This window comes from Ascaphus truei, chromosome 1 (assembly GCF_040206685.1).
Source record: "Ascaphus truei isolate aAscTru1 chromosome 1, aAscTru1.hap1, whole genome shotgun sequence".
In the NCBI taxonomy this organism is placed as follows: domain Eukaryota; kingdom Metazoa; phylum Chordata; class Amphibia; order Anura; family Ascaphidae; genus Ascaphus; species Ascaphus truei.
In genome coordinates this window covers 343,000,006-343,144,184 of record NC_134483.1, presented here as the reverse complement: position 1 = coordinate 343,144,184, position 144,179 = coordinate 343,000,006, and the positions used below count along the sequence as shown (strand labels likewise).

General features: G+C 43.9%; 3 protein-coding genes across 4 annotated transcripts; 2 read left to right on the top strand and 1 right to left on the bottom strand.

Moving 5' to 3' along the window:
• Window positions 1-37,629: 37,629 nt before the first annotated feature.
• LOC142499265 (protein mono-ADP-ribosyltransferase TIPARP-like) lies at window positions 37,630-83,307 on the bottom strand. Its single transcript, XM_075608368.1, has 5 exons — window positions 82,851-83,307; window positions 82,268-82,433; window positions 57,770-57,957; window positions 39,200-39,460; window positions 37,630-38,808 (listed from the first exon to the last, which is right to left on the bottom strand). The coding sequence occupies exons 1-5, from the start codon at window positions 83,210-83,212 to the stop codon at window positions 38,358-38,360; spliced, it is 1,428 nt and encodes a 475-aa protein (XP_075464483.1). The 5' UTR covers window positions 83,213-83,307; the 3' UTR covers window positions 37,630-38,357.
• A 22,342-nt stretch (window positions 83,308-105,649) lies between these two features.
• On the top strand, window positions 105,650-114,605 carry RPL34 (ribosomal protein L34). The gene is made up of 5 exons (XM_075608333.1): window positions 105,650-105,726; window positions 108,249-108,322; window positions 108,413-108,512; window positions 109,213-109,316; window positions 114,474-114,605. The coding sequence occupies exons 2-5, from the start codon at window positions 108,258-108,260 to the stop codon at window positions 114,556-114,558; spliced, it is 354 nt and encodes a 117-aa protein (XP_075464448.1). The 5' UTR covers window positions 105,650-105,726; window positions 108,249-108,257; the 3' UTR covers window positions 114,559-114,605.
• Window positions 114,606-131,740: 17,135 nt separating this feature from the next.
• On the top strand, window positions 131,741-143,281 carry OSTC (oligosaccharyltransferase complex non-catalytic subunit). Of its 2 annotated transcripts, none has more exons than XM_075608312.1 (5): window positions 131,741-131,885; window positions 132,224-132,386; window positions 139,940-140,033; window positions 140,685-140,882; window positions 143,039-143,281. In XM_075608312.1, the coding sequence occupies exons 2-5, from the start codon at window positions 132,248-132,250 to the stop codon at window positions 143,055-143,057; spliced, it is 450 nt and encodes a 149-aa protein (XP_075464427.1). In that variant the 5' UTR covers window positions 131,741-131,885; window positions 132,224-132,247; the 3' UTR covers window positions 143,058-143,281. The 2 variants fall into 2 exon arrangements, with proteins under 2 accessions (XP_075464427.1, XP_075464435.1); XM_075608320.1 differs by lacking the exon at window positions 131,741-131,885 and adding an exon at window positions 131,923-132,070.
• Window positions 143,282-144,179: the final 898 nt, after the last annotated feature.

Below are 144,179 nucleotides of genomic sequence, written 5' to 3'. Positions count from 1 at the left end.
TAACGGTTGTTTACGACTTGAGATACTGTACACAGGGGTGGATTTCCCACAAGGCTGACTAAGCTATAGCCTAAAATGGCAATTTTATATAGGGTGGCAATTTTGGGCAGAGGCAATTTGTGTGTGTTTTTGTGTGTGAGTCTTACCTACTCTTGAGCAACCCCACTCCTGTAGCGTCATATGACGCATTGCCATGACAACTCAGCATCACATGCTACTGTGACATCATAACGCCGCTACGCTGTGGAGGAGAGCCACCTCCAAGCCTACAGATGGAAAAAATGTAAGTCTGTCACTGACAGTACATCAAGCTTGAAAAAGAAGGTTGCTGCATTTGATGCAGATACTAAAGAATAGGTTATGAATTATATGGGACTAATGCTAAATATGATCAGTGCACATAAACACACTGGTAGCACAGCAGTGCTCCTCCACAACCTCAGTGAAGTGAGATATGTACAACAAACAGGCCAACAACAACAGCCTGAGGAAAAACACAGATCATTTCTATACCTGCTTGAGCTGGAGGTTTGAATAGTGTCTGCAATACAGTAACTTAAACCCTCCTCCCTCTCTCCCCCACTGAGATCAAAAGATAGTCCTGTCTCTTTGGAAACAGTGCCATCTGTACCTCTCAGTTTGAAAGAGCAGAGTTGAGCACTTCATCTTTTGCTATTAAAATTCAATTAACTGTGTGCTGCTGTATGGCTGCAATATATGGAGGCTATTCATGAACTGAATAGATCTCAAATGTGTTTCTCCCTCTTCTTCAGTGATATAGGATCTACTCAGACGCCACAATGTCAACAAGTGAAATGCACAATCCTGGTTCTCAGCTCTGGACATAACAATAAGTACAAGCTTTCTCCTGGCCTCTTAGATGCAATTAGCTATAGACAGGAAAGAAAATTGGCTTCCACATGGATCAATATTAAACTTAAAAAAAAGCATTTTGAGACTATTTTGACTATAACTGTCTTTTTCAATTCAGCATCTATTTCAGCATCTATTTTAATGCATTTTAAAAGCTTGATCAGACTTTCAGCTGCCTGCACCCAGCACATTTCATTTTCAGCTTCCTTTTGTTCCCAGTTTCACCGCTCTACCTCATGTAAGATCCAATCTAATGTTCAGGATCTCTTGCCAACATCTTTTATTGCTGTTCTAGTCCAGTCTGCTGCAGCAACATTGAATATGTTCCCTGAAGATCTACCCTTTTCTCCAAGATTCCAAGAATGGCCACATGGAGGAAACGATGTGCGGATCCCGTTGCCTAGTGGCGCGAACTGTATGACCACGCCCTACCCTCCAGACTCTCCAGTGACAATCTGGGGATACAGGACACTATGGGCCTACTCCTGTCAGTTTCTTAGAGTAGGTAATGTGTATTACAGAGAGAAAGAAGCATGTGGAACAGGGAGTAACCATGTCGCTCACTCTCAGGACAGTGTGTGCTGGAAGATGACGACTACTACCAGTACTCCTCAGCTTGTGCTTTGTGATATCACCAGCAAAATTTTTGTCATTACCGGAGGAGACACAGAATCCCTATAAATTGCCTGTTGTGGATACCGACGTCCTGGAGGAGCCTTGTCCAGTGTGCCATATGTGTGGAGTGCCGGTCACCCTACATGCGGCCCCATATTAATAGGACGATGGAGTTGATGATAAACTCTGCACAAGGAAGTGGGGACATGAGCGAACATGAAGGCTCCGTCCCTGAAATCCCAGTGAGGTTAGAAGTGCATTCTCCCTATACCAATCGTCCTGGAAAGGTGGAAGGAGAACGAGAACCTGTGAATTCCAACCCATAAGAGAGGAGTGATGCCATACGTATTCCTACTGTTGCTGAGATGCCTCAAGAGACCCTTTCGGCTGAACCGCTGGAGGTCAACTTTCTCCCAGAAGTGATTGAGGATCCGCCTTAGATGCCGCATTTGGCAGAGCATGGAGATCTGCCCGATTTGGCTTGCTGTATTGCTATTGAAGCTTGTGTAGCCTCAAGTGAGTCTAACAGTGGAGTTTATTCTCTTCTTCCTACAGGGAAATAGGTGGCTGCTGTGTTGCCGGATTGCACCACTTGCCCTGCTGCCCCAGAACATGGGGCAACCTCCACAGAGGGGGTCCTAGGACAACACCCATTTGCTGAAGGATGACGCCCAGAAGTTTGTCTGATCCACATGGTGTCAGGCCAATAGGTGAGATTGAACAATGGTGGGCGGGTGAACTCTGAGGAGGAAAATGAGGCCTATATACAGTGCACTGGTGAACTAGATGACCCTTTATATTTTAGTGATGGAGTACAATGGGACATGGCCATGCTGAGCTTCCGAAAGAGGAGCTTTTAGTCTGGTTCTACCCGGTGCACCGATGGGCTGTTAACTAACATGGCTGAGTCAGGCTGATCGTATGATCTGGGATAGGGTCAGGGAGACCTGAATACCCATGTGTTCCCTGAGGATACTATTGATATAGTAGATATGTTCAGGGGTCACTGGTTACAATGTAAGGCTAAGGCTCATGTCTTTCAGTATGGGCACACCCTGCTTACAGAAAATCAGGAAAGGGTAGATAAAATAGTAAGAATATGGCACATTGGATGGAGCATTTACAAAGACTGGGTGGAATATATATATGCAACGGGGGTTAAACAGGTCCACTCTGTGGAGGTACCCGATGGTAAGGGAGGTATGGTTAAGAAGCCCAATCCATACCATTATTGGTAGACTGGGGGTTGGTATCCAACCATAAGCTAGTGAGTATCTGATCGTGTCTGGGTCAGGTGTCTTTATACAAATGTTCATAGCCCCTGAATCTACGTATGCTCTGTGACCTATTGCCTCCGGGACTGGAAAGCTACTGTGCTTTGTTCCTGTTGCCATTTTCCATATGCCCTTTGAAATATGGGGTTCTATAATATATAAGAAGTAGTCACATGCTGTATGCCAAGTTTGTGTATGGCATTGTTACCTAGATAGGGTTAAATTGCATAAAGATTGATTATATATATATATATATAAATATATATATGTTGTGACATAGTCACAGGATAATGGGGAGCTTTCTGTCTAATTTGTAGAAGAAAGTGCAGACTTGGTATGGAAGTGATCCATTCCACAGTTTCACAGTTGCTGAGACTGTGGGATAGAAACTCCAGGCCAGAGAATAGTGGTTCTGGTTTTTCCCTCACCTGCTCTTCTAATTACTAGAACAGGTATTTAGAGCAGAGTGGGTTGCTTTTTCCGTCTCTCTCACCTAAAGCCTGGAGACTCTGGGTATTGCAGCTCCCCTGCATCCAGTTCGGGGAAGATGCCCCCCTCACATACTGCAGCATCTCAGGATCTAAAGGGACGTTGCCCCCATCTCACAGTTAATGACTCAATGTTATTCTATCTGTGTGTTATTTTTAAGTTGGTAACTGGCTTAGCCAGCCAATATTGCAGATAGGGATATGCATGTGCATTAGACTCCTGACAGGAGTAGATGTTATTTTTATGAGTTTATTTTGTTCTTAAAGTGACAGTGTTTAAAAATGGTAGTGTCACTAATGGAAGAATAAACCGCTGAAGGTTGAGGGCTGAGTGCCCCTTGTGTGTATATATGTGTTTGTCCCCCTTTTATGCAAAACAAACCCTAGAAGACTGTGTCAGGAAGAGCCTGGGTAAGCAGCAGCGCTACATAAAGGGAGCAGTTTGCCACTATATATATATATAAATATATATAATATATATATATATATCAAAAAGGGATGGAGGCGTGCTACCTGATTGGCTATCTTCCCTCCATTTTTGATGATGTCACATCACTCAAAAAAAGGAAAGGCATCAAATAGTATATCCACCAATTTGATTGGTTGTGTAACATGTAATAGCTTCCATTTTTCTTTTATGCTGAATTGACGTCACCTTAAAGGCAGGGAAGCATATCCTACCTAATTGACTGGCTTCTCTCCCTTTAAGATGATGTCACATCATTAAAAAAAATGGAAGACATCACATGGTATATCCACAAATCGGATTGGTGGGTGCAACCGTTGTCAGTTAAATGTGACATCACAGGCCTTATATAAGCCTGTCACGTCTCATTTGACCACAAAAAGCCATTGGATCAACATCTCCTGTCCTGGCAAAGAAGAGAAGAAAGAAGGGGGGGGGGAAGAATTTACCGGTGACTCCTCTGCAATCAACTGAGGATCATGGACTTCTGTGCATCATGGTGTTGAGGATCATTACATCATGGGTCAAGAGTTGGTGTCGCAGTTGGACGAGAAAGGGTGAATGTTCTTCCCAGCAAAGGTAAGAAACACATTGATTAGATTTTATTTAATTGTGTATTTTTTTAGGTTGCTCATTCAGAGTAAAGATAAACACACTGACAATCAATGCATTTTCTGGCAAATATTTGTTTTTATTTAATTTCATGGGTTGCCTATTCATTGCCGTTGTGTTAATCCATGCCCAAATGGTGGGCATAGTTTACTACAGTGACAATCAATGGGTTTATTGGCAAATGTTTGTTTTTATTTAAATGTGTTTTATTTAGTGCTTGTTTTTTTTATTTGTAGCTTGCCCATTCATTGCCATTGTGGCAATCAATACCCATATAGTGTACATGGTTTACCACTGTGACAATCAATGGGTAGAGGGGGTGGGGGTAGTTGCCCAAGGGAGGGTGGTTAGGCCACCTGGGTCGTTAGAGAGGGATTACCATAGCGATTACTAACCGCTAAGGGGATTAAGGGGTTAGTGGCCAGTAGTTAGTTTGAATTTTTATTTTAGTGTTGCTGCCCACGGAAGATGCAGAGGATGTGGAGGAAGACTAGAACATCCTTCATCCCACAGGGCTAAGTACAACTTTAATTTACTTTATGCTGGCTGGGTAATATTTTATTTTTAATGGGCAAATACGCTATGATCTGGATAATAGGAAGCTTGCCCATTACAGTGTGTTTTGGGGGGGAAGTGTAGAGGAGGGGTGTGGGGGGTTGGGTGGCCATTGCTTCCCAATGTGACTATTTGTGTCCCATTGAGGGCATAGATGACAACCAATGAATTAAATGGCTAGAGTTTTGTTTTATAGTTGTAAGAAATTGTCTTTTTCTCTAGAATTCAAGCATATGAATGATGATTATAGGACACTTGTTGAAAAGATGTCTTACAAAGATAAGGAGATATACTTAACACTGGAATGAGTTCTGAAAGTCCTTCCAGAACTTCTAATGTCAAATCTTCCTAGTTTCAGTTACATGTCAAGTTTTTAAGTAAAAGCGTTGGGGTTAACCTATTCTAAACCACTAAAATATTGTAGATACAATGGTTTTAAGTTGCTTGAACTGCCCTGTTTAGGTTGATACTGTGTGATTATTGACAACTGTAGGTCCTAGCTGAGAGAAGAGGCTATTACAGATAGGTTAGATTAATAAGGAGATCTGAGAATATTCGAGTATGTACACCTTTTTTGGTTAATCTATGTATGGAGTTGTGGGCAGTTCATATTACATCAGTTTGAAGCTGCAAGACCTACAGTACAGTAATTTGGAATATAAATATATAGTAACAGCTGATTCAAGGAATATTATCTCAATAAATATGTAGCAGCAGGCGACAGGCAGAGAGTCAAGGAGAACGTGAAGGAGGGAGAGAACAGGAGACAGACGAGAGGCACAGGATAATTGATTCCACCGGGATGTGAGGACATAGGATTTAACCATGAAGAGAGAGAGTCAGGTTAAACCCAATATGGAGGAAACAGAAGTTTTATCATGATATTGAGACCCACTCAGTAACAGAAAGCGATTATGTGCAACCATCCTTAAGAATACCATAACGTGATGTCACCAAGGGTGGAAGCCTAATGAGGGAGCTCCTGGGACCCTCCCGAATAATACGGATAAAAAGACATAAATTGATCCAAATCTTCAAACAAAAAAGGTAGCAGCATCTCCGTGAAATTTAAAAGAACGACGCCGCAAGAAGTATCACACTTTTTTGGCGGAACCCACTGATCCTCAGCCCTGAAAATGGTGCCCCGGAGTAGGCCACAACACTTGTGCCACCAGAACAGAGCATTAACAGAAAAGCAGAAAGCAAATCACCAGGGACTTTCTGGAAGAGCTGTTTAGGAAAATGCAGGGCTCCCTGCAGCACTCCTTGCAAGAAGATCTCCACTGTGCAGTCCAGGAGTTTATAAAGGAGATTGCCTCCCTGACCCAACGCACCACAGAGCTGGAAAATAAAATGGAAGAGTCCCTCCAAATCCAGGCCAACACCGATGACGAGATACTAAAGCTCAATTAAGAGCTCAGAATACTAAAGGAAGGCCAAGAGGAACAGGAGAATAGAGAGAGGAGACAGAATATTCGCATCCGCAATATACCAGAGGGAGTCACAGCAGAGAATCTATAACCTTACCTGACAAATCTCTTCATGAAGATTGATACAGCCCTGGAGAAAAGAGAGCTCAGGATGGACCAAGCGCACAGAGCCCTAGGCCCAAGATCGGAAGACGAAAATAGGAAGAGGGATGTGGTGGTCCGACTACACCATTACTCCACCAAAGAATAAATATCAGCATGCAGGGAGAAGGGGGAGATAGACTTCCAGAAATCTACTCTCCAAATATTCAGTGACTTTGCCAAATCTACCATCCTCAAGAGGAGAGAGCTGAAACCGCTGGCCACCCTGTTCAGAGAGAGGTGAGTCCGCTAAAGATGGGGCTTCCCCTTCAGACTAATGACCACAAGAAATGAAACACAGCATACCCTAAGAATCCCAGAGGAGATGGATTCCATCCTGCAGAGCCTGGGAATAACATCGCCTGAGGGAGGAGAACTGCTGCCGCTGCCGAGAACGCAGAAAGCTGGACGCCCTGAAGGCCCTCCGCGAACCTCAGAGAGAATACTGGGACAGCTACAGCAGCGAGCCAGCACAGAGAATAACATCGAAGGGATGGCCTGCCTACCTGACTTGCTCCGGAACATCGCAGGAGCACCATGTGGTCTGGAGCAGTGGATGGGTCCCGGGAAGCCGCGACGGAGGCTCAGATGGAGGCCAAGGAATGGGAGCCTGGATTTCCCTACAGATCGGAAGACCACCAACGCTAAAGCGACGCCGTTGAGTGCTTGGAGGCCTGAGGTCTGGCTCAAGCCAATTTGGCTTGGCTGGGCCCAGACCTTCTCCTTGGGATCCCGACAGACGTGCAGGCCAACAACCCGGCCACCTGGTCTGTACACTCCTCCCCCATCCTCCCTCATGGCCCACAGCCAACCAATCTCCCCAACCCCCAATCTCGGCCCTCTGCTTCCCCATCTCGGCCCTCCGCTTCCCCCATCTTGGCCCTCCACTTCCCCATCACAGCCCACCGCTTCCCCCATCACAGCCCTTCTCTCCCCCTGACCCTCTGCTCCCCCAGGCCCTCTACTCCCTACCCCATCCATCTGGGCTCTCTGTGGCCTGTGTCCTCCACGGAGCAAAAAACCCTGCGATAACTGCCTCCTCTAGGTCGGAGTGCCGCGCGCCCCATGCCCCAGTTGGGACCCTGCTGCGGGGGGAGGGAAGTTGGGGAGGAGGCCCGCCACGACTGCAGCGAGGTCCTGATGCCTTTGTCCGGACCACCGAGGTGGCCAACCTTGGGCCCAGGACACAAGCCACACACCTGACCGGGGGGACGCAGAGATCGACCGTGGCCAACACGGAGGAGCTGAGAGGCACAGACCAAACCGGATGCAACACCTAATGCATGCAGGCTGATCTGATCCAATGAATACAAGCAATAACAAGATCAACAATTAATTATTTGATATATATATAAATAATAATAATAATATAAAAATTAAAAAAACACATCCAATGTTAAAACCTGTAAAAAAAGACATTTACAAACATGCAATATATTACTTTTATTAGAAGCACTAGCCCTCCGACTCCTGGGGAAACAGGAAGCTCACGTACCTTGAATGCCTCAAACAGCATCTGATGCCATCCGCCATGAAGATCCGGAACAGGTACCCAAATCTTCTTTCTTTAATCACCTTCTTCTATCTTCATCTTTCACAATTTCTTGATCTTCTTTATCTTCTATCTTCATCTGACAATCCATAAAACCCCATGGTAGATCCAAACCGATGTTGTCTCATCGTCTTCTTGGGCTCAAATGAGGCGTCATGGCCTTAAATAGGGCTTGTGAGTCACATTTTGCCTCAAACTGGTTTAACAATCATCTGACTGGCTGTTAAAACCATGTGCCGACTTTAATTTTTTTTTTGTTACGTCACTTAAAGGGAATGATGCCAGCCAATCAGAATGGCTGTGCTTCGTTTGCATTTAAGATGACGTCACTAAATCCAAGATGGCCGGCGTCACACGGTATTTCAGCCAATCAGATTGTGAGAACCAATTACACAATCTAATTGGTTGTTGCACACCATGAGACACCCTTTTGATGACGTCACATACTTGACCTATAATGACTCCGTCACACTGTGTTTTTACATTGGATGTGTTTTTTTTCATTTGTAATTTTTGAACATTGACTAATAATATATTAATCTGTACTCTTTTAGAGTACAAATCAATATATTATTAGGACAATATTTGGGGGACATTTCTGGCTTTGTATTGCTGCTGTTTTTTGCAATCTTAGTTTATTATGTGGATTAAATATGTAACTGAAACCGCAATCACCAAAATAAATAACAAGAGAATGGAAATATATAGCTGGTGCTTGAAGGGTTAATGTATGGTATTAACAGTGTTGATCAAAAAAGAGATTTGATCAGAAAGGTAACCCTCTATACGCAGCACTCTAAACCTATATAGTATTTAGTTATGGACATAAAAGTTGTCCAACAAATAGTGCTGTCGGAATCACCGTAGAAGTCAAAAACAATAAAATTTTATTACGTCTTAATTGACTTTAAAAACACAGATGCAGGAGGACACCTGCTGGCTGTTGGAGGGAATGGAGACTTGATTCCAGAGCTCCTCTCCCACCGGCACTATTAGCGCAATTACAAGCGACAAAAGTGTGATTCTACCTGATCGCTACACAGCACATCATTTATAAACAACCAGAGATGCCGATTAGCAAAACAGCTCGGTCCAAAAGCCAACCGGTTACTACTTATTTCAAGAAAAATGGAGCACCCCCAGCCGAAAATAAGGAGATCCCTATGCAGACATCAGACAAGGCCCCTGTTGTGGATCCTCTCATAGAGGAGGAGGGGGATGAAGAGATAGTCCGGCGCAAAGACCTTAAAGCATTCTGCACAGATATGAAGAAATTCTTTATGACAGAACTTTGGGCGCTTAGAAAAGACCTTGATGCTCTCGGGGAGCGGACTGACTCCATTGAAACCAAAATGGATGAGACAACTACTGTCCTAGCTCAAACTCACGACCAAGTCACTGCATTGAATGACAGAGTCAGGTTCTTAGAGGACAAGGCGGAGGACGCGGAAAACCGCGACCGGCGTTGCAACATCAGGCTGCGGGGGGTCCCTGAAAATATAAATGATCCTGAGGACTTTACCAATAGGTGGCTGGAACACCTTTTTCCAGATAAGCCAGACTCTGAGATACTGCTGGACCGCTGCCATAGAGCTCTACGTAGAAAACCTCAGGTTGGTGACCCCCCTAGGGACATAGTGGCAAGATTTCACCATTTCCGCACCAAGGAGGAGGTGTGCAGGATTGCCCGGGAAGCTAGGACACTGGAGTTCGAGGGGGTCAAGCTTCAGATATTTCAGGACTTGGCCCCTGCTACCCTGATCAAAAGAAAGGCTCTGGCTCCTATAACAAAAGTTCTCCGTGAGCACAGCATCAGATATAGATGGCTGTTTCCCTGTGCCCTCCTTTCAATTAAAAATGGTGTTGCTCATACATTAAAAAATCCAGAGGACGGAGAGGGCTTCCTTATCAAACTTGGTGTCACTGGAGCCATTCATAGTCCAGCACACCTCCCATCCGCTAACACCAACCCCCCTTCTCCCTCATGGAACAAAGCAGGGGCCACCCACGCTAAACAGTATGCAGCACCTAAAGCTTCAGGCCCCAACTGAACACTCGCAATGCAAGTCTACAACCTTAAATATCTCCCGGAGTGAACCCCAGTCCATACCTGCTGTCTCCTCAGTGCCGGCTGTCTCCTCGACATACCCATCCTGTCAGCTACCGGTTTTCGCCTGGATCGGATCCGCATGCTAACTTTGAGCGGCAGCCATATTGACCCGGTCCTCCCCTGGGCAGAGCGGGAACCTCAATGGTTTTGGCGCGAAGGAGGTGACGTCATCGGCAAGCACCGTCTTCACGCGAGACTTCAGCCGCACATTGATGACGTCAGAGTGGCTGCGATCCCAGAGCAGGAGACAGCCTCGGCATTGCCCCAGAAGCCATGAGAGGCGGAGGGGGAGGCTCGGAGACCGGGTCCCTCTCCCCACTCTGGGATCTCGGTCCACTCACCCGGAGCAGCTGAGGGGAGTGTGTTTATCCCCCGTTGATCTCCCCAAACATGCCCCTGTTCCCCATGAGATCCCCAATGTCCAATAAAGATTAACCCCTTAATAAGCGCTGCCCCACTTAGAGTGACACAAGGATTAGGAACAACATAAGCAATGAGTTAGACCTATACAGTCCCATGCAGCTGAGCAACTTCTGGTTAAGTAAGATTAGATATGGTCAGTCTATGTACTACTATGCATGCACCCCTAATACAAAGTATACCTGACACCTGTAATATAATATAGGTAATACATGTTATATAAGATATTGTTATAATATTCATGTCATAATGTGTTATATGTATATGTGTGTGTATGTATGTGTATGTGTGTGTGTGTGTATATGTATGTATGTGTGTGTGTGTGTATGTGTATGTATGTATATATATGTATATGTATATATATATAAATCTATTGTTAGACAGGGTCTATAGGGTATTAATATGATACCCACCTTACGTCAGTTTGGGTGGCAAAGATAGGCTATAAAAGGATATTCTATATCACGGCATAATTGTCATATCAATATCAGAGACACTCTAGCACCAACACATTCATGCGGTACAGGTGGGTTCGTATATATCTACATGAAGGGTAGGGTATATAAGAGATATATGCAATACACTTCGGGTATTCTCTTTCTACGTGTTATAATTACCGTACGTTTTGTATGCATATGCTTTGGTACATAGGTTACTGAGCCCAGATAGGTCAACTCAGTTATTGATAAGGTCAATATATTTAATCCGGTACTTCATTATACCACATATAGCTGAAAACAACCTAATCGGCTAAAATACATTGTTTATTTTAATTATCATATCTGTCATGAATGTTTATGCAGATAGTATACAGATACATATATACCTATTTCAATTCGGATAAGAAAGTTTGTTAAAAGTTGTTCAGATGCTGTTCACTTTAGATAAGAACACAAACATATAGGCTATTCGGCCTACGGTCACTGTTATTCCATCAATTATTCCCGTTATTATTAATGTTAACATCACTGTTTACGTTACAAATAGGAATCACTTGTCGCTATCAGTTGCACTATGTTATGATCACTGTCACGTTTGCTGTCACAGTCTACAAAATATGCATTTCCTTTACAAAAAGTGCCGGGGGAAGTACCCTCCCTCGCGCATGTGTCCCCTTTTTCGGTCCCCAGATTCGAGGGACCGATACCAAGACCCAGGGTGGGATGTCTCCAACACAGGAGACTGGTCCATCTTTAAGATGGAGTCAGATGACCCACCCTCTGGGCGCAAGGGCTACTCTCGGGGGCTCCCGAGATACGCCCTTGTTTTTTGTTCATACCTTTTCACATTTTCTTCCTTTTTATTATTATTTTCCCGTTCCCGTTTTAGCCCGCTTGTCGCTTTCCCTGTTTTGTCTACCTTTCCCTACCCTCTCCCCTACCCCCCCCCTCTCTAGGACGTATGGATCCCACCCAGAACATCTTGCCAACGGGATGGACATGGACACAACCGAAGGAAACCTCAGACATGATATCACAAGTAAGCATACAGTTCACTACACATATAATTTCTTGCACCGTAAAGCATGGCGTTAACATTAATCTCTCACAATGTGAAGGGCTTTAATAGCCCAATCAAAAGAAAGCTTGCCTTTACGGATTACAAGAGAAAACAAGCGGATGTGTTATTCCTACAGGAAACACACTTTAGTAATAGTAACTCCCCTAAATTCCTAGATAAGGGCTTCTCCCAATTTTACACAGCATCAGCATCAGTCAAAAAACGAGGAGTAGCCATCTTATTTAGTAACTCAATCCCATTCGTGCTACAGACAACCAAAAAAGACGTAGAGGGTCAGTATATCATTTTAACAGGAACCATACATGAACAGCCCATCACATTGGCCTCCCTCTACGCCCCATGTACACAGGATGCGTCCTTCTTTGACAAATTCTTCCGCTTATTGGCCTCGGTAGCTAAGGGATATATTATATTAGCAGGAGATTTTAATATCACAATGCAATCTTCACTAGACAGATCAGGTGGAAGTGATTCCGATAACAAGAAAGCTCAAAACTCCCTACACAGTGCCCTAAAAGATACTCAACTAGTAGATATATGGAGGGAGCTCCACCCTACGACAAGGGACTACACTTTCTATTCCCACCCACATACCTCATACAGCAGAATCGATTATCTCTTTGTTTCGTGCCACTTGGTTCCTAAGGTCACTCAAACAATGATCCATGATATTTCATGGTCTGACCATGCACCAATTGAGCTCAGGTGCAACAATATTCAGACCAATAGACCAGGCGCAAACTGGAAACTTAATGAATCTATTCTTAAAATACCCGAAACCTGCGAAACGATAGGTAAAGAAATAACTCAATTCTTTGAGATAAACACAGGCTCTGTGGAATCCCATATGACTTTATGGGAGGCTCATAAAGCAATGCTAAGGGGCATAATAATTAATCTCACTTCTAAAAGAAAACGAGTGAGGGATTCCAAAATTCGGACGCTCCAATCCAAATTGCATTCCCTCTCAGCGAGTCATAAGATCAATCCCGATCCACTTACGACACAGGAACTTAAAGATACAAAAATTGAATTAAATATGTTATTGACTTCCCGGGCGGATAACTCCCTATGTTGGTCTAAGAGGAAGTTTTATGAAAAAGCTAACAGGCCGGATACGATGCTGGCGTGCGCACTGAAGGATAGGCAATCTAAGTTTAATATCCAAGCTATACGCTTAAAATCGGGTGTACTTACGGCCAACCCTAAAAAAATAGTGGAAGAATTTGGTTCATTCTATGGCTCCCTATACGACGGTAAGAAGGTGGCACACAATAAAAACACGAGCAGCGCACTAAGAGATTTCTTAGCCAGCTCAAAACTGGAGAGATTGACAGAGCTAGACAGAGAAGCTATGGGCGCTGACTTCACATTGGAAGAAGTGTCGCAGGCCATCAAGGAGCTTAAGCCATCAAAGGCACCAGGCCCTGATGGCTTTTCGGGGCTTTACTATAAGAAATTTTCCGAATCACTTGCTCCGAGGCTGCTCCAAATGTTTAATGCTATCTTAGCAGGAGCCCCTATTCCTGGGGACATGCTGCGGGCGTCTATATCACTTATACATAAACCTGGCAAGGATCCGCTAAATTGTAAAAGCTATAGGCCAATATCTCTAATTAATACCGATATCAAAATATATGCGAAATTATTGGCCAACAGATTAAGTCATATCCTACCCAGACTAATACACCCAGATCAGGTCGGTTTTGTTAAGGGGAGGCAGGCAGCGGATAACACCCGACGATTTATTGATCTGTTGGAATTGGCTAACAAAAATAACACACAAAGCATGTTATTAAGTCTGGATGCAGAAAAAGCTTTTGATAGGATAGACTGGCCATACTTAAAAGAGACGCTCGCGGCATTTGGCTTCGGAAATCGGGTGAGTAGAGCGATTATGTCACTATACTCAGGCCCAACCGCCAGGGTCATACATCAGGGCTTCCCCTCGGTCCCATTTCAAATCCAGAGTGGCACAAGACAGGGATGCCCTTTATCTCCCCTCCTGTTCGCCCTATGTATTGAACCCCTCGCGGCACGAATTCGAGATAGCCCGGATATCTCAGGGTTAAACGTTTACTCCCAATCACATAAAGCGGCCCTGTATGCTGATGATATCCTATTAATCATCTCCAAACCCCTTACGTCATTACCTAACCTGTTTGACCTACTAGATAAATTCTCCAAGGTCTCAGGTTTCAAGATTAACCAATCCAAATCTGAAGCTCTGAATATCAACCTCCCTAGACATACAGAGAAATTACTGAAACTAAATTTCAATTTTAACTGGCAAAAGAACTCGATAAAATATCTGGGGACCTATATCACCAAAGATGCAAAAAGCATCTATAAAGCAAATTATCCCAAACTGATCTGGACTCTAAAACAAGACCTAATCAGATGGTCTTCCAAGAAGATTTCTTGGATTGGAAGGATTCACAGCGTTAAGATGAATCTACTTCCCCGTATCCTATACCTCTTCCAGACACTACCTGTGCCACTCAAACTGAAGGACATACTCTCACTTCAGTCTGGAATATCTAATTTTATCTGGGGAGGTAAAAAACCGAGAGTAAATAAATTATCTATGAAGAGACCTACCTTAGCGGGTGGCCTAGCAGTACCCTGCCTGTTGTCATATTTTAAAGCGGCTCAATTAAGCCAGGTCATACAATGGCATTCCGACCCCAAATTAAAAAGATGGGTAGAGCTCGAACATGCGGCTTGCTCCCCTTTAGAGCTTAACAATTTGATTTGGCTACCTAAAACATCAAGGAAAAACACTATTCTACCGCTTACCTCAATGACTAACTCCTTATCTGTTTGGGAAGCATCAAAATTAAAAAACTCACTTACTTCAGCAAATTCCCTGATGTCACCCATTTGGAATAATCCTAGCTTTGCGCCGGGTCTTATTGGTCATAATCACTAAATTTGGAAACAAAAAAGCTATACTAGACTCAAAGATCTGGAGGGTCATGATCTAAAATGTAAATCTTTTGACCATCTCAGACTAGAAAAAGACATTCCCCACGCTGAATTCCATAAATACCTCCAGCTCAGATCATTTTATAATAAATTTGCCCCATACCCCCCATTAACGAATTTTGAAAAGCTCTGTCGGGCAGAAACCGACACTAAGGGACTCATATCTACGATATACAGAGAGGTAGTCGAGCCTGCAATCTCAAAGCACCAATCACCTACATTTCGTACCCAATGGGAAAGAGACCTAGGGGAGACCCTGGACGACGAAGAGTGGAATGCTATATTCCTAGGAGCCGCAAAAAGTTCTATATGCACCACACTGAAGGAGAACGCATATAAAGTTCTTATGAGATGGTACCTCACCCCACTCAAATTATCTAAGTTTGTACCAGGGTCCTCCCCATTGTGCCCTAAACAGTGTGGAGGAACAGCTGACCTGTTACATATGCTGTGGTCTTGCCCGCTGATATACCCACTATGGGAAAAGATCAGAAATTGGATTCAGAGAATATTTGATCTCACTATTCCCCCAGACCCGTGGCTGTTTCTCATGAACAGACCCCTAAAGGGCCTATCAAAATCACACAATAAACTAATTGCACATTTTGCTCTAGCTACGCGGTGCGAGATCGCAGCACTATGGAAACGCCCCGATATTCCAATTATCCCAAAGATTCGGAATCGTATTTGGTTTATCTGCCAGATGGAAAAGTTAACGAGCTTAGTTAATGACACTGGCGACAATTATCTAAAAGTTTGGGCCCCCTGGCTTGCCCAAACAGACATCCCTGGGGTAGAGCGTAACACAATTTGGCTATAATAGTAATAAATGCGTTCTCCTTTGGGGACATAAGAACCTACCCCACACCTAGAACCTCATAATCCTTACGCCCAATCACTTATTCTACCGAAAGGCCTCACAAGTTGATACATAGTCCTCACGCTGTCCAGGTGTTCCCCGGAGGCAGATGTATTCTTATCCTTGGATACACCTTCCCTCTCTCCTCTCCCCCCACCCCCTCCTTTACCTCCTCCCCCCCCCCCCTTTTTTTTTTTTTTTTTTATATTATTATTATTTACCCCAGTACCTTACACATGACGATTCCCACTCACGTGGTTAAGTAGGCCTCGAAAAACTACGTGAGTTTATTATGCTTTTGTTATTGTATATGATATGCTAAATATGCACCTGATGTCTTTTTTTTATGTATATCATGCATTTATGTATAATAAAATACAAGTTATAAAAAAAAAAAACACAGATGCAGTATTAAAAATCCCCATTTTAACGTGGCTATAGTAGATATTGATACCAAATAAGTGTTGGAAATCAAGCTATAATTTAATCAATATCCAGTCATCCAGACCTATAGGTATATAGTATGAAAACTGCTGAGAGGGCTTATGTTTGTATTAAAGACAAATATATATAGGAGTATTCATTGGATTAGCTGGTTACTGTTTTTATTTATTGAAGTGTCTTTTTTTTGGAGTTTTTTAATGTTTTATTATTGTGTGTTTGGTGCATTAATGGATTGTGATTAGGGTGCTCACTGAGTGCTATAGAGGCTTACCATGCCGATATTATTATATAGGTATGATGTACCACTATACTACTCAATGGGTACAGGGTGGGTATAGTCAGTCTGGGGTGGGTGGTTAGGCCTCCCAGGTGGGTAGCGGGGCAGGGTGGGTTAACCCCTTAATTACTATAGTGGTTATTAACCGCTAAGGTGATTAAGGGGTTAGGGGCCATTAGAATGTCTTTATTATGTATGTCTGCTTTCTGGCAACAGAGGACAGCGGGACCTGCTGGTGTGGTAAGTAGAACTGTATTTATTTACTTTATTTATGCTGGTTAATGTTGTGTTTAATAATGGGCAAATAATCTATTATCCATATCTGGATAATAGTTATTTTGCCTATTACTGTACTGTATGTGTTTGGGCGGAGGGGGGATTGATTGAAATGTATGCCATGTTTATTTGTTAACTTATAGGGTTGGTACCTTAGGTCTGCGGGGACCTATGGAGAACACCTGAGGACCCCCCTCGGACGCCCACGGGTACCACATGCGGACCCACAGGGGACACCTGCGGGGAAGGACCGGAGGTCCTACAGCTGTGGGGGCACCGTGGACCCACAGGGACCACCCGAGGGCCTCCAGACCCCTGTGGGAACTACCCGAGGGCCTCAGACACCTGAGGGGTTGACCCGGGGACCCCCAGACATTTGCGGGCTCACCCATGGACCCCATTGTGGCCCACGATGACCCGCGGGAACAACCCGTAGACCCCCAGACCCTGGGGTACTGGTGCACTGTGGGGCCTGCGGACACCCGTCGGGACCACCGGGGACTACCGTAGGTCTGGGGTATGAATCCTGTTTGTTAAAATATAAATAATGGTTTTACATTATGGGGAGACACGGGGGGGGTGTATTGATGTTTGTTAAATATTTTTTAATATACATTTCTTTCATACTGTAGATGTGCAGGGGGTCTCTGGAGCTGAACCGCATTGGTTTTATGTCCGGGGACCCCCTGCTTCCCAAGATACAGGCCCTGTTATGGGGTGCCGGTATCCCTCTGCATTTAAATATCCCGTGTCACGTGACTGGGACATTTCAAAGCATAGGAGATACCGGCAACCTATAATGGGGCCTGTATCCCGGGAAGCAGGGGGTCCCCGGATCTCAAACCAATGCGGTTCAGCTCCGGAGACCACCTGCACATCTACACTATGAATGAAATGTATATTAAAAAACATAATTTTCGGGTAAGATTTTCGCTGGGAGATACGGCTCCAACGATGAACGTGGCTAATGCATCACTATCCCCATCCCAAATGTCCGATCCCATAGTGATGCATTAGCCACGTTCATCGATATATTGAATAATAATAATTTTAATTTCACCTTTGAAAGTCACGAAACTAACATTAATTATTTGGATATACATTTATATATTGATCTTTCCTGTACCATCCAGATGGAGGTTTATAGGAAGACCAATTCACGCAATACTTTTTAAGATCGGACAGCAGTCATCCCAAGTCTTTAATCAAGGGGATACCTAGGGGTCAATTCCTTAGGTTGAGGAGACTGTGTTCTTCCGACGAGACATACATATATCACTCCCAACATCTCATGCAGAGATTTAAAGATAGGGGGTATGATGATTTGACTGAGAGAAAGTCCTTTGAACATTCGTTAAGTTTGGATCATGATAGCCTTATCTCCACCTGTGGTTAAAAATCCAAGAGAACAAACAAGAGGAATAGGGTTGTTGATTCCAAAAATGAGTGTTCAACACCCTAATTTATAACTAGATATAATAATCAAGCTCAACAGGTGAGGGACATTATTGACAAACATTGGGGTGTGTTGAGCTTAGATTTCGATCTGCTTCCCCCCCTCGAAAATGGTCCTAGGATGGTCTTTAAAAGGGCCAAAACCTAATGCCGCAGTTTTGGAATACTTGGGATCCCTGGATAGGACCCCAGGGCCTGGGCCTACATTAAAACAGAAGGGACGAGATTATAGCGTGAACGGAGGAGGTGATGGAGATCCACGGGGACCCCCCCCCTCTCCCAAGCCCCCCCTTCCCACTCCAGCCCTCCTCTCCCTGCCCCTCACCCCCTCCCCACTGTTTGTCTACCCCCCCTTTTTCCTCGCCCCCCCCCTACGCTTCCCACCCCTCTCTACCCTCACCCCTTAACAGAAAATTCTATTGGCTAACACCAAATTGTTTCAACTGAAGTTATGTAGTCATGGTCTGTAAGTGTTGATGCCAATAAAAAAAGTTTGATACAAAAAAAAGGGCCAAAACCTTAGTTAACCATCTTTCCCCCAGTCTATTCTCCTCAATGGACAATACAGAGTCCCCAATATTAAAAATGACAAAAGGTTTTTTTAGGTGTGGCACCTGTAAGATATGCAGATACGCTTATCCGTCTAAAACAATTATAGCGAAGAAATTGAAAAAACCTCATGTGATTAAAACTTTCATTAGCAACACACAATTTGTAGTGTACTACATTTGGTGTAAATGCACTAAGGGTTATGTAGGTAGAACTATTAGGCCCTTAAAACAACGCATGATGGAACACAGTTTCAAAACACTTTGTGGAATGTCCACAGGGTGGTATTACAAATTTCAAATTTATGGCGATTAAACATGTTGAGGCTTCCAGACGGGGGGGAGATAAATTGAACACCCTTAACAAAAGAGAGATGTTCTGATGTTCTCGTTGGATACTGTACATTGGTCCCAGTCGGCATTAACGTCGACGGGGAACTCCAACATTTTTTACATTGAAAGCTTCTAAAAAATTCTCAAATGTTTTTTATTATAATATAAAATACATCTGTCTGCTCCCCGGTCCACATATTGTGGTAGATTTTTATGAACCGTGAAGTAATATTATAAATTTTGAGATATAATAATACATTATGACTGAATTTTATCCTAAGAGAAATTAAAGTTTTATATTGTGGCTATTATTACCCTAGGTTATAGAATATATAATGGTCACCATTCCTTTATGAACATGAATTATGCATTTGTTCCGTTACAATTATTCTTTCTCTCAATGATAATAACATAAATCAATATCAAATATTTTTATTATATATTTTTTGTTTACGCAGAAGATATATGTAATCTGTTTTTGGATTAGGTTGGTTAATTTTATGCTCGTTTATTGTTTTTCTGTTTTTATTATATTGTGATGATTACAGTAGAGGCAACGCTTATTCTAACATTTGCCTTAAACTAGCCGGGTTACATTCAGGGTATGTGCTGGGTATGTTCTGGGCTAGTTTGAGGCACGTTTAAGGCATTTCTGCATTGACTAACGACCCATAGGATTAACACAGCAGGGATCCCTGGCAGTCCAATTCAGTTTGAATGGGACTGCCAGGGACCCCCGCTGTTAATCTGATAGGCCATTAATCAATGCTGAAATGCTGGGGCTAGTTTAAGGAAATGTATTCAGAATGTACCTGGGTGTACCTGGGTCTTTTGGGGAATTGCCACTGGTTTTTGTTAGAATAATCGCTGCCTCTACTGTATGTTACAGCATTTTGTTGTTTTAATATTCTCAAGTCACTTCAAGTGGAAGTGGTTTTTAGTTGTTTACAGTCTATCAGAGACAGTGCTTGTATATATGTTTTGTATTTTTATTGTCTTGTAATCTTTTCAAATTTCTAATGGAATATATACATGTTTGATTTCTTGCACAGTTCCTATACTCTGTATGTTTTCGTAAAATACCAAGTTCCTGACTTCCCCATGTTGTATCGTCCTATATATCATTCCAGCAGCAAATAGGTTAACATATACCGAGGGCCTTTAGCAAGAGAATGTATGCGAGGGCTATTTCAACCGATATGTCATCAGAGAGACAAGCTTCGGTTTCCCTGTGTGGCATTTTCCTTTAAGATCTAGCTGACATACGGGGTAATGGTATGAGGCGTCTGTGAGAAGGGGCGTGATGACTCTCATTGGATGAGAGCGCCGATACATCATGGTTGAAGGAAGGAACTATGGGTATTTATGTTAGTCGATTGGTTTGTGTACTATACTCATTGATAAAGCGTGGGAGACCACGCGAAACGCGTAAGAGGGCTTTGTTGCTGCTTCCTTATGTGCCAATAAAATTTTGTACCTAGAGATTTTATTGGTCAAACGTTCTTTCCAAGGCAGCTGCACCGCCATCCATGACTCCTTGTATACTGATGATTTCTTCTGGTAGGAGCACGCCGACAGCACCTGGATCTCCAGACGATCAACAAAGTGAGTAAATGGAGGTCTAGGCTCATTATGCTGTCTCTTTTGGGAAAGAAAACAAGGATTTAAAGGCTACAAATTGTACGTTTAACACGTGGACATTCCCTGTGAGCATTGCTAGGGGAGCATTCCCCTCACTCTTCGGCTTTACTGAATAAGGCCCATACTGTAGTCTCCTGTTTCCTGCAACTCTTTGCCTTTGCTTTGTGATCCTGACCTGGTGATAGTGGTCAGTCGGAGAGGCAAGCAGAGCTGAGCAGCTGATTCAGAATGTCCAGATTCGGCAATCCCGTAGTGACATCAGTGACGTCATCTGGAGGGGCCAACCAGCTTGGGTGAGCGGAGCAGCAGAGCTGAACCGAGCAGCTGACCCAGTGCGTCCCACACTACCATTAAACCAGCTGGGGATCAACAATACAGCAAGACTGCAATGTACTATGCGCATGTCCTACTTAACTCTAGTAAGTAGGATTTCAATTTTAAACAAGCAACAGAAAGGAACACCGAGCCAAACAATTTTTGTTTTTCTTGATCAACCAATTGTTTCATACGGTATGTTTCATGTGGATTTTTATTCTAAGTATTATTAAAATAATCATGTGATTATACCATTGGTCTCCTACGAGGATACTTATATACACATATATTCATCCCTATTCAGTGTATCACTATTAATGGCAAATACTGATGTTTAAGGGTAATGCACCATTGTGGCATTCTCTTTCTTGTCTCCATCTGTATATATCTGTGATAGCACTGCATTCAGCATTGAAGCACTTCGAACAGCAGAGCTGATTTCCAAAGGATATTCATCTGGAAGGGTTTGATTGCACAGTACATTTAGTGTATATACTAATTGTCCAAGCGCCATAGAAGTCTCTTTTTCTTCCACTGCTGCCTTAATACCACACCGATGAGTGAGCTAGCAACAAACCAGGAAGCAGATCATGAACGTAGCATGGTCCTTAATGAATACATTGTTGTGAGAGAGTACTGGCATTACAATAACGCCACAAAATGTGGTATTTATTTATTTCAAGTGTTAGGTTGACGATGCACTGCATATGCACTGCAACAGTTCAAGAAGTATCTTGTTAGCGGAGAAGCCTGCAATACATTAATATCTGCTTTAGCTGGTTTTCATCTGATTTGGTTTGGAAAGCTGACAACTTAGAACAACACAATTCTCAAACTATTCAGCACTTGCCTCACAAAGTTTCCACTAACTTGTCTTCTGGGTGGGCTCTTTCTGGCCTAGCCCATAGAAACTTTAGGGTATCTGGCAGACTGCCTATCTCACCAGTGAGCATTTTTTCCATATAAAATGACACATTTGCAGGTCTAAGTGTTAGTTTCCAGACATATTTTTGTTGATCTAGCTTTTAATCAAGACTTTACATTCATGCTATTTAGATTGTATTTCCTGCATGCTTCCACACTCTAAAATATGTTGCTTTGCGATTCGCACAGGTGCGCCGACGAGTATTATAAAACTTGCCTTAAACTTGCTTTGGAAAATCTGGGGCTGTCACCAACAAGACCCAGGTACATGCTGCAACATTTCAGTGACATTTCTGCAGAGACTAATGGCCCATCGGATTAACACAGCAGGGGTCCCTGGCAGTCCCATTCAGGTTGAATGGGACTGCTAGGGACCCCCGCAGTTAATCCGAAGGGCCATTAGTCTGTCTACACAAATGTCACTGAAATGTTGCAGCATGTACCCAGGATGTACCCAGCATGTACCTGGGTCTTGTTGGTGATTGCCCCAGATTTGTTTCAGAATACTCGTAGGCACTACAGTAAGTTTGTGTCCAATTTAAAAATGCCTGCGCTTTTTCTCATCAATCATGAATAGTGGCAACAATGACTGCAGCACCTCACAAAATAAACACTATAAGACAAGGCATTGCAATACAATGTGTGCAACAATCATACAAGCGCTTGATGAAAAATGGAATCCCTAACCCAGAGAGCTTACAATCAAAGTGGTATGCTGGGAGTCTTAAAAAGACAGATGATGGTGCCAGTGCAGTGGGTGGCAGTGCCAGACCATGAATGCCACTGTGCATACGTAATAGTTAATCCAGGCTATTGAAATGCTTTATTCAGAAGGTGGGTTTTTAGATTTGACTTGAAGGTGGAAAGAAGAAGTGTTTGGCGTATACTGTTTGCGAGCTCCACAGGTAAGGGGCAGTCACAGAAAAAAATGTACGCAAAAAGAAATCAGTATGGATGAAAGAGGAGTATAGTAGGCAGTTATGAGTGAAGTGCAGGAGATGAGCAGGTGTATTTGAGAAATCAAAGCTGAGATCAAGTGAGGAGCAGAAGAGCTATGTCGAGATATGTTCACCTGGTCCTAGGTAAGGCCAGCAGACCAGTTCAGATGATCTGTTTCTGGTTGGTGCTGTGTGTCCCTGGAAGCTGCCAGCAGAAGTGTGTGGGCAACTGAGTGACTTGGTGAACAGAGTATTGTCTGTGAGAGGTGGTGCCTTATGGATGTTGGCTACCCAACTCTGGTGGTCCATGTATACACACACAAATAAAGTCCGGTTAGAGTATTGTGTGCATCAGTGTCTCTCTTTGTATCTATTAGTGTGTGTTAGTGAATATGTAGAGTGGTTGTACTGGCATTAGGCATCAGTAACTATAAATAGCAAATTGGGGGGGTGGGGTGAGTGGGGGAAGCTATGAGTTCCCGTCATGCTATTTCTTAGTACCTGACCTTGCTCAGGGAAGATATTGATCCTCCCACAAGTGTATATTGACTGAATGCTACGAATCCCAGTCACAAAGCTATTTTTAAACAATGGCAGAGGGCACCATATCCACAGAAGAACTCTTAGGCACCCTGTACCATTCCACGTATTTATTAATAATTAATACATTACTATTTTTTTTATTACTGTTATATTATTTTATTTTTTAATGGTGGATGAGAAATGTTTTATATTGGTTGAGAAATATTATTGTATCCTTCCCCCAATGCTTAATAAAAATGTTCCTGTAAATGGAGTATATAGAAAATAAGATAAATAAATCTTTAAGGACCACCACTGCTTTGAAGACTCTGTGACTCAAGTTATGGCTTCAACTTCCTCCTCCAAACTCTATTGTAACTGAATTTGCTGATCCGCCCACTCCCCGGAAGGTTACCGAAATGAAGTTGTGGATTCCACCTCCAACAAAGTCATCTGCAGCAGGAGGGGGTATAAGGAAGCAATGGGCCTGTGGGATATGAAGTAATGAACTTTGGAGGAGGGGATAATGGGCCTGGGGGGTGGTCTATAAGGGGTCATGGGGCTGGAAAGGTAATGGGCTGGGGGAGTAAAAGGGGTTAATGGGGTTGGGGGGGTTATGGGTTTTGGGGTATAAAGGAGGAATGAACCTGGGGAGGTAATGAGCTTTGGGGGTATAAAGGGGGAATGGGCTTGGGCGGAGGAGGATTAAGGGGATAATGGGCCTGGGGGCTATAAGGGGGTAATGAGCCTGAGGGGTATAAGGGGGTAATGAGCCTGTGGGGTATAGGGGGTCAGGGAACATAGTGAAAGAGGCGTGTGGACTTAGCTGGGGCCCACTTATGGGCCTTCTAGATAAAGATGGCCGGTTAATAGGAGGGTTCTGCAGGCCCGCAGAATGAGGGCCTGGGAAATCCCCCCTTTCAGATTGGCGTCGACCAACAAAGTAAAAGGCCCTTCAGGCGTGCAGGCGGGGCCTGGGGAAGGGCTCTTCTTGCCTGCGCAGGTGCAGACAATAAACTGTAGCGTCACCGGCAGACAGGCCAGGCTCCTTGACTGCCCGGGGCTGGGACACCAGTCCAGGCTGTGCCCCCTGTCGGAGGCCCTGCCTATAACATTTACAGTAACACTGATTCCGTCAATAGGATCATAGAATTTGAAGTGGCAGTCCAACACAATAAGGTTTATTTTTTTAAATACTGTAACCTATTAATGGTACTGGTTTGTTTGAAAGATTCAATCACCCATAAAGTAAAATGGTTATTAATTTGGTTTGTGCTAAAAAAAGGTATGTTTCTATTATTTTTGGACCCTATGTAATTGTAATCTTATCGGTTAGTTATGCTACAAACAATTGACTTTTATTTCCTGGGTTTTTTTCCCTTTACAAACTTACAATAGCTGCATATTAGTTTCTATTTCATATTTTTTTTTTTTTATGGCTAATAACTCTGCCAAGGAGAACAAAAAAATATAGATAACCACCGAATTGTAACAAGCAATTTGTTTTACAAGAGATGTAATTTGTGCAATAAGGGATGATACAATTTCAGCATGCAAATACCTCAGATTTGAGATGAAAGGATGATGTTCAAAGAAAATGAAATTGTTTAACCAGAATTGAAAACATTGAACTTGTGACTTGTATTCAACACCCTGCACTGCCCTCTGGTGGTCATTTACAGAACTGCAGCAGCTTGGAATGTGTGTGTACTGTATATACACGTACAGATGCAGAAGCTGTTATTCGAACACTTCACGCGTTGTATACCTCGGAATACCCATGTCATGGCGCGCAATTTCTTCCAACCAAACCGCCTTTAGACACGAGTGCAGGCGAGTGCAGAAAATTGCATTTTAGTGTTCTGGCTTTTAAACACCTGAAATTGACACAGTAGCACAGTACTGTACACATTACAATTCATTAATTTTATTGCATTTAATTGCACACAATCCATGAAATTCAAACAAAGCAACCGCGATAAACACAGGTGCCTGGGGCGATTGGCCATGTGAATGCCGCGTGGAGTACAGAAGCGCACATGAAAATGTCCCGTGATTTGTTCGAATAATGGCCGCTGCATCTGTATACTGTATGTATGTGTATGTATACACATACACACACACATATATATATATATATATATATATAAACTATTCATTGTGTGTCCATTATTTTATGTGTGTGTGTGTGTGTGTGTGCGTGCGTGCGTGCGCGCGCGTGCGTGCGTGCGCGTGTGTGTGTGTGTGTGTGTGTGTGATCTCTAAAGACTTACATACTCATATTCTTTGAGGTGAAAACAATGAAACAAACCTTGCCTTCGCAATGCAGATAATAATCAGGATTCATCATTACTGGTTGGCACAGTAGTTACATTGATTGAACTGTGGACAAATAATGGGCTTGCTAGGATTAAACGTTTATTTATTGGGACTTGGATTAAACCGTTTGAATCTCTGTGCGGGGAGTTGGGGCTGCCTGGTGGGGAGTTCCTCCGATATCCGGGCTTCTCTGCCTCGCTTGTGCCACTTTCTACTATCACTTTTTTTTTTTTTTTAAATGTGCTTGTCCTACACTCACCAAATGGCATGATATAACACTTTTATTACTACTAATGCTCCTGGAAAATATAAGCCTGTTTCACAATAGGAACAGGATATTGGTATTACTCTGGACGCAGAAGAGCCGGAGGATATATTTGAGGCAGCCTGCAAAAGCTCTGTATGTACAGTGAAAAAAATTCCTATAAATGGCTTTTCAGACGGAACTTGGCTCCTTCGGGACTCTGTTATCTATCTGGGATCGTCCGCCTTTTACACAAGGGCTTGTGGACAGATTGCGTCCCATTGAACAAAACAGTTGAAGTGTCTAAAATGCATCATGACAGGGCATACCATGGGGGAAAAATCCATTCTCAGCATAACGATTAGAGATAGGCGAACTTTTCACCAAAGCTCGAATCCGCTGCGAAAACTGTATTTTCCCACATGGACAAACTTTCACATTTTCCCCCCAAATACACCTTTATGCAACAGGTGAAGAGACACCTGTGCACAACTTTGAGCGCAACTGAAATATTTATTTATTTATTTATAAAATATTTTACCAGGAAGTAATACATTGAGAGTTACCTCTCGTTTTCAAGTATGTCCTGGGCACAGAGTTAAGACAAATAATACATGTTTACAAATACAGTTACATAATGAGCAGGGTATACATTATATACAAGACATTGCATGCACAGTTAAAGATAATTTATGTTATGGGCGTATGAAACAGTTACAGACCAGATTAAAATGTGTGACAGCCTTAGATTTGAAATAACGTTGACTGGTGGTGGATGTAAGAGTCAATGATAGGTTGTTCCAGTTTTGGGGTGCCCGGTAAGAGAAGGAGGAGCGGCCGGATACTTTGTTGAGCCTTGGAACCATGAACAGTCTTTTGGAGTCTGATCTCAGGTGATAAGTGCTGCAAGTTGTAGGGGTGAGGAGCTTGTTCAGGTAGCTGGGTAGCTTGCCCATGAAGAATTTGAAGGCAAGACAGGAAAGGTGAACTTTGCGCCTAGACTCGAGTGATGACCAATCTAGTTCTTTGAGCATTTCGCAGTGATGTGTGTTGTAGTTGCATTGGAGAACAAAACGACAAATTGAATTGTAGAGGGTGTCAAGTTTGCTAAGGTGGGTTTGAGGAGCCGAGCCATATACTATGTCTCCATAGTCAATAATTGGCATTAGCATCTGCTGTGCAATACGCTTTCTGACCAGGAGACTTAAGGAGGATTTGTTCCTGTAAAGTACCCCTAGTTTGGCATAGGTCTTGGTTGTCAGGGTATCAATGTGCATCCCGAATGTTATGTGGGAGTCAAACCATATGCCCAGGTATTTAAAACTAGTAACAGGGGTTAGGGTGGTGTTAGTGTTGGTTCTAATCTGGAGCTCAGTCGCTGGAAGCTTTAAAAATTAAGTCTTGGTCCCAAACACCATTGTTACAGTCTTGTCAGTGTTTAAAAACAGGCAGATAATGTAGAAAATTCAGCGCTCGTGCTGCAGATATAAGGTATGTTGGAGACGTAAATCCCCTTGCAGCATGTGTGCGGAGCGTCTCCCCAGTAGGCTCCTAAAGCAGGGTGACCCCCAGAAGGGGGACACCTTGAATTAAAAGAAAAAAAATGCACACAATGTGCACCAGAGATTAAAAATAGTAAGATATTTATTAATTAAAAAGTAACTGAGGGGATCCAACCCCACCTCAGTACATATGCGTCACAGATCTAGGTTCGGTTACAATGAACACAAACCATATAGTTAATCAATACTGACTAATTAAACTAAATCTACCAACCGCATAACACACAATATAAAATAATGTGTGCATTTTTTTCCCAGTGTTTAAAAACTGTTTGTTTTGGGAAATCCAGTTTTCGAGTCTGAAAAAGTCAGACTGAAGTATGTGTTGAAGGTCAGAGAGGCTATGGCTGTGTGCATATAGGATTGTGTCATCTGCATACATGTGTATTGAGGCTTCCTGACAAGCTGTGGGAAGATCATTGATGAACACTGAGAAGAGTAGGGGCCCCAGAACAGAGCCTTGTGGGACGCCACAGGTGATATCCAGGGGGTTAGAGTTAGAGCCAGAGATGGACACATGTTGGGATCTACCTGATAGGTAGGACTGAAACCAGTTTAAAGCATGCTTCCCTATTCCAGAGCTCTGGAGTTTGTTGAGCAAGATAGCATGATCAACGGTATCATAAGCCTTTGCAAAATCTAGGAACACTGCACCAGTGAGTTGACCCCGTTCCATTCCACACTGGATTTCATTGCAAACTTTTAGCAGGGTAGTTATGGTAGAGTGTTTGGGGCGAAAGCCAGATTGGAATTGGCTAGGGAAATTTGTCTTGTTATAGTAATCGCTTAATTGGGAGTGGACACATTTTTCCATGACTTTGGATAGGATTGGGAGAAGGGAGTTTGCCTGTAGTTTGTTTGCCTGGAGTTTGCCTGTAGTTTGTTTTTGTCCCCACTTTTGAAGATTCGGACAACTCTGGCAGCTTTCCAGGTCTTAGGGATATGGCCTGCAGACAGGATAGAGTTGACTATGGAAACAATTGGTTTGGCAATTGCTGGGGCAGCAAGTCTTAGGAACCTAGATTGTAGTAAGTCAGGTCCACATTGGCTGCTTGGTTTTAATTTGAGAAGCGCTTATGTAATCTTCGGATACTGGGCCAAATTGAAAATTGTGGGCAGTGTAGGGAGGAGGTGGGGATAAAGGGGTACTCCCAGGATGAGATTCAGGTTTGTGGTTTGGATTGCGTTTCGCTAATAAGTTAGTAGCAAACCCCACAAAGTAATCATTGAATGCATTTGCAATGTCGATGGGGTTTGTCAGAGTAATATCGCCCTTAGTGATATTACTTGGGTGTTGATGGTTAGAAGGCTGGAATATGTTGTTGATAACCTTTCAGAAGTTAGCTGGGTTTGATGTGTTCTGAAGGAGATTGTCAGGGTAATATTGTGCTTTTGCATGCCTTGTTTGCCTTGTGCACATGTTCCGCAGGCATCTGTAGTGATTGAGATCCTTGGTAGTGCCAGTTATTTTGTGGCTTTTCCACAAGGCATCCCTGAACTGGTAGATTGCTATAAGGTCAGGTGTAATCCATGGAAGGTGGGCACCCCGTACCCTTATTCTGCGTAGTGGAGCATGAGTATCACAGAGTTTTAAGAACTCGGATTGGAAATAGTCGAGCGCAGAATCATGGTCAGGAATTAAATTGATTCTGTGCCAAGGGCAGTTGGTAAGGTCAGCCAGAAACTTTTGTGGGTTAAAGTTTCTAAATGTTCTAGTGAGGAGAACTTTAGGGCTTGATTGGGGCGGTTTAATTTTCCTTACACAGTACACTATTGCATGGTCACTGAAAATGTGAGGAAGGATGCCAGAGGATTAGATTCTGCTGGGATTTGAGGAGAGAATCCAGTCAAGCAAGGAATGGTTGTGCGATTTCAGGTTTGTTCATGTGGGTTGGGAAATTAGTTGCGATAGGTTAAGCGACTTGATTTGTGTGTGGATTTTGTGGTTTTTAGGGTCAAGCCAATTGAAGTTAAAATCCCCAAGAACTAGCAGCTCACTCTTCTCATTCAGAGAGGAAATGGAGCCAAGAAACTGGGTGATATCAGTCAAAGATTGTACAGGGGCTTTAGGGGGGCGGTAGATGCCAGCGAGTAAGATGGGCTTAGAAAAGGGGAGGCAGATTCTGCCAACTAGGATTTCAAAAGAGGGTGGGCTTGGGGGGCAATTTAACAGTGTAAATTGTAAGGTGTCTGCAATATAAAATAACACCCCTCCTCCTCTCTTTGACCTATCTCTCCTAGAAATGGAGTATCCCTGAATGGCGATATGTGCATCAGGGGTTTTAGGGGTTAGCCATGTTTCTGTAAGAACGATGGCTTTGGGTTTATGCATAAGGCACCATGCCCTTAGTTCATCCAGTTTGGGCAGCAGACTCCGGATATTTATATGGGCGACAGATAGCCCTTTTTGGAATTTGAAGGGGGTATTCTCAGGGGTATGGGACAGAGTTGAAGTGGGAGGGCCTGGGTTAGGTTCAATATCACCTGCTAAAAAGAGTAATAGTATGAGTAGAAATTTGAGTAGTTGTTTGCAAGTTGTACATTTGTGGTGTTTGCCATTTGAGTGAGCGGTGGTTGGTGTGCTGGTTTTCAGGGTTCTCCACCAACATTCAGTAGATAGCACAAGGCTTTTGAGTAATCCAGGGTGCATGGTGATGTTGGGCGTGGGCCAGGAGGGAGACGTTTGTAGTGGATAGAGAGAATAACATTTCAATGAGGCCATGAGAAAGAACAAAGTGGAGGTAAAAACCAGGTTCATTATGCCAGAGCTAGGTAATGCTGCATGGAGCTGTTGTGAGCCAAGTGTGTGTGCGCAGACTAAACAGCAGGGATCATAGTGTGATCAGAATAGCTCACAGATATATGCATATCTATGATTTAAATTAGCATATATCCCAGGTGTGCTCCTTTCTCTGCACGGGTGTCTGCACTTGTGCTATAAAGGTGTGTGTTGGGTATGTATATATATATATATATATATATATATATATATATATATATATATATAAACGTTAGGCCACATTTAGTAACTGTGTAGTCTGTCTGGTACGCTGATGTAATCATTTTTTTACTTGCCTACATGACATTTTGCTAGCTTATTTTATATATATATATATAGAGAGAGAGAGAGAGAGAGAGAGAGAGAGAGAGAGAGAGAGAGAGAGAGAGAGAGAGAGAGAGAGAGAGAGAGAGAGAGAGAGAGAGAGATATATATATATATATATAGAGAGAGATATATATATATATATATATATATATATATATATATATATATATATATATATAGTGATGGCAAAGGTGAAGCAGCAAATAATAGTGCTCTACTGTGCAATAGAAAATGCTTTTTTCTAAGATGGTTCACTGACGCAAAACATGTATTCTTAATAGTTCTTCAATGCTGTTTTCTCATTGTCTTCTGAAGGTTGTAAGGTTTGGACCTGTGATGTCATTAAAGATGTGCCAAGTTTTCACCTACGGTAGGTTTGTGAATCTGGTGAAAATTTCCCTTTTTGGCAAACTGCGAAATATCAAACTTTCAAAAAGTTTGCAAAGGGTTCGCTACGCAAAACTCTTCAGTCTAAAATATGGGTTTGGAAAGGCAGGAGTAAATTTGACTTATATAAGTCTCAAAATGCTCATCTATATAATATGTGGAGAGATACATGTGAGATACCACGTACCTCAGTGCTTTAGGAGGTATAAGTTAACGGGTCTTTCTTTCTCTTAAATGATCCTGATGCTCAAGGTCACATAACCAAAATTAGCAAACAACTTTGTGACCTAAAACATAACCAGTTCGCACATTTCTAATCCTAGCCGACAAAGTGTACAGTTCTGGTGCATCATACTGTACATTACAAACTTTCTTTTGTTAACTTTTCTATTTGAAGAATCCTGGCCAGCCTAGTTTCTGTGTGCTAGTCTACAGCAGCTAAGTGCAAGACTATGCGGCATTTCCTGAAGCACACCTTGACTAAACAGTCGTTGAAGGACGAAAGTAGGATCCTTTTCTGTCAATTCTAACCTGTAAACATTGCTATTTATTTGCTTGCTAACTTTCGCTTCGACAAAGAAGTTGATACTGTAAATCATTACCTGGGCAACTGTGGACAATACAGAATGGAAAAGATACCCGCCAATAGGAAGCAGCTGACGGCATCGTTGGTGACCTTTACTGATTTCCACAGCTAACCGGAAGCTGACTGATGGACATTGTGACAAAATGGGCCCAGTGAATGAGCCAGAACGTATCTTATGGAATAGTAGCACTTAGTAAATATGGGTCCGTATGAGAACAAATCATTATCACTACATGCATGTGTATTGGTCATGAACACAATATTCAGACAAGGAAGATGTTGTAAGCTCTTCGGGGCAGGGATTTCCTTTCCTATTTTCTGATTTTGCTGCACTTATTGTATAATTATAATTCCCTGTACTGTATTCTTTGTGAAGCGCTGAGTACACGTTTGGCGCTGTATAAATAGAGACATACAATACAATATATGAAATGGACTGTGGACAAGTTCCGTTTTTAGTCTTTTCTGATGGCACCTATACCAGTATGCTCGAACAGCTTATTACATGTGGAGCACTGAATACTTCTCATAATAGTATGACTAATCCAATTTTAACTCTCACAAGTTCTCCAGGTCAGAGGGCTACGGTGATTTTAAATGACTTTGATATTATGTTATAAAGACCTGTTTATTTTCTAACACCAGTAGGCCAATACATCTCCCAGTGTAATAGTGTGTATATTAGCAATGGGATTGATAAGCTGTCTGGCACAGAAGTAGTGGAAGGTGCATTGCTGTGGCTCGCCTACATCTGTTTTAATCTTCAACTTTAAGCAAACCCAGAACTCTCATTAGAAAAGAAAAAATAAACAGCTGAGCACTGTGATTCATTTACACTTCAAATATACTTTCAGTTGGTTATTCCTCAAATAATCAAATAGCTGGAGTGTCCCTAAAGTAGCATAAAGTGACACGCTGTGTGAAATCAATTTTCCCTTTCCAAAATCATTAAATTCAGTTGCCGGCGACTCCAATCCCTGCTAATTCGAGTCGCAAAGGCTTTTCATCCTCCATTAACTTGGTGCGCCTAACGGGCTGTCAGATATAATTTCCCAGGACGTAAATAATTCAGAAATGAAAAATTAATAAATAATAACAGTGTGCTCCTGGGAAAGTAGACTGGGTCAATTAGACGGCTCTGCATTCTGTTTCTTCACAGCAGGGAGGAGTCAGGCACATGGGTTACTAGAATCTCTGCTCCGATTCCTAGCGCTGGCCTGTATCTTCATTACTGAATTCAGTAAGGCACAATTATTTTCATCACTATCTCCATTCTAACTTCAAAGAAACACACCATTTCTTGTCTGCCCTCTTCTCTCGCGCTCTCTCTCTCTCTCTGGCAGCAGCACCAGTCCCAGCTTGACGTCGGGGAAAGATTTTTCTTCCACGCGGACTAATTAATAAGGCTTTGACTTATCATATTCGCTTCTGTTCTTTGATGTGCTACCTATGTCAATCACCCTCTTTAATTGAATTCCGATGATAACTTTACTTATCTGGTGGCAAGATGTAAATTGGCATGCACTGACAAAAATCCGGATACAAGTTACATTGCCGTTCCCCTATTCACAGGATTTGGACAATGAAAGGAATGGGTTCTTTTGTTTTCATTGTGCAAGGACATACATATTGTGATAGAGTCAAATTGAGGAGCTAAGTTATGGTGTGTGGTAAAACTGGTGGGAGTCACTGGCGAATAATTAATTGCTCCTCTGAACCATAATTGAGACATATAACTCAGCCCCCTTCCACTTTTTAAATCCATTACAAAGACATGCATAGTTGATTTTTATCATCTCACGCACAATTTTGGCACCCAAATGATTGCCTTACTTCCAGGCCCATATTTACTAAGTGTTGTAATTCTGTAAGGCACCTCAAATCAAATATGCTTTATTGGCATGACAGAAAAACATTTCAGTAATGCCAGAGCATGAATAACGGGGTAGGGTATAATGATTACACAGTACATGAATAACAGAGGGTAGGGTATAATGATTACACAGCAAATTAATAACGGGGTAGGGTATATTGATTACACAGAAAATTAATAACAGGGGGTAGGGTATAATGATTACACAGTAAATGAATAACGGGGTAGGGTATAATGAATATACAGTAAATGAATAACGGGGTAGGGTATAATGATTACACAGTACATGAATAACACGGGGTAAGGTATAATGATTACACAGTAAATAAATAACAGGGGGTAGGGTATAATGATTTCACAGTACATGAATAACGGGGTAGGGTATAATGATTACACAGTACATGAATAACAGGGGGTAAGGTATAATGATTACACAGTTAATAAATAACGGGGTGTAGGGTATAATGATTACACAGTACATGAATAACGGGGTAGGGTATAATGATTACACAGTAAATGAATAACGGGGTAGGGTATAATGATTACACAGTACATGAATAACAGGGGGTAGGGTATAATGATTACACAGTAAATGAATAACGGGGTAGGGTATAATGATTACACAGTAAATAAATAACAGGGTAGGGTATAATATTTACACAGTAAATGAATAACGGGGTAGGGTATAATGATTACACAATAAATGAATAACAGGGGGTAGGGTATAATGATTACACAGTACATGAGTAACAGGGGGTAGGGTATAATGTTTACACAGTACAGGGGTAATAGTTACACAGAGGGATGTGGGGTTAGTGGGTGTCTCTCAGCCTGTGGCAGGTGCTGATATAGTGTTCAGCCAGTTCTGCTGTGGTTTCATCTTCTCCTAAGAGGATTGCTACAGTATATTTTGGTTCTCTTCTGTATTATTAATGTTCTGGATAAGAGCTGTGAGTTTCTCCAAGTGGGCATTCCTCACCTTCTGGCATAGGGCGTTATTTTATAGAATAGCATTGCTTCATAAATACTGGCCTTAATCTCACAATTTAACACCCTGAAACTACTTTTAGGAACTTTTTATTGCATCTTTTATTCAAAGGCTGTAATAATAGAGCAACTTAAGGGAACCAGGTCTCCGGTATGGATGATAAAGTGAAACATGGCTACAGTATGTGTGAAGATAGTAACTGTTCCTGGAAGAGGTACTGTTATCTATTAATGGACCAATATGATGATGTGCAATATCTGAAATGTTATTTAGGCTGTAGAGGCTTGGGGTTTCTCAAAAACTTGGGGGTTGCAATATCTATGAAGTACTATTATGCTGGTTCGTTAACAGAGAAACCTACTCTGTTTAAAATGATGGCAAATAGTTTACAGAAGAAAGGGATTGTTAACCTTACATACTGTATCTACACACATTGGTATCCATCTATTGATAAAATTCACAGGGAGATATAGGCAGTAGTCAAAATGGGATTATACTTTAGGGCACTGTATCCTACTACTTTTTTATTTCCACACCAAGAATACAGTACCACTACTTTTTTTTATTTGCATGCTTACATTCTCTCTGTCTCTAAAAATGTTAACGAGCCCTCCCTCTCCCAATTTTTGTTTATCTTAGCATAAATATAAAAAAAATCTAGGGCTCAGAGGGTAAAGACACAGGGGCCTATACACTAAACTTCGATAAGTTCAGTGCACTGCCAAGCTGGTGTGCATGTTCTTACCGCACTATAAGAAATGTGTGTCAAAACGGTATTCACTAAGAAAAATCACACTTTTTTTTAAAGTTCGATAGAAAAAATGCAACATTGCAATACTTTTTTTTTTTTTCAAGACTTATCACACGACTTGTTTTTGCTTAAACTGCAGCCTGGAAGAGCTGCATGGAGAGAGCTGCATCTCCCTGCACAGCTCTTACAGGCGATCATGCAGTTTTAAGGTAGATTTTAATAACAGCAGGGGGTCTCCTGAGCTGAACCGCATTAATTTCAGACTCAGGGAACACTGCTTCCCAAGTTACAGGCCCTGTAATGGGGTGTCAGTATCTCCATAATATGGCCATGGTTTGCCACTATAGCAATGAATGGACAATCTACCAATAAAAAATCAAGCAGAAAATACAAAAAATGGCAATAAACCAATTGATTGGCACAGTGGTACACCATGCCCATATAATATAGCCATGGTTTGTCACTATGACAATGAATGAGCAAGCGAAAAAAAATATTTAAGTCTCGCGCATTTAATAAATGCCACCATTTTATTACGCCATGTACTCTCTGTTTATTCGTGGGTAATACCATCGCCGGTGGAGACTACGTGGGATCCCCAGATTTAGCTGAAAGACTGGCTCAGATTATTCATCTATCAATTGCCCTGAATTCTCTTACATTCTGTAAGTAGGCAACTGTATTTTGCAAGCGTCTGATGCTGTTGTGATGTACAGTGCAATGGTCTGCTTTTCTTTTTATAATACAGGACAACTATCTGAAAATCACCATTTGGAGTAATTATCTTGATTGGGACTGGTTTTATCCACTGGGACTGGTTTTACTTCGGTTTTTGAGCCAGGGACTTAGTTTTGTTGTATCTATTGGTAATACAGGTTTTGGGAAAGACTTGTTTTTTGTTCCATAAACAGCCATTCCTAATTAATGACTGATTTCACTTTATATTTTTTAGTTTGGGATAGATTATATATTTTTTTTATGGTGTTTATCATCACAATTTATATTAAGCACTAATATCACAGAAGTTTATTTATTTATTTATTTGTAAGTAGAGCGCTTTTTTCGGATGTTATTTGTTGGTGTTGTTCAGAAAAATCAGTAGATGGTATCACATAGTGCAGAGTAGTTAGCTCCTGTCCTCAAGGGCCACCAACAGGTCAGGGTCCCAGGATATTCCTGCTTCAGCACAGGTGGCTCAATCAGTGGCTCAGTCAAAGACTGAGCCACTGATTGAGCCACTTGTGCTGAAGCAGGGACATCCTTAAAACCTAACTTGTTGGTGACCCTTGAGAACTGTGGTTGGCCACTCCTGATTTATCTTCTTTAGAGCCAGAGCACCAATAGTTTTTTCCTTGTTTAATAAATTGCTTTTACTCTTTCCTTCTCCATCCCGATAACATGGTATATCTCGCACTCATTCATAATGTATTCATATTTTTTCAAGATCCTCATATTACGACGTTCCACAAGCTATGAGTGGTAACTTTCCAGGGTCGCACGGGGGGTCGTTCATCACATCAGTCATCAGTCTTCACACTGATGTCATTAGCTGAAGGTTCTGAGTTTCAACCAATGGGAGACAGGTAGGCGATCTCTCAAAGGCTCATATGTATTGCCGCCGTCGCGTGCGCTTATAGTAAGTGCGACGCGACGGGAGCGACGTGGCGGCATGAAATTTGGAAGCCGGTCAAATTTGATTTTTCAGAGGCTGTCGCCATATGTGACAGCCTCCCAACCAATCAATGGCCAGGTTGCTTGCGCGTCGCTGCAAAGCGAAATACAGGCATACCCCGTATTAACGTACACAATGGGACTGGAGCATGTATGTAAAGCAAAAATGTACTTAAAGTGAAGCACTCCCGTTTTCCTACTTGTCGATGCATGTACTGTACTGCAATCATCATATACGTGCATAACTGATGTAAATAAGGCATTTGTAACAGGCTCTATAGTCTCCCCGCTTGCGCACAGCTTCGGTACAGGTAGGGAGCCGGTATTGCTGTTCAGGACGTGCTGACCGGCGCATGCGTGAGCTGCAGTTTGCCTATTGAGCAATATGTCCTTACTCGCGAGTGTACTTAAAGTGAGTGTCCTTAAACCGGGGTATGCCTGTACAACTTTCGTTGACAGGTGACGGCATCCTTCGCGCCCACTATAAGCACGGCCTAAGGAACATGCTACTGGTGAAAAGATTAGTCATACATACAGTATGTGAAAATAACAAGTGAATCCCTGCGCTTCTCCCATTGGGCTAACAATATATGGGGAAATAAATATATAGAGTGAAACCTAAGTCTGTAAGACAAAGGAGACACTTGGTTACAACCTTTGATCAAATATTGACAAGCCTGCTAACCAACGTCAAGGTAAGTCTCAGTAGCAGGTCTCTATGCTAAATGCATACAAATGTTCTGTGAAATAATGGGTTAAAGGGTCAGTCCCAGCTAGAAGAAAAGTGACCTCATGACTGAATGATTTATTAATTTACTAATTGTTCACTATTTAATTGAATAGATTTTGACAAGCTGAGTGTACTAATAATAAATAATATTTGAATACAAATATAACAATATAAGTGGTACAACATACAGTATGTCTGTCAAAAAGCAGCTTCTCTGAATGGTGAAATTTGTGATCTGGATACGACCAAAGTGTCCTCCTTATATATTTTGCAGTGTCTTTAGGTTGCATTTTGTACATATGGGTAGACAAACTCATCTTCTATTAACTTGGGTTGAAGTAGCATTCTTCATTGACAAAATAGGAGAGGTGACCCGTTGTTCAGCTACTTATTAAGCTACTTGGGGAATGTTGATACATATGGAAATAAGGGAGATTCACCAGTCTTCTGTTGACTTGGGTTGAGGGAAAGATTTTATATTCCCACTAATTTAATACGAGTTGGGGTGTGTTGATTAATATGGGATTGGGATGATCCATTCATCTGTAGGAGAGCGTAGACCCTCAGCCCACAATGACCATGTCTTGCATCTTCTGATACTTGATGATGAAATACGGGTAGCACTGGTCGTTATCGAATATAACGAAAATCTCAGGGTCATTGAGCCGGGAGACGCAGGAGTTATAAAGGTGGCTGGCCGGGTCCCCAGGGTGTATGGGTGGGGGCCGGCGGAGAGAGGAGGACCCTAAGGCTGGACGTCCCACCAGGACCTTGGCCAGGAACATGTAATGGTGACCATCAGAGGTGGCAGTGGAGTAACTGTGGGAGTAATCGGCTTTCTTGGCGAAGTAGCATCCCTGACCATAAGCGGTTCCATGTTTACCGCACACACGTGGGTCAAAGTTCTGTCTACAAACGGCTTCAACGAAGGAGAGGTCTGTGCCGTGGAAAAGATCCCACTCCACACTATTCCGCTCCAGCGCACTCAGCTTCTGACTCATGTGACCCCTCTTCCTGTGTGAAGATGTTGGTATTAATAATTTAGAGATGATCATTATAAATAATTCATAGGATATATACTCTCCTGTATACACAGTGACCACAGGAAATTACCATCACTAATACCCATAGGGAATAAACCCTCCTATATACACACAGTGACCACAGGGTGTCACCGTCACTGATACCCATAGGGAATATACCCTGCTATATACACACCCTAAATGCAGGGTGTCACTGATACCCATAGGGAATATACCCTACTATTTACACGCAGTGACCGCAAGATGTCACCGTTACAGATACCCATAGGGACTACACCCTGCTAAATACACACAGTCACCGCAGGGTGTCACCGTCACTGTCTGGTACCTATAGGGTATTGTTATAGGATTACATTACTCACCTTGTGTATCTCTCCCACTGGAAGTAGTTCTGTGTCCTGGAGATCTCCAGGATTATATACTGGGATTCGAGCATTGTCTGGTGGAAGTTGCTGTATACAAAAAGGAACTCACTGTCCTCATATCTCAGGGGGATCTTTTCGTAGTCTGAGAACCCATTAATGCGCCATGTCTCTGGGTACCGATGCTCTAATTGTGAACCGCTGAGACACTGTGAGGGGTTAAATGGGGAGGAGGAAGTACTCTCAGACTTGGAGAAAGTCCTAGAGAAAGAGAGAGGGTGACACAGTGACACAGACAGAAGGTACCTATGAGTCTGTCCCTCCCCCCGCAGGGTGACATAGTGACACAGAGAGGAGGGAGCTGGGAGTCTGTCCCTCCCCCCGCAGTGTAGCACAGTGACACAGACAGAAAGTAGCTATGAGTCTGTGTCCACCCCCCTGGAGGGTGACACGGTGACACAGTGAAAAAGACAGAAAGGAGCTATGAGTCTGCCACCCAACCCACCCCCCCCCCCCCCGGAGGGTGACACAGACAGAAGAGGGCTGTCCCTCCCCCCGCAGGATGACACAGACAGAAGGGAGCTATGAGCCTGTCCCTCCCCTCTCAGGGTATAATAATAACTATACATATATATATATATCTATATATATAAAATGAATAAACAATGGTTAACAGTTCACATCAGTTACCATCAGTTATCATGGACTATGGTAACTGATGTTAACTGTTAACCATTGTTGATCCCATACTAACAGTCTCATTTTGGTAATGTGCCTGGTTTGCCTTGATTATACCAACTTCATTTACGGTGTATGTATATAATATATGTATTTGACATCAGCATGTATTAGGCAATTTGGTGCATGTGTTATCTATGCTTGCTGTGTGGTTTTATATTTACTAGGGGTGAGGCCGGCCTTGTAGGTTCAAGGGGTTATTGTTAACCCCTTGTTCTACATATATTTTGTGCTTATAGGCTTTTTTCCCTTGCCTTGGGTATTAGGAGTCCATCAGTATCTTCATACGGGATTTCCCCTGTCTGATACATATTCTATCACAGGAGGATGTCAGGGTTTGTTTTAATATATTTTGTATTTTATGTTTGATTATTTGTGCTGCTAAATAAATCATAATTTCCTTTGATATTTGTTCTGAGTATACTTGAGTGCTGAGTTGGGACGCTTTTCTTTTTCTTTTCATTGTTATATTACTTCTAGTCCTTAGCACCGTTAGTGGTTATTATATTACTAATTTAAGTACTCATTATTTGCTTAGTCTGTTGCAGGCAGTTTGTCTTGTTGTATTATATATATATATATATATATATATATATATATATATATATATATATATATATATATATATATATATATAAACTGTATATGTATATATATATATATATAATATATATATATATATATATACACACACACACACACACACACACACACACACACACACACACACACACACACACACACACACACACACACACACACACACACACACACACACACACACACACACACACACACACACACACACACTTAGTTAAGTTATGGTGGGTAAAAAAAAGTGACAAAAACCCTCCACAGCAAAGCATATAGCAAATGGAAATATTCCTGTATGCTCATTTGCATGTCTTAGACAGGTCTGCAACCCCGCCTTTCACCATTATCACCCAGCACACAGCGCTTCCACTGCAGCAAGGGATTCTGGCAAATGACATGCAAATGGGCACACAGTGTCACCTTTTGCTTCAAAACCATTTTTAACATGGTTCCCTATATGCTTAAGCTTGCTGCATGGTCACAGATTTAAGCACAGTCATGGTTAAGATGTGTATATATATATAAATATTATATATATATATATATATATATATATATATATACAGTCATGTAAAAAAGAAAGTACACCCTCTTTGAATTCCATGGTTTTACATATCAGGACATAATAACAATCATCTGTTAATTAGCAGGTCATAAAATTTGTTAAATACAACCTCAGATGAACAACAACATATGACATATTACATCGTGTCATGATTTATTTAACAAAAATAAAGCCAAAAATGGAGAAGCCATGTGTGAAAAACTAAGTACACCTTATGATTCAATAGCTTGTAGAACCACCTTTAGCAGCAATAACTTGAAGTAATCATTTTCTGTATGACTTTATCAGTCTCTCACATCTTTGTGGAGGAATTTTGTCACACTCTTCTTTACAACGTTGCTTCTGTTCATTGAGGTTTGCGGGCATTTGTTTATGCACAGCTCTCTTAAGGTCCAGCCACAGCATTTCAATCGGGTTGAGGTCTGGACTTTGACTGGGCCATTGCAACACCTTGATTCTTTTCTTTTTCAGCCATTCTGTTGTAGATTTGCTTGTGTGCTTGGGATCATTGCCCTGTTGCATGACCCAATTTCGGCCAAGCTTTAGCTGTTGTACAGATGGTCTCACATTTGACTCTAGAATACTTTGGTATACAGAGGAGTTCATGGTCGACTCAATGACTGCAAGGTTCCCAGGTCCTGTGGCTGCAAAACAAGCCCAAATCATCACCCCTCCACCACCGTGCTTGACAGTTGGTATGAGGTGTTTGTGCTGATATGCTGTGTTTGGTTTTCGCCAAACGTGGCGCTGTGCATTATGGCCAAACATTTCCACTTTGGTCTCGTCTGTCCAAAGGACATTGTTTTCAGGTTTGTTCAGATGCAACTTTGCAAACATAAGCCATGCTGCCATGTTCTTTTTAGAGAGAATAGGCTTTCTCCTGGCAACCCTTCCAAACAAACCATACTTGTTCAGTGTTTTTTTTTGTACTGTCATGAACTTTAACATTTAACATGCTAACTGAGGCCTGTAGAGTCTAAGATGTAACTCTTGTTTTTTTTGCAATTTCTCTGAGCATTGCACGGTTTGACCTTGGGGTGAATTTGCTGGGACGTCCACTCCTGGGAAGATTGGCAACTGTCTTGAATGTTTTCCACTTTTGAATAATCTTTCTTACTGTAGAATGATGGACTTTAAATTGTTTGGAAATGGCCTTATAACCCTTCCCAGATTGATGGGCAGCAACAATTGCTTCTATAATATCATTGCTGATGTCTTTCCTCCTTGGCATTGTGTTAACACACACATGAATACTCCAGACCAGCAAACTGCTAAAACTTTGGCTTTTATAGAGGTGGTCACACTTGCAGATGATCAATTAATCAAGGGCATTTGATAAGCAGATCCTGTCTGCTACTTAGCATCTTAATTCCTATGGAAGCATTAAGGGTGTACTTATTTTTCACACAAAGCACACACACACACGCACGCACGCACGCACACACACACACACACACACACATATATAACATAAAGAATGTAACATCATGTATCCACGATTTATAAGCATGGACTTTTTATGCAGTATTGTGCTGTTCTGACCAGCTTACCTATGGACAGTTCCCACTACTCCAGCTAATGCTTCTTGATGATCTTTACTGTCCTATACAGCACATTACCTTTGTGTCATCAGCACCTATGTTTCTCTATCCCCTGGTGTAATTCTGTTTGATCAGGATCAGTTAGAGGAGTTGTTTTGCTCTAGGGTTATTTTGCACAGACCAGTCAGTCATATTGGTGAGGGGAGTTTATTGTAAACCCCATCCCCATTTTTTCATTAGAGTCAGTGATTGCTCCCATTTCTTTCAGCATTAGGTTGCTCAGGAATATTAAGGGTATTTGTATCTGTATATTCATATACTGTAGGCACTAGGGACTGCTTTAACTAGTTTATACTGTATGTGATGTGTTACTTAATACATTTGTATTTTTTGCGTATCCGAGTGCTTTTTGTGGGATACTTTTCTGTCTCTTTTCTTTTTTTTGTCTCAATTGTCACAAAAGCCCCAGCACCGTCAGTAGCTTATTTTAGCTTTAGCTTATTTTTCGGAGTGAAAAAATTAGTGATATAGCGCTAATATAATAGAGAGAGACCTCGCTCTAACCCCTTGTTGGTGAATGCGTGCTGCCTAGGGATGTATAGAATAGAAAAGAATGTATACCAAAGAAGGTACACTGAAGGATCCCCTTACAGGCGCACCGCAGACCTTTATAGTATAGATGGTCAGGGGTGGATGTAGTGAATAGAATAAACTTTATTTAATAACAATGTAGAAGTGTAGTTAAAACAGTATATAGTGCAGTACCATATACTTAAATAAAAGATAGACAGTGATGTCTATACAGCTCCGCCAAGCGTCTCGCTGAGCTCCTGGGCTCTGGTAAATGTAGTATCGTAACTACACAGGGTACCTATTGTCCTTCAAGTCACATGTACCGTGATAAAGGTAAGTAATACGTGATGGTATGTTAACATACACGGTACGATCACTTATGAGAATTCCCCTAGATCTCTACTAGGTGTGTAGAGTGGATAATGGGGTATGTGATCAAGGTAATTTGTATTTGAACAGCTGTGTCTATGCATAGGAGTAACATACACCTTGAACTGTGTTTTTATAGGACAGTTTGTCAAGTGTTCAGTGTGCTGAAACAGGGGCTGATACTCCAAGATCTTGAATATAGTATTTTATTGGTTGGAATATTGCCTATGGATCGAGGTGGTGCTTAGTGACCCTGACTATATATTAGACCTGTCACATATACAATCATAGACATATAGGTGTTAGTGCTCCTAATATAGCTTTGTAGAGAGGGCAATGTTATGTCAACAGTACTGCTTCCCTAGGTAACTCAATAGGCATTCACACTGTGTCCATTTAGCATACCCACGGAGTGTGTGGACCGCGCATGCGTCGTACGCGGTACTCAGTATGTCCCTGAGATATTCTCGTAGATATGGGCTGCGCATGCGCCGAAGCTGGACTCTATCCTGTCTGTTCTCGGCGACTAGTTCAGAGGTAGGTGGTGGGCACATAAAACACTTGGTGTATTGTGCTAAGTTTAATGGTAGTATAATATAGTATAGTATAGTAGATGCTAGCCAGAAAGCAAGTACTGCCCTGCGGCAGTACTAACACCTCTTTAATTGGGTGTAACAATTCGATGCTGCTATATAGGAGAGCTGGGCTCTCAGAGACCTGCTAGAGATAGCTGACAGAGCTAGTTAAAAAGTCGGCAAAAGACCCTCTTTTTAAAGAGGTGTTAGTACTGCCGCAGGGCAGTACTTGCTTTCTGGCTAGCATCTACTATTAGCCCACACCACTGTGTTAATTATGCAGTAAGCGCCTCCTCAGGGCTCTATCTACACTACTTTTCTGGCCAAATTGTACGAATTACCACAGCATACCGCGCTACACATGCGCTACTGACAGCTCACCAACCTTCGCCAAAGTTTGTGTGATTTTCCCTGTGTAATACCGCTACAGCCAGCAGCCTTACTGACGCTTGGATTTTATTTTACCCTACTCAATACAGCTTCAATCGTGTCCTTTACTACTTCCAATATTATCGCTTTACACACCGTTCACCACTAGCATAGCCCCCGTTTTGGCGCATGCGCATTCTGCACCCAATAGGGTATTACCATAGCACCCAGTAGCTCCGTCTGTGACGCATGCGCAGTTCGTACCATACGAGGATTTTAGGCGTGTGGCCTCCTGGTATTTAAACATTGGATAATGATATACATCAATGTCCTATACTACCATTAAACTTAGCACAATACACCAAGTGTTTTATGTGCCCACCACCTACCTCTGAACTAGTCGCCGAGAACAGACAGGATAGAGTCCAGCTTCGGCGCATGTGCAGCCCATATCTACGAGAATATCTCAGGGACATACTGAGTACCACGTACGACGCATGCGCGGTCCACATACTCCGTGGGTATGCTAAATGGACACAGTGTGAATGCCTATTGAGTTACCTAGGGAAGCAGTACTGTTGACATAACATTGCCCTCTCTACACAGCTATATTAGGAGCACTAACACCTATATGTCTATGATTGTATATGTGACAGGTCTAATACATAGTCAGGGTCACTAAGCACCACCTCGATCCATAGGCAATATTCCAACCAATAAAATACTATATTCAAGATCTTGGAGTATCAGCCCCTGTTTCAGCACACTGAACACTTGACAAACTGTCCTATAAAAACACAGTTCAAGGTGTATGTTACTCCTATGCATAGACACAGCTGTCCAAATACAAATTACCTTGATCACATACCCCATTATCCACTCTACACACCTAGTAGAGATCTAGGGGAATTCTCATAAGTGATCGTACCGTGTATGTTAACATACCATCACGTATTACTTACCTTTATCACGGTACATGTGACTTGAAGGACAATAGGTACCCTGTGTAGTTACGATACTACATTTACCAGAGCCCAGGAGCTCAGCGAGACGCTTGGCGGAGCTGTATAAACATCACTGTCTATCTTTTATTTAAGTATATGGTACTGCACTATATACTGTTTTAACTACACTTCTACATTGTTATTAAATAAAGTTTATTCTATTCACTACATCCACCCCTGACCATCTATACTATAAAGGTCTGCGGTGCGCCTGTAAGGGGATCCTTCAGTGTACCTTCTTTGGTATACATTCTGTTCTGATATAGCGCTAAAACTTAATAACTACCTAGTAAGATATCCACAATAAGTGATAACTTAAATAAACCATATATGTGGGCCAGGCTGCCGAGTACAAACTTGTTAGTACAATCAGAAACAAAACATATAACACAAAAAAAATCACTATTTGTTGATATATGTTGTTAGTCTAAGTTAGTTTGTATAGTTCATATACCTAACAATTATATGCTATGATTTGTCTTCCTCTTTCTTTTTCTCTTTTTCATGACATATGATTGCTCGTTAGACTCACTGAAGATCACAGAAGCATCTATCTGGACATTTGATATATGGTCAGATTTGTAATGTTTATTTCAGGCGCCTTGTTTTTATGTTATATAGTTATTTATTTTTCTGACTGTGTGACACGGTAACTTATGACAAGATATAATATTCACCAAATAACTGGGTTGAACTGAACGAGGCTTAGATATAATAAAGTATATTTATTCCTTAGATAGGTGAACACAACAATACAATTAACAAACAAGAAGGTAACACTTACTTAGGGGTTGGAATGAAGAAGTAATCAAATAGCAATTCTCCAGCAATCAGGCGTCAATCAGTTGGTATAAAGAAGACAAAGATGGTAGGCTGACATCAGTTTATATATCTTTTCAGCCCTATCCTTACTATTGAGTGCAGACTATTGAAGAACAATTATCTGCACCCAATCTCTAATATGGGAACATTGTTAACCCATACCCCCAGCTAGATGGCACATGCATACTGGGACCCTGGGGGTCTCATTTCTGTAGCCCCACACCCAGGTCAGGGGCGCCAGGTAGTCTACCAGATGGGGTATCTGGTCAGGATACTCTTTGTTTGTAAGTGTCAGTTATGACACTTACAAACCACTCAAGCTCTGCACTTCTCCGCCCTAATGTATACAATTGGAGAGGATGAGTCTTTGATCAGGGGGTCTGTTTCCTGACAATAAGTTGACCCTCTGATCATTTGCATTCCACAGATGGCTGAAACCCGTATACTTTCTAATATAAAGACATATTAAAATAACCGGTTCTGTTGGGTCCAGCGGGTCGAAACTACCCAGTTCTTCATGCCGGAAGTGACTCACCATAGTGGCCAAGTTTCAGCCCGCTGCGACCCTCAGAACCGGAGATACGCAAATACAGTTAAAACATTTTATTTCTTAATCACAGGATTTTCTGCTTTAAAATAAATCTCGGTTTTTCACTCTTTTCCCATTTACATCAACGGGATCTGCCGCCATAGACTTTTAATGGAGCAGCTCCGCCGTTGAAGTAAATGGGATTTCTCCGTCATAGCCTTTCAATGGGGAAACCGATGCCATTGATGTCTATGGGGGAAATCACTGATATTTATTGTCGCCCACACTCCGTCTGGTTGGTCGGAGAGGGTTGGAAATGGTCATGCATTCATGCCGGAACCGTGGCTTCATGCGACCCAAATCCCAGCCCTCTGGTCCTTCCAAAAACGGAGATATGGGCTTACCTTTTTCATGGTATCGGACTTAGCCGTTTTCTCGCGCTGCTCTTCTCTCCGCCATTGAAGTCAATGGCGTGGCCCGTTTGGCTAGCGCGACCCTTTCTGGGGTTCCTGGATTCTTGGACCCAGTGTTGTTCAAGTGTGGGGAGGCCTAGGGGCTAGGGGCAAAAAGAACTTTATTCCAGGGTGCCCTAGAACCTAAGATTCCCACGCCACTTGTCGTTGAACTAGGACTAATAGTGATCAAACTCTTTTACAGACAATGTTTCTGCTGTTCCTAGAAGACGGCGTCGAGGAATCCCCATTGAAGTCAATGGGCCCATTGACTTACAATGGGAAACCGCCGCTTCTCCTCTCGGACGCCACCTGCTGGTCTTCGAGGGAAACTGGTCCAAAACCCTCTATCCGCCATTGAAATGAATGGAGCTCCAATGGCGGCCTATGGGACTCTGCAAAATGGTGCCTGAAAAGGCGGGAACATTGAACAAAGGGCTATAATCACTATCTAACTATTAACCCTTGTCCTCCCGGATGGATCCCAGTGTGTGTGTGGTGCAGACCCTTACATGGGGATAATACATTGTAACAGGGGAACACACATTTTCATGTTGTAGCAAGGGAAAAACCACATCCCTGGACTGCAGTCCAGTTAACCCCTTGCCTCCCTGGTGAGGTCAGGGGGTGGCAATATGGGGTGTAACCCCTTTAATACTGGGACAATCCCCCTCTCCCTCTACACCTCCCCTGCTTAATAGGTGACCTGTGGCCCACTGACCCTCACGGGGAGTGGATCACTGCTGGCACCATTAACGAACTCAGTCTCAGATGGATTGTCCTGACATGAAAGTCCACCCGCATTGCTTTTTCACTACCCTTCTTATGCTGGATAGTGAACTCAAATTCTTGCAGGGCCAAGCTCCACCTTAGCAACTTGGCATTTTCCCCTGATGCCCTCTGTAGCCAACTCATGTGGCTGTGGTCTGTGATGACCTTGAAACCCTCCCATACACATAGGGTTGAAGCTTCTGGAGTGCCCACACAATGGCCAAGCACTCCTTCGCAATGGTGGCATATGCCATCTCCCTGGGGAGCAGTTAACGGCTGAGGTACACCACAGGGTGCTCTCTGCCGTCTTCCCCCACCTGCTTAACACAGCCCCAATGCCAAAGTCCGAGGCATCAGTCTGTATAAGAAAATGTTTGGTGTAGTCCGGGGCAGCCAGTATGGGGGCCCCAGCAAGCGCAGTTTTCAGTGCCTAAAATGCCGTTTCACAGGCAGGAGTCCAGGTGATAAGCACAGGGAGTTGCTTTCTGGTCAGATCAGTCAGAGGTTTGGCCACGGTGCTGTACTGTGGGACAAATTTCCTATAGTACCCTGCGGTGCCCAAAAATGCCATGACCTATTTCTTGGTTTTTGGAACAGGCCACTGAACTATGGCTTCTACCTTGGCTGGCTCTGGTTTGAGGTGCCCTCCACCCACCCTGTGCCTTAAGTACAGGACCTCTGCCATCCCGATCATACACTTGGTAGGCTTCAAGGTAAGCTTCCCTAATTCTAGCTAACACCGCAGCTACATGTCCTAAGTGAGATTCCCAGGAACTAAAGACAGCAATGTAATCTAAGTAAGCCCTGGCATAGCTCTGCATCCCTTCCAGTAAACGATTGACCAGGCGTTGGAAGGTAGTCGGGGCATTCTTCATCCCAAATGGCATCACTAAGAATTGATAGAGGCCACTTGGGGTGATGAATGCTGACTTCTCCCCAGCCTCCAGGGTCAGTGGGATTTGCCATAAGCCTTTGCTCAAATCCATGGTGGTCAGATATTTTGCCCCCGCGAGTTCATCCAGTAACTCATCCATGCGGGGCATGGGATAGGCATCTGAAACTGTCCCAACGTTGAGCAAGCGCTAGTCCACACAAAACCGGGTAGTCTTGTCCTTCTTAGGAACCAGGACTACCGGACTTGCCCAAGGGCTCTGGGACGGGGTAATTACCTCTAGGGTCAGCATCTCCTCTATCTCCTTTCTATGCTGGTCTTGACCTCTGCTGACACTCTATAAGCGTGCTTATGCAGAGGTAGCAGGTCCCCTGTGTCCACTGGTGTTCTGTGAGGTGCGTTTTCCCTGGCATGTCAGTAAAGAGAGCCCTATACTTAGCTAGAATGTCCCTGGCTTCTCCCTTCTGCCTAGCAGTTAACTGCCCCCTATCTCCACCTGTTCTACAGTGTTTCCCTGCCAAGCCTCCCCTAGGAGATCAGGCAGAGCATTGCTCGCCGGATCCTCCAGCAGTGGGCTACAAATTGCCATCACTGCTCCCATACTCGGTGCTCTGTACTCTTTCAACATATTAATGTGATATGTCTTATGCCTCTCTGGCTCTACCTGTAACATAGTTGTACTCATTCACCTTTTGGATGACCGGGTACGGTCCCGACCAGGCAGCCATCAGCTTGTTCTCCCGAGTGGGTTTGAGAACAAGCACCTGCTGTCCTGGGATGAATTCCCTGCTACGGGCATTCCGGTCATACCATCGCTTCTGCTTGGTCTGAGCGGCCCTGAGTTGGTCCTGGGCCACCCTCATGAGCATCTCTAACCGGTCTTGGAGATCTACTACATACTGGATCACTGAAGCATCAGTAGCCTCCCCTTCCCATCCCTCCCGGAATAGGTCCAGAGGTCCACGTACCCTGCGGCCATATAGTAGCTCGAAGGGGGAAAAGCCTGTAAATTCCTGCGGTACCTCACGGTAGGCAAACAGCAAGTGCTGTAAATTAATCTCCCAGTCTTTCCCCTCCACCTCTATGAAGGTCAGAAGCATCTGCTTCAGGGTACCGTTAAACCTCTCACATAATCCGTTTGTCTGGGAATGGTAAGGGGTAGTGCGCCGGTGCTGTACACCGCATGCATCCCAGAGACAATGTAACAGTTCACTCATGAACTGCGACCCCTGATCGGTTAGGATCTCACTAGGGAAACCTACCCTAGCAAAAATATTCAGCAACGCTGCTGCAACTGTCTTGGCATCTATTGTGCCGAGCGCTACCGCCTCAGGGTACCGGGTGGCAAAATCCACCACCGTGAGGATGTAGCGCTTCCCTGACCTGCTAGGAATCATAAGGGGTCCTACAAGGTCCATCGCTACCTTCTGGAAGGGTTCACCTATTACCGGTAGTGGGTTCAGGGGTGACTTCACACGGTCGCCCGCCTTACCTACCCGCTGGCAGGCATCACAGGAGCGGCAGAAAGTGCCCACATCCCGGGATGCCCCCGGCCAGTAGTAACGCTGTAATAACCGGGCTCACGTTCTGTTGACCCTCTAATGTCCCACTAACGGAATAGAATGAGCTACCCGTAACAGTTGCTGTCGGTACCCCTGGGGCACTACTAGCTGTCGCTTACCGGTCAATCCCTCCTCTATCCTGGGGTTCCCCGCTTCTCTATACAGGAGTTCCCGGTGCCACAGGCACCGCTCAGTGCCCTCCCCTGCCTGAGACTCGGACGCCCGAAGTATCATGCCGGCCAGGGTAGGGTCTGTCTTTACTGGCTCCCTAAACTGGGCTCCTAATTCTGGCCACCCCCCAGTCATGTCATTGACAGGGGAATGGGTAATGGTGAGGGGACACAGTAAGTCAGTCTGTGCTTGCAACTGATCCTGGCTTACCTCCCCGGGCTCCTCAGCGCCCTCCGCTATTGTTAGTCCCAAAGGCCGGGGGACTGGAGCCGCTGCCATTGCCGCGGTCTGGCTCCAGGTGACTGCCGCCACCGCAGCGGGTCTTGGCACCCGGTCATAGGTGCAGGTCATCGGTCACAGATCGTTGCCAAGAAGAACCTCGGCAACCAAACCAGGCAAAACCCCCACCTCCTGCGCACCCTGTCCCTCCCCCCAATCCAAAAAGATCCTGGCAATTTGCAGGAAACGTGGCTCTCCGTCGGCCACAGTGATCTGCATCCCAGGTCCTGGGAGCAATTCCTCTGGCCGGACCATATCAGGTCGGACCAGGGTCACTGCAGCACCTGAATCCATCAAGCCGACTGCTTGATGGTCACCGACTGTGACCGGGGTGAGGTGTCTGCTCCGGCCATCCGTCTGCTGCAGGGCTGCGCTGAGATGTCCTCCGCTCCTGGCTGTAGGCACTGAGGAAATCGGGACTGGCGTGGCATGGGACATCTCGCTGGGAGTTGTTTCCATGACTGGTCCGGATTCTTTGGAAGCCACCCGCACGCGGGCTACCGGCTTCGAAGCTGGGGTGCGTTGCCCCTGATGGGGTCCGCCAGAATGCAGGGGTTCCAGGCAATCTGGTCGGATGTGACCAGTGCGGTTACAGTTGAAGCACCAGCTCTCGTGCTGGAGCTCTCCCGACTACGGTGGACTGCTGCCCACAGGCGGCTTCTGAGTCAATTGGGGAGTACTGATAGTCTTTTTAGCTGGGGCCGCCGCCACTTTGGCTGCTGCTTTGGCGGGCATCAGCACCCGGCTGGCGACATAATCATCTGCGAGTCTCGCCGCCTCCTGGTAAGTCTTGGGCTTTTTGTCGTACACCCAAGCCCTCACTGCCGGCGGACACTGCTGCATGAGCTGCTCCTGGAAAATCAGACCCAGCAGGAGTTGGTAAGTCTTGGCCTCATAGCCCTCCACCCATCTGAGCCCATGCAGGGCCATGCGGGTCACGTAAGTCACATAAAACTCCAGGGGCTGTCTCTCTTCCAGCCGGAGTTTGCCCCGGTAGGCTTCAGGGTTGAGACCATATTGAAATAATAACAGCTCTTTTAAGTGATCGTAGTCGTCAGCATATTCCTCTGGCAGCGCCCTCATCGTCTGCTTAGCCAAGCCGGACAGCAAGGGGTCCAAACGTGCGACCCGGTGCTGGGGTAGCACTTTGTACCGCCGGCACTGCATTTCAAAGTTCTTTAAGAAACTGTCGATCTGATCAGTACCTTCCACGAACTTGGTGAGGCTGTGATGGTCCAGTTTGAGAGCATCTCTGTCGAGGTGGGCAGGGGGGCAATAAGCGGGTCTGTTCACTGCCATAGTGATAAACTGCAGCCGCTCCTCCGGTGTCCCTCTGTCACCTCACGCAGTAATCCGTGCCAGCATTTCAGGGGTGAACGGACTGCTAGCCGCAGTAACCAGTACCCCTTCAGCTGCACTGCTCCCGGGAAGTGCTCCCGCTCCCTCCCCGGGATTCTGCCGCCCCGGTGCTGGGTCCCTTCCCTGCTCGCCGGGTGGTTGCACAAGGGCGAGCTGAGCCATTCCCTGGGGCCCTGCAAGCCGGGCTTCGTGTGCCCTGATCGCATCTATTATCTGTTCGGCATCCTGGTCCTCCGTGGGCAGGTCATACTCTCTGCACTTTTCCCGTAGCTGAGCGCGGGTCCAGACGTTAGATGAGCCGGCACCCTCGCTCATGGTTCAAGGCTGATAGATGTTCAGTCGGAACAGTGAGGTGAGGTGGTGTTACAACTTGTGTTAAATGTTGCACAACTGTGTGTTCAATATCTTTAGTCCCAGGAACTCGCAATTCACCTCAAGTTCCCACTGTATTACAATGTCCCGCAGTAAACTGTAATACAGGTTCAGTTCGATCCCGCCGCTGCCACCAGTTTATTATAAGCTTGTCACGGTAACTTATGACAAGATATAAAATACACCAAATAACTGGGTTGAACTGAACGAGGCTTAGATATAATAAAGTATATTTATTCCTGAGATAGGTGAACACAACAATACAATTAACAAACAAGAAGGTAACACTTACTTAGGGGTTGGAATGAAGAAGTAATCAAATATCAATTCTCCAGCAATCAGGCATGAATCAGTTGATATAAAGAAGACAAAGACGGTAGGGCTGACATCAGTTTATATATCTTTTCAGCCCTATCCTTACTATTGAGTGCAGACTATTGGAGAACAATTATCTGCACCCAATCTCTAACGTGGGAACATTGTTAACCCATGCCCCCCAGCTAGATGGCACATGCGTACTGGGACCCTGGGGATCTGATTTCTGTAGCCCCACACCCAGGTCAGGGGCTCCAGTTAGTCTACCAGATGGGGTATCTGGTCAGGATACTCTTTGTTTGTAAGTGTCAGTTATGGCACTTACAAACCACTCAAGCTCTGCACTTCTCCGCCCTAATGTATACAATTGGGGAGGATGAGTCTTTGATCAGGGGTCTGTTTCCTGACAATAAGTTGTCCCTCTGATCATTTGCATTCCACAGATGTCAGGAAACTTCGCGGGCTTTTATCCTCGCCTTGAAACCCAGTATACTTTCTAATATAAAGACATATTAAAATAACCGGTTCTGTTGGGCCCAGCGGGTCGAAACTACCCAGTTCTTCATGCCGGAAGTGACTCGCCACAGTGGCCAAGTTTCAGCCCGCTGCGACCCTCAGAACCGGAGATACGCAAATATAGTTAAAACATTTTATTTCTTAATCACAGGATTTTCTGCTTTAAAATAAATCTCGGTTTTTCACTCTTTTCCCATTTACATCAACGGGATCTTCCGCCATAGACTTTTAATGGAGCATCTCCGCCGTTGAAGTCAATGGGATTTCTCCGCCATAGCCTTTCAATGGGGAAACTGCCGCCATTGATGTCTATGGGGAAAACACTGATCTTTATTGTCGCCCACACTCCGTCTGGTTGGTCGGAGAGGGTTGGAAATGGTCATGCATTCATGTCGGAATCGTGGCTTCATGCGACCCAAATCCCAGCCCTCTGATCCTTCCAGAACCGGAGATATGGGCTTACCTTTTTCATGGTTTCGGACTTAGCCGTTTTCTCGCGCTGCTCTTCTCTCTGCCATTGAAGTCAATGGCGTGGCCCGTTTGGCTAGCGTGACCCTTTCTGGGGTTCCTGGATTCTTGGACCTGGTGATGTTCAAGTGTGGGGAGGCCTAGGGGCTAGGGGCAAAAAGAACTTTATTCCTGGGTGCCCTAGAACCTAAGATTCCCATGCCACTTGTCATTGAACTTGGACTAATAGTGATCAAACTCTTTTTCAGACAATGTTTCCCCTGTGGCGGTTTTGTGGTTTGGATGGCTGCCAACTCGTTCCTGGAAGACGGCATCGAGGAATCCCCATTGAAGTCAATGGGCCCATTGACTTACAATGGGAAACCGCCGCTCCTCCTCTCGGACGCCACCTTCTGGTCTTCGAGGGAAACCGGTCCAAAACCGCTCTATCCGCCATTGAAATGAATGGAGCTCCAATGGTGGCCTATGGGACTCTGCAAAATGGTGCCTGAAAAGGCGGGAACATTGAACAAAGGGCTATAATCACTATCTAACTATTAACCCTTATCCTCCCGGATGGATCCCAGTGTGTGTGTAGTGCAGACCCTTACATGGGGATAATACATTGTAACAGGGGAACACACATTTTCATGTTGTAGCAAGGGAAAAACCACATCCCTGGACCGCAGTCCAGTTAACCCCTTGCCTCCCTGGTGAGGTCAGGGGGTGGCCATATGGGGTGTAACCCCTTTAATACCGGGCCAATCCCCCTCTCCCTCTACACTGTGGTACAATTCATTTTTTTGGTTTGTAGCAGGAGTCATCTCTTCGTTTTCTCAAATATATATATAATATACGATCATATGATCTAAAACATTAATTATAAGAAATGTTTCAATTCCCAGTCGGTATTAATTCTGGGTTGGACTAAGTGTATTCAATGAAAAGATCCAGAACATCTCTCTTTGGTTGAGGATGCTCTGACGATTCCCCTTCCTGAAGAGGAATCTGTTTAATTGCACTGAGTGAAAATGTTTTAAAATCACTTTTATTGCAATCAGAAAAATGTTGTGAGACAGGAAACCTTTGGTCTTTGTTTTTAATGGACCTCAGGTGTTCCATTATGTGTACTTTCAAAGGCCTAATTGTCCGACCAATATAATTCTTACCGCAATCACATCTAAGAATTTAAACAACAACATTTGTGTTACATGTGATTAGCGTTTTAATTGTGTATGTATTCTTGGTAACTCTTGATTAAATAGACTTGATGGGTCTAGCATAATTGCAAACACTACAATATCCACATTTGTGGAAACCTCTGGTCTGTTGGGTAGGCAATCTGAATAAACTTGGTGAAAGATATGTGGAGAGTGTTTTAGTCTTTTTTTAAATGAATTTGGCACTGTTGTGAACAAAGGGTTTGGGATCTGAATCTAACTGAAGTATATCCCAATGTTTCATGACGATAGATCTAATATCATCAGTATTCCTATTGTATTGGGTTATGAATAAGAGTGTCTTATCCTCAACATTTTCAATCTTTTTGTTTTGAGTGTTGAGATTAATTTTCAGTAGATCAGATCTCAATCTAAAGAAGGCCTTCTCGAAGGCAGTTTGTATGTCATTCGGCCTGTAACCCCATTGCTGAAATCTCAGAGCAAGATCTCTGGATTGCTCAATGAATGACTCAGTAATAGACCAGATCCCCTAATAAAGGACCTGGGTGACTACTACTAGCTTTCAAGAAAGCATTCCTCGAATTTTCGCTCTGTACAATGCCCTCCATATTGATAAACAGCAATAGATCCAGGTAAGTGATATGTTGTATATGAGCCGTATCAATAAAGGTTAAATTGCAATTGTTACAATTCAAGGACCCCACAAATTCTCCCAATAGTCTAGTACCACCTTGCCAAATTAAAATAAGGTCATCAATGTATCTCCGATAAAAATATTGTGCTGATACTTGTTGTGATTACTGTAAATGTATGTTTGTTCCCAGTGTCCCATAAATACATTTGCGTATGATGGTGCAAATGATGTGCCCGTTGCCGTGCCATGTTGCTGTAAGTAATAATGTTTGTCAAATAGAAAATAATTATGTGTGTGAAGAAATAAAATGGAATCTACAATAAATGTATTTTATGCAAGTGAAATATGTGAAGTGCCTAAAAAGTGCTGTATAGCTGAAATGCCTCGTTTGTGATCGATAATAGTGTAAAGTGAAGTGACATCCAGTGTAACCCAAGTGTACTTATGTGACCATGTGAAATTATCAAGAGCATTAAGAAGATCCGTGGAGTCCCTTAAGTAAGATGGTAACTTGTGTACCCAAGGTTGCAAAAAATAGTCGATATACCTGGAAAGACCATCTCCCAAAGATCCAATGCTCGCTATAATTGGCCTGCCAGAAGGGCAAGTAAGAGACTTATGAATCTTTGGGAAATGGTGAAAAATGGGAATCACAGGATTGGGGACAAACAAAAATGCTCGTTCTTTGTCATTCAATACCTAGAGTATAACTCCAAGATCCAAAATGTTTTTGCGCTGAGATGAAAACACATTGGTTGGGTCACCCTTAAGTTTGATAGGAATTACAGTCTGATAATTGTCTATGGGCTTCCATACTATTGTCTTCGATGTTCTGAACGACTATAGCTTCAGCCTTGCCAGCATTGTTGATCACTATATTTCTATTATTATTGAGGGTTTTTAATTTAGATTGTTCCTCCTTTGTCATATTGAAATGACAACATGGAGAAAATCTAAACCCCTTAGCCAGTGTGTAAATCATGCTCAACAAGTTTTTCGAAAGTCTTAATATGTGGCACCTTTACGTGAGAGAGGTTAAACACAGATTTGTTTTTAAACCCTGAATGTACTGAGCTCAACAAGAAGGGAGTATTATCATCAGTGTCATTATCAGACATCCATCTTCAAATAGGCTGTTTATGTCTTGTAAAGCACAGAAATCAGAGATAGTACCTTGTGTCCCTGTAGGAGGCGAGGGAGGCCACCAAAAAGAAGGAGTAGCCAGACTCGCATCCGTGACATCATTGGTGATCTCTTGTGTAATATTTTTATTGGCTCGGAAAAATTTCTTCTGTACCAATTTTCTAATACATTTCTGTAAATCTATTACAGTTTCAAATAATTTGAAATTCTCTGATGGGGGGGGGGGTAAGTTTAAGTCTTTGTTAAGAAATAATAATTCACTTTCAGTTAAATCAATGCCCAAATGTTGATGATGTTATTATTGTTGTGAGTCTGCCACACACCCCGGAGGGTGATACAGTGACAGACAGAAAGGAACTATGAGTCTGTCCCTCCCCCCGCAGGATGACACAGACAGAAGGGAGTTATGAGTCTGCCCCCTCCCCTGCATGGGTGACAGTGATAGACAGAAGGGAGCTATGAGTCTGTCCCACCCCCCGCAGGATGACACACACAGAAGGGAGTTATGAGTCTGCCCCCTCCCCTGCATGGGTGACAGTGATAGACAGAAGGGAGCTATGAGTCTGTCCCACCCCCCGCAGGATGACACACACAGAAGGGAGCTATGAGTCTGCCCCACCCCACCCTCTGCATGCGTGACAGTGATAGAAGTGATAGACAGAAGGGAGCTATGAGCCTGTCCCTCCCCCTGCAGGGTAACACAGTGACAGACAGAAAAGAGCTATGCATTTGTCCCTCCCCCCGCAGGGTGACAAAGTGATACAGACAGAAAAGAGTTTTTAGTCTGTCCCTCTCACCTGAGCTCTGATGGCATCAAGATTGATGATCGGAAGACGGGCCGTACCCTCATCCTCCTTATTGTCCCCGTCTGTAAGTTCTCCTGATACCACTTGCTGAGGTGTAGCATGTATGTGAACTTGGGACCAAAGCCGAGTACCTCCTGGTACCCCATCCTCAGAGAATTCTCTATAATCTTCACAAACTCCTTCAGGGATCAAAATAGGGAGTCAACTTATCATCAGAGAACTAGAGGGGGATGCAAGTCAACTCCCTACACCCATCCCCAGCGCTTGTTCCCTGTGCAGTTAGAGCGACCCCATGAGATCACTGCACATACTGTACATTACTTTCCTCATTGGTGGCTCATTTGTTTTCTACGTGACAAACATGAGTTCAAATCCCAACAGTGGTAAATTTTATCAAGTATATATATTTATTTTTCTAGAAAGAGCCAAGTATAGTTAATAAATGCATTGGTGGTTCAGTGGTATGATTCACGCCTGCCACATGAGAGGCCTGGTTAGAGGTGAATGGAAATAAAGAATTAGGAGAAGGCAGGGTAATCTTTCATCATAACACAAAATAACTGTTATCTATCAGGAAAGAGTATGACAATGAGAATGTGTCATGGTTGGCCTCTCTATTTAAATGGAGAACACAAAAAGGTATTGGGATAGGACTGTTACATTTTATAATTGTAACCCCCTAGTGGTATTACTATTGCCCATAGAAGGGGTTAATAGGACATTAACAGGTTAATGTTTAGGAAAGGCCCCAGCTGACTGTAACTAATTCTATATAGCTTATTCCATGTAACATATTTCAGGTGACCAGTTATGTTGCCAGAGCAGTGCCTGTCAGGTGACCAGCCCCTTCTTAGTTCTAGAACTTACTGGGACGGTCACCTGAAATAGGTAGATCCTGATTGGTTAAGGATGTTTGTATCTTGCCCAGTTACAGAGGCAGAGTAGTGACATCACTCAGGGGTATAACGAGAGCTGTAGAAGCTTCCAGACCCCAGGCTCCTGAGGACACCAGAAGTGAAGCGTCCCATTGTGTTAAGTGTATGGTGTTACTAGTGTGTCATTAATGTTTAATTTTAAATGAAAAATGTCCTTTCACCTTTTGTTGTTTTTCAGTAAGGGAAGAGTGTACCCAAGCTAGAGAGTGCCCCTAATATCTTATGAAGATGCCATAGCTGCTATCTTTCCTTCAAGGGGAACGTGCATGACAGCCCAAGACATGGGATCCCTAAACCAGGGTTCCTATGAAATGTCACAACTCTTACAATATGCACACCAGGTTGCTACAGTGAAGATTTCTAGGTCAGCGTAAGGATGATAGGTAGATGGGAACTTGGTTAGAAGTACACCCCTATACAAAGTCTAGGAAAGTACCTGGGAGTGACTCCAAATCACTGAAGCTATAGAAGTGCAGTTTCCCATAACCGTGGGCAAGGGAAGGTGATTTAGGCCTCCCTGGGAAGTTACCTGGTACCCAGGGAAGAAGTATGTATGAAGCAATGTCTTGTCTCAATAAAAGAAACCTGTCTGTCACACAAAGTCCCTAACGCCCTTCTTACCAGCTTTATGAACCAGCCAGCCCGAACACTAGCACCCTGGGAAAAAGGTTTGAGAGTCTACACCAATATTATCTCACTACCTCACACACCTGTGACCCTCCTTAGTAAGAGCTGGGCAAGGAGGGGTTACATAATGTTTATCATTGTATTGCTATTTGTATTAATGCTGCTAATGTTATCATTCATTTATATTTGTTCAATAACTTGAAGTCATTTGTAGGTACTCCCAGAAGTCTGATTGCTGAATCACACGAGTCCTAGAAAGATCTTCTGCTAAGTCTCCGATAAAGAATTCCAAAGACACTGAGGGGGGGTTTCTTGATGGGATCATGTGACCCAGACTCCATTTTGTCTTGCTAGACTTATCTTGAGATAGGCTTTGATAAAACTGCTGAAGTTGTAGAAAGTTGTGGAATGTGAGAAAAAGGAAATACTCAAGGACAATATAAGAATATAGGTGTTACAGTATAACCAGACTTCTGGTAGACAATATGTAAAGACGAAAATAGGACAGTGCACAAAGTGTACATTACTGTCATATACTGTAGCGGACAAATGAGCCACTGAGGTGTGGATGTTTGAATACATGAACCAACAACCGCACAACCGCGTCTGGATTGCAGAGTCGTAGTCGTGTAGCCGGGTCAGGGTAGGAGAGGTTATAATGGTCGTGAAACTCGCCGTGGTCTGGTGTTGGAGAAGTCAGATGGTCATAGTGCTTAGCCAGGGTCCAGGAATACTGAAGGTTGGGGTCCAAATACAAGCCGCGGTCAAGGGTCAGAGAAATCAGAGGTCCAGGAACAAGCAAGGGTCACGTACAACAAAAAGCAGCAGGCAGGAGACAAGGCAAGGTTGCTTGAGGCAAGCACAGGTACAACACTAAGGTTATGCTCATCCAACTTGGAGGAGAACTGGCTGAGCATATAAGGAAGTGGCAGCCAATCGCAGGGCAGCACCAGGCTGTGAGGGATGAGCCATTAGACATATTCTGTCCACTGGTAAGCAGGGACGGAGTGTGCTGCAGGTGTGGGGAAATTGGAGATAGAATTAACCCCTTTTGTGTTCCTTGTGACGCGATGTCGGCGCGTAGGTGCGCGAGGAAGATTCTCCGTGGCGACGTGAGATGCGTCGCAGGGGCGGGGCCTAAGCCCAATACTGGCAGGAGTAGTGTGGTGCTTGCGCGTTGCCTGTATGGGGGCGTGTCACCTGAGGCTTCACGGGATGCATCACGAGGGCGGGACCAAAGGCCAATCCTTACTGTACCCTCCCCCCCTTCAGGGGCGACCTCCGGGCATCCCAGGGATGGCTTGGAGGGAAACCTGTGGTGGAAGGCCCGAACGAGCCTTGGAGCATGGAGTTGTTCACGGGATCCACGAGCACTCCTCAGGACCGAAGCCCCTCCAATGGAAGTGTTTCTCTGGATAACCTGGAGTCCAGGACAGTCTGTACCTCGAATTCCTGCTGGCCCTCGACCAGGAGAGGCTCAGGGGGAGACGTCGACGCAGGGAACAGGGAATCCTGGATGGATGGCTTGCGTAGGGAGATATGGAAGACCGAAGGAATCCTCATCTATGCTGGCAACCGCAGATGATAGGTCACAGGATTGACCTTCTTGATAACGGGAAATGGCCAATAAACCTGGATGCCAATTTTGCAGTGGGAACCTTCAAACAAATATTTTTCATGGACAGCCATACCTTTTGCCCTGGAGTGTGTTGGTGTCTCACGACGATGCCGGTCAGCCTGTTTCTTCTGCAGAGAGACTGCCCTTCTAAGATTTTGCTGAATCTTCCCCAAGAGGCTTGCAGAAGCAGAATCCTATAATCCACTACTGGTACCCCGGATCTAGGTCCTGCGGTAGGGAGAGCCGAGGGATGGAAGACGAAGTTGGTAAAGAAGGGTGAGTCTTGAATAAACTCATTACGGTGATTGTTGTGGGAGAACTCGGCCCAAGGCAAGAGATCAGTCCAGTTGTCCTGGGTATCCGAAATAAAGCAGCGGATGAACTGTTCAAGTGGTTGGTTTGTCCGCTGCGTCTGACCATTAGTCTGAGGATGATAGCCGGAAGAGAAATGAAGAGAAATCCCGAGTTGTTTTCAAAAGGCCCGCCAGAATTTAGAAATAAATTGAGATCCTCGGTCCGACACAATAACTTGTGGTACCCCATGAAGACAAAAGACCTCCTTGATTAAAATTTCAGATAATTCGAGGGCTTTGGGTAGACCCTTGAGGGGAATGAAATGGGCCTGCTTGGAAAACTGGTCGACCACCAACAGAATTGTAATCCTGCCTTTGGATACGGGTAATTCCACGATGAAATCCAAGGAAAGATGAGTCCATCGGTGCTCCGGAATCGGGAGGGATTGCAGTAACCCTGATGGCCTGTTACAGAGGGACTTGTTTTGGGCACATGTCGGACATGCAATGACAAATTCCTTTATGTCCTTACGTATCCCTGGTCACAAAAGGTCCATTCCAGGAGGTCTTTAGTTCTCCTTGTTCCTGGGTGTCAGGAGCTTTTAGATGAGTGATCCCATTCCAGCACCTTTCTGCGATACGCTGGTGCGGTGTAAAGGCGTCCATCTGGAACCTCGAGACCCTCTGGAATATCCGGCTGACCTTGCGTGGTGTCTTCTAAAGCATCAAAAGTGTTGGTGGGGAATTATACAAGATGGGGGAAGTATGGTTTCTTCTTGGTCCTCAGCCTTGTCTTCCACGAGAAATTGGTGAGAGAGAGCACTGCCTTCACGTTTTTAAACCATTGTAAATATGAAATAATGAAATTGAAGCAAGAGAAAAAAAGTGACCATCGGGCTTGTCTTGACCCTAAGCAATGTGCGCCTTCAATGTAAAGAAGATTCTTATGGTCCATCAGAATAATAACAGGATTTTCATTGCCCCCGTGCAAATGTCTCGATTCCTCCAAGGCCATTTTGATGGCCAATAGCTCCCGGTTGCCAACATCATAGTTCTGTACAGCGGGCGAGAACTTCTTGGAAAAGAAGGCACACGGGTGTAGTTTGGCTTGTGGAGTCTTCCTTTGGGACAACAGTGCTCCGGCTCCGACATCAGAAGCGTCGACCTCAACGGGAAAGGGTAACCCAGGATCAGGATGTATGAGCACAGGGGATGATACAAAGGCTTTTTTCAGCTTCTCGAAAGCGTGAATGGCTGCAGGAGGCCACAGTTTTGGGTCAGCTCCTTTCTGCGTCAATGCCGTAATGGGCGCTACTACCGCTGAAAAGTTCTGTATGAACCTCCGATAGTAGTTGGCGAAGCCAAGGAACCATTGTATGGCTTTCAGGGTTGTGGGAAGAGGCCAATCTATAAGCGCTTTCACTTTAGTTTGGTCCATGGACAGACCTGTGTCGGAGATGATGTAGCCTAGAAAGGACGTCGTAGTCTGGTAAAACTGACACTTCTCCAATTTTGCGAAGAGGCGATTCTCCCGCAGACGTTGGAGTACCTGTTTGACATGGCCAGGATGCTCGTGTGCGGTCTTGGAGAATATAAGTATATCATCTAAATAGACAATGACGTATTGACCGAGAAGATCTCTAAAAACCTCGTTGACAAAGTCCTGGAATACCGCGGGGCGTTACAAATTCCGAATGACATGACAAGGTATTTGTAATGTCCGTCCCAGGTGTTAAACGCTTTTTTCCACCCTGTCAAATTATTACTAGGTTGTAAGCTCCTCGTAAGTCTAGTATAGATGAACTTCCGTGCTCGAGCCGTACGAAAGTATAGGTCCCCCCTTGCTGCTATCCGTGCTTGAGCGTCTCCTCTAAACGCTCCTAAAGGGGGCTCCAATTAAGGAGTCCCAAAAACAAAATCAGAAAAGCGCACAGAGCGCACCGGGGGTTAATAACAAGATATAAAGAGCTGTGCTCTATTGATATAAGGTGTATACATAAATGCAGACCGGCAATATGATGACACAACACCAGGTGTATATAGGCAAATTTATTCAATATAATAAAAACACAAGGGTTAAAATTTAAAGGTCCACAAAAGACTAAACACAGTCAAGGCAAGCGGTTCCTAGACCGCTGCTCTAACACTAAAACATGCCATATAAAGAACTAGCAGGACAGTGCACACTGTGCACACACAAAATAAACACATGCAGACACTGTAGTCACAAAATATAATGAATACCCAATGCCGCAGACTACAACAAGACCTGCTGACGGGGGCGGGCACTTACCCCTAGGCAGTGCTAGCTGGAACCGCACGCTGACACCAATGGTCCGGACTGCACCAGCGGCGGAGATGGCAACACAGCAAGAACTACCCGGATCAGTATCCACCCAGCCAGTTTGATTATATTGAATACATTTGCCTATATACACCTAGAAGGTGTTGTGTCATCATATTGTCAGTCTGCATTTATGTATACACCTTATATCAATAGAGGACAGCTCTTTATATCTGGTTTTAACCCCCGGTGCGCTCCCTGTGCTTTTCTGTCCTCGTAAGTCTAGTTTGGTGAAAATGATGGAACCCAGGAGTCTGTCAAAAAGTTTGGTAAAAAGGGGAGCAGGCACCGCTGAGGAACGGAATCAACAGGGGTTACATAGTTACATAGTTACATAGTAGATGAGGTTGAAAAAAGACATAGGTCCATCAAGTTCAACCTATGCTAAATTTAGACAACAGATACTTTATCCTATATCTATACTGACTTATTGATCCAGAGGAAGGCAAACAAAAAACCCCATTAAGGGGAAATATTAATTCCTTCCTGACTCCAAGAATTGGCAATCAGATTAATCCCTGGATCAACATCCTTCCCATGTATACTTATTTGGTATATCCCTGTATACTTTTCCCATCTAAAAAGATGTCCAACCTTTTTTTGAACAAATCTATTGTATCTGCCATCACACTCTCCATGGGTAAAAAAAATCCACATTTTATCTGCCCTTACTGTAAAGAACCCTTTCCTTTGTTGCTGGTGAAATCTCCTTTCCTCCAACCTTAAGGGATGTCCCTAAGTCCTTTGTACTGCCCGTGGGATGAATAGTTCTTTTGAAAGCTCCTTGTATTGTCCCTGAATATATTTGTATATAGTTATCATATCCCCTCTTAGACGCCTCTTTTCTAATGGAAATAAATCAAATTTAGCTAGCCTTTCCTCATAAGCTAGAATGTCCACCCCCTTTATTAATTTGGTGGCTCTTCGCTGTACTCTCTCTAGTTCCATAATGTCTTTTCTAAGGATTGGTGCCCAAAATTGTACTCCATATTCAAGGTGTGGTCTTACTAATGCTTTGTAAAGGGGCATAATTATGTTTACTTCCCTTCCATCCATTGCCCGTTTGATGCAAGATAAGATCTTGTTTGCCTTTGCAGCTACTGCATGACATTGGGCACTATTGCTAAGCCTGCTGTCTACAAGAACTCCTAAATCCTTCTCTATCAAGGATTCCCCCAATATATCTCCATTTAAGATTTAAGATACACCAGGTAGCCTGGTATAAAGCTGTGCTCACCACAAACAAGGCGGGACCCCAGTACTGAGGAGGTATGGGTAGAAATGCCACCCACAGCCACGGCACATCTGGAGAGTGGATGGTAGAGGTAGCCGGGTCAGGATTGGAGAGTTTAGATTAGTCTTGATACTTGCCCAGGTCAGAGGTAGGAGCCAGTAGAATATTCAGAGTCCGAATGCCGTGGTCAGGATTGGAGAGATGCGGAAGGTCAGAGGTAAGCCGTGGTCAGTAAGTCAGAGGTGCGGAGTCCAAGGGTCAAGCCGGGTCGGTACACAGGAGATCAAACTGAAAAGGCAAGGCAACGGGAGACCAGGCCAGGCTAGGAACCAGGAAGTGGGAGAACAACGCAACTGGAACTATGCTCAGCTAAAGTGCAAGTCGCATAGCTGAGCATATATTTATTTATTTATAAAATATTTTACCAGGAAGTAATACATTGAGAGTTACCTCTCGTTTTCAAGTATGTCCTGGGCACAGAGTTATGACAAATAATACATGGTTACAAATACAGTTACATAAATGAACAGGGTATACATTATATACAAGACATTGCATGCACAGTTAAAGAAAATATATGTTATGGGCGTATGTAACAGTTACAGACCAGATTAAAATGTGAGACAGCCTTAGATTTGAAAGAACTTAAACTGGTGGTGGATGTGAGAGTCTCTGGTAGGTTGTTCCAGTTTTGGGGTGCACGGTAAGAGAAGGAGGAACGGCCGGATACTTTGTTGAGCCTTGGGACCATGAACAGTCTTTTGGCGTCAGATCTCAGATGATAGCTGCTGCATGTGGTAGGGGTGAGGAGCTTGTTCAGGAAGCTGGATAGCTTGCCCATAAAGAATTTAAAGGCAAGACAGGAAAGGTGAACTTTGCGCCTAGACTCTAGTGATGACCAATCTAGTTCTTTGAGCATTTCGCAGTGATGTGTGTTGTAGTTGCATTGGAGAACAAAACGACAAATTGAATTGTAGAGGGTGTCAAGTTTGCTAAGGTGGGTTTGAGGTGACGTGCCATATACTATGTCTCCATAGTCAATAATTGTCATTAGCATCTGCTGTGCAATACGCTTTCTGACCAGGAGACTTAGGGAGGATTTGTTCCTGTAAAGTACCCCTAGTTTGGCATAGGTCTTGGTTGTCAGGGTATCAATGTGCATCCCGAATGTTAAGTGGGAGTCAAACCATAAGCCCAGGTATTTAAAACTGGTAACAGGAGTTAGGGTGGTGTTAGTGTTGGTTCTAATATGGAGCTCAGTCGCTGGAAGCTTTAAGAATTTAGTCTTGGTCCCAAATACCATTGTTACAGTCTTGTCAGTGTTTAAAAACAGTTTGTTTTGGGAAATCCAGTTTTCGAGTCTCAAAAAGTCAGACTGAAGTATGTGTTGAAGGTCAGAGAGGCTATGGCTGTGTGCATAGAGGATTGTGTCATCTGCATACATGTGTATTGAGGCTTCCTTACAAGCTGTGGGAAGATCATTAATGAACACTGAGAAGAGTAGGGGCCCCAGAACAGAGCCTTGCGGGACACCACAGGTGATATCAGGGGGTTGGAGTTAGAGCCTGAGATGGACACATGTTGGGATCTTCCTGATAGGTAGGACTGAAACCAGTTTAAAGCATGCTTCCCTATTCCAGAGCTCTGGAGTTTGTTAAGCAGGATAGCATGATCAACTGTATCAAAAGCCTTTGCAAAATCTAGGACTACTGCACCAGTGAGTTGTCCCCGTTCCATTCCACACTGGATTTCATTGCAAATTTTTAGCAGGGTAGTTACGGTGGAGTGTTTGGGACGAAAGCCAGATTGGAATTGGCTAGGGAAATTTGTCTTGGTGTAGTAGTCGTTTAATTGGGAGTGGATACATTTTTCCATGACTTTGGATAGAATTGGGAGAAGTGAGATTGGTCTGTAGTTTGAGACAGTGTTTTTGTCCCCACTTTTGAAGATTCGGACAACTCTGGCAGTTTTCCAGGTCTTAGGGATATGGCCTGCAGACAGGATAGAGTTGACTATGGAAGCAATTGGTTTGGCAATGGCTGGGGCACCAAGTCGTAGGAACCTAGATTGTAGCAAGTCAGATCCGCATTGGCTGCTTAGTTTTAGTTTGAGGAGCGCTTGTGTAATCCCCTCTTCAGTTACAGGGCCAAATTGAAAATTGTGGGCAGTGTTGTGAAGGGGTAGGGCTATGTGGGCACTCCCAGGATGAGATTCAGGTTTGTGGTTTGGGCTGCGTTTCGCTAATAAGTTAGTGGCACACCCCACAAAGTAATCATTGAATGCATTTGCAATGTCAGTGGGGTTTGTCAGAGTAATATCCCCCTTAGTGATATTACTTGGTTGTTGATGGTTAGGAGGCTGGAATATATTGTTGACAACCTTCCAGAAGTTAGCTGGGTTTGATGTGTTTTGGTGGAGATTGTCAGAGTAATATTGTGCTTTTGCGTGCCTTGTTTGCCTTGTGCACATGTTCCGCAGGCATCTGTAGTGATTGAGATCCTTGGTAGTGCCAGTTAATTTGTGGCTTTTCCACAAGATATCCCTGAGCTGGTAGAGTGCAATAAGGTCAGTTGTAACCCATGGAAGATGGGGCCCCCGTACCCTTATTTTGCGTAGTGGAGCATGGGTATCACATAGTTTTAAGAACTCGGATTGGAAATAGTCGAGCGCAGAATCAGGGTCGGGAATTAAATCTGTGCCATGGGCAGTTGGTAAGGTCATCCAGAAACTGTTGTGGGTTAAAGTTTTTTAATGTTCTAGTGAGGAGAACTTTAGGGCTTGAATGGGGCGTTTTAATTTTCCTTACACAGTACACTATTGCATGGTCACTGAAAATGTCCGGAAGGATGCCAGAGGATTGGATTCTGCTGGGGTTTGAGGAGAGAATCCAGTCTAGCAAGGAATGGTTATGCGATTTCAGGTTTGTCCGTGTGGGTTGGGAAATGAGTTGTGATAGGTTAAGTGACTTGAGTTGTATCTGGATTTTATGGTTTTTAGGTTCAAGCCAGTTGAAGTTGAAATCCCCAAGAACTAGCAGCTCACTCTTCTCGTTCAGAGAGGAAATGGAGCCAAGAAACTGGGTGATATCAGCCAGGGATTGTAGAGGGGCTTTAGGGGGCGGTAGATGCCAGCGAGCAAGATGGGCTTAGAAAAGGGAAGGCAGATTTTGCCAACTAGAATTTCCAAAGAGGGTGGGCTTGGGGGCAATTTAACAGTGTAAATTTTAATGTGTCTGCAATATAAAATAACACCCCTCCTCCTCTCTTTGACCTATCTCTCCTAAAAATGGAGTATCCCTGAATGGCGATATTTGCATCAGGGGTTTTATGGGTTAGCCATGTTTCTGTAAGAACGATGGCTTTGGGTTTATGCATAAGGCACCATGCCCTTAGTTCGTCCAGTTTGGGCAGCAGGCTCCGAATATTTATATGGGCGACAGATAGCCCTTTTTGGAATTTAAAGGTGGAATTCTCAGGAGCATGGGCCAGATTTGAAATGGGAGGACCTGGGTTTGGTTCAATATCACCTGCTAAAGAGAGTAATAGTATGAGAAGAAATTTGGGTAGTTGTTTGCAAGTTGTAGATTTGTGGTGTTTGCCATTAGAGTGAGCAGTGGTTGGTGTGCTGGTTTTTAGAGTTCTCCACCAACATTCCATAGATAGTGAAAGGCTTTTGAGTAGTCCAGGGTATATGGTAATGTTGTGTGTGGGCCAGGTTGGAGAAGTTTGTAGTGTATAGAAGGAGTAACATTTCCATGAGGCCAGTAGAAAGAAAAAAAGGTAAGATACATAGCAGGTTCATGATGCCAAAGGTAGGCTGTGCTGCATGGAGCTGTTGTGAGTGTGTGCAGACTAAACAGCAGGGGTGTGCCTGTTCCTTGTCAAATGTTTTGCTGCATTGCAATGCTAGTCAATTCTGGGTTTCAGTGGGCTGAGTGGGTGTGGGAGGTATTTTGTGCAGTCAGTTTTGGGAGAGGCTGCAGTGAAAAAAGTTGTAAAGGGGTGTGGGGTTAAAATATGCAGGTTAACAAGCATGGGATCAAAGTGTGGTCATATAAGCTCACCGTTTGTTGCCTTGAGTAAGAGAGTTTGCAGAAAGGATGCAGTCCCCAGTCACCTCAAGTCAAACTATAGTCTAACTATATTTATTACTTAAAATGATCACTTTAAATGCATCACTCTTAAGATGCCAATGCTTCCTTGCCAATGCAAGGGGAATAAGTGTTTTATACATCTAAAGCAGTCACATGACCCTCCCCCCGCCCCAATAAATCAGCTTGTTCCAGTTGGTCAATTAACAGCACAGAGTTAAGAGGGGGAAAAAAACACCTTTTGATATTCAAACATACCAAAATTATCACTGCTTAAGGCCACTGAGTAAATCTTTTAAACAGGACTTGCACATCAAGGAACATACCAAAATTATCACTGCTTAAGGCCAAAGAGTAAATCCTTTAAACAGGACTTGCACATCAAGGGACATACCAAAATTATCACTGCTTAAGGCCACTGAGTAAATCTTTTAAACAGGACTTGCACATCAAGGGACATACCAAAATTATCACTGCTTAAGGCCACTGAGTAAATCTTTTAAACAGGACTTAAACACATCAAGGGACATACCTGTGAAGGGAATGCAAATAGATCCATGTCATATCAGCTGAGGTTATTGGTCTTGCATGAAGAAAGTAAGTAATTAACTGTAGTCTAACTATATTTATCACTTAAAATGATCACTTTAAATGCATCACTCTTAAGATGCCAATGCTTCCTGTGAGAACATGACTGTAACAGGGGATTTATCCTTGTTCTGATTACAGGTGTCAGAAAAGCCTGCCTCTGAGACAGGAAGGGGAGATTCTTCTTGAGCTCACATGTGAGCTAAGCTGACTCAGGAAGCAGAAAGAGCAGAGATCCCTGAGTCTCACAAGTGGGACTGAGTGAGGGAACACAGAGATGTCTTGAGCTGCCAAAAGACTGCCAGCTGACAAATAAGACTTCTAAACCTGAATGCGGACATAGCCTGAGGAAAAGGCAGCAACCCAGGAAAGAGAGAAGCCTCCCCCTACAACTACAAGAGACAGATAAGACTTTCTTATAAGACTGTTATCTATCTATCTATCTATCTATCTATCTATATATATTTATATATATATATATATATATATATATATATATATATATATATTTATATATATATATATATATATGATTTGGGCTGGTGAATCGCTGGGCTAACCACGCATTTAAAGAGGGCTGGACTACAAGTGTAAATATACTCCAAAATGGAGCAGATTTTGTTTGCGGATTTTCACATGTTTGCTGTGTTTAAAGTGACAGGCGCAATAAAGCCTCATTTAAGTTTCACTTTAAACGGTCTCCACTGCGTGCCTCTGAACACGTCTCTTACAATGACCAATGAGAGAGAGAAGAGTAGATGTGCGGCCTCAGCGGAGGCAGGGATATGTGGAGCAGTGCAGGAGACAGGTGACCGCAATGAGGGTGTTGATGCGCAGCTGGGGAGCGGTGCACAAATGTAACGTGCGTTCCACGCGATGCCGATGCGCGCTGTAACCGGGGGTCAGAGCCAGACTCTGCGACGTCCACAAGAGTCACAGGCGCTGTGTAAACAGCGGGGTTGCACGAGTCAGCAGGTAAGGAGGGAGTGTGCCATGCACGCTCCCCGATTCTTTACAAAAAACCCTTGAGGAGCGGCCTCTGGATGACTCCAATATGGCTTGAGGGGGTACTTCACATGAAACAGCCTTATTAGGTTGGGAGCATGTATTTGGTGATGGGGTATCAAGGATCGTTCCTCTGGACCGAACCCCTTCCAATGAACCAAATATTATACCGCTCCTCTTGAAATTCTTGAATCAATAATGGACTATACCTCGTATTCTTCTGGTCCTTGTACGATCACTAGAGCAGGAATATAAGAGGAATCTGGAAACTGAGAACTTTGGAAGAAAGTCCTCAGGGATAAGGGGAGCTGGAGACAGTACGCAACCGGATTGATATTCTCCAGGATAGAGTACAGGCCCCAAAATCTTGGGGCCAATTTGAGAGTAGGTGTCTTGAGCCTGATGTTCTTCGAAGAAAGCCACACTCTGTCTCCTGGTTTCAAATCGGGTACCTTGCGACGGTGACGATCCGCCTGGGATTTTTGTCTGTGAGTCACCTCCCCGAGAGTCCTTTGAATTTTCCTCCAAGATTCTTGCAAAGAATTGATTCTGTTATCTGTCGCTGGGACCCCGGAAGAAGAAGTGATGGGTAGCTGTGCAGGATGAAATCCGTAGTTCATAAAGAATGGGGATTCTTGTGTTGATTTGTTTCTTAGAGAATTGTGGGCAAATTCTGCCCAGGGAAGAAGATCCACCCAGTCGTCTTGGGCGTTGGAGATTGTCATATTCTCTAGCGTGCTGTACCCATGCTTGGCCACCGGGACTGCTGCCACTCTCAATGTCTTGTTCTAGCCTGCAGTACCTATACTTGTCCACCGGGATTGCTGCTGCTAAACTAAGGAACATTCCAGACTCTGATACCTGATACCTCTGCACCTGGGCTCCACCTCTCAGCCTGCATATATAAACCTCCCTTTCCTGTTCCTCCTTGCCTGTGTATACTGGTTCCTTAGCTCCTGCAAGGTTCCTGTGTTTACTGCTGTGCTAGCTATTGCTATCATCCTGTTCCAGTTTCCTCGTTGCCGACCTCTGCTTGTTTCCTGACTTCGCTACCTGCCGCCTGCCTCGGACCCCTGCTTGTTTCCTGACTTCGCTACCTGCCGCCTGCCTCGGACCCCTGCTTGTTTCCTGACTTCGCTCCCTGCCGCCTGCCTCGGACCCCTGCTTGTTTCCTGACTTCGCTCCCTGCTGTTCCTGCCACTGGGATCCACTTCAGCCGAAGTCCAATCCTTGACAGAATAAACAGGCCCTACCATGGATTCCGCCGGAACAGACCTGGCCCAGGCTCGGACACTGCAGGACTTACAACGTATCATGGTTGGTATCCAAGAACAAGGACACCTTATCAAACGTCTTGGTCACGTGGAAGAACAGGATACCTCCGGAAAGAACGGGATGCCCGCCAGGTAGAACGTGATGCCCGCTGGGAAGAATGTGTCGTCCACGTGGAAGGATGTGCCCTCCGCTCAGAGGAACGAGCTGACGCCGCAGAAACTGAAAAACGTGAACTACGTGCAGCTTTAATCACCGCATCTGTTCAAAAGACTCTGACTGTGCAAACCGCGCTCCGTGTAACCCTTCCGGAAAAATTTGGAGGAAAAAGACAATCTTTTCGGGATTTCCTTAATCAATGCAGACATGTGTTCAAGCTTCAGCCTACCATCTATAATACCAACGAAGCCAAGGTTGGACTGATCATAACCCTGCTCAAGGATGAGGCCCTTGCTTGGGTCTCCCCTATGTTAGAACAGGATAGCCCACTACTAAGGGATCTGGAGGAGTCCATCGAAGCCATGAGTCTTATTTTTGATGACCCAAATCGTAGTGCAACCGCTGAGGCAACTCTGAACAATCTTCGTCAAGGAAGACGCTCGGCAGCTGAGTACGCCGCTGAATTCCGCAGATGGGTTAACGATACTGAGTGGAATGAGGCCGCGCAGAAATATCATTTTCGGCAGGGTCTCTCGGAGCAAGTTAAAGACGAACTAGCCCGGGTGGAGACCCCAGAGAGATTTAAGGACTTTGTCCGTTTATGCATCCAAATTGATCGCAGGCTTACGGAAAGACGATTGGAGAGACAGGGGTTCATGCCAAGCAACCCCGGGTTTAAAGATGTCAGTACCCCAAGACGTTCCAGGGAGACTGAGGAGGAGCCGATGCAAGTAAATACACTGCGTGGACCCATCTCAACCGGGGAAAGGAATAGACGCCGAACAGAAGATCTCTGTTTATATTGCGGAAACGATGGGCACTATCTCGCTGATTGCCCAAACAAGTCCAGGCGGTCTTCTTTCCAGAGCCCTAGGAGAAATCAGCTGCACGCTATTTCAAAGACTGTTTTCTCTGCTTCGCAAGGGAAAGATAACCCTATTTCCTTACACACACACCCCCTGGTTCCTATTATAATCGAGGAAGGAACACATCGTTTTTCAACCACAGTAATGGTCGACTCAGGGGCGGCAGGGAATTTTATGGACATAGAATTCGCCAAGAACAATTCGGTATCATTTGTAGCCAAGGAATCGCCAGAAAGGATGGAAGTCATTAACGGTTCTCCCTTGAGTTCTGGACCTGTTACCCATGAAACCAGTAACTTAACACTAATCATGGAGCCCAATCACCAGGAGAAGATTTCTTTTGGTCTCATTCCATCACCTTTGTTTCCAGTGATTCTGGGAATTCCATGGCTCATGATCCATAACCCACTTATTGACTGGAAGACAAAGACCCTCACGTTTCCCTCAGAGCACTGTCAGCTAGCCTGTCTACCTAAAACTCCTATACCAAAGTGTGTAGGAATACATAAGATTTCCTCGTCTCAAGAAAATCTTCTGCCGGCTCCTTACTCTGAGTTTTTAGATGTGTGTGACAAGAAGAACGCAGATACGCTTCCCCCACATCGCTCTTATGACTGTCCCATTGAATTATTATCAGGTGCTGCCATTCCGTTTGGAAGAATCTATTCCCTCTCAGAACCGGAATTGAAGGTCCTCAATGACTACCTACAGGAGAACCTATCAAAGGGTTTTATCCGACCCTCTACTTCTCCAGCAGGCGCTGCGCTCTTCTTCGTGGGAAAGAAAGACAGTTCTCTATGCCCCTGCTACCTTCCAGCATTTAATTAATGATGTCCTCCGAGAGTTATTGGACCAATTCGTAGTGGCATATCTGGATGACATCCTTGTTTTCTCAGATAACATCATGGATCACCAGAGACATGTCCGAATTGTCCTTGAGCATCTCCGTAAGTACAAATTGTACATCAAGTTAGAAAAATGCGAATTTGAAAAGACCAGCATGCAATTTCTCGGTTACATCATCTCTCCCGAGGGTTTGAGTATGGACCCAGGCAAGATTCAAGCCGTGGTGGAATGGCCAATCCCTCGAAATGAAAAGGACATTCAGAGATTTGTGGGTTTTGCCAATTTCTATAGATGTTTTATTAAAAATTTCTCTGGCATTATTGCCCCAATCACCCAACTCACACGGAAAGAATTCCCCTTCAAATGGTCTCCTAAAGCGGATGCGGCATTCGAACAATTGAAGTCACTCTTCACATCTGCCCCTATCCTCATCCATCCAAATCCAGAATTACCATTCATCTTGGAAGTGGATGCATCCGACTCCGCTGTTGGTGCCATTCTGTCACTAAGAATTGGACCCAAGATGCTCCTTCATCCATGTGCCTTTTATTCATACCAAATGTCAACAGCTGAACGAAATTATGACATCGGAAACAAAGAACTCTTGGCTATAAAAGCTGCATTCTCTGAGTGGAGACATCTACTGAGGGGGCCAATCATCCAATTACTGTCTTTACGGATCACAGGAACTTAGAATTCATTCGATCCGCAAAGAGAATGTCTACGCGACAAGCCAGATGGGCTCTCTTCTTTGCAAGATTTCAGTTCCACATCTCATACCGCCCTGGCTCCAAGAATGGGAAAGCCGACACCTTGTCATGGTCCTTTCCTAATCCTAGTTCAGACAAAGAGCAAGAAGAAACTATTCTTCCGAAAAGAATTTTTTTGGGCGTCACATTCTCTGCCGATCTCCTCACACGAATTAAGGGAGCCTACTCAAATGACACTTTTCTTAAAAACCCTCCTCCGGAAGCAGAACTATTTCTATGTGATGGTCTCTGGAACTGTAAGGATCGTCTGTTCGTCCTAAGGAGGTAAGATTAGAGGTGCTCCAATTAATGCACGACTCCCGACCCGCTGGTCACCCAGGTGTCCTCAAGACACAGGAACTGTTGTCTCGCTCTTTTTGGTGGCCTAAATAAGCACAAGATGTTAAAGACTATGTCCTCTCCTGTGAGACTTGTGCTAGGACCAAGACCCCTCGAGCATCACCTGTGGGTTTACTGCAGCCTCTTCCGGTTCCAACTCGTCCTTGGGGGTCCATATCAATGGATTTTATTGTTGACCTGCCCCGATCTAATGGACATAATACCATCCTGGTAGTGGTGGATCGACTTACAAAGATGGCTCACTTCATTGCAGCACAGAATCTTCCTTCTGCAGACCAGACAGCCAAGTTGATTGTGAAAGAGGTGTTTCGGCTTCACGGGGCTCCTGATGAGATCATATCTGATAGAGGGGTACAATTCACTTCAAAATTTTGGCGGACCTTCTGTTCCTCTCTAGGAAATCGTTTAAATTTATCGTCTGGCTATCATCCACAATCCAATGGCCAGACAGAAAGGACAAATCAGACTTTGGAACAATACTTACGATGTTTTGTTTGTCATCTCCAGGATGACTGGATTGATTTTCTACCATTAGCTGAGTTTTCTTACAACAACTCACATCATTCATCGACTCAGAAGAGCCCCTTTTTCTCAAATTATGGATTTCATCCAACCTTTATTCCTCGTTTTCCATCTTCGGGCCCCATTCCGGCAGTTACAGAGCAACTGGAGACTCTGCGAGACATCCAGGAGACCCTCAAAGAGACACTTCGTGAGACTCAAGTAAAGTACAAAAGAGCAGCAGACCAACACCGCAGACCCTCCCCAGAATTTCAAGTCGGGGATAAAGTCAGGCTTTCTACAAAAAATCTACGTCTAAAGGTTCCAACCATTAAATTGGGCCAAAAATACATTGGGCCATTTCGCATCTCAGCACTAATAAATCCAGTGTCCTTCAGATTAGAGCTTCCTGAGACCATCAAAATACACCCTGTGTTTCATTCTTCTCTGCTGAAACCTTTCCGTGAGAACCCGTTTCCTGGACGGAGACTTCCTCCCCCTGAACCCGTCGTCGTGGATAACGAAGAGGAATTCATTATGGAAAGAATTTTGGATTCCAGGTTACACCGAGGGAAACTACAGTACCTGCTTCACTGGGGTGGCTATGGCCCAGAGGAGAGGTCTTGGGAACCCAAAGATTTTGTACATGCTCCGCGACTAGTCAAAGCTTTCCACCGACGATATCCAGACAAGCCTAGCAAGGATCGTCCAGAGAACGCTCTTGGGAGGGGGGAGTAATGTCATATTCTCTAGCGTGCTGTACCCATGCTTGGCCACCGGGACTGCTGCCACTCTCAATGTCTTGTTCTAGCCTGCAGTACCTATACTTGTCCACCGGGATAGCTGCTGCTAAACTAAGGAACATTCCAGACTCTGATACGTGATACCTCTGCACCTGGGCTCCACCTGTCAGCCTGCATATATAAACCTCCCTTTCCTGTTCCTCCTTGCCTGTTTATACTGGTTCCTTAGCTTATGCAAGGTTACTGTGTTTACTGCTGTGCTAGCTATTGCTATCATCCTGTTCCAGTTTCCTCGTTGCCGACCTCTGCTTGTTTCCTGACTTCTCTACCTGCCGCCTGCCTCGGACCCCTGCTTGTTTCCTGACTTCGCTACCTGCCGCCTGCCTCGGACCCCTGCTTGTTTCCTGACTTCGCTCCCTGCTGTTCCTGCCACTGGGATCCACTTCAGCCGAAGTCCAATCCTTGACAGAGATGAAGCACCATAAGTAGTGTTCCAGGGTTTGATTTGTCCTCTCGATCTGACCGTTGGTCTGAGGGTGATAACAGGACAAAAAATTTAAGGAAATGCCCATCCTCTGTTAAAAAGATCGCCAAAACGTGGAAATGAATTGTGACCCTCGATCGGAGACTATGTTTAAGGGTAATCCATGGATGCGAAAGATTTCTTATGTGAAAATATTTGCTAGCGTGGCCGAGTTGAGAAGGCCTTTTAAAGGGATGAAATGAGATTATTTAGAAAAACAGTCGACTACGAGGATTGTGTTCATTCCTCTGCAGAAAGGTAATTCAACAATAAATTCCATGGACAAGTGACTCCAAGGGCGGTCCAGTATGGGCAGAGGGCGTAAGAGTCCAGGTGGTTTGTTGCGAGAGCTCTTGTTGCGGGCGCATGTGAAACAAGACTTGACAAATAGTTCAGTGTCTTTTTGCATAGTGGGCCACCAAAATGTTTGTTTAATGAGATCGGTAGTTCTTTGGGTACCGGGATGCCCAGACGATTTAGATAAATGGCTCCATTCCAAAATGTTCTTGCAAAAACGTGGTGCTGCATACAAACAACCATCGGAACCTCTAGACCTTCCGGAATATGAGATTGGTTCGCCAAAATGTGAACCAGGACGCCGAAAGAGTTGGCGGACAGGATGTATTTAGACGGGAGGATGGTCTCTGATTGGCACTCTGGTTTGTCTTCGGCTATGAACTGGCGAGATAAGTCATCCACTTTTACATTTTTTGACCCCGGAATAAAAGAAATTATGTAATTAAATCGTGGTAAAAAAAGTGACCAGCGGGCCTGGTGAGCTCCAAGACGACTGGTCTCTCAATATACAGCAAGTTCTTATTCTGTGAGAATGGTGATTGGGTGTTCCGTACCTTCCAGGCGGTGTCTCCATTCCTGTAAAGCGAGTTTAATAGCTAATAGCTCCCGATTACCAACCACATAGTTCTGTTCTGCTGACGAAAATGTTTTTGAAAATGAAGCACAAGGATGTAGCTTGGTTTGTGGTAACTGAGATAATATGGCGCCGGCCCCTACATCGGACTCATCTACTTCCAAGGTGAAGGTTAGTTTGGGGTCTGGATGTATTAAGATGGGTGCGGAGATGAAAGTTCTTTTGAGAAGGTCAAAAGCCTGGTCCACTGCGGGTGGCCAGGAAGCTGCATCTGCCCCTTTCTTGGTTAAGGCTGTGATCGGGGCTACAGTGGTAGAAAAGTCTCGAATTAATCTACGATAGTAGTTCCTGAATCCTAAGAAACGCTGGATTGCTTTGAGAGAAGTGGGTTGTGGCCAGTCCAGAGCTGCTTTAAGTTTGGCAGGGTCCATGGCAAAACCAGAGTCCAAGAAAATGTATCCTAGGAATATCGTGGAAATCTGGTAGAACTGGCATTTCTCTAATTTGGCATAAAGGTGATTTTCACGAAGACGAGATAAGACCAACACAACACCCCTGAAACTGAAACACAAAAAACACAAGCGCAGACGCATATGGTGAAGTAAGTTCCAATATTATTAATATATAAAAATGGTAAGATATCTGCGTACATCAATTCAGATTAAAATAGGCATATCGTGCACTTAGGTCATATGTTACCCGGCACCACCAGGACCACAGGAACCGCAGCGTCCACCGGATCGCTAGGATTTGAAGAAGCTGGTCATACGCCGTCTTTAGGCCGTCACATACTGTCCTCAGGAGACCCTCCATCTGCCTCTATGAGTCCAAAGAAGCCCTCCGGGTGCTGTGACCGCAGGAGCCACTGTCAGGCTCGTGTCTCTGGAGTTCCGTGTGGATTGCGACTTGCCGTAAAGTGTAGTGATGACGTCACTCGAAATGTCCACAAGTCTCTCTTGACCTCGGCAATTGCCGGGTAACATATGACCTAAGTGCATGATATGAATATTTTAATCTGAATTGATGTACGCAGATATCTTACCATTTTTATATATTAATAATATTGGAACTTACTTCACAATATGCGTCTGCGCTTGTGTTTTTTGTGTTTCAGTTTCAGGGGTGTTGTGTCACTCCCTTTATCTACAGCTGCAGACCTTACCCTGCTATTACAAAGGTTGTTATGTTTTATATATATCACAGAGGTGTTCAATTGGGAATATTTCCTTTTACAATAGAGGTTTTTAGTTGCGCTCTTTAAATTTGTTTTTTTGCTCAAGTCTGGACCCACTTCAGCGGGGTCCATGTTTGTGTGGCTAAGCATACGGGTGCTCACCACAAATAGGACGGGACTGCAGCGCTGAGGTGGGGATGTTTGAATACACCGACCAACAACCGCACAACCGTGTCCGGATTGCAGAGTCTTAGTCATGTAGCCAAGTCAGGGTAGGAGAGGTTAGAATGGTCGTGATACTTGCTGTGGTCTGGTGTTGGTGAAGTCGGATGGACGTGGTACTCACCGTGGTCTGGGGTTGGAGAAGTCGGATGGTCGTAGTGCGTAGCCGGGGTCCAGGAATACAGAAGGTTGGGGTCCAAATACAAGCCGAGGTCAAGGGTCAGAGAAGGCAGAGGTCCAGGAACAAGCAAGGGCTACGTACAACAAAAAGCAGCAGGCAGGAGACAAGGCAAGGTTGCTTGAGGCAAGCACAAGTAACAACACTAAGATTATGCTCAGCCAACTTGGAGGAGGGCTGGCTGAGCATATAAGGAAGTGGCAGCCAATGGCAAGGCTGCACCAGGCTGTGTGGGATGAGCCATTAGACATATTCTGTCCACTGGTAAGCAGGGCGGAGTGTGCCGCAGGTGTGGGGAAATTGGAGATAGAATTAACCCTTTTGTGTCCCTTGTGACGCGACGCCAGTGCGTAGGTACACGAGGAAGCTTCTCTGTGGTGACGCTAGACAGGTCGCAGGGCCTAAGCCCGATCCTGGCAAGAGTAGCGCGGCGCTTGCGCGTTGCCTGTATGAGTGGTGTGTCGCCCGTGGCATCACGGGAAACATCATGGGGACGTAACCGACGGCCAATCCTTACAGACAATGAAATACAAACTACACACGAAAAGACACACTTACTTTAGGGCTGAGGTTGAAAACTAGACTTTCCTAGGTGCAGGGAACTCTTTGTGAGAGTTTTACCCTGACCGGAACTTAGGGCAGAATCTCCTGGAAACCAAATCGTCATAAAATTTCATACGCCACGATACGTTCTCTTCTGAGAACTTGGTCCCTCCTGAACGCGAGTCAGCCCAAATCTCCTGGAACTCAAATCGGCTTAAAATCCCAGCCGCATCCGCTACGTTCGTTTCTGAGAACTTGGTCGCAAAAGTCGGGTCTCTGGTGGGCAGGTTTTTCAGACTTGAAATTGAAGCCGGTTGCTTGCTATTACAAACAAAGCATCTTTGAAAAGCCCGCCTGCGCTCTTTCAGCTCAGACTCAAGGGGAAAACACAATATGATTGGCTCAGGCTTCTTATAGTATTCTCTGCTTCATTCAAAAAATAGAAGCAGAGCGGACAGCCAACGCACGCGTCGGAACTTTCCCAAGCAGCCAAACGGAGCCGAGCCGGCTTGAAAAGCCGGGTCAGCGGGAAATTCGAAACAGCTAAGGGGCATGCACAAGCCTGCCACATACAACCCCTCCCCCCCCCCCCAGCCATCCCTATCCCATCCGCTGGGTAGGCATCCCGGAGGACTGCCATTGATCTCCGGACCTAGTACTCCGCCTTTCTCCACTGACCAAATGCTGTTCACAGCTATGGACATCCTCTGGCTGCTTTGAACTCCGATGCCAGTAGACTTACCGGTGCCTATGGGTTTGAACGGGCAGCCCGCTTGGATATCGGCTACGAATGTAAAAACATATTACACTACATTAAATTATATTGTAATACACTCTGAGTTTTGGGGTACAAGGAACAGAAAAGGAAAAATGTTATCTCTTTATATCTGCCTGCCTTATTTCCCCACACACTTTCCCTGTGACTCAGTTTGGACTCGCAGAGCCTCCCCCCCAACCTTATATACGGTTGGGCACCCACAAACCCTATACTGGTTGTGGGTCACCGTGGCACTATCTGGGGTGCCCCCATTAACCTAGCGGTTCCCTCAGTTACATGAATACATATTTATCACTGTGCCTCATTCTCCTTTCTGGGCTGTGCTGATGAAAGGTTACCCTAGTGATGAGTTGCGCTTACTGTCACGGGAGCTTTGTGGCAGGTTGTAATATACACCAAAAATACCTGGGTTGAACTGAACACAACTGAGATATGATAAAATATCATTTATTCCTTGAAAAAGGTGAACACACAAGATATACAAATAACAGGAAAAATATAGACACTTACTTAGGGTTCGAATGAAGTAATCAGGAACATCGATTAGCAATTCAGGCAGCAATCACCAGAAATCAACCGTGGCTGCATGCAACCCAACTCCCAGCCCTCTGGTCCTCCCAGAACCGGAGATATGGACTTACACATTTACGTTTTTGGACTTAGCCGTTTTAACGCCACGCGGCTTTTCCCCATTGGAATCAATGGCCGGTGCCGCCATAGACAATGCATGGGCCAACACCGCCATTGGATTCAATGGGGCCTCCGCTCCGCCATTGGAGTCAATGGCGCGACCCTCTTTCATGAGTACGACCCCTTACGGGGGTCCCTCATTCCTGGACCCAATAGGGGTCGTGTGTGGGGGTTCCTAGGGGCTAGGGGCAAAAATAATTTTATTTCTGGGTGCCCTGGAACCTAAGATTCCCACGCCAATTGTCGTTGAACTTGAACCAAGTGATAAAGCTCTTTTCAAAGACATTGTATCCGCTTCTGCGGTTTTGCGGTTTGGATGGCTGCCAACCTGTTCCTGGAGATCGATGTCGAGGAATCCCCATTGAAGTCAATGGGCCCATTGACTTACAATGGGAAACCGCCGCTCCTCCTCTCGGACGCCACCTGCTGGTCTTCGAGGGAAACAGGTCCAAAACCGCTAGATCCGCCATTGAAATGAATGGAGCTGCAATGGCGACCTATGGGACTCTGCAAAATGGTGCCTAAAAAAGTGGGAACATGGAACAAAGGGCTATAATCACTTCCTAACTATTAACCCTTGTCCTCCCGGATGGATCCCAGTGTGTGTGTGTGGTGCAGACACTGACATGGTGACAATACATTATACAGGGGAAATACACATTTAGATGTTGCAGCAAGGTAACACCACACTTCTGGACCACAGTCCAGTTAACCCCTTGCCTCCCTAGTGAGAGCAGGGGGTGGCCAAATGGGGTGTAACCCCTTTAATACCGGGCCAAACCCCCTCTTCCATGACACTTACGTTTTCAAGGGGATGTATTGCTGGGACAATGTGCCTACATGTTTCCGAGAATCAGGCATCATTCCCGGGTACATTTATCGGGGAACCGGTAACTCTGGACCCCAACCTCCTAGACACATTCTGTCAATGGTTCCTCCGCAAAAAAACCTTGAAATTCATACCCTAACAATCCGTGCTTGATGACATGCCCGGAAAGGGAAAAACACAAATAATTGTTTTATTACAGACAGTATAATGCAGTAATACAATGTTACTGGGCCCAAGCGCTAACTCTCTTAGACCCTTATACACGGAGCAGGGATAAACAAAACGGGCTTGACCTTTATTATAGAGCCTAGTTACCCCCTCCCATCGCACTTATTACAACATCACAGATGTTATATGAGTACATCATTTGATATAGGGATAAGAGATCAATGGCTCTTCCATGTTTGGATTTCCATTGGAGGAGTGGAAGGAGGTTAGGAGTCTCTCTTACCTGGTCATACTCAATCCAGTTGTCGTCTTTTTGTTCGTAGTAATACTTGTAGTGAGTATGGAACAGGGTGGAAGGAGAGGTGGAGGTGGAGATGCGTCGGGCACAATCAAACATTTGGCTTTGGTCGACCGTCATGGTGGTGAAGTCTATGAGCAATGCAAGACCCCTGAGAGAGCAAGAGAGAGAGACAATAAGGGAGATAAAGATGAGATTGATAGAGAGAGAAAGAAGTGATTCAATGGGACCAGTGAGAGAGGAGAGACTGATCTATCTATCACTTGTATATACAGAAAGAGGAGACTGAGATATCTACAATCTGCATATACTGAGAGAGGAGAGACTGAGCTACAGAATCTATCACCTTATACAGAGAGGAGAGACTGAGCTATCGATCACCTTTATATACAAAGAGAGAACGAGTGCACAGACTGGGTTATCTATCACCTTATATATAGGGAGGAGAGATTGAGCTATCTATTACCTATATAACAGAGAGGGGAGAGACTGAGCTATCTATCACCTGTATATACAGGGAGGAGAGGAGTGCGCAGACTGAGCAGTCTCTCACTTGTCTCATACTTACTGGTGCATTCCCTTAACCTGCGCTTGCTTGGGATCACTAAACCGCCTCTCCAGCATTTCTTGTGCCCCATCCTCCACGCTAGACCACACCGCGGTGCTCGCTGCCCTTAATTGCCAGTTATAGGGGAGGAGCGTGTGGTGTCGTGGGCACAGGAGACCAAGAGGGCATCTGCCTACTAAGAATTCTGAGCAGATCTCTATGCCGTCCTCCTGATAAATGTGATATCCGAGGTTCCTCAACTCATTAACGGGCTGTGGCTCCTCCCCCCATGCCCTTGCGTGGCCCACTGGCAGCTGATTGGCCAGCTCGGTGCCCCTAGACTCCACCCCCTGCAGGACAACGATTTCCTCTGTGGGCTTCATGCCGATGACCTCTCTTTTGTTGATGGACGATGAGTTCGGAGTGATATATCAGTTGACTTGTGGATGGTGTCTCAAACGTATTGTGGCCAAAGAAGGTCGGCTGTTGGACAAGGACACAGAAATAATGATGGATAGGACATTGGTGCGAAGCCAAGGACATTGGATAATGATGGATAGGAGATTGGTGACAAGCCAAGGAGTCAAACAAGAGTCAAACACTTATATATGTATGTATAACCGTGTGTGTGTGCGCATGCTTATGTATGTATATCCGCATGTGTGTGTGTTTATGTATGTATTTCTGTGTGGGGGAGCTGCATGTGCTTATGTATGCATATCCGTGTGTGTGTGTAAGATTATGTATGTATATTCATGTGTGCTTATGTATATCCATATGTGTGAGGGTTTATGTATGTATAGCTGGATGTGTGTGCGGGTGCTTATGTATGTATTATGTATGTATATCTGTGTGTGTTTATGTATGTATATCCATGTGCGTGCATGCGTGCGTACGTGCATTTAAATATGTATATCCGTATGTGTGGATGCGTCTGTCTGTGTGTGTGCTTATGTATATATATCTTGTGGGTGTCTGTGTGCTAATGTATGTATATTTGTGTCTTCATGTGTGAATGCTCATGTATGTATATCTGTGTGTGTGTGTGTTCTTACAGTATGTATCTATATATTTGTGTGTATGCTTGTGTGTGTGTGTTTACTTATGTATGTATGTGTGTGCATGTGCTTATGTATGTATATTCGTGTGTGTGTGCTTATGTATGTATATCCATGTGTGTTTGTGTGCTTATGTATGTATATCCATGTGCGTCTGTGTGTGTTCTTATGTATGTATATTCGTGTGCATGTGTGTGCTTATGTAATGATATTCGTGTGCGTGTATGCTTATGTAGAAAAGGTAAATGTCTCAGAGCCTCCAGAGGGAGGATGAGGCACAGTGGAGCCCCCAAATTAAATGCACTCAGCACACCTATATAATGACAGTCTGCTAAGTAGTTGTAGCAAAGTCCAAAAGGGTTCAGTTGTATGCTGGTATTGGGTAATACTGCTGGCTAGAGCTTGGGTAGGAAGTATACAATACTTGTAATTAATCCTCAAGATGCAAATATCCCAAACAGTTTTGGAGGGTGGGTAATTGTAACATTAAACAAAACGATTTTATTAGTACAGCATATTACACAATATAGGGGGGAAATGATGGTGAACACAGTAAAAATGTTGGTGAGCAGCAACAGATAAGTCAAAGTTTGATATATTAATTACGGCGATTGTAGCACTCTATTTCGTGGTTGCTGACAGTTAATTACTGGTATTTGTAATCAGCGCAGGAGGTCACTGCCCGGCGGCCCTTAAAGAGAGTCTGGACAGTGACGTAGGAATCCTCCATATACTGACAAGTCTGTATCTTCAGGCGTGGTATTAATTGCCATAATTACTACTGTTACGCGCTTTGTCAAGAGTCTCCTTGTTGATCCATCCTTACTCCGCTTGAATCCCTTACTACAGGAAGTTACTTAGTATCCATACGAACAGGAGGGACCCAATCTCACTTTCACTTATAGCGACCCTGTCACTGTAGTTCCCCTATATGGCTACTCTTTGCCTCAAATTGGGTGCTGCAAGCACACATATCTAGATCACACACAGAGACTTATTATCTTGCCACTCCCCTAATTGGACACTATAGTGATCTACTTTTCAACCACTTACCCAGCACAAGGCTGCTTCAATTACTACAAACACATTATCAATCAGACTGGTTTGCAGGTTACCAAGTAGCAGTTTGCTACATTTAACACTAATATCTGAGTACAGAGACTCCAGTCGCTACAGAGATTAGGGTCTCCTTGTTTATCCGTCCTTACTATTGATGTGCCGGATATCAGGTACTACCCGGTACCTGGCGTTACCCGGCGGCTTTTCAGCTACCCGGAAATTACCCGGACCCGCCAGCTGGAAAGTGGACCCGGCGCCGGGTATCCAGGTAATGTCAGGGTAGTTGAAAAGTATCTCTTACTTACCTGCTGGAAGCCCGCACAGACATCTGAACAGGTTAGCAGAGGTGCGGGGGCTGTGAGGCAGCATCAGCGGTCAGTGTGGAGCCAGCGCGGGAGCTGCAGGACTCCATACTGCACTGTGAGCTGGGACCATGTGACCGGAGCAGGAGAAGAAGCTTTCCTATTGGACAGCCGGCTGTCCAATAGGAAAGCTTCTTCTCCTGCTCCGGTCACATGGTCCCAGCTCACAGTGCAGTATGGAGTCCTGCAGCTCCCGCGCGGGCTCAACTCTGACCGCTGACGCTGCCTCACAGCCCCCGCACCTCTGCTAACCTGTTCAGATGTTGCCACGGGCTTCCTCCACCCCAGGTAAGTTTCCTCCACCCCCAGGTAAGTGAAAAACCGGGTAGCCGGGTACCCGGCTGGGTACAAGGTGCCAAATCCTCCGGGTACCCGGCCGGGTACAAGGTGCCAAATCCTCCGGGTACCCAGCCGGGTACAAGGTGCCAAATCCTCCGGGTACCCGTTACACTGTTTTAAAAAAATATAGGACCCGGTCCAACACTAGTCCTTACCCTTCCCTTGAATCCCTTATTACAACTTGCCACTGTATTAATTAGATGCTACCGTGATCAATTATTCAACTAGCTATCTAGCATCAGGCTGCTGCAATTGCTGCAAACAATTGGTTAATCAGACTAGTTTGAAGGTTACTAAGTACCAGTCTGCTACATTCAATACTAATATCTGAGTATACAGACTAATCGAACATTTAGGTAATCACCGGATTTCTGTCAATAGTATATAGTGGCCAATTACCTTGCCACTCCACTAATTGGACACTGCATTTGATCAATTATTCAATTAGCAACCAAACATCAGGCTGCTACGCTCGCTGTAACCAATTAACTATATTTAAAATTGTTTGCAGACTACTAAGTAGCAATTATGGCAATTAATACCACCCCTGAACATACAGACTTGTCGGTATACAGAGGATTCCTACATCACTGCCCAGAAGCTCTTTACGGGTCACTGGGCAGTGACCTCTTGCGCTGATTACAATTATCAGAAATAGACAGACAGATAGATAGATAGACAAAAATGGAAACCAATAGCTAATTAAAACCTGAATGGTAGCGCTACCTAGTGGTATACAGGCATACCCCGGTTTAAGGACACTCACTTTAAGTACACTCGCGAGTAAGTACATATCGCTCAATAGGCAAATGGCAGCTCACGTATGCGCCAGTCAGCACGTCCTGAACAGCAATACCGGCTCCCTACCTGTAACGAAGCTGTGCGCAAGCGGGGAGACTATAGAGCCTGTTACAAATGTGTTATTTACATCAGTTATGCACGTATATGACAATTTCAGTACAGTACATGCATCGATAAGTGGGAAAAGGGGAGTGCTTCACTTTAAGTACATTTTCACTTTACATACATGCTCCGGTCCCTTGCGTACGTTAATGCGGGGTATGCCTGTACAGCCAAATGTAGAGAGATAGTGGCATGACTGCTCAGGTAATGCTCCTAATGTGGTAGTACACAAGGTTGATACAAGATATCATATATAGTGCCGTATAGGGCACTAATGGATGTGTCAAGGAGCTAGCCAAAAAGTGAAAAAGAAGTGTCTAATCAGATATAAAGGCAGAACTTCAGGGTCACCTGTGTTCTAATTAGGACGATACTTCAATAGTGGTATGTGTATACTTATAAGTATATCATAGGTTGAATTACATACACCAAATTGATCCAATTAGGTAAATTCAAGATGCTTGTGACTCATGAGAGTAACAGAAGGTATATACAGTAATTACAGCAGAAATTGGTTAATTGCCAGAGCAAAATACACATAGATATATCACTCCTATGAGTTGATGAAGGGTTAATTACCATAAAGGTCTGAAGCAGGAAGATATCTTGTGTCTGTAATTGTTACTGAAACTCGTTAGTTGTCAGAACTTATTCATACATAGGTGGTGCTAATACTTCATTCCTATGCGTTAGTAAGGGGTTAATTGCCGGCAATGTCTGTAGTGCAACAAGATAAATATCCTGTTGAGTCACACAAGCACTGACTCAGTCCACGCTGTGCCATATACAAACATAGAATAGAATCTAAAATAAAAGTGATTTGTGAACGTGAAAGATCAGACAATTCCAAGAAGCTGCTATCCCAAGGGTATGATCAATTACTGTATATAACGATGTAACATCCAAAGGCATCCAATTACACCTTGAGAAAGGGCGTGTTGCCGAAATGCGTAGGTGCGTTGTGTTGCTATCTAGGGGTCTGTTATGATCCATTTAATTAATAAATCATTTCCTATTTTTCTATAGTGGCCTCCTCCAGTTTGTTAGCAGTGCTCTGCCCCCGTTACCGGGGCCTGTATCTTGGGAAGCAGGGAGTCCCCGAGACTGAAATCAACTTTGTTCAGCTCAGGAAACCCCCTGCTCATGCACACTATGAATACAAATGAAATGTAAGCAGCCTCATTACCTTAGCAGCTGTCCGCTAAGGCAGGGGTGCGCAAACTTCTTGAGCTGCTCCCAACTGCCCTGGAGCTGCAGCATTTGCTCCCCCACTCTCCCAATGACTCGGCCTCAAATGATGTTGCGGGTCATGTCACTTGACGCGCGTTGCCATGGCGACGCGTCGCTGAAGACCCGTAGAGAGCACGTAAGTGAGATACAGAGGCCTCAGGCCTCCCCTTGCATTTAATTTAAATGCTGTAGGGAAAACGCGGGGCCTCTGTAACTGCCCGCGCCCCCCCTACAAATTCTCCAGCCCCCCAGTTTGCAAACCGCTGCGCTAAGGTAATTATTTTTTCTTGGGGGGGGGGGGGGGGGCAAGTGTTTGATACAAGTGTGCAGAAGCAGGGGGACTTCTGAGCTGAAAAAAGTTGTTTTCAGCCTCGGGGAACCCCTAGTTCCCGAGATACAGGCCCTGTTATGGGGTGCCGGTATCTCCTGCAGGAGACCCACAGGATTTTAACATGGCAGGGATGCCGGCACCCCATAACAGGATCTGTAACTCGGGAAGTAGGCTTGGACTTGAAATCAAGTCCTGGACTTGAAATCAATGTGGTTCAGCTCCGGAGACCCCCTGCTACAATACTGTAGTATTCAAATTAAATAAAAACCCTGCGATCGCCTGTTAGAGGTGCGCAGGTAGATTGACTGATTCAGCTTATCTCTTACTGCGCGTCTCTTACAGACAGGTAGACCCCGGTAGGATTAACACAGCAGGGACCCCTGTTGTGTTAATCCGATGGGCCATTAGTCTGTCGTGGCAAATCTAGCGAGGATCTCTGGGAGATCTCGAAAAAGAAATTGAGAAATGATCGGATAACGGGCGCTGCATCTGTAGATATTGTATATGATAGATAGATACACACACAGATAGATATTGGAGATGATAGATAGATATATAGATACAAACACAGATAGATATTGTATATCATAGAAATACAATTTTGGGCACCAATCCTAAGAAAATACATTATGGAACTAGAGAGAGTGCAGAGAAGAGCCACCAAATTAATAAAGGGGAGGGACATTCTAACTTATGAGGAGAGGCTAGCTAAATTAGATTTATTTACATTAGAAAAGAGGCGTCTAAGAGGGGATATGATAACTATATACAAATATATTCAGGGACAATACAAGGAGCTTTCAAAAGAACTATTCATCGCACGGGCAGTACTAAGGACTCGGGCCATCCCTTAAGTTTAGAGGAAAGGAGATTTCACCAGCAACAAAGGAAAGATAGATAGATAGATAGATAGATAGATAGATAGATAGATAGATAGATAGATAGATAGATAGATAGACAGACAGATAGACAGATACACAGATACACAGATATATATTGGTCATTCTCAGCATAGATTTGCTGATTCCAGTGACTGACCGAGGAAAAGGTCAATGATACGTGATTTCTGCTCCCGTGGGATACAATCAGGGAAGTCCTTTATACATCAAAGGGTGTCCAGTTGTGAACCGGATATGTCTTGCTCCCTGGTACGGTATTTCAAATGAAAAGACGGGTGCTGCTTAAGATCTTGTGGTAGAATAAAGCAAAGTAATACAACTGAAGAATAACTGACACACATTAACACACTTTCACTTTCTCTTCTTCGCTTATTTCTCATTGCAATTCACTTTTATAGGAACACTTCAGGTAACCTGTTTATAAAGCTACTTATCTAGTTCTGACACACCCATTACTATAATGGGAACCCCTGTTATAAGCACCCTGCCCTTTATAAGTACACGCTCTCACAGCCCTGACATAAAAAGTGGTGTTATAGAAAGAAAACAGAAAGTGAAACCAGATATCTGATTGAAAGCCGACAAACAGACAGCATGGGACCAGAGTAATCTAGTAAATTTCTCTCTCCCCCCTCTCTCTCCTTTCCCCCTCTTTCTCTCTTATCCTGTTTCTAATCTCCCCTCTCTCTCTCTCTCTTCCCCTGTTTCTCTCTCTCCCCCCTCTTTCTCCCCCCCCCTCTCTCTCTTCCCCATCTCTGTCTCTCTCTTCCCCTGTCTCTCTCCCTCTCTTGCCCTGTCTCTCTCTTTTTTCCCCGTCTCTCTCTCTCTTCCCCTATATCTCTCTCGCTTCGCCCCTCTCTACCCCTCTTTCTCTTCCCCCTCTTTCTTTTCCTCCCTCTCTCTCTTCTCCCAACTCTCTCTCTCTCTTCCCCCATCTCTCTCTCTCTCTTCCCCATCCCTCTCTCTTCCCCCTCTCTTTCCCCTCTCCCTCTCTTCCCCAGTCTCTCTTCCACCCCGTCTCTCTCTTACTCCTCTCTCTCTTCCCCCTCTCTCGCTTCCCCATCTCTCTCTCACTTCCCCGTCTCTCTCTTCTCCCGTCTCTTCCTCTCTCCCTTCCCCATCTCTCTCTCTCTCGCTTCCCCCATCTCTCTCTTTTGCATCCAATGTCTCTCTCTCTTGCTTCACCCGTCTCTCTCTCTCTCTCGCTTCCCCTGTCTCTGTCAGGAATAGTTTCTGTCTGCTCTGGGGTTTCCTCTGTCTGTCTCCTCTTAGGTGCTCCTGTCTTCTGTCTCTGTCTGATTTATAGTTTCCTGTTCCTCTTTGCCTTTGTTTTGTGATCCTGACTCCTTCTGTTTCTGCCATGACCTGACCTGTTCCTTAGTCCTGATTTCATATTAAAGGCACTTGCTATTGAACTAGCTTGCCCCAGTCTGTTTCCTACTAGCAAGTACCAGTTCTGTTCCCTAGTCCCAGTGCTGTTCCTGAGTTCCAGTCCTGTACCTACTTCCCTGCCCTATTCCTGCCTTCCTGATGCCGACCTCTGCCTGTGACCCCGACCACACCATCTGCCACCTGCCTCCGACCTCTGCCCTTTACCTGTCGGCTCGCAGGAGCCTAAGCCTCCGCCACGGAGAGCCTGGGGTGAATTACTCGTACATATGGTGCAGCGCCTCCACCTGTGAGGGATCCCAGCAGAGTGGAAGCAGCCACCCACAGGACACAATTACAATGAACACATACACATTAGTAAAAATAGAAAGGGCTTTACTGTAGCAGACTATGGTGTAACACTTTACATAACACTCTATATAGATCACTAATAATACAACCAGACCGCGCAGGGCCGTATCCCCACCTTTTTCCCAATACTGTGTATCTCACACTGAGTCCCCAAGAGTCCCACAATACCCCAAGGGTGTGACTGTTGTTAAAGTTGGTACACTTGATTACTGTACCTGCCCGAGGCTCCTACACCTGGGTACATCAGAACAACCGAAGAGGACCCGTCTGTGTCCAGCACCGAAGTCTCTGCGATGGCGTCCTCCTTCCAACAGAATGATCTCACCATACAGATAGTCCCTTTATCTGTAGTGAGACAGGTCTGGTCCCAGACCTCACTTGCCAGGCCACGTCGCACTCAGCTGTGTCCCTGCCTTACCTAACTCTTAAAGGGCAATGTCCCTAACTGAAGGGGCCTTCCCTTATAGCAATTTCACTCTATATCATGAGTAGGGCCTAGTTGGGGCCAAAGGGGGTCTCTGGCCTAGTGCAGGGGCTACTTGCCTCCCTGCACCTACACCCTCCCTTGTCAGTGTCCCAGCTCCTACTGCTCTGCATGGTCTCTGCCAGATGACTATATCCTGTCAGCCAGGGGAATCCTAGAGCCCAATTGGCTCCCTGGCGTCAGGTGACCTACCTGCCCCATAGCACTCTGGGGGCTGTAGTCCTTTAACATTGGGTGCGCACCCCCTTGAGAAAGGTCCTATTCCAGGACCGAAACGTCGGATTGGGTGATTTATCTTTTCTATTCAGATGCCCAATACAGATTTTCATGATTACTGAACCGAGTGCAGTCTTTCTTTACCGGACGCGAGAATGGTAATGTTGTATTTTTATTATTTGAGACTAGCACCTGTCTATATGAACCAGTTAGATAGAGATGAAGAAGCGCTCGAATGCAAGGTATAATAACCATTAAAAACCAATGCCAATAATGATGAATTGAAGTAGTAGCTAGCAATATTGGGTTAACAAAACCTTCTGAAGACAGGTGATGGGTAGGAATAACCCCCCCACGATCAGTCTCATTGGAAGTACCCCTGTAGCAATAATGTACTCACAGTTCCTCGGTTTGTGGCTGGCAAGATGTGCAACTTCCAGTGGTAGTAAATGCAGAGAATGGAAAGGAGCGCACGATCCGAGGGGAGCAAGGAGAGGACCCAGTTCAAAAATAAACTTTAAAGTGTGTCATAGACCTAAAATCCAACGTGTTTCGAACTCTAGTGCGTTCTTTATCAAGGATCTATTTATCAATATATCTCTATATGAACCAGTACATTGAGTGCAAGTTGTGATGTTTATTTTTATATGTATATATATAGTGATACCAGCACTGGCATCTAGGAGCTGGAAAGAGTTAATCCTCCCTGGAGTTGCCAAGAACAGCTGAAATCTAATTCTGAGAAAACCAGGAAGTGTTTAGACAACGAGAGAGTGAGAGACACATGCTGAGATGAGCTGCGTGAGAGACTATTTTTCCCCAGAGAAGGGGGGGAGACAGAGGTGCTCCCCAGCTAATGGAAGCTGGTTAAAGAGCTGGTAAAGAGTGAGAGAAGGACGGATGACAGAGACCGTGCTGAAGCGGACGACGTCTGTTCCAAACCCTGGACTAAACAGATCAGGCAAATGCTTTATTATTATCTGCAGAGACTTTATATAGAATGTACATGTTTTAGAAGAAGAAAGAAAACAAAGCACCACAGTGCAAGTGGCATCCTGGCCAGCTATTCGGAAATATATTGGAGTTACATATATGCCTGTTTATTCATAAAGTGGGGTATATCATCTTGTTTATCGAGGATATCATCGCTATGTATATAATTACAAATGTTTAAGGATTGTGCACTTATTAGTCTGAAGTTTGGAGCATCACACAGCTTTCTACAATGTACATGTTTTAGTGCTGAAAACCGACTTAGCTGGCGGCCCTGATAGTAAGGGCCTGAAGACGTCAGTTAGTTCCCTGACAGGGATAGGTATTTGTTTATGTTTTGGATTTTTGTTTTGTTTTCTTAAAGGGACGGTGGCCCTGCTAATACGTTACTTAACCCCTGTAAATAAACCCCACGTAAATAGAAATACAGTGTTTCCGGCCTTATTTGGGATAAAAGAGACTGCAACGTGATGTGTGCATCACTATATATATATATATATATATATATATATATATACTGAGTTAAGTTATGGTGAGTAAAAAAAATGACAAAAACCCTCCACAGCAAAGCAAATATGCAAATGTAAATACAACTGTATGCTCATCTGCATGTCTTAGGCAGGTCTGCAACCCCGCCTTTCACCATTATCACCCAGCACACAGCACATAAAGCACAAAATAGCCGTGTTAGTCCAGTTGCGATAGTGCAGAATAAATGAGTTCTTCAGTATTAGGTGATACCTTTTTTATTGGACTAACAATTTATGTCATAGGACAAGCTTTCGAGAGTTATCCTCTCTTCTTCAGGTCAAGCAATACTGATATACAAAGGATTCAATGGCTAAAACAGTGTAGAGAGGGGGGAAAAAAACAACAGATATTTACTGTAGATAAGGTAGGGTGTTAAATGTGTTTGAAGCCAGGGTACAGTGTCAAAGAAAGGTGGGGACGGGAGGGATACTGGGGGGGACAGAGAAAGTGTGGATAAGAATAGAGGTAAGCAGGATAATTACAAGCAATTTTGATAGGGTGTGAGAAAACCCATGTCCGCATTAAGTCCTTTGGTTTTGGTGTCAAAGAGTCTTATCATTCTGAGTTCAAATGTTTTCCGTTCTTGGGTGCTTTTAAACATTCCATTGAGGATTTTGATTTTTAGATCATTTATGGAATGATCTGGTTGTGAGAAGTGATGTCCCACAGGTGAGCAGTATCTTCCTTCTTCGTGATGGAGTATAGATTGTCTGTGCATATTCATTCTTCCTTGTAGTTTTTGGCTGGTTTCCCCAATGTAGCAACCTTGGTCACATTTGTTGCATTGAATCATATACACTATATTCCTGGATGTGCAGCTGTATGATCCTTTAACATTGAATGTTCTATGGTTGTAACTAGCTGTGGGATCTTGGCAAATATGTTTGCAGAGTTTGCAGCGTTTGTTGCTGCACGGTTTTGTGCCATTATCCATGTCTTTAAAATCGTTGTGAAGTTTTCTGCTGACTAATTTCTGTTTGAGGTTTGGTGGTTGCCGGAATGCAAGAATGGGAGGTTTGGGAAATATTTCTTTTAATGTCGCATCCTCTGTCAGCATGGGTTGCAGATCTTTGATTATTTTTCGTATACCCTCTAGGGTAGGGTTGTATGTGGTCACTAGTGGTATGCGTGTGGTAGGTTCTTTCTGTCTGTATTGTAGCGGTTGTTCTCGTGGGGCTTTTATTGCAGATGTAATAGTTTTGGCAATGGTCTTTGGTTTGTATCCGTTCTGTCTGAACGATTCGGTCAGGGTTGTGAGATGCCTGTTTCTGTCTTTAGTGTCAGAGCATATGCGGTGGTATCTTATAGCCTGGCGGTGTATGATACCTTGTTTTGTATGAGTTGGATGGAAGCTGGAGTTGTGGAGGTAACTGCATCTGTCAGTTGTTTTTTTGTATACAGATGTGTGTAGTTTGCCATCTTTCAGTGTTACTGTAGTATCTAGAAAGTTTACTAGGTTTGCCGAATAATCCATTTTGAGTTTAATAGATGGATGGAATGAGTTCAGGCACTCGTGGAATTGTTTTAGGTTTTCTTCACCCTCTGTCCATATTATAAACAGGTCATCAATGTATCTGTAGTATTTGTAGGGTTTGTGGAGGCATGTAGTTAGGAATCTTTGTTTAAGATTTGCCATGGAAAGATTGGCATATTGCGGTGCCATCTTGGTACCCATTGCAGTCCCCATTAGTTGTAGGTACATTTCCTTGTTGAAGCTGAAGTAGTTGTGTGTGAGGATGTATTCTATCAGTTTGGTAATTACATCAGCGCTGTATTTCTGATCCAGGGGAGATGTTATAAGGAAATGCAGGCATGCCTCAATACCATCCTTGTGGGGGATGTTGCTGTAAAGGGATTCTACATCCATGGTAACTAGCAGTGTGTTGGATGGTAGTTGGTTGATGTTGTTAAGATTATTGAGAAAATCTGTGGTATCTTGTATGAAGCTGTTGGTGCTTCTGACTAAAGGTTTGAGGATATTCTCCACTAAGCCTGATATTTGTTCCGTGAGTGTATCCATACCTGTTATAATTGGTCTGCCGGGGTTTCCTGGTTTGTGGATTTTGGGAAGCATGTAGAAGATCCCAACTCCTGGGTTGTCAGGTATTAGTTGCTTCAATTGTGGTTGCAGGTGGTTAGGGAATGTTTGAATGAGATTCATGAGTTGCTTTGTATATTCCTGGGTTGGATCATGCGTGAGTTTCTTGTAGTAGGTGTTGTCTGTGAGTTGTCTATTGCCTTCTTCTATGTATTGTGACAACCGGCTTACTCGGGGCTCCGCCGTCTGTCCGGGACTGTTAGAACACAGTCTTTTAGGGTAGGTTAAATGACGAGGCGTCACGTGCTGTTCCTTTAAACAGGCTATGCCTGGTTTATTCAGTCCCAGGCACTGAGACTGCCACAGTGCATACAACAGAAACACAGCAAAACAAAAAGCTGCTCACCTGAGCAATAACTTAACTTAGGTTTTCCCTGACTCAGGGTTGAAGTGGCTTTTCCACTTCCAACAACAAAATAAGGTACTTTGCAGTTTTAGACAAAAAGGAACAGAATGATTTAACCTATTTGGGGAGAAGTTTTTCCCCTCTCTGCTTCCAGCAGCCTTCCTGTCTCCAGGCTCTTGGGGAGAGGGGCAGAGGAACCAGGAAATCAGTCTTAAATACCTGATTTCTAATTAGCATGACAGGTGACAGAAATCAGGCAGCAGACAAACTCTGGTCTGGATCCCTCATCCCTCAGTTCCAGCACTTGCCAAACTGTGGGATGAAGTGCATGTATTTTGAGGCTGCACTTTCCAGCCTAAACAGGATAGAACAATCAAAGAAAAACAGAATAAGTGCGCCCGTGTGTAAAATCCCAAAACACTCACTAGCTAGATAAAAAAGAAAATATTAAAACCTTAAATATACATACATTTAAAACCCACAAATGGTAGTGTGACATGAACCATGAGGATATGAGGGGGTAGGCTCAAGCTGAATAACAAAAAATGGTCATAAAGTGACTGATTCCCAATAAAACCAGTCCGCAGCCTCCAAAGCAAGATACCCAGAAACTTGCTATGATGAGAACAGAAAAAACAATACAAAAAAAGGAGGCGCAGAGTAATATGGGTAAAAGCACTATAGCACTACTGCAGTGACTTTGTTTTATGTTTCAAATTGCAATTATATTGTTTGTATTCATGTGAATTCTATTTTATTTTTTAACATAAAGTGGCTATAGTGCTTTTACCCATATTACTCTGCGCCTCCTTTTTTTGTATTGTTTTTTCTAAACAGGATAGAAACTGTTCAGTATCCTGGGAGCCCTATATATGGAATTTATTACCATCCCCTGGTTTCTGTCACATATCCTCCCCCCCCAGCTCAGACCTCGAGGGATGAGCGACCATGGATATTAGGGAGTGTATCCTTGACAACCCGTCAGCATTGCCATGTTTGTGCCCTGACCTGTGTTCCACAGAAAATTTAAAGGGTTGTAGGCTTAGAAACCACCTGGTCACTCTAGCATTCTTCTCTCTGTTTTGACACATCCAGGTGAGGGGTGCATGATCTGTGACCAACCGGAATTTAATCCCCAACAGATAGTATTTGAGCGTCTCTACAGCCCACTTTATTGCGAGACACTCTTTCTCGACTATGGAGTAATTTTTCTCCTGGGGATTTAGTTTCCTACTTAAATAAAGGATGGGGTGCTCCTCACCTTGAGACTCCTGGGAGAGTACAGCCCCCAGCCCTACCTCAGATGCGTCGGTTTGGACTAAAAACTCTTTAGAGAAGTCAGGTGTGACCAACACTGGTTGGGCAAAGAGAGCTTCTTTCAGGCTTCTAAAGGCCTGTTCGGTTTCGGGGGACCACTTTACCATTAGCGGCCCTCTTGCTTTTGTGAGGTCAGTTAGTGGGGTTGCCTTAGTTGCAAAATTGGGAATAAACATTCTATAGTAACCAATTAATCCCAAAAAGGTCCTTACTTGTTTTTTTGTAACTGGCCTTGGCCAATTTTGTATCGCCTCTACTTTGAGTGTTTGGGGTTTGAGTAAACCTCTGCCAATAGAATACCCCAGATACTTGGCCTCCTCCAGACCAATAGTGCATTTAGCGGGGTTAGCAGTTAGTCCAGCAGACCGAACAGCGTCAAGCACAGCTTGGACCTTTAGAAGGTGGGATTGCCAATCTTCACTATGGATTACCACATCATCCAGGTAGGCGGCAGCATACCAAGCATGTGGTTTAAAAATTTTATCCATCATTCTTTGGAATGTGGCGGGAGCTCCATGTAAGCCAAAAGGCAGCACCCTATACTGAAAGAGGCCGTCTGGGGTTGAGAAGGCTGTCTTTTCTTTTGCCCTTTCTGTGAGGGGAACCTGCCAGTACCCTTTTGTTAGGTCTAGGGTCGTGAGATATCGGGCTTTGCCCAGTCTCTCTACCAGTTCATCAACCCTGGGCATAGGATAAGTATCCCATTTTGACACAGCGTTTAGTTTACGGTAGTCATTGCAAAACCTTGTTGTACCGTCTGGCTTTGGGACTAAAACTATAGGGCTGTTCCACCCAGTTTGGGATTCCTCAATTACGCCTAGTTTTAGCATTTTTTTAACCTCTAAACTTATAGCCTCTCTTTTGGCCTCTGGGATTCGGTACGGTTTAAGGTTAACTTGGACCCCCGGTTCAGAGACGAAGTCATGTTCAATTACGCTATTTCTACCTGGCTGTGTAGAGAAGACTTCTTTGTTTCTTCTCACTAAATTCTGCACCTCTCGTTTCTGATGAACGGACAGGGTTTCAGCTATGCTGACCTCTGGGTCAGTTTCTCAATTCTCTGACGGACCTGGGGTTACTAGGGTTAACAAAACCTCTCTATCTTTCCAGGGCTTAAGTAGGTTTATTTGGTAAATTTGCTCAGGTTTCCTCCTACCTGGCTGTCTCACCTTGTAATTTACTTCTCCCACTCTTTCCAAGACCTCATATGGCCCATGCCACTTAGCAAGGAATTTACTCTCTACGGTGGGAACCAGAACTAGTACTCTTTCGCCTGGAAAAAGAATTCTGACCCTAGCACCCTTATTATATGTATTCCTCTGTGCCTCTTGAGCTTTTTCCATATGTTCCCTCACTATAGGTAGGACTGCAGCTATGCGGTCCTGCATCTGGGCAACATGCTCTATTACACTTCTGTAAGGGGTAACCTCATGTTCCCAAGTCTCTTTGGCTATATCCAGTAAGCCCCTTGGGTGTCGGCCATACAATAGTTCAAACGGGGAGAAGCATGTGGATGATTGGGGAACTTCCCTAATGGCAAATAACAGGTATGGTAACAAACAATCCCAGTTTTTCCCATCCTTATCGACCGCCCGGCGTAACATGCTCTTTAAGGTTTTATTGAACCGTTCCACTATACCATCTGTTTGTGGATGATAGACTGAGGTTCTGAGATGCTTGATTTTTAGGAGTTTACATAACTCTTTTGTTACTTGGAACATAAATGGTGTTCCCTGGTCAGTTAAGATCTCTTTAGGAATTCCGACCCGGGTAAACAGAACTATTAACTCTTTTGCTATGTTTTTAGCAGAGGTAGGGGGATTGCCTCCGGATATCGGGTGGCATAATCTAATATTACCAATATATGCTGATGTCCCCTAGCAGACTTTATTAGGGGTCCTACTAGATCCATAGCAATCCGGTCAAATGGTACATCTATTATGGGAAGGGGTACCAATGGGCTACGATACGCTTTGAACGGGGCGGTGATCTGACATTCTGGGCATGAGGAGCAATAATTTATCATTTCTGCCAGAAGCTTCGGAGAACCTTTTCTTTTGTCTTTTCCACCCCTAGGTGTCCCCCCAATGGGTGACTATGTGCGAGGTGTAATACTACATTACAGAATGTCCGTGGTACCAACAATTGTTTAGTTATAATTGATTTCCATTTATCAACCCGAAATACTAGGTCATTCTCTACCTCGAAGTAGGGGTAGGCAAGTGACCTATCTAGTTCGCCTGGAGTACTATTCTGGTCCCGTATATTCCCCCTTGCTTCCGCTAATGTGGAGTCTTCCCACTGGGCCTTCTTAAAACTCCCAGGACTGACCTCTAGGTCAGCGAAGGTCTTATCCTGTTCTGGGGTGGTAAGTGCCTGTTCAACATCTTGATTTGGGGTATTCCCTACCAAGGTTGCCATGGGGAAGTGAATTTTACAGCACTCGTCCTCTTTCCCCTTCTTATTTAGGCCCTCGTCAACCTCTATTTCTGAAAAAGGGAAAGGATTTGTTTCTTCTGTTACTTCATTATGGTCAGCTATTGAACTATGGGCGCTATTCTGAGAGGAGGACCACATTTTTAGAAAATGGGGAAAGTCGGTCCCTATTAACACATCATGTGCCAGTTTGGGTACTATACCCACTTTGAAATCTAAAGAACCAAACTCTGTTTCAATAAGAACATCAACAGTGGAATATTCGTGATTATCCCCATGTATACAACAAATTGCCTCTCTTTGTGAACTGTTTACCTGTTTTTTCTCAATGGGCAACAGGTATTCGGACACTAGTGTGACCATACTCCCAGAGTCAAGAAGTGCCCGAACCCTCTTACCATTTACCTTTACAAATGCCCATAGATGGTTATTCATGGGGTCCTCTGGGCTAGGGCCCATACATGGGGACCACAGCGAATAAGGTTCAACGCTATTGCATTGCATTGGTTCAGCATTTCGTGGGCAGACTTTCGCGGTGTGGCCCCTCTCATAACAATTTACACATTTAGGTACATAGTCTGTGTCCCACTCAGAGACCTTTTTCGGCTCCCCATGTTGGCTGTTGCCCTTAGTGTGCGAGCCACTGTTGCTGGTGCTGTGTAAAGGCGGTCGTCGCTCTTCAGCCCCCCTTAACCCTGGTACCCTTTTACCGTCTCTGGAAGAGTCCTGGAACCTTGGGTAGTGGGGATGCTCCATGACTATGGGTTGCGGGTGCTCTTCTGCTGCATTGTACCTTTCTACGAGGGCCACCAGCTCGTCTGCATTGTGGGGGACACTCTGACTGACCCAACGGCGTAGGTGGACCTGGCTACATAAATAATAAATCAGTGTCACTTTTATGTCTGAAGCACTTCTTCACATTATTTGTATTATTTGTTATTTATATGATTATCATGTGTATTACTGCTGTGAAGTCCTATGTATATTAATGGCGCTATATAAATATATACAGTACATACCCTTACAAGGGACTTACAAGTGTATAACAGGGTATATTTGTCTTGGGTGGGCTTTAATATTGGTCGGTTGGTAGGGTAAGAAGTTTATGTGGCAGAGACAGGATGATGTCAGTGGAAAGAAACAGTTTAGTGAGCAAGGGGTGCCAGCAGTGAGAAAAAAGCTGTCTAAAGATTAACGTGTACATGTGCTAGGTGATCCTGCTGGAAGTGCATATGTCAAAAGGGATGAAAGAAAAAATCTTGACAGGTGAAGATGTGAAATAATCTAACTGCTCTTTGAAAGTAATTAATTAATTAATTAAGAAAAGAGAGCAAGAACAAGTAGAAAAGGAGAATAACAAAAATAGACAGGTATAAAGGACAAGGAATAATTTGATTTCAGTATTCACAATATTTGTAAGCATGGTAGGTATAAATATTCCTGATACTGATTTCTCGTTGTTAAAGTATTTGGGAATTATCACTTCCATAAAAGAAAGGAGCATTGCAAGATTATATTCGGGATCATATGGATTTGTGCTTGGTGCTGATGACATTTTAGAATCCAGTCCGCTTTCAGCCTTCAGCTTGTTCCACAGTTCAATGTGGGTTGGACATGCAGTTTTGCTACCAGTACAGCTAGGGCTAGTGTTACTTGGTTCTGACAAGCACGTTCAGGCATGAGTGCCTCATTTATCTTATAACAGTCATTCAAATTAAAGTTCTTCACACAAGAAATATTTAGTGGAAAGATAATATCGTATGTGATCATTCTTAAGTGCACCTGCAGCGAGTAAATTGGGGGGTTTAGAGTTGTGTAATAAAAAAAATGTTTAAGATTGCCAATCCCTAAATAAAAAGAAAGATTTGGGAGGTGACACTTACAATGCATCTTCTAGTACATTTTGTGTGTTAAAGAAAGTGAGCCTGAAAAACGCATAAACATGAGCTGTTACTATAACACACTCTGTCAGGGGTGCGCAAACTGGGAGGCGCACAGTGGTTACAGAGGCCTCGCGCTCTTCCCCAACGCATGTAAATTACATGCCGGGGACCGTGCAAGGACTCTGTATATCACTTACCTTGACTCAGACGGCTTCGGGCGACACGTCTTCATTTGATGCTTCAGACAAGTTTAGGGGGGGAGGGGCACGAGAACTGAAGGAGAGCAGGCAGGGGGGCACGGGGCAAAAATTTTACGAACCCCTTCTTTATGTAATACCCCTTGGTATATATGTATGTATACACACTTTGTAGAGTGTATTGATGGACATGCTCTCCGGCCAATGGCTAAGAGCAGAAGTAATAAGCCCATGGGACCCTGAGGAGCTGGGATGTCATGGCAAGGGGAGTGTGGAGATGTACAGGCATGGAGGAGTGAGCTGAGAGGGAGACCCACGTGAGAGAGAGGAGAGAGAACCTGTCCCGAGGAGGCTAGTAGAAAGGACAGCAAGATCGCAGAGCCTAAAAAAACAGCTGGACGGCAAGATGAGAGAGAACCTTTGCAAGCTGTGGTTCAAAGCTGAGTCAGAAAGCCAGAAAGCAGCTGGGAGATCGCTCCTTCCAACACATCGGTATCCTTTCTAAATGCCCTGGGCACGACACCCATTGTAAAGTAACAGGCATTCAACCTTTGCAACTGATTAAAACTACACGAACTCCAACGCTGTGCCAGCACCTACAGTGCTCCTTTAGTTAGCACACTGGTCCTTGGAACTGAACCACATGCATTATCTGACTCCAGCCTGAATATTCTCTCTCAGGTACAGGGGAGGTAGACTCAGGCCCCTGCCCTAGTATATACATATTCATACATATAGGGAAATAAAGAGGGGTTACATATATATGTAACGGGTTTTCCCCCCCCCCAATCGCAGATTATAGTGTGGGGGTGCAGGAAACACACAGTGTTACTCGGTTGTGGTGCATTACCTGTTGGCTCACAGGAGGGCTGAGCTTCCGCCACGGGGAACCTGGGGTAATTATACTAGGGGTGATCACTTACAACATCTTCTCGGTACAGCGCCTCCACCTGCGATGGCTCCCACCAGAGGGGGAGTGGTTCCTCGCAGGACAATCACAATAATCACATACAACTGAAGGGGTAATAACTAATACCTTTTACTTAGGAACGTAAGATAATACACATCACGGCAATAACATAATAACCGGTGTCCCTCTCTAGAGGAGACACTTACCGCATCGCACAGGACGCTTTCCCAACACTAGATCTCCAACCCAGTGTCCCGAGAATCCCCACCCAATGTCCCCAACTCTTGGAGAGAACATGGGTGACTGCGCAGTCACTATTTAAGCTAAGGGCCCGTTGGTGCACTTGTGTATCAGATAGTACCTGCCGAGCACTCCCGTGCTCGGATCTCCAACGGGCTTCACAAAGGATCAGTCGCAGGATGGCGTCATCTGATCCCCAACCGTCCTCCTTGCACGCGGACCGCCAGGGGGGTCCCACTCTGGAATAGTCTCTGTGGACCCCAAAGTGGGTCTGAACCGCTTCACAGGAACCACAGCATCCGCTGTGGCACTTGGCACTAACGTGACAGGAACCCTAACCTGGGGCCTGTCCCTGTAGTACCACAACTGGGGGTGAGAACCTATCTGGGACCTAAGGGGTTAATAGCCTGCCTCGCTCCCCTAACTGTTCCCTGTTCTACTCTACCCCTGCAACTAACCTGCGCAGTCCTGACTAACTACGTCTAGTCATTCCAGCACTCGCAGTAACACGCTGCAAGCTACTGGCTGTGTACAGCCAACATGCTGCACAACACTGTGCCTGCCTGTCAGACCTCACGGCACTGACAGCCGTGACCCTGCCCAGACAGCACACTAACACTAAGGGCAGCGTCCCTATCTTGGGCCTCCCTGCGCGCTTACCCACTAACCTAGTGGGGAGTTGGGGCCTACCTGGGGTGTGGGTACCTATATGGATGCAGGAGCTGCACTCACTCCCAGCACCCTTCCTTCCCTCACAGCTCCCCTGCTCCAACTCACCTAACTGATCACTATCAGCGCATACAGCAACACCCTGCAACTTAACACTAAATGCGCTGCTGCCTTTCTTCCCTTCTGTTCCCCAGCTCCCACTAATGCAAGTGACAGGGTCCCTAACCTGAGGGCTGTCCCTGGCAACACTCACTTTACTGGGGAGCTGAGCTATCTGGGGCCCTGGGGATACTGGCCTAGTACAGGGAGTCCCTGACTCCTGTACCCTACCTCCTTCCCTGGGCTGCTCCGGTCTCTGACTGACTAGCGTGCTCCAACTGACAAAAACACTGTCTGCACACAACATTGTTGCAACTCTGCAGCATGAGAATCTGCCAGCTCTATTGGCTTCAATGCTGCCTGTGACAAAGGTGAAAGTGCAGTCCCCTGAGGCTGCTGGGAATTGTAGTCCTTGGCAAAGCTCTTTTCTATGGGGACCGCGTGCGCGATCTTTACTGCGCATGGGCGAAGCTCGCGCCAAAACCAAGAGGGCGGTGCCCGCCGGGAGAAGTTGCCGTCCCCTTCCCCCACTGCCACAGGGGTAAGGTAGGGGGCAAAGGAAAATCAGGGGAACCGGGGGTGACCCCCTTACATATAAATGAAATAAATACTGCTGGTTTCTATAGCAGTTAATCACATTCTGGTACATATATTTCCACATGAAATTCAACTTGTTTTCTCAGTTGCTCTCCGCTTCTACACCATCTATCTGTCATTGTCTGTGCATCTTTAATTAGGACACCATCACTGCTCCTGTCTCCATTCATGTTATGAATTCCACTGCGATTATGCTCACATCGTTATCAGGAAACCAGCTGTTTTCAACTGTTTCAGACATGTCATGACATGATTAATGGTTTACTGTAAGTCTCACTGCTTTTTACAATTGGTAATCTCATAGGCTTCAGAGGAGTATCACTTATTGAAGTCAGTACTTTTCCATTAAAATACAATTTGTGACAGGGAACACCCAAATGTCCTTGGTGGTCAACATCTCTGATTCTTATAACTTTTGAATAATAAAACACAAAAACAAAAGACATGGGTTGATGGCAGTTGTGGTGAGAACCTAAGTTTAATATGCAGTGAAAAATCACTGGAACATTTTAGAATGTATAATATTGAAGTAAGGCTGTTGTTTTTCAAATTATGACATTTCTATATTGTTAATTCCGGTAACAAAAGAAAAATGTCTGTGCAGACTACCTCATATATTTCCCACGGTCACAGATGTAAGTCCTTATCTGCCCTTTGCTAGTTTTAATTATACACTGTAAACCTTAATCCATTCTTTTTCAGCTTAAAACCCCATCATATTAACATTTATTAGCTAACCTACGATCATCAATGCTTTTTAAACTATTTGAGTGCAGTGGCCCCTCCGGCACTCGTGACCACGTGACCGATCCATCATTAATGATGGAAGAGGTCATCCCTCTTTCATTCGCCACCACTTAGGCTATGGCCCCAGGCTACTGCACACACGCGTCAGAGCGCCTGGCGGCGCATGCACCAGTTTAAGCCGCGATCTGCGATCCTAGGGTTGTGATAAGATGAGTGTCCAGAGAAGAGCAGGGGGAGCAAAGACAAGATTTTTGGTGGGAGCGTGGCCATGTCACGCGGTTGGTTCACCCTCTTTGGCTGACCCGCCGCCGTGACGTAGCCAGCTCTCTCCGCTGCGACAAAAGACACATTTCTTGTCTTTTGGCAAAGGTGGTTGCGGATCGCGCTTTCTGCAGGCGTGTCTTGTTCGCGTTGCAGCACGCGGAGCCACGAACAGTGGGGACAAGGCCTTGGGATCATGTCCTGAGCTCTTCTAGATGCGATCTCCTATAAGACGAGCATTTTTTTTTTTTGCCATAGCTACTACGTCATGGGGCAGCCACGGTGCCAGAACCCATAACATAGTAGCCACGCCGAAGGTCACTCAAAGGGGTAAGGGTGTTAACTGCAGCATTGTTGCCCTCTTAGTTTAGAATGGAAAGGCAAGCAAAGTGCAATGAGCTTTTCCAATGCATTATATGACAGAGAAAATAATGCTGTACCATTAACTTTCACACAAAGCAAAATGGAAATACAATATATTGAATTAAACTCTGTGAGGAGGTCACTAAAGCACTAGAGACAATACTTGTTTTATGTTGTGGGAATTTTTTTATTTTACACCCACAAAATGTCTGAATTTAAAAAAAAACAATAACAATAGTTTCAAGAATGTAAATCTGGGAGCTCAATGGTCATATCCCTGGTGTAATTACTGTAATAACAAATGAATTGTTTGCACACTGTTTGTGAGACCTGCTGCATTCTGATTCTAGAACCGGCTCAGACTCTCTGTGACGTCAGGCAGAATGTTTGGAAGACCTTTCCGTACAACATGGCGGCGCCCGCTGCCTCCCTTCTCTAGCCAACCAATGGAGAGTAGACGTCTCTGCTGTGACCGCTTCCGCATGCAGTACGGTGGCTCGAGAAGCAAAGTAGGCGGGTATAGCAAGGCTTCCTCCCCGTGACTACTTCCCCCCCTCCTTCCTTCCTCTTCCGGTGACGGCGGCACCAGGTATGGCCGCTCTTGTCTGTCTCACCCGCTTCCCTTTGCACTCAATCCGTCTCCATCCTTTCCTCTCTTTCACCCCCCGGGGTGGGAGAGGCGGTGGGGTAATGGTCGGGGGTCCCGGGAGGTGGGAGAGAGGTATATTGACGGGGTACATGGTCTGGGGAGGGTGAGAGGAGGCTTCCCGGCTAGGGTCTGCTCTGAGCACAGGCCTGAGACCCTGCAGAGGCTGTGTGCAATGCAATGACTACAGGGTGTACCCGGGGAGCTGGCCTGAACATCCCTTGTGTTATCGTCATTATTGGCAGGTCACTGCAATAGTGTGATAGCCAGTAACGTAAATACAGACACACACCTGATCTCACCCACGCCTCTGCCATTTCTTCCCCTGTAAATGGTGTTACCCTTCTGATTTAATACTGACTAACTTTAAAACTCACCCCACAAATTAAGCGTCCCAATAGCCTGCACTCGTGGCTATTGTCCCACAGTCACTCCTACCAACCATTGTGGCCAAGCACTGCCATCTACTGCACTTATTCCCTCACCTGCTGTCTCTGTAAGTCTCCCAACATACCACTTGGATTGTAAGCTCTTCGGGGCAGGGATTTCCTTTCCTGTTATCTGATTTTGCTACACTTATTGTATTATAATTCCCTGTACTGTATTCTTTGTGAAGTGCTGAGTACACTTTTGGCGCTATATAAACAGACATACAATACAGCACATCATTACTGACTTCACATACTGATGCAAGGCTTATTTCTTAATGTGAACCCCTCTGCAGAGAAAGCTTAATGTAGCCAGTGTATGGTGTTTTATATGTAAATAACTGTACAGTTAGTTTCGGTAAGTAGTAGTTGTTGTAGATGTATAGGGTAGTGGTGTTTTTATTGCCTGGCTGAACAAAGTTCAAGCCAATGGCCTTCTCCTTAGTAGGTACCAAGATGATGTGTTTATAACGTGCTGGTAGTAATGTGTATATATTAAGTCCCAGCACTGGCTTTTTTCTTCCACACCAGTCGCATAATGTGCCACCTTTCTTATAGCCCTGTGCATTGTAAGGCCTGATATTGACGTGTGATACAGGATATCACTTAAGGGGTTTGGTGTCCGTATCCCAAAATGTGCGTGGCCTGTTTAGAAAGCTGCCTATTTATTTATAAAAATGTTTTAGCCGGAAGTAATACATTGAGAGTTACCTCTCGTTTTCAAGTATGTCCTGGGCACAGTTATGCTGACAAATACATGGTTACATTAAGTGAACATTTTATACAAGACATTGCATGCACAGTTAAAGATAATGTTATACCGTATGTAACGGTTACAGACCAGAAATCCATCAGTTCATTATACAGTTGGTGTGTGTGTGTCATCAATATAGATACATGAGGTCTTACTAGTTCCACACTTTCAATATTTTAATTTGACATTTGCCCTGTGTATGCATGCATTCCCCTTCGTTTTAATCCTACATATATTACAGCTGTACCACAGAACGTGGCAATCCTAGGAGAGGCTGCTTATTTGTTGTGAAAAGTCAAAGATCATATTGTGTCTAACGATCAGTCTATACAAGCATAATTTGTAGGTGTTGTGGTAATTCATGAATATCTTTGTGTTAAGTGGCATATTCTCTCAGAGCTTTGTCAGCTTAGTAAAGATAAGTGTGGGTAGTGCAATGTGCCATCTTAGGCTGAGTTCATAGAGACTGCAGCCGTGCGGAGGCGCGCTGAAGGAAAGCGGGTGCTTTCCCTGGCCTTAGTTTGCGCGGCGTCCGGGGGCGGGCCAGTGACGTCACGGAGCTGTTTCGCTCTCATTGTGCGAACCGCTCACGTGACCGGCCCTGCGCTCCCGTGAGCGTAGAAACTAAAATTGAATTGTCTGCTATGCTTCCGCATGCCTGCGGAAGTGTGCGCGAGACCCTGCTAAAGCCGCTCTCATTGCGGCTGCAGGAGTTCACTGCCAAGCGTGAGCACGGCGCTGACCATGCCCGCGGCCTAAGTCTGTCATCTAGTGTCCATTAGGTGAGAGATGGAGAAAACTTTTTTGCTTTTAAAGTAGTGTAAATCTTAAGAATTGGGTGAAGGAGCGGCTCAGTGAGTAAACAAAATATTTGTATTATTATTATTAAAAAACTGACTGGCACTGATTTTGAAGCAGGGGAACCTGGTTCAATTCCCGGTGTCGGCTCCTTGTGACCTTGGGCAAGTCACTTTATCTCCTTGTGCCTCAGGGGCACAAAAAAAGCATAGATTGTAAGCTCCACGGGGCAGGGACCTGTGCCTGCAAAATGTCTCTGTAAAGCGCTACGTAAAACTAGCAGCGCTATACAAGAACAAACAATTATAATTATTATTCCCTTATTTCATGTGGAGGGATGACTTTATCTGAGCTACTTGGTCTGCATTAAAGCAGGGAGGAGTATGAATGCTAGTTTATTTGATAACTTAACCCGCAAATGGATAATTTGACTACTGTGATGCTGTGAAATAATATTGACAGATTTTTTTTTCTCTCCCCTCTAGATATAAAAAATGGTTCAGCGCCTGACATACCGTCGTAGGTTGTCCTACAACACAACCTCTAACAAGACCAGGCTGTAAGTAAATTTCATATTTTATGCCTTAAAAAAGACTCTTCTTTTCTCCTAATGATTTGAAGGGTTTTATTAATTCTGTCTTGTTCTTAGGTCTCGGACACCAGGTAACAGAATTGTGTACCTGTACACCAAGAAGGTTGGCAAGGCACCTAAGTCAGCATGTGGCATCTGCCCAGGGAGACTCCGTGGTGTAAGTGTCGGATGTTTCCCCCTTTTGTTACTTGGGAAATTTATATGGGAGTCTTTTGAAAGCACCGGCACCGGTAACAGCAAGTATCAGTTAGAATCTTCAGTTCATGGTGTGCAGCATTAATCCTGTATTTTGCAGTCTTTTGAAAGCCACATGTATTGGTGTTTTTTGGGGGGGTATCAAAATGGTTATATCAATAGGCGGCTCATCTTGGTTGGTTAAAAAAATGTAATAACTTTTTGTATAAGTAGCTTCATTAGAGGGATTCGATCATCCTTGATAATGTTAATGACGAATGTCTTTTATTGATGAGAATGTATCAAATCTCAATAAAACCATTTTGTTTACCATGGAACTGGTTAAAGTTGAAAAATTATTTTAAAATACTTATACTGGAGTTTATTTTTTTTCAATCCACTACATTTAACCATAGTTTGCTTTGGTCCTTGGTTGAACTACCTTTTTAATAGCAGGAATGGTTCAATATATCTGCCACTCTAATATTGGGTGTATCCAAATATGTACTGAACGAAATCGGCACCAACTCTGGATTATGTATATTTTTGGAACTGCCCTATGTTTTCAGAACTGACACTTAGTATTATTCTTATTCATGCAGATATCCTAATGTTTAAGTCCATTGTCTATCTTCAATGTACTTTGTTTTGTTTTTTTAATCTAATTTTGTTTTTCTATTCAGATTCGCGCTGTTAGGCCTAAAGTACTCATGAGGCTGTCCAAGACCAAAAAGCATGTCAGCAGAGCTTATGGTGGTTCCATGTGTGCAAAATGTGTCCGTGACAGGTAAAATCTTATTCTCTCAAAGGACAAAATGTATCCTTTGTTTTTTTTTTGTTTTTTTTAAGGTGACATATTATGATGCTAGTACAGGACTCCAACTAGTTTTCCAAAGAGGCCAGATCAGAAAACATTTAGCAGTAGAAGAGCCCCTAGCTTATACTGTATTTTAGATACAATTTAACGTGTTTCAACATTTTGCAAGCATTTATAACATCTGTACCATATATATTTACATTAAGATAACTTAGAAGTGAGTATCAGAGTAAAACATTGCACTTAGCTGCCCAAGCAAAGTGTATGAAATTGGCATAAACAAGAGAATCCATGGGCCGCATCCAGACCCTCCGTGGGTCGCCAGAGCCTGGATTTTGGCTGTCTGCAGTGGTAGCTAAATTAGTTTTATTTATTATTCCCTATTCCCAAACTTTCTCTTCTGACCGATCACCAGTGCAATGAGGACGAGCATACGTGCTTAGATCAGCAGCGTATTAATAGATGCAAAATGTATAATATATATTAAAATAAGTGGACGTGTGTCAGAAACTGCATATCCCAAATTAACCCTCATCCCAGATCTGCTGACAAAAGGGGAAAAGCCACGGGCTGCAGGATAGAGCAGCATGAAATATGTTTTGGGGACCACCTGTGGTTGAGACCATGCATTTGAAAACTGTGTTCAGTCAAAATGAGATCATTGCTTCAGTTCCAAAAATGGTACTGAACATGCATGGACTGGATACTGGATACTGATTTACAGCATATTATTTCTATATAAATGTGATGGCAACGGCTCTGAACAGAAATGGAAATGTAGTTTGGTGTGAGTCATCAAACCTGCTTTGCTTTGACGCTGTTGAAGGCAATCTAGAAAGTTTCAAACGGTTGAAAATTTGGAGTCTAGAGCTGATGGGCAACAGATATAGCTTTGATGGCCTTGGTCCAAAAGACAATGACATGTTTTGTTCATAAGCAGCATCTCATTAGATGCTTTTTGGATTACCATAGTTTGGCACTTGCTCTGCTCGGTCCATGTTCATTTTGTTATATTTAGAATATACAGTATTCTAGCTGTCTTTGAAAATACAATTTCTTACACATATATGTGATTAATTTAGTTTCCTGTGATGGTTATGATTTTTACTGTGGTACTTTGCAAAGCTTCCTGCCAGTGCAAGGGGGTGAGAATGACTTAATGAGGTCCATTTGCTATGTAGTCTTAGCTTTTGAACCCGCATGCTTATTTTCGGCACATTTGCAAGAAGTCATGATGCTAATTACAAGGTCACACTGGCCTCCTTGCAGTTTCGTAGGTAGGCAAAAATATCTGCAGCAAGAGACGAACGGCCACAATGCTACATCCAATCACACAGTTTTTTTTTTTTAGTATATTATGTATTTTATCTGTATTTGTACTTCACAAATCCATAAGACAGTATGTTATTGGTAGTGTAGGAGCTACTAAAACAGGTTCAACGTGACGTGGTTGTAGGCTTAAAATATTTTGACCAAAGTATTGAACTAAATGACCCATATTTATGTAGTTTGAATATAGATAAAATACATATTGTACTAAATAATTTTTAGATGGATGTAGCATTGGTGCCTTTTTGTCTCTTGTATACATTTTAGTCACTACCCAGCAGCACTCCAAATGAGAAACTCACCACAGCCAGCTTCACAATACACAATCAGGGACCAAGTTCTCACTGATGAGTGTAAATAGCTAAAATCACTGTCTGAGGGTGTCCACTGATCCATGATCCAGGCTTGGTTGCATAAGCTTTGTAGCAGGTCATATACAAAAAAAGTGTAATCTTCCTAAGGAAGAATCAATCACTCTTAAAGTAAATATATTTTACTAATATTCATTAAAAATGTTTTCCCGTTCTCCAGAGCCACTGAATTCAAGCGTCGCTACTTACTGTATGTTCCTTATTGACTGATTTCATGACTATACAAACACGACAAAGACACATTAAACAATGTAAAACTCATAGAAAGCTTTAGTTAGCCATGGAAAAGTAAAAAAAAAAAAAAAAAGTAACATGTCTGATTTTAATATTTAAGGTGTCAATCTGCTCCATTTAACCTGTGAAACATGACACTCAATTTAGATCACCTTTAACCTAGGTGGCACGGCTTAGTTCAGTAGGAAAATGTAATAGTGAATAGGTACCAAAAAGTGGCAAGTCACTACCCAGAATCCTTGTCTGCAGTGTAACCGCTGCATGACATGATAGTGGGGTGCGTGAAGCAGGTTTGGGGATCTGTGGATAACATGCAAACATACTTGTGGGTATTTTATTTTCGCTTTGTGGAATATTTTTGTCCGACTTTCCTTGCCATATCCTGATTGGGTCTAGTAACTTTCAAATATGAATGGATAGGCAAAGTGCTAGAGAACACTTCTGTGTTTATAATCATGTGGAGGACCACCATACATTCTTAATTCATAAAATTATATTAAACCTTACGACAATGTAAGGCCTTGGCCATGTTGCTTGCTTGCTGAAGCGTGCTCCCGCTCAGCACTGAGCCCCTACAGCCGCAAGCGCGCGGAAACGCAGGTCTTAGGGAAACTAAAAATTCCCCCGCTTGCCGGCGCGACAGGCCGGTCACGTGAGCGGTTCGCCCAATGAGGGCGAACCAGCTTCGTGACGCCACTGGCCCACCCCCGGCCCGACCCCTGACGGCGCGCAGGGCAAGCAACCGCAAGGACAGGGAAAGCACCCGCTTTCCCTGAGCCTCAGCGCGCCTCAGCACGCCAGCGTTAAGCGTGTCCGAGGCCTAAAGAAGCAGCATGTCACAAATCAACTTTCAGCGCCAATCTGCTTAACGCTTTTGGGTGCCTCTGGCCTCGGGCATGGTGCCTCTGGCAGCGCTGATCCGCGCTCCTGCTCTGCCTCGCCTGCTCAAACTGGAGCTTTTTTGTGTCCTGGCAGGCGAGGCAGTGAGCGCGCTTTGGGGGCGGAGCGGGAGGCGGGGCTAGTCCCTTGCTCCCATTGGATGTGAGCGGTCACGTGACCGCTTCCCTGAGCGGCAAATTTTAAATTTGCCTGTCTGCTCAAAATTTCTCTGCCTCCACACGCATGCGGAAGCTGCTGCTAAAGCCGCGCTGATGACAGATGCAGGGGGTAAGTGCATCTGCTCAGCACGGCTCAGCACAGCCCTATCTACTATGTCCCAGGCCTTAGACTTGGCCACTATGGAATGGGGTCTGGGACGCCGGGGCCCCCGTGATGTTGTGGCTACATCATGGCTTTTAAAAGGAGAGATTTGTGTTCTGTGTGAACTGGCACCCAGGGAAACAGGAAAGGGTGACTCCGGATTCGGTGATGTTGTGATCGCGATGTTTGAATGCCATGGCTCCTCTGGCACCCACAGTGTTAAGTGATAGAAAGTCAAAGCCTGCTGGTTGAGAATAATTTTAGGAGATTTAGGTGCCAAGATTTGAGAACTACTGAATAGTTTAACGGAGACTGGAAGAGCTCACTAAAAAAAAACTGCTGAACATGGTATTAGACCCTGAACTTACCTGTATCTTTAGAGAGGGAAAAAAATATTTCTTAAAAGGGCAGTATAATGTAGCATGCAAACATTTATTAACTTATTGATGTACTTATCTATCATGAAACGATTGAAACATCCTTGAAGTTAAAATAGCCTATGAATAATGAACATGTTTCTTAAACCCTACACAGCCTCAAGTGTAGGATTAACAATATTTGATAAGATAATACATTTCTCATGATGTATTCATATTTTTCATCATAGAATATAAACAAGTTACATTTTCACTTAACAGGTGATTTAATTTTTAAGCCCGTTACATGGATAAGGCCTCGGTCCCGCTGCGCTCGTTGGCGCGGGCGGCCATGTCGCGAGTTCCCCACCAGCAGGGGAATCCTCGCGAGCCGGTCCCCCCTGGCGGCACAGCTGACTACACGCTGTGGCGCGTCAGCCGCTAGGAGACACAAGAGAATGGTGTTTCCTAGCGTTGACGCGTCACGTGGTGTGGCTGTGAGCCAATGGGGAGGGGAGGCTTCGGGGAGCGGGGAGGAGTGTGGAGTGAAAGCAGGTGAGTGCCTGTCTGTGTGTGTGTGTGAGTGCCTGCCTGTGTGTGCGCGTGTGTGTGTGTGTATGAGTGCGTGAGTGCCTGCCTGTGTGTGTGTATGAGTGCCTGCGTGTGTGTGTTTAAAGTTACCCTCAGCAGCTCCAGCCCGAGTCCGTGGAGGGAGGGGGGGGGAGAGTAGTGGGTCCCTCCGCTCAAGCCACGCCCCCCTCTCTGTCAAGCCTCCACCTCCCGCTCCCTACAGACCGCATATCGCGGTCTGTGTATCTCAGCGCACCGCCTGTCTGCAGTGCGGGAGCGCTGACTCTGGGAGCGGGGCCTTAGCCTAAGATGTTTGCTTACTGCTACATAACTGTCAATTAAAGTTGTCTCTTACACGCTTTCTTTTGATCTAAGCTACAGCTTTCCCAGAATTGTGGCATTATCTACATTTTTACCTAAAGCCGTAGTCAGCACTAATAGCCGTTTTCAAATGTAATGCTTGAGGAGCGTTAAAGTGACATTGCCTCTTATGTGTTTTTTCTCCCTAGGTTTGAAGCAGAGGGGTCTCTGGAGCTTGAAACGTGCTGATTTCTGCTCCCGGGATCCCCTGCTTCCCGAGATACTTACATCATAGGGGGTGCCGGTAACAGCCCCGACTGGGCACAGAAAATTAATGTTTAACGGTCCCACGGGCCAATAGGAAGCCGCAACACCATGCCTTGCCGGTTCCTATTGGGCCGTGTGACCTTTTAAATCCGAGATACCGGCATCACCTTTAGAGGTGAGTATCTCGGGGAGCAGGGGGTCCCCTGAGCTGAAATTAACACTGACCCCCTGCTTCCAACCTATAAATATGTTTTTGTTTTTTTTGTTTGTTTGTTTTTTTTAAAGGCAATGGTCCTTAAAGGGGTGTAAAATATAAAGTGTCTGTCCGAATGGTTAAAATGGAGCCAGAGCTCCAGAGCTGTCTAATGATTACCCGAACATCTTTATAAAAAAAAAATACAACTGTTCATTTCTTGGTGGTATACCCTTCATAGTTATACACCGTTGTTTATTGCATCAAGGTTTGTGGTAAAGTTATAATACGATTCTTTTCTTTACAGAATTAAGCGGGCATTCCTCATTGAGGAGCAGAAGATTGTTGTGAAAGTGTTGAAGGCTCAAGCACAGAGCCAGAAGACAAAGTAACGTCTTATTTGTATTGCCCACATCAAAATAAACAGGTTCCAGTTGTATTTTGTTTTGTGTTGAATATTCTTACTACTGTAACCAACTTCTGCTATGAAGCCACTTTTTAATGGGGAATACCCCCCCCCCCCCCAAAAAAAACAACTAAAATATTAGCCATGCAATAGTTTTTAAATTCGTTCAATAGGTGCGTATAAATCCAGTGCCGCACCAATACATTTTGAAACCACATTGGGTATTTGCACTGCATAATTGTTCTTTTTTTTCCCCCCCACATTTTCATCATCTGTGATACGTCTCATGGTATTGTAGTGAAGTTTGTATATGTCCCTTACACCAAGGGGCTCAAGTCCTCAAACGCCCTCCCCCCCCTCTCTCTCAATCAGAGGCTCAGTCTTTGACTGGGCCTCTGAACCCACCTGTGCTGAAGCTTGGATATTCTGAAAACCTGACCTGTTGAGGAGGGCTTGAGGACTGGAGTTAAGCACTCCTCCCTTGCACCATAAACACATTGAAAGCATTCAGGCGCAACACCATTTTACTGTTTATTGTTTAAGAAGGGACGTGTTTATTGTTTAAGAAGGGACGTGTGCAAATGACACGTTGCAGTGATTCATAGTCTGCAGTAATGCCAACTACAAGAAGTTTGTAGGAAAGTTCCTGTGCCGCCTGTAATGATGCCTGACGATAATGTAGATCTATTCCACTGCTAACTAGCCCATCGGCAAGACTGGTGCTCTAAAGCAGGGGGGGGGAGCAATCTTTTTCCCCTGCGCGGCCCCCCATTTACCTTGATTCAGGCGTTGTGACGTCACGTGACTGCCGCGTTGCCATGGCGACTCGTCACCAGGAGCATCTGAATCAAGGTAAGTAAGGTTTACAGAGGCCCTGCAGCTCCCCCAGCATTAATGTAAATGCCTTGAGGAAGCGCGAGGGGGGCCTCTGTAATCCCTGCACCCCGCGCAGCGAGTCTCACGCCCCCCACTTTGCGCACCGCTGCTCTAAAGGTATAGTCCCAACTTGGCAACATGAGTCAGACATGCAACAAAGTGAAGGCACTCGGTCTGTGCTGCGCTTATCATTTTCACCGGTACGCCTTTCCAATTGGTTTATTGGATTTTATGCTTTGGACAAACGGAAAAACAAACATTGAACGCATTGCTTTTGTAAGCAGAATGCTTGCGCAAGTCCAACGTCGGTGATCTGTTTTAAGTTCTAAAGTATCCAGAAGAAAAACAATAGCCACCCGAGTCTTGGGAAACAAAATTTGTTGCTACATCAATGTCATAAATAGGTGTCTATGGATGAAACGGGGATAGTAAAAACAAGCAAGTATTCTCCTTATAGGAAATATAACTCAAATAGCATCAATCTGTAGATCATGCTACAACTTTAATGACTCGGCACCATGTCCCTCGTCACAAGCCATCAGAAGAGAATTGTAGTTCTGAATTGAAAGAGCTGCAGTTATTGTGGGAATGTGTTTGATTCTTAAATTGGATGAACGGTTATCTGGCAACCGTTGTGTAGTAGCGCTCCATATTGATTCATCTTAATTTTGAAAGAAGGACCCAAACACAAGCTGAATATTTGGAGAAAATGTTTTACGGTGGCATTCCCTCATAGGATCCAAGTATACTAATTTCAATGATATGTTGGACACTTTGGGAGTCCCAGGACATAGAGTACATCATGGTGTCTGGCACTCCAGGGGCCACATGACTTAGTGGCCAAGTCATGCCCTTTTTCAGTGCTGGTTCTCCAAGGCAGGTTGCGGTCTGCTCCTATGGAACATCGGGTGCGATCTGAGACACAGGAAGGTGGAAGAGGACACAATCATGATTTGCCGGTTGGGCCGTCGTGCTCCGGTAAGGTAACCAAAGGGTTTACAAATTGTGGCCCTTATTTTATATAGTAGGAAGTAGAAGTCAATGGAATTTGTAGGTGACAATACCCCTGCTGGCTGCTTCAGATTATATGGAATAAGACCCAAATTATGGTCTCGGTAAAGAAAACACTTGATTAACAAAAACTCCCCAAAAGCAAATGTTTGTTAATACATGTGATCTGGTGCTGAAGTCACGCTTAACAATGTTCATTGTTCAGCATGCTGGCTTCAGTGCATTAGGTTTTATGCCAGAAATATAAAGGTCATGGAGTACCATACGTCTTCAGTAGAAGGCACTTTAGAGTAGCATAGAATGCGAGAGTAGTACTGCAGAATATATTGAGTTGTAGTGTCATAATTGTGTGAACATGTTCACTCAATCATAATCTTCCAAAGAATAAAACATTTTTTTTTATCTGTTTCAGAAATGTCATTGGAGCAAAAGGTATGACTTTGAGGTGTTTGATAAGCAAGGTTAAAGAAAAGGAGCACTCGCAATACATGTCGATACTGCACATCAGTCCAAACTTAGATTAAGTGGTTATCAATACTTAATCCTAGAGAAACAGCACTCCAGTTTGGAAGGAATACTGCAACCTTTTTTTATTTTATTTTTTTACTGCTAAAACATTTTGTTATCACAGTGTTGCAGTATTTCTTCAAAGGTAGAAGCATGTTTATTTGTCGTGATACAATTAGCATGATATTTGATTCAAATTGGTTTACAGGTTGCTTAGAAACTTTCCAAACCATCAGTTGAGCAATTTGATTTTTGTAGTACTGTATACATATAGTAACTATCATCAATACCTCAACCAGTATAATTAGCTGAAGTTCTGATAATTACCACATAAAGCAGCAGAAAGAGAACTGCTCTGAATATTCTCTGCTCCATCAAACTGAAGTATACGGTTTTACACACTGGCCTTTTCAAAGTGACTATTTTGGCTAGTCTATACTGGACACCTAACAAGCTCCTTATGAACTCCCAAAATAACCACAACATATATATAAGCATATGAGTGTCACAGAGTAGTGCTACTGAGCATGGCAATATATATTTAAAACCAGAGACAGAACATAAAACACAGACAAAGCTCAGTTTTAGCACATCCAGTGAAACTCATACACGGTACAGTGCCTAAATATATATGTATAAATATCTATTAAGTAAAATGGTCTTTTAGTTTGACATTTTTGGCCAAAATTGTTGTAAGCCCCTGAGCCAACTTCACGGCAGACCACAATTCCCAACGCTAATATAAATTCTTAGTAACCTGTGTAATAACAGGAAGAATGATTTATAGTAAATCTGTCAATATTAGTTACAAGGTTCTAAGTCTGATTGAAGCCTTTGTTAACCTGTACATTACCAGGAAAAGTGGTCTGCCGTGAAGTTGGCTCAGGGGCTTACAACAATTTTGGCCAAAAATGTCAAACTAAAAGACCATTTTACTTAATAGATATTTATACATATATATTTAGGCACTGTACCGTGTATGAGTTTCACTGGATGTGCTAAAACTGAGCTTTGTCTGTGTTTTATGTTCTGTCTCTGGTTTTAAATATTTTGGCTAGTCTCAATAGGTGCCGGTTTAGCACAAAAAGTGTGCAGCGTATGTCTTATGTAGGTGTGTATGCAGCTTATTATGATGGGATGTGTAGTGTTCTGTGTGGGGGACCATCACTCCTCGCCCAGAATGTTTCAGAAGTGTAAAATTGTGAAATCATCTCTGCTTAATGAATCTGACTAACAAGCTTCTTGCAGATTTAAGCAGAAGTGTAAAAGCAACAATCTAAAACCTTCCCACCCCCCTTTTTTTTGTTTTTTTTTTGTTTACAAGATTGGGGCCAGTTTGGTTGCCAGAGCAAGACCTTACAATTTTTTTTCTTGAGCTCCAGGGACCCCCAGATACACTGAAATTGGCAGTGTTTTGGTCGGGCATTTTAATGGCCCCCAGTAGCAAGCTACAAGCAATGATGTTGCTTGAGATTTAGCAAAACAAACCTCAGGTGCTAACTATGAATGGGGATTGGTGGGTAATCTTCTTTTCTCCTTAGTGAATCTGCAGTGGTAAACGTTGTTAGGACCACCTTCTCAGACCCCCTATGGCAGGGGTGGCTAACCTATTTTTCAATGTAGCCACAGGTGTAGCAAATTAGAAGTGAAAATAGCCACACCATGTAAAAATTGAGGTATTATGTTGCGCATGTGAAAAATTTAAACACAGTTTGAACAAGTTTATAAATTCTCAGGGCCGTTCTATAGTGTGTGTACGCGCGTGCCTGTGCGAATGCGCGTGCACGTGACACATGCTTTTTATGTGTATGCTGTGAGCGAGTGAGGTACTATGTGTATGCGTGTATATATGTATATGTGTGTGTTATAAATACGTTTGAAATAAATAAATACTTTAATAAAATATTTATTAACATTGTACATGCATACATACACACACATTTCAGCTGAGGTAGCAGCCCAAAATATTTATTTTCCTCATCTTCCCCCGTCGGCTGGTTACACGCTCACTGCCGTGCGCACACGCGGCACCATTATAAAAAGGCTGACTAACCTCAGCCAACTATAACTGCCGCTCATGGCGCAGCAAGCGCATGCACTATAGAACGGCCCTCAGACCGCAAACCCCCTCATCATCTCACCCACCTTCATCCTCTCACGCCACCACCACTACCCTCATCATCTCCTCACCCCCATTATCATCTCATTTAACCCCCCTCATCATCCCCCCCCAGGTGGGTGACAAATAGATAACAATAGTATAATACTTACATGACCATGTGTAAGTGCAGGCTCATAAAGGGTCCTTTGTCAAATGTAGCCTCTTAATAGAGTCCTATATTCATCCATATCTTTCTGATAAGGTGTCTTCAGATAGCTGGATGATGTCACTGCCATGGATCTCCACCAGACCCAGAAATGGGAGCGAGTGTTCAAAATTAAAAATGACAATATATTTGACTGACATCAAATGTCCACTCACATGTACGGAAAGTCAGTGTCAGCAACACAAGGGATCCATCTCGACTCTTGCAAGCTCTAGTGCTTCGCCTCCGCGTCCGGTTTGAAGCAAGCTGCTCAGCTGGTAGAAATTAGTGTCGCCGGATCACTACAGAAGCCTCCTCGTGACAGTCCAAGAAAAAAGATGGAGCAACGCGTTTCACCGTAAAACGGCTTCCTCAGGCTCAATAGAAGTGCTACGTCTGTTCCACATGTCTTAAATAGTGTTTGTAATTAGTCCCAACAGAATCTGATGTGTTGGAAATGCATAATAAGTTTGATTAAGAACCCTGCTGCTGCAATACAGGCTCATGCCTCATTGGCTGTCCCCAGTGATGACATCACTGTTCGTTGTAAACAGATTGGCAGAATATATGAATGCAAAGATCCCTCTCACCAAATGCACTTAGTCATATCGGAAGCGATTTAAAAACTGTTAAAATGCCTTTTACATTCAAAATATTTTATAGATACACCTACTTTGAAGAACTTTTCATAAACATAAAATCGAACTGTGCTAGCATCCGCATCACAGTACATTACAAATGAGAAAGCAACCAAACACTATTGTGTAAATGTCTTAAACTCCTTATCCATAATATAAAAATAAGTGAAATGACTCAGGGAAAGTATGTCCCATATATAAATCAATTAGCATGTTCGAATTGTATCCCTATACATAGAAATACTTTGCACAGTTGTACATAATATCACCAAGCATATAAATGCGATGTATTAGTATATTAAGTTAATGAGTCACAATAAACCAACCTATGATCATCTCAAACAGATTCAAACAAAGATGTTAGGCAGAACATAAGCCCCCCTTTTGGTATTAGTCCTCCTTGGATACATATTACAACCTTTAGTTTATACAAATATTTTAAAATCCTAAGAACTGAAATATAAAAGGTCAATAGACAGAGCACATATACAAAATCACGCTATGGGATTCTAATAATAGAGAGCATCAGTCAGATAGATGCAAACACCCATTTATATCACAGGTGTGTAGGTTATAATAACATGAAATATATATACATTTAATATCCTTATCTCTCCAGGTCAAATGTAAATAGCACCTTGACGAACAAAGGAGAGCTGGAATTCAGAAATAGACAGCTCAAAACACATTGCATAAACAGATAATTCCCCATAAAAAATTATTTCAAAAACGCTTTGAAGCACATTAAAAAGCATAAAAATGCAATGCGAAATGACATAACAATGTAACCCGACCACACAAAATGGATTACAAAACAGATTTCAATAAAGAGATTTTGTCAAAAAATAACCCTTCAGTATCCAGTTATCTTAAAATTAAATAAACATTGATTAGTACAACTGTCTTGAGAAATCAATAGAAAAAACTTCAGAGTGTCAGTAGGCAGCAAGCGTGTGCATAGTCGGATCTACCATACACGCAGCAGAAACCTTATAGTAGAGCGCTTCAGTCCTCATTAAGTACAAATCCAATTTAATGAATAGCAGCCCCTAGGGGCCATGGGTGAACAGACACCCTATATCAACCTCTGCATATAATATAACCCCGATTCTATAAACCCATTTATGAAATAGACTAGCAGATTAAAGGTAGCATAAAAATTAAATAAAAGCCCCCAGGTCGATTATCAACATTCAATCCATTAGGGACCAGTGTCTTCAATGTGTATATCCAATGGGTCTCCCTTTGGCAGAGGCGCCTAAGCCTGTCGCCTCCCCTCCAGTTGGCGGCTACTGCTTCAATACCTTTGAAGGTCAGGCCACTAGGGTTGCCTCCATGTACCAGACTAAAGTGTTGGGATACACTATGTGTCTGGAGCTGTTTACGTATATTGCCCATGTGCTCCAGTATGCGGATCCGCAAAGGTCTTGTGCGTCCCACATACTGGAGTCCACATGGGCATTCTAGTAGATATACATCATAAGTGAGTCTGCAGTCAATAAATTGATTAATGTTAAAACATTTCGTTGTAATTTTAGAACAGAATGTATTTTTCTCCTTTGTTGCCTGTTTACAGGCTTTACATGCAAAGCAACTGAAAAATCCAATGGGTTTGGGTAACCACTGTTGGATATCAGTTTGTTTCTCCTGCCTAAAATCACTTGGTGCTAGTTTACCCTTGATGTTAGCTGCTTTCCTAAAAATAATCCTAGGGGCCTGGGGGAGGTACTCCGTCAAGACTGGGTCTCTTTTCAGTATATGCCAGTGTTTCTTCACAATTTTGCTAATCCTTGGTGCTTCTCTATTGTACTGAGTGACGAATGGAACTATAAAATCTTTGTTATTCTCTGCTGTTTTTGGAACCAACAGGTCAGTTTTGGTTAATTATGCTGTCCTCTCCAAGGCTTTATCAATGATGCTCTCATCATAGTTCCTATCTAGGAACCGTTTTTTCAATACCTTAGACTGATCTTTATATACTTCATTATCAGTGCAGTTTCGCCGAATCCGACGAAACTGCCCATATGGAATATTCCTCAACCATTTTGGATGATGACAGCTACTACTGAGTAAAAAAATATTGGCATCCACTGCCTTGAAGTAAGTTTTGGTTTTTAAAACATTCTCTTCAACATAAATAGTTAAATCCAAAAAGTTAATACTGTTTTTGCTCTTTTCTGATGTAAATTCTAGATTCACATTATTACAATTAATGTGTGCCAAGAAAGACTCTAGTGACTCCTCACTACCTCGCCAAATGAAGATGATATCATCTATATATCTCTTCCAGAGGACTAGGTCTGCGCCAAAAGGGTTGCCCATCCATATGTTCTCGGCTTCCCAATCAGCCATAAATATATTAGCATAACTTGGCGCGAACCTAGTCCCCATTGCAGTCCCACATTTCTGCAAGAAAAGAGAGCCATCAAACCAAAACGCATTGGGTGTTAACACAAACCTGATGCTTTCTAGCAAGAAGTCTCTGTGTTCCTCAGGGATGGATGTATCTCTCCATAGTTCTCCTAACTGCCTCGTGTCCATCTGTGTTTTTGATGCAGGTGTAGAGTGATTTGACGTCACATGTGACTAACGTATATTCTTTCTTCCACTGTAGGTCTGATAATAACGTCAAAACTTGTGTTGTGTCTCTCAAGTATGATTCGGCACCTGTGGCATATTTCTGAAGATAGAAATCTATATATACCGAAAGATTTTGAGTTAATGACCCAATCCCTGATATAATCGGCCTCCCTGGGGGATTAGTTAGGTTCTTATGGATCTTGGGTAGGAAATAGAACACGGGTAGTACCGGTTCATTATTCATAAGATCGAACTCTTTCCCACCCAAGATGAGATTTAGCAGCTGTTTTGTTTGCCATGGAGGAAGGCAACAAATATATTCCGGTGCCTCTGAAGTAAAGTCCAGATATCAAAGTAGTAAGAAAGGATCAAACCATGCACGTAAGTCAAGTTTGGTAGGTCTGGGTGTGCCACAGATGACCATGGAGATGCTCTCAGGACATGTGGAAACAAGCACATAGAGAAATCATAGTGTATACTGCTAACCAGGTACAGATACTAGTGGGACATGACCATAATCATCAAACAGACCAACAACGAAGGACTAGCTACAAAAGACTGACAAACACACACAGCAACAATCACTGAAATGCTAGATATGCAACAATTTAATAAAATGTAAAAAAACAATCAAATATAACTGGATCAGACAGGATGTGTGACACTGGTGTTCAAAAAATGAAACCCTACTTACAAAAAGTAGGATAAAAACATGCACATACAGTAGGATACGATCTCTGTCCGATTCGGTAGGCTGCAGATGATCCGCAATTACTTCCCTCCAGGACGCCTATGCAGAGAAGGTATTCGTAGATATTTCGGTGCCGCATGTATGCTCTGTGCAGGGAACTCTGTGATCTTGGATGGATGGAGATTTTTCGCCCAAGCCGCTCAGCCAGTGTGTGTGGGATCGTGTGCATGTATCCAGGTATCAACTGATGTGAAAATGTTCACCTGTAACCCTACACATTTCGTGACTACGTCCCTTCCTATGGGGTGTATGGTATAGTATGTCTCTGAATTTATACCCACAGCAATCAGCCTAATATTCATGCATTGGTTCTCAATTTGAATGATATAAAACTAATAGATATCTGCATAGCATGTTGGAAACATAGAATACAAATACATAAAACGACATAAATTACCTACATAACATAATCTAAACAACCAAGCGATCAATACAACAATGAATACACAATGTGTCATAAGTCAATATGTTGATTAATGTATGTATGCCCATGTATATCTATACTATATGGGAATAGCACACTGTAAAATATGTCATTAAACGGTATTGCCTATTCTGCAAAGGCTATCTATACATGATAACTTTATGGTGATATATGACCCCGAGCATAAATGGATAATATAACCTAACCTGGATACCACCACAAACAGTGATTGAAATAATGGATATTCTTTATACAAAAAAATCCCCTATATGAAGAAAAAAAAAAAAAAATCTCTGAACTGCCGAATGTCAACCTCTGAAGATAGTGCATTGATACTACAAGCTGGGCTACGGGTGCAGAAATATTTAATAAGGATGGACAATGAATATTTGATATTTAGTATTAAGTGCTTGAACCAGGACCATAAGAGGAGGTAAACACCCGACCCATCGATCTGTCCCCTTATTCTTCAAGAAATGCTCCCACGTATAAATATATTTGTTGCATGTACATTTTCCTGACCTGCATTGGTCAGTCCTTTTCCTAAGCAGCCTCGTTTATACACATACTGTATGTATATTATTCATTATTGATTACGGTTGTAATCACCCTGTTGTGTTTATAATAGCACTTTTTTACATCATTAATAATATTGTTACTATTAATTACGTGTTTAATAGTGTTACGTGTTTAATACTGTTAATCACGTGTTTATTAGCATTTGCACTTTGAGCATTAGCTTCTTCTTTGCACTTTGCCATGGAGGGAGATATACTGGTAAGTAGACTGCTGAGTATTTGAGAAAATGGGTGTCCCTGTAGTTAAAAATAGCATACATTAGCTTTTAGCGTCCCCCCAGTGAAAAGTATGTATAAAACAAAAATGTGATATTTGTAACTTTAAACGTCTGATGTATTTTGAGATACTTTTCAAACACAAAGTGGCATGGGTCATTGCTTTGGGGCAAACTTAACTTGAGATTCTAACATGCATCATGCATTCCATACTTCTGCAAATCTGAAATGCTACTTTAAAAATATATATATATATTTGCTGGTGTGTATATACAAAAAGATCATTAAGGCTATGGCCCCAATGGTCACGGCTGCACGCGCGCCGGAGCATCTGGCGGCGCTGCCCCCGTTTCAGCTGCGACCTGTGGTCTTCGGTTGTGCTTGAAGTGGAGAGCAGGTGATCCAACGAATGGGGAGGGGGTGTGGTGATGACGTCACACAGCTGGTTCACCCTCATTGGCTGAACCGCCGCCATGACATGGCCAATGCTCGGCAACCACGCAAAATGTCTTTTGGCCAAGGCGGTCGCGCATCGCGGCTTGTGCGGCGCACACACACCGACAGGGGCCTGTCCCATGGAGGGCTGTGCTCTGTTGTGTGGCGCACATAGCAGCAGCCACTGGGGACCTAACCAAAGAAGGAATATTTATTCAGAGCACATATCAAATCTAAAATGAGAGGACTACAGTACATTACCTTGAAAGGGGTTGTTGACCCGTCTGCTATGAAATGGTTGAATCAAGCATGAGCAGGAACACTTCGCAACCAGGATGGGTCAGACTGCAGGTATTCCAGTGGGCTGCCACCCATATAGGCACATCTATACATGAATACTCTATATCCCATATACATGTAAAGACTTACATATTCATGAACAGCAATATCAACTAGAACATGGACAGATATTAAATAAACATGCAAATAATAGGAAAACCAAGTATGTTTAAATCATAGCCAACATGTTGGCAACCGAGATTACATTTAGGTGGTTGACACTTTCTGAAAATAAATGAAATCATAAGTGTATTTAAATATGTTTAAACTCTTCTTTGGTGGTCAGACGCAAATGTTAAACTTTTCCTTGCTGGTCAGATACGAGTTTATGTCAATTCTTTATTCTATGTGGAATCCCCTTTCTACTTGGCAAAGTGAACCCCCTGACTATTTACTTGGACAGCAATTTGTATGGTCTATACCGGCCCGGCTTCGTAGGATCCAAATATACACATGACCTGTTTAAATGTGGGTATTTGATGCCTTATTACAAAAAAATCCAACACCTAAGGAGCTTTTTAAATACATTTTTTAAGTTTGTAAACATTGTGTGCTGAGACTTGGAAGGTGTTTCATTTCCTCTGGCTCCTCCTCATGGTGTGTTCGACAAGGGTTTGCACAGGCAAACTCCTCTTCCCTCCATTATTGGCTCATTGTTAACGAAAAATGTGAGATAAGGCTTGAGCAAACACTTGATTGACAAATACTCCAACATTCAGAGGCCTATGAGAAAAAAGGGTTGTGCTTAATGTTCAAGGAAACAAAAGCAGTCCAAATATTTTATTTAAGAATGTCTATATTAGATTATTAAATTCTTTACTAAATGTTTTTTGGGTTCACTACCAGAGATCGAACCTTTAAGGGACTGCAAGTTCCTAATAAGATAGTACAATTCTGCATGCCTACAAGGAAAATAAAACACTTGCATTCATTGAACACAAAGAATTGACATTTTCACTTAAAGGATGATTATAGATTTAGCAAGTCTCATTGTTCCTAGTGATAGCATAACCTAACCTGCGGTTACTCACCAATTCAGAGTTTGCATAGGATGCAATGATAGAATATCGTGACATATCCCACCACATACAATACACAGCTAACCTTGCAGATGTAAGTAAATTGACTCTAAAAGATAGATGAACAGCTCCCTGATGGGATTTCATTGAGGAATTAAGCAACCACTCACTCTGTACATACAGGAGCTGCATCTTTTCTGTCCGAGACACAGTGTTCATCTATCTTTCGGAGGCTAATTCCATCTGCAAGGGTAGCTGCCTATTGTATTACACTGTATCTAGGATCATCTAATTTGTAACCTTTTGTTACTACTTAAAACATTGTTACAGCTCAAGGGAGTGGTCAAAAGGATCAACTGCTGGTGACACTGCTGGTGTCTTTCAAATAGTATTAACACCTTAATATATACCAGCGCTATTACCAACAGTGTCTACATTAGACAGTCGCATATCTCTGTCCCTCAGACAAAAAAATAATAATTTTGTTTCAACAAACATGTCACAGCCACACACTCCTATGGTTTTAAAACATTAAATGTCGGTTTTCACATTGTCACTGATTCACTTATGTATTTGTTGTGATTTATTTTAGTGAGCCTTAGGGCTCGTTCAGGGAGGCAGCTGAGGACTCGGAGGGGGGGCGTGCGGGAGGCAGTGCTGGGAGTTTGCTGGCGACATGTGATTATCCCCCAGCTGACTTTTTAGCGTTGGGGAGGGGGCGGGGCTACAGGCGGCAGGGTTAAAGTATCCAAGCTGCAGCCATGAAATCATTCTGAAGAATGATTTCATTGGCTGCCTTGGTCCCTGTGACGCGGCTTCAGCTCCAAGAAACGAAATTTTCGTTTACTGAGCTGTCGTCAGCGGCAACGCCTGGCTTCGGAGGCAGGGCAGTAGCTACCTTGAAAACAAGTATTCAAATTGAATACTTTGTTTCTCACTGCAGCAAGCACGTCAGCACGCCCTCCCTCCGAAGCCAGCACCCTGAACGAGGCCTTAGGCGTGCACCACAAATGTACTTCTTTTGAAGATCCTTTGAACTCTTGTTATATGATTTTCTAATTGGTTACCAATTGTCCCTCAGTACACAGGTAGCATCCCATTTCCATTACAGAGGCAATTAGGCCCAAGCATATATTACTTATTTCTTATGTAGCGCTGATTCCCCCACTCTATGGGAAATGTGGCGGCTACTGAGTGTGTGATCCTTTACCTGTGGCTCACAGGAGGCCTGAACCTCCGCTGCTGGGAGCCTAGGGTGTACCTGATCCATCTAGTGACAGTGCCTCCACCTGTGAGGGACAGTGCCGGATTGCCCCTTCACAGGAACCAATGCAATAAGATCCCACACTTGTATTTAATAACAATTTACAGGCATACCCCGCTTTAAGTACACTCACTTTAAGTACACTCGCGAGTAAGTACATATCGCCCAATAGGCAAACGGCAGCTCACGCATGCGCCTGTCAGCACGTCCTGAACAGTAATACCGACTCCCTACCTGTACCGAAACTGTGCACAAGCGGGGAGACTATAGCGCCTGTTACAAATGCATTATTTACATCAGTTATGCACGTATATAACGATTGCAGTACATTACATGCATCAATAAGTGGGAAAAGGTAGTGCTTCACTTTAAGTACATTTTCACTTTCAATACATGCTCCGGTCCCATTGTGTACGTTAATGTGGGGTATGCCTGTACTGAACACAGGTACAACTAGATATATAATTAACCCACATACAATATAGGCCTCGCACGGCCGTAGCCCCACGGTGCCCTACATCTGTAGTGCCCACCCCTGATGGGATTTCCCCAAAGTATTGAGGGGCCCCTGGGCACCCAACCTCCCTGGTGTCCACAAGAGCCAACCCACCCAATGTGTGAGACAGCGCTGCCACAGTAACTGAAAGTATAGTTGGTGCACGTTGTGAGGTACCTGCCTAGGTCCTCCAGCACCCGGGTATGGCCGAAAATATAAAGGGATCCACTGATCCTGCAACGTCGATGTCAGTGAAGCCTCTGCATGGGGTGAACTCCGGTAGGAGGGTCTCACCTTTGATAGTCTATGATAGGGCGGTGGTGGTTCTGCCCCAGACCGCGGTCCGCAAATCGCTGCATGGCGTCTTCAAATGGCACTATACACTAACTGTATACAGCTACAGGAGAAATGTCCCTAGCTAGGGGTTTCCCTGTAGCTGCCACAGTCTGATTAGGTGATTAGGTGAGCGGGGCCTATCTTGGACCTAAAGGGTTAATCTGGCCTAGTCTGGTGGCACTGACACCAAGACCCTACTTTACCTTTCTCTGTCCTGGCTCCAACTGACAGAACTTTCACTGCCATGTGTCAGGGGGGCCCGGCCGGGTGCCAGTTAATTAAAAAAAAAAAAAAAACACTCTGTGTCGGGTCTCCCTATTGGCAGCGCTGGAAGTCAGCAGCTGACTAAGCTTCCGGCGTGCCAGCGTGTGAGGGAGGCCCGGCGCATACGGGAGTAGGCTCGTGGAAGAGGTGCCTGCCGCCGGGCCCCCGTAGCATCGCACCTCCCCCCCCCCCCCCCCGCAGCATCGTCACGCTCGCCCCGGTGGCCGCCCGCCCCCCCGGAGTGCCGCCGGGCCTTCGCAGTGCTGTCAGGCTGCTCCCGCCCCCACAGCACAGTGTCACTACCGTGGCGCCCCCCCCCCCCAGCACCGCCAGGTGCCGCCGGGCCCCTGTAGTGTCGCCAGGCTGCTCCCTGGCCTCCCCCCCAGCACGCCATCCCCCGCGGCCGGTCCCCCCTACCGCATTACCGCAAACCACCGGCCCTGCCCCCCGCAGACCCACCCCCCACAGACGCAGCAACGGGCTCCGCCGGCCCCCCCACCCAGTACCGCCAGTCACTGCCCCCTCCCCCCCAACAACCAGCCCTCTGCAGCCACCGGTACACCACCCCCCCAGCCACCAAGCCTTACCTGAGACATATCCCATTTCTGAGACAAAAAACATTTTTTTGTTGGGGGGGGGGGGGTATTTTTTATATGTATTGAGGGGTTGGGGTATTTTATATATGTATTGCGGGGAGGTTGGGGTATTTTATATATGTATTGCGGGGAGGTTGGGGTATTTTATATATGTATTGCGGGGGGGTTGGGGTATTTTATATATGTATTGCGGGGAGGTTGGGGTATTTTATATATGTATTGCGGGGGGGGGTTGGGGTATTTGATATGTATTGCGGGGAGGGTTGGGGTATTTGATATATGTAATGCGGGGGGGTTCTGGTATTTGATATATGTAATGGGATGGGGGGTTGGGGTATTTGATATATGTAATACGAGGGGTTTGGGGTATTTGATATATGTAATGCGGGGGGGGGTTTGGGTATTTGATTTATGTAATGCGGGGGGGTTTGTGTTTTTGATATATGTAATGCGGGGGGGTTGTGTTTTTGATATATGTAATGCGGGGGGGTTCTGGTATTTGATATATGTAATGGGGGGGTTGGGGTATTTGATATATGTAACACGGGGGGTTTGGGGTATTTGATATATGTAATGCGGGGGGGTTGGGATATTTGATATATGTAATGCGGGGGGGTTGGGGTATTTTATATATGTATGCGGGGGGGGGGTTGGGGGTGTCGGGTACTTTTTATTTGTATTGGGAGGGTCATATTTTAGCATTGTGTCCAGTATTTTTGGACAAGCCACTTGGGAACCCTAGCCTTGTTCCCCCCCCCCCCCCAGCGATCCTGCAGCCACCGCCCCCCCCCCCCCCCCCAGTTGGCGGCCCTGCCTGGCAACATGTGGTCTGCAGCCCCTGAGGCTGCTGGGACTTGTAGTTCCCCTGCTGTGCTATACCGTTTGCGCTTGCTACTGCGCATTCCCCTCACACTCTCCCCAGCCACTGCTGCCTATGGAAAGGCAAGGGGACAAACAGGGGACAAGGGGGACCCAGGCCATACTTATTATCACTGATTTTGACTCTGTTGCTTGTAGAGCGGTGTGATCTCTGGGTTGTGTATGGTATATGGATTTCAAGTTGAGAAAAAAAAATTTTGCCCAAAATTTTCAGATTCGTTTGATATGTCTTAAACACTTTTAATTACTTGGACATCTCTGTTGATTGGTGCATGTCACCAATTTACTGGAAGGAAAGGGGTGAATCCGGAGCGACAACTCATTTTACTGGGTCTGTTGTGACCCCATATGTGTGACAATATTCTGTATTATTGTAACATGGGGATCTGGACCTTATTTTTATATATGATCCATGCCAAGGTAAGGTGAGCGTGTCTCTTAGATCAACGGTGCGCAAACTAAGGGGCGCATGAGATTTTTTTTGGGGGAGGGAGGGGGCATGGGCGGTTGCAGAGGTCCCGCGCTCTTCCCCAAGGCATTTAAATTAAAGGAAGGATGGTCCCAGGGGGGCCTTGGCGGAGCACTACCGAAGAGAAGGAGGGGGCTGCAACCAGTAATGAATAAAAACGCTTTATTGAGTGGTCAAACAAAAGTACATGGTCACTTTGACGCGTTTTGGGACCTGCGTCCCTTTATCAAAAAGTATGCGGCTGACCACGATGTCGGGTTCGACCTCCATGGTTGCCCAGCTGGGTCTCCTCCTCCATCATACCTGGCTCTCATTCCCTGTTAGCTGCCCTAGCAGTACTCGAAGTGTGTTGGCACTAGGGGGTAAAGAGTAGCACTTTTTTTTTTTTTTTAATTTACAGCCCAATTATACCAATACTTTTTTATTGACATACTAATGTTTCCACTTTGTACTTAAATAAAAATTGATGTAGTGTATGGACCGTCTCCCTTTATACTTTCTAGGCATAAATATTCCACACATTTTTCTAAAATCTGACCGAAACAGTTTCCCCCCACCACTAAATAAAGATAACTTGTTTTTTAAGACACAGAGGATAGAGCAGAGCCTTTCATGTGGAGCCCTTGGACTCTGCTCCTACTGATTCCATACTAGTTGCTTAGGCAGCTAAGTGCAATTTTCACATTGAAACTCACTTCTAAGTTAGGGTAATGTAAATATATGATACAGATGCTATAAATACTTGCAAAATGGTTTAATATAATAATGTTTGTCTTTGAACGAATCTAAGGTTACAATAAGCTTGTGGCCCTTCCACGCTAATTGGTTTCTGATCTGGCCCCTTTGGAGAACTAAAGAGCCATGGTATCTTCTATTTATTTGCACACAATAGCACTTTTTCTTTTTCAAGAAAATAGATACAATTCCCAAAACCTTGTTTTTTGTCCATTTTATTTTATTATAGTCCACATATTGTATGAACCCTTCCAAAAACAGGCCTCTATGTTGTGCCTGAACGTTTAATAAATGTGAATATAAATATATATATATATATATTTTTTTCTATCAAGCTGCTTCTTCAATGACCATTTTCCCCGCACATTTCTTTCTGCTCCCTCCTTCCCCACCCCTCCCAGTAACCCCTCCCCTCCCTGTAACCCCTCCCCTCCCAGTAACCCCTCCTCCTCTGTGCCACTGTAGCCGCACCTCCCCAGCCTCTCCTTCCTCTGTGTGCTCCCCTCCCCTCTCCGGCTGTACCGCCACGTCAGGCCTGAGCTCAGGTCCGGTGTGAGCGTCACTGCCGCGCTCTCCAGCTCATCACTGCTGCGGGTAGGTGCCCTGTGTCTGCACGGCGTGGGGAGGGGGGTCCCGGTATATGGTCGCGCACACTCTGCGGGGTGCGGGAGCCTGGTGCACTGGGAGGGCTACCTGATCAGCAAGGCTTCCGGGATCACCCCCCTCCCCTCCTTTTCTTATCAAGGGACTATCTCTTTGCATAGGGGGCACTGACGAGGGTTATTATAATTAATTTATTCGTTCACCTAGCCCCCCCTCCGCGCGCGCGTGTGCGCGCGTGCGCGTGTGTTATATATATATATATATATATGTATATATATATGTGTGTGTATATATATATAAAAAATTGCATGTTATTTTTTGTTTTGCAGGGAGCTGAGCTGTGAGGCTGCAGGATGGAGACCCTATACCGCGTTCCGTTTGCAGTGGTAGAATGCCCCAACCTGAAGCTGAAGAAGCCCTCCTGGCTGCACATGCCCTCTGCTATGACTGTGTATGCCATGGTGGTGGTCTCCTATTTCCTCATCACTGGAGGTGAGACAACGGTTAATCTATTTACACCCTTATCCCAATGTAAGCTGGACTCCCAGACTTCCTGTGACCTTAGATGTGACCCAGAGTGACATGCAGCCTCCTGTAGTCGCTGCACCCTGTAGTAAGGTGACGCGCAGGCTCCTGCAGTCGCTGCACCCTGTAGTAAGGTGACGCGCAGGCTCCTGCAGTCGCTGCACCCTGTAGTAAGGTGACGCGCAGGCTCCTGCAGTCGCTGCACCCTGTAGTAAGGTGACGCGCAGGCTCCTGCAGTCGCTGCACCCTGTAGTAAGGTGACGCGCAGGCTCCTGCAGTCGCTGCACCCTGTAGTAAGGTGACGCGCAGGCTCCTGCAGTCGCTGCACCCTGTAGTAAGGTGACGCACAGCCTCATTCAGTCGCTGCTCCCAGTAGTGAGGTGACATGCAGCCTCCTCTAGTCGCTGTACCCTGTAGTGAGGTGACGCGCTGCTCCCTGTAGTGAGGTGACGCGCTGCTCCCTGTAGTGAGGTGACGCGCTGCTCCCTGTAGTGAGGTGACGCGCTGCTCCCTGTAGTGAGGTGACGCGCTGCTCCCTGTAGTGAGGTGACGCGCTGCTCCCTGTAGTGAGGTGACGCGCTGCTCCCTGTAGTGAGGTGACGCGCAGCCTCCTGCAGTTGCTACTCCCTGTAGTGGCAAAGAGTGTGAGCTCCTAGGAGTGGGTCAGCTTGTCTGTAGTAAACCAGCTGAGTGGTATGATCTGGCTCACCCTAAATTGTTAGCATACTTTCTAAAGCTTGTGATGTGTCCTGCAATGCTTGAATACCAATGCAGTTTTACTTCTGAGAACAGCATCAATCCCAAATGAATTATTTTCAAGGTGCAGTTTTACTTGGTTCACCAAAGTTGTTTTTTTTTGTGTGTGTGTTTATTTTTGTTTTCCTTTCATCACTTTGGGCACATACTCTCTTAGTGAATTTCTCCCGTATATTTCTACTTTCAGATTTATTTGGGGACTGTAAATCCTGGCCTCCATTCTGGATTTTCAGGATTAGGAGTTCTCTCTGTCCGTGTCATTGATGTGTTAAATGTCCTTATCCGGTGGGATGTAATGTCTATTTTATGCGCTCTGTGCTGGTGGCAAATGTAATAAATCTCCGAAGCATATTGTTGGTAATCAGCTTCGGAAGACAAGTCTTATAACTGTGTAAGATTGTTTCTATAGTGTCTTTAAAATATTGGTTGGATTGCCCACCAACATTAGAAAAGATCATTAAATCTCTTCTGACATGAAGATGTAGTTTGTCATTGGCATATAAATCACAGGAGACATCCGCACTGACCGTGGTAGAGGAATCGGGTGATATCTCTCCAATGTGTCAGAAGATACTGCTATAGAAGTACCGGAGGTGGAATGGTAGAAGTACATGTATTGTCTTGTAGCTCTACGTATCTGTACTGTCTCGGGGGCGGCATTTATATAGAGGCACAGGACATCCCTGTAAGAATGGAGAACTTCTCTGAGGTACAGGAAGGAGGAAGTTAAATAACAATCTTCATTAATCCTATAATGTTTGGGTTATTATTACTAATGCATTTTATCACATAGGAAAGGAGTACATACTTTGAGGTTTAATCCCGTTCAGTAGTTTGTGCTTCTTTTCTGGTCATGGAGGTTACGTCTCCAAAACCTTGTGCTGTCTTATATCTGGCACCGAAGCACTAAGGAAATAGATGACTTGAATTAACTCCCGCTTCCTGAAACACTAAAAATAGTGTTTTAGTGATGCTCAGGGTTGCTACCATTCCGGGTTTGACCCGGAGACTACAGGTTTTGGTCACGTATCTCTGGGCTATAGGTTTATAAATGAAATCTTGCATTCGGCAGTGGTATCTCCCCCAGCATAGTCCCGTCAACATGGCTCTGCCACGTCAAATGGCGTTAAGTTGACATAAGGGGATGTCGCGGCATGTTGATGAGACCATGCAGGAGGAGATGCCGCCGGCGGAGAAGGTAAGATTTAAATATATAAATAAATTAAAAATATAAAATAAATAAAAAATGAAATTGAATTGGAAAAAGTCTCCAGGTCTCTATCTTGGGCCTCCAGCAGTAAATGCTTCAGTATTCTCTCTGGGGTGTAGTTTTGTGTAAGCGACACGTCGCTCTTGTCATTATTGTTCTTTCCGGTTTGTTTAAAGTGCCGTTGTCACGAGAGAACAGACAATATATAAAAATAATAACCGGACCAGATTGAACAAGATTAGGATATAGTAAACCGAATGAGTTTATTTCTTATGAGCAGAACAGACAATATACATCAAGCAAATAACATTACAGAAATATTTACACTTACTGGGGTTGGATAATGAGGTATTCAGTCCAATAGCAGCTCATTAAGTTGTTACAATCACGACAAGCCCAGGAATAAGGGGTGCAAGCAACTATATAGACGCGGGCCCCTATTCCTAACATGGCAGTTCAGTTATTGGTGAACAATTACCTTGTCTCAATCACAGGTTGACAGGTAACGCGAGTAGCAGGGTTTACCCAACCCCTCACTAATACACCCCTCCCCGGTTCCTACTTGGCCCGCCCATTTATAAAAAAAAATATGACCACAGGTCTGGATGCCGTTCTGTCTAGCAAAATGCTTATTGGGCAGAGACCGTTCCTGAAAGGGTGTTACATGTAACAGGTCACAATGGTTAGTGTCCATCTGTGAGAGCTGGCTGCATATGCAATGAGGCGAGTCACCTTCATTGATGTCCAGGTCTTTTCTCACCTCCACAGGGGACCGAGGAGTAAAGTACTTCACAATGCCTTTCAAGTATCCTCCTGTCATCTGGCAAGCTTTTTGTCCTATGTCCAAAGTTATAGTAAAAACAGCGATAACTCATAACTATATTTCCCATATATTAAATCAGATTAACAATAGGTAGGCGACACGTGTTCTTGGCAGGGTACAACATATCCAAATTTCCCCTTTTTAGCATATATAAAGCCAAAGTTATAATTTTTTAAACTTTATCCATTGTCAAGGATACAATACAATTCTCCCCCTCCCTCCATGTTAATACATAACATAGCAATTAATTCTGCTGAAGCGGGGAAATGCAGATTCACATATACACAATATGGTTAACCCTTTCCCTCCCGACATGATTTATACACATACAGGAATATAAGCCAGAAATAAATCTAAGACCTGGGACAATTATGCTGAAGCAGGGGGATGCAGATCAACATATACACAGATCCCATTAACCCTTCATACCCTGATCATGACAGCCGTGCCCCTAAATAGGTCACCTAAAATACACGTTCGTCTCTTTCTGACACTCGGGGGGAAATGAGAGAGCTCCCTGCTGTTGAACCGAAACATTATTTAATAAACTTTAGTTAGATTTTTTTGCACATTCCCTACTTCACTGGTTTTGTTACACATCTGTATCCAGTGCACCGTGTCGTTTGGTTTCTGGAGTACCTTCCTTCTACATATCTCAAAACACCCTCAAATATTTTGGGTTGTGTGCGCAATCTAAACGTTTGGAAGCATATCGCTGCTTATTTTGAATGTGACTGTGGAACAGGACATGACCTCCCCATTCACGGGCAAAATGTCCTTCCCTTCATCTTGACCATTGCATGTCTATTGGTAGTCCGGTTGTGTACAATGTCTAAAATGTCAGCATGGGGACAAAGGAGGAACCTTTCACAACACTATCTGTTGGTACCCCACTAAACAGGAAATATTTTTTTTCCCCTAAAAATTTCTAATAAAATTTGCTCATTATGGGAAAAACTGGTAATGTGTCTTTGAAGGGAATTAAACCCAGTTTATACCCCAGTGCCAACTCCTTATCATATTGGCCAATTGTATCTCCTTGTGCTTTGTATATTAAAAACTTAGGGGCAGAACTTTAAGTGCGGTGGAAACTGCTTTGCTATTTAAGGAATCCAAATACTGTGGAACACCTAAGTCCTGCGTAACTTTATTTTGTATATGTAGCGCTGCTTCCCCCACCCTCTGGGAGATCTGCCTGCTAACCAGTGTGTAGTGGTGCATGATACCTGTTGGCTTGCAGGAGAGCTGAGGTTCCACCATTGTTATTGGGGAAACAGGAAAGGCTTTTGAGGTAGATGCTTGATTCGTTCTCTGTGTGCCAGAGCCTCCATCTTGCACAGGCTCCAGTAGTGCTGGAGACAGTCCCTGTAGAAGAACACTCATATACTCCCCCCTGATGGACTGCAGATCAGTATCCACTGCAAACAGCATATTAATTCAGCGAAAACAGTCTTCTCTCTAAGGTCCCAGACCTCTGGATGGTCCATCCTGGATATAATATGATTGAGGCCTTGTCTCTCCTCCTTTGCTATTTCACAGTCCCTTTATGGGACTGATCATATAGTCCTACCCCGCAGGGCGAGACAGCAGCTCAGAGTACTCACTCCATAGCTAGAGTACTCGCTAACTAATTTAGGGTTGCCTCTTGCCTAGTATAGAGGGGGAGGGTACACAGTCTGAACCCAGGATTGGGCCGCACACAGACCATGTCCCGCTTCCACCCCTGTCACTCAGCCATGGCTACATATACAAAAAAATAAAGCCAAACAGCACCGATAAAGCAAGGCTTTATTGCGCAATATAAAGCAACTAATACTATATAGAAGACCTTGCTCTAAACCCCTAGTGGAGTATGCGTGCTGCCCGGGAGGGTAATGTATGAAAATGGAGAGCTATATCCACAGACGGATATAGAAGATCCCTAATTATGGCGCACTGCAGACCTTAATATTATTTTATAATGCGGTCAGAGGTAGTGAAACAGATAGCATGCTATCTGTTTCACTACCTCTGACCGCATTATAAAATAATATTAAGGTCTGCAGTGTGCCATAATTAGGCAATATAAAGCATGTAATATGGCCTGAAAGTGTTTGAAATTGTGATGTATTATGTGACTAATTTTACTTTAAAGCTGCCACTAGAGAATTATGCTGCTATTAATTAAATGGAATTCATTTGCTGCAAATGTATTTTATTAAATGCTCCGGCCTCTTGGCGGTTTGTTGTATTTTGGTTAAAATAAAGAGAAATTAAATTTATTAGCCAGTTAGATGTGTAGCATCACCTACAGTTTTTTTAGAATTTATCAAAGCATTCTCTCGTACAACTACAAGTTATTAACACAATGTTGTGTATCTCTGGCATTGCTGATGTAGAAGTATCTAAGGCCTGTTCTATAGTGCGGCCGCGTGCTACGCCGTGCGTGTGTGCGTGCGCACGGCAGTTATAGATGGCTGAGGTTAGTCAGCCCTTCTATACAAGGGCCGTGCACGGCAGGGAGAGCGGGGAGCCGACAGACAGCGGGGAAGACGGGGCAAATCATCTTTTTGCGCCGCTACCGGCGCTCGTGTGTGTGTGTGTGTGTGTGTGTGTCAATGATTGCACAACTAAAATATATATATATATATATATATATATATATATATATATATATATATATATATATATATATATATATATATATATATATATATATATATATATATATATATATATATATATATATATATATATATAACTTTTTTTCTTTCTTTAAAAAATCTTATTTAGGACTTCCTTCACTCATAAACCCATGCACACCATATACTCACACATATACATTCACAGTACCTGTAGCTCCCGGCTGTATAACAGGGAAAAGCATGCGGCAAGTGCACAGTCCGCACAGGCACGCACTCCCGCATGCAGTATAGAACGGGCCTAATAATACTGGTCCATCAGTGTTTTAAGTTAGGTGGTAGGTGTACTGTAGTTGCTAGAGTGTGGGGCATTGTTTTTCAACATGGGTTTGTAGGACATCCCTACAGGGTTCCTTGCCGTTTTCAGGTCATTTGACAATTGTACAAAATACAGAAGAATTTACAATGTATCTGATCTCAGACACGCTATTAGAGGGGGTCGGGGTTCCTTACAATGCATCTGATCTCAGACGCGCTATTAGAGAGGGTTGGGGTTCCTTACAATGCATCTGATCTCAGACGCGCTATTAGAGAGGGTTGGGGTTCCTTACAATGCATCTGATCTCAGACGCGCTATTAGAGAGGGTTGGGGTTCCTTACAATGCATCTGATCTCAGACGCGCTATTAGAGAGGGTTGGGGTTCCTTACAATGCATCTGATCTCAGACGCGCTATTAGAGAGGGTTGGGGTTCCTTACAATGCATCTGATCTCAGACGCGCTATTAGAGAGGGTTGGGGTTCCTTACAATGCATCTGATCTCAGACGCGCTATTAGAGAGGGTTGGGGTTCCTTACAATGCATCTGATCTCAGACGCGCTATTAGAGAGGGTTGGGGTTCCTTACAATGCATCTGATCTCAGACGCGCTATTAGAGAGGGTTGGGGTTCTTCAGAATCTCAAAATTTAATTATAGGTTTCCTAAACCAAAAGGTTAAAAAATACTGGTGTAGGGTATTGATCTTGGAAACATAAGCTTGTGGGTTAAATACCTGCCTGGGTGATCTGCACTCCACGTGATATTGGGTAAATTCCTTTGCCTTCCCATGATTTTCTGTAAAAAGAGATGTCAATTCACCGTTTCTGGTCAAATACTTTCAAATAAAAAGCTGCCTCCACACTGATACTAGTGGGGAGTGCAAAACTCTTAACTCTGTTATTGAAGATCAATCTTAAGAGCAATAGCACAATTTGAAACAATTTGTAACAATTTGAAAGCCGAGACCCTCAGCTGTTTGCTTTTCCACTCGGGGGGTCCTCCTGGTTCTTGAGATGCTTACAATTTATGATGCTGATGTTCACCTTCCCTTTATGGAATTCAAAAGGGACACTAAACCACAGGCCGATAGGAAGCCGCCAATGATGTCTTGGCCATGTTTAAATAAAAAAGTTTGCAGTTACTAAGGGAACATCCACGCGTGACCTACTACTAAGGATTTTTATTATCAGTCTACACGCTACCTGTTTATTATATACAGGCTTTTTAAACATTATTAATGCTGAGCCCTTTGGCTATCCATTAAAAATCTTGATTTGTTTTGGACTCATAGCATTATCTGCTTAGTAATTACTAACAATTAGGGTATCCTTCAGGACTCAGTTTTGTTATTAGTGTATATAGCGTTTCTTTGTTTAGTGTATGTGGTCACCATAGCGTTATATTTACTAAAATACACATATACTGTATGTATTCTTTTTCACACATTTTTTACTTTAATATCATTAAAATTGGTTTTAAATTGGTCATCATATCATACTACACAATGAGTGCTTTCAAAAGGATGTGCTTTTCCTAATTCCCCATGTTTAAATAACCAGTATGTGTTGCTATAAATAAAAATTAAATAAAGAATGAAGTATCTCAGGAAAGATGGTCACCAGAGCTGAAAATAAAGCTGTTGTGCTCTGAAGTTGCTTTCACCCACCCGTTTGAATACTGTCCAAATAAAAATAACACACTGGGTGGAATTTGCTGCTTTAACATCACTTGCCCCATGACGCGGTCATTCTGTTGAACTGACCTCATCGTGGCTATCCTTTGTTTTATCTAGGAATCATTTATGATGTGATTGTGGAACCACCAAGTGTTGGCTCAATGACAGATGAACATGGACATCAGAGACCAGTGGCTTTTCTGGCCTACAGGTGAGAGATTTGGAAGAGAATTAATAAGATTTTCTTTTTTTTGCAACAAATGACGTGTAGTAGCCGTGCTAGGCCTTGAAGTGCAGATTTGTTGGAGGTTAGATGCCGCATAAATGAAGTCACAGCACGCAGAGCTTCTGAAACCCTATAGTTCTCGTCATGTGATTTATAGTAGTAATTCATGGGTAATGTGATAATGTTTTAATATCTGTGTATGTTACTATTTGGTCTTTGCACCGAAGGAGCTGTGGAGAAGCGCCTCAAACTTGGCTGCATTCCAACGATGTCCGAGGTTGCTCCTCGGACATCCAAAAGCTTCTTTCTTTTCTTTTTCTTTTTTTTTTTTTTGCTTGCAACCCACCTCTAAAATGTAATAAAAGGGGAACAATAATCTTGTCTAATAATAGTTATCTCCACCTGTTAGTGCAGCTACTGTACTGCTAATAGTACTTGTTTAGGGTGCTAATCATTTGACTTATTGATTATCTATGCACCAGTTGGTAAAGGGCCCTAAAATATCCATCTAGTTTTGCATACTGAACTGTTTGACTTTAGGGCATGCTTAGGGCACCTGTGTGAGATGTGAATGCGGATACATTTGTCTTTTCCTTTACTTCAAGAGATTTGACCTGTTGGTTTGTTTCTCTGCAGAGTGAATGGACAGTACATTATGGAAGGCTTGGCTTCCAGCTTCCTCTTTACAATGGGAGGTCTTGGATTCATCATCTTGGACCGATCCAATGCGCCAAATATCCCCAAGCTGAATAGGTTCCTGCTCCTTTTCATCGGGTTCGTCTGTGTCCTGCTCAGCTTCTTCATGGCCAGAGTTTTCATGCGGATGAAGCTGCCGTAAGTGACACATTTTGTCAGTTTTTATAACCCTTCCAGTAGAGCAATGCAAATGAAGACTGTAAGGAGAGGCACTAGATACACAAGATAGATATAGATATGTGTAATTAGTTAACAAAACCAACTCCGTAATTTCGGTTACACATTCCTAGTGCACAGTATAAATAAGCAACAATCATAACCCAGAGAAAAAGGCATCATTAGGAATAGTTGTTTTTGTTTTGTTGTTCTTCTGTATCACCAGATATTTTGTTATTATTGGTAAACTTATAATGCTCCCTTACCTTCTATAGTCAAAAAGACATTTTTTTGTTGAGGTTCTTGCAGATGCCGAGAGCTAGAAGTACATCGGTTTAGCTCTGGGTGTTTCCCCGAATTAAATACAAAAAATAGCAGAGATTGAATATACATTCCAACATTTCATTAAAAAATGAAATTGTTTTACAAGAATCACTCCCTTATTGTCCTCGGCATAAATCTAATTGGGGCTCTTCTAAGCTTTTATCACTTAAAGAGGCTACTAGTTTTAAATGGCATACCAACCACTGTGTACATACAGTATTAAGGTTGGATCCAGCATGCTGTTCACGTTCTGTGCAGTTACTCACATGCAAGGACATTTCTGCGACAGAAAAGCAGAGTAGTACCTGTACATCAGGGCTTTTCAAATGGTGGGCAGCGAATGGCATTGACTTGGCCCTTGAAGTCTCCGATGCACAGGCAACTAGTGTGAAAATAGTATGAGCAAAGTGCAATTTTTCACACTAAACCGCACTTGTAACTTAAAATAATGCAAATATATATGGTACAGATGCTATACATGCTAGCAAAATGTTAAAATGTTATTTTCCAGATTTTAAAAGTATCAAAAATTACATTATATTAAGTTTTGGACCCTTCTCCTTCTAAATGTTTTCTGATCTGGTCACTTTGGGGAACTGGATGAAGACCCCTTGTCTAAATGAAAGATTAAACATGGAACAGAATAATACAAAACACGAGCTGCCAGGGGCCTGTGAGAACCATTATTCTTTTACGGTATCGGATTATGTCTGAAATAACATCATCATTTGTACAGCTTATCATTCTGTTAGCAAAGGGGTTTAATAGGTGTGCTTGTCACATTACTTTTACTTGCAGTGGTAATTCAGGTCCCTTTGCAAACCATTGAACCAGTGACAATACACCATTTTACTAAGCCTGGGCAAAACTTCAGAATGAATGCAGGCCGCAGCCTCCCATGAAGACAAGTATTCACCCGGCGCCCCTATTAGAGTGTGCAAACAAGAAGCATAATCAACACACTGTGATAATGCACTAGGTTGTTAAATAAGTGCTAAATAAGTGCGAATAAAGTGGCTCAATCGATAGATAATAAAAAATAACATAACATAAAACCTTCAGTGCAGACACTCGTAAATTGCAGCTCAACACTCATTGGACCTTCCTTGGTGGTCCTCCGTATCCGTAGTAGTAGAAAATCGGGGAGCGCAGAAAACCGGTGAAAACATGAAAAATAAAGACAAAAGAAACACACAAATAGTGCAATCCTGCCTGAGAAGTAGTGAACATAAACACAGCTTCTTTTGGGTATACACTCACATAAAAGTGTGTGTGTGTGTGTGGGGGGGGGGGTAAAATCCCACACGTAGTCTGTTAATAACTGTCTTCCAATCGGATTGATGCTAAGATGTAGAGCTCGCAGACCAAAACAAATGAACAGCTGGACAAAATGATGAGAATAGTAATGGTATATTGTAAATACACAATAGTAGGCAATGGCAACTTACAGGAAAGCCCCATGCAAGGGCATTGTACGATAGACTGGAGTAGTGTCTGGTGGTTGAGGTTGGTGTATCATCGGTTGTTGAGCTCCTACAGGGAAGCCGGTGCGCTAGCTGCTCCCTGCGATGTTTGCTGGGACTCACTTCCGCGTTCCAATCCTCACGTGATAGGCGTCCGCATGCGATGACGTTGATCCTCGGGCACCTCCTCTCCTCGTCCGGATCCCTGACAGACTTTTCACCGGTTTTCTGCGCAGCCTCCAATGTTGATTTTTAAACACTGCTGAATGTATGTGCTGTCGCTAACGTCACATATTTAAATGTATCCCCATGTATGTGACATTTAATGACCTTCAAATATTTTTCTTGCAGTGGATACCTCATGGGCTGAAGATGTCACATTTGCCCGCACATAAAAGATATGCAGTTATTGAGCAGTAAATAAAATAATAACTTGCCAACTTGAAGCGGAAAATTGGGTATTACAGTGAAGAACTGGCATGAATAATCTCCTTTTAAAAGAACATCGTTTGTCGGCAATAAAATATTTTTGTAAGTGTTTTTCACTGCATAGAGTGTCTATGTGGTTCAGAATAAAATACTCTTTTGTTATGATGTGGTGACTCCTGAATCTATACTTGAGTCATTTTACAGTTGCAAATGAATCTTTGGCCTCTCTTCATTATACCTCAGTTACATTTCCAACGAATGGGGCTAAAATCTACTCCAGTAAGGGGAATATTTTTCACATTATATTAAATAAGAGCCTTTGACTCATTACTTGTATTGGGGAAAACAGAGATAAGAAAGCAATACATTTCAGTCACTTAGTTAGATGCTAACACGGTTAGATTTAGTTTATGTAGCTGACTTAACACAGAGGGCTAGATTTACTAACAGTTGATATATATCTGGATTAACATTTGAAATTAAGAAATAGGATTGCAGCAATATTTTTATTTATTTTTTTAGAATTATTGCCATGTTCACAAATAATTATTTGTTCCTAAATGGGTAGCGATATAGGATATGAAGAAGGATATGTTGACTTTATCAAAGTCCTATTGGATGAAACGCATTGGTGCGTTTCCTACACTTCCACTGCTACGCTAATTGTGCAATAAATACAATTTTATTGAATCTGGAGTTGCTCCATCTATTATTGTGTTATTGATGTGGAGGCTGTGCTCCTTTCCTTCTATATATCCTGACTTCCTCTATTGAGGATTGCACGCCGGGAGAGTTTGTCCTGTCTGGATATCACTGTCGGGTAAAGGGCATCAGCCCCTCTGTATTTACCTCTTCAGTGCTTGCTAATTCACTTGTCAACCCTATCGGTAGGTAATACCTTACCAAGGGAGCAATCTTTGTGGCAGCCAGGTGGGCACCACTAGGTCCCCAAATCTCCCTAGGGTGATTCTTGTTATCATGCAGTCATTATGGACATTGAGACAATACTCTGAATATATGTTATTCATAAATAAGAGCACACATTTGTGAAGCACCATTTACC

Excerpts from the sequence above, each read along its gene's own strand:
- LOC142499265 (XM_075608368.1), bottom strand. The coding sequence starts at position 83,212 with ATGAAGCCCACAGAGGAAATCGTTGTCCTGCAGGGGGTGGAGTCTAGG. Across the intron at positions 82,434-82,850 it reads CAGGTTAAGGGAATGCACCA|GGGTCTTGCATTGCTCATAG; the intron begins GTAAGTATGAGA and ends TTGCTCTCTCAG. Across the intron at positions 39,461-57,769 it reads TTGATGCCATCAGAGCTCAG|GACTTTCTCCAAGTCTGAGA; the intron begins GTGAGAGGGACA and ends CTCTTTCTCTAG.
- RPL34 (XM_075608333.1), top strand. The coding sequence starts at position 108,258 with ATGGTTCAGCGCCTGACATACCGTCGTAGGTTGTCCTACAACACAACC. Across the intron at positions 108,323-108,412 it reads ACCTCTAACAAGACCAGGCT|GTCTCGGACACCAGGTAACA; the intron begins GTAAGTAAATTT and ends TCTTGTTCTTAG. Across the intron at positions 108,513-109,212 it reads GCCCAGGGAGACTCCGTGGT|ATTCGCGCTGTTAGGCCTAA; the intron begins GTAAGTGTCGGA and ends TTTTCTATTCAG.
- OSTC (XM_075608312.1), top strand. The coding sequence starts at position 132,248 with ATGGAGACCCTATACCGCGTTCCGTTTGCAGTGGTAGAATGCCCCAAC. Across the intron at positions 132,387-139,939 it reads CTATTTCCTCATCACTGGAG|GAATCATTTATGATGTGATT; the intron begins GTGAGACAACGG and ends TGTTTTATCTAG. Across the intron at positions 140,034-140,684 it reads GTGGCTTTTCTGGCCTACAG|AGTGAATGGACAGTACATTA; the intron begins GTGAGAGATTTG and ends GTTTCTCTGCAG.